The sequence below is a fragment of the Eptatretus burgeri genome, chromosome 12, assembly GCF_056783735.1.
Source record: "Eptatretus burgeri isolate ZD-2024b chromosome 12, Ebu_testis_v1, whole genome shotgun sequence".
NCBI lineage: Eukaryota > Metazoa > Chordata > Myxini > Myxiniformes > Myxinidae > Eptatretus > Eptatretus burgeri.
The window spans coordinates 2,196,828-2,329,327 of record NC_140972.1 but is presented as its reverse complement, the minus strand read 5'-3'; the positions used below and the strand labels follow the sequence as shown (position 1 = coordinate 2,329,327).

Below are 132,500 nucleotides of genomic sequence, written 5' to 3'. Positions count from 1 at the left end.
AGACATAATCTGTGGCGATGCTCACCATAATAGTGAGGAGGTGCATCTGAGTATTCACATAATACTTACCCTGGAAGTCTTAAGAAAGATATGGTGCAAGCCAAGTCTTTTGGAGGCCAATTTGCAATTTTCAATTCAATTCAATTGAATTGGTACAATCCTGCATTGGAATCATCAAAAGGAACCTGAACAAGGAAAAAGCAAAGATGAAGTCATCAGGAGGAACTCAGATAGGATTCACATTTCAGCTGCTGCTCCTCTACCCCCAAACCAATCCAGGCACAGCCAAGTAATCCTTATTCAAAAAATGTATACATATCAAAAGGAACCCAGATTCAAAAAAATTAAATAATTCTGACTGCCAGACCATGCGTCCGATTACGTTGAAATTTAAAACATTTATTCCCCATCACTATTCAATCATAATTGAAATGTTTCATGTCGATTGATGCAGCGGTTCAAGAGAGAGAATTTTTCAAACGTTTTCCTTCATATGGCTGCCAACCATGTGACCTATCAATTATTCTTGAACATCCTGGTATCCCCAATACTTGGAGAACATGTGTGTGAAGTTTCCCCTCGATCTGTCCTGCCGTTCCGGAGAAGATTTTTAAAGGTTTTATGGTAAATGCAATATGGCTGCCAAGCAATGTGATCTATGACGTCATAATTATCATTAAACCATTATACATGAGTAGTCGTACCAATGGTGAAAATTTCGTATCAACCTGACAAGCGGTTGTCCTGACAAGACAAGAAAAGGGATTCAGAAAATTCAGACACGCACGTACGGGACTGATCACTTAACCTCACTTTTTGCTTGGAGTGCGCAGGTAAAAATAGCAAGATAAAAAGCTTGTATAAAACATGAAGGTCAGTTTGAGGCTATCCTTTGCTTTGGCTGGGTTTCTCGGAAAGGAAGTGCAAGTCCGCACGATGCCATCAATAACAAGGCAGAGAGGTACAACATCATTCTTAATTCCTGGAGTTTCTCAGTCGTGTCCACATGCCAAAATAAACCAAATCGATCAAGGAAGAAGAAGAAGGAGACACAATTATCAATGGAAGAGTAAACCATTAGCCATTTACCTTTTATATAATTGATTAAAATGTTCTCCTAAACAACTACCCTCTGTGTTGCATTGCAATCTACCCAATGACTCGTGTTCCACCTCACTTGCTGCGCCACTGTCTGATGGGATGGTGCTTAGGTTCGATTCCCCTTCTGACTAGAAACTACCAGTGTCGTACAACATGTGGCTACGAGAACAGTATTATCATTGACAGAGAGAGTGTGGCTGCGCTGCTGATGCAGTGCCCCTTGTAGGTCAGAGCAGGAATTTGTAAATTTGTTCAGGATGCCGGTGATATTAAAATTTTCTTTTTGACCTTTGAATGAAAAACTTATTTACGAGTTGAATTATTTAGTTTGATGGAATGTTGCTTTTCAAGGGAAACGAACTCCTTTGGGAAAAATGGGAAAACACAGGAAAAGTCTGGAGAATATTTTCGAGGCCAAGGAAGATGTTAATGAGATACCTGTTTACGGTTGGCTTATGTTTTGATTGTTGTTTCTTTTTCTCTTGTCTTGTGTGCGAATGTCTGCTCAAACAGTTTCGTAAGGCTTGGAAAGTCATCACGAAGCAGGTGGTCAAGTCTTTTCCTTCTGTATTTGAAAGACAACATGCGATGTGAGAACTCTCAGTGAGAACCTTCGATGACTGAAACACCAGCAAGTGGTCTGTCATGGTGGATCGATTCTGCAAGGGGTGTGTGTGTGTGTGTGTGTGTGTGTGTGTGTGTGTGTGTGTGTGTGTGTGTGTGTGTGTGTGTGTGTGTGTGTGTGTGTGTGTGTGTGTGTGTGTGTGTGTGTGTGTGTGTGTGTGTGTGTGTGTGTGTGTGTGTGTGTGTGTACGTACATGTATATGTATGTATGTGTATGTATATGTATTTGTGTGTGTATACAGTAACCTGCAACAGTATTCACCCCCCTCCAATTTTTCATGTAAGCACTGTTCAGGAGAGGGCGATAAAAAGGTCTCAAAGTCACTCATTATCGCTTAGAGTCTGATGAAATGCATCTATACTAATAAAAGGCAATATGTGTGTGTCAGTGTGTCTCCTCCACAACTCCAAAACCATGAAACCTCACAGCGTGAAACTTTGTATGCACACCGAGAAAACTCCAAGGAAGTGTAAGAGTGAAAATTGTGTGTTTGGGTTAATTAAAACACCCCTTTTGAACATAATTAACAGCCTTATTTAATTATATCCTTCATCAGGTGATCCTCACCAACCTCGCTGTCTGGGGTCTTTAGGCGTTTCCTTGATAACCTCGCCGGGGTTTGAAATCACCATGTTTTTTTTGGCCTGCTCAAACATGCCTTGACTTGGAACAGGTCGCAACGATTTCTTAACGATAAAGCTTTTTCTTTTTCACTTTCCTTACTCGTATTATCGAATGCCTGTTCATCATAGCTACGAATCGGTGTATATTGCAATATTTATACACGCTTGGAGACATCAGCGTTCATGGTTTTATTTCATTGGCGCATATGAATAACCAAGAGAATCTCCTTTACTAAGCAGAATTACAAAATGTAAGCTCCAGATATGAAAGTATCAGGAGTTCCAACTCCAAAATAAAGTGTTGATTTGACAAATTCGGACATTGCACGGACGTTTCCGGGTGCATCGTTGTATCGACAGCAATTGGTAATCGCTTGCCAAGCTAGGCATTCCGTTGGAGTGCTTGCCTGAGTGCTTAAGCCACTTCCGAGCGGTACAGTTAGTGACCCGATCGGGATGTACAGTCGACAATTACTAGGTGCGTATACAGCACACACGGACGTGGTACATATGGGTAGATTTGGATCTGTACGGGCTCTCCGCGGATGTGTGGACACGCCATGCCTGTTACGGGTGCCGTGGTGGCAAAGTTTCATCCTGTATCTTATGGAGGGTCCACCAGGTTTTCCTTTGTCCTCACACCTGTTTCTAAAGCATTTGGTTATCGGATTTGCTTTACAAAGGTTAAATGTTTCTCTTTGTGAGTTTCAAAGCAAAGTATATTTGATAATAACGCTCGATTTCCGAGCCGTTTGCTGTATTGAGGTATTTTTTTTCATTACCGAGCCAACTTGTTTTTTTCCACCCGTCACACGCAGCTGATTATATCGATTGATGTTTGTGATCATATCCCTGAAACGTCCACATAAATACAATGTTTTTCGGAGAATGCTACTCAAGGTTTCTGGGTTGTATACCGTATGTACTGGAGTCGGTCGTCACATGAAATCCAATCTGCCGGTTCCTGAAAAATTGCCGATATCAGCCAAGCACTAGTGTGTGTGTGTGTGTGTGTGTGTGTGTGTGTGTGTGTGTGTGTGTGTGTGTGTGTGTGTGTGTGTGTGTGTGTGTGTGTGTGTGTGTGTGTGTGTGTGTGTGTCAGTGTGTCTCCTCCATAACTCCAAAACTATAAAACCTTGCAGCTTGAAACTTTACATGCATACCAAGAAAACTCCAAGGAAGTGCAAGAGTGAAAATTGTGTGTTTGGGTTAATTAAAACACCTCTTTTGAAGATAATTAACGGCCTTATTTAATTATATTGTTTATCAGGCGATCGTCGGCCACCTCTCTCTGGGGTGTTTAGGCGTTTCCTGGGTAACATCACTGGGGTCTGAAGCCGCCATATTTTTTGGCCTGCTCAACCACGCCTTGACTTGCAACAGGCCGCAACGATTTCTTAATGACAAGGTTTTTTTCACTTTTCTCATTCATATTATCGAATGCCTGTTCATCATAGCGACGAATCACTGCATACATCACTTTTGTAAGTGCTCTAGTTTTCAAGTTAGGATCTTGGAGTGATTTAATGATTTTCCACAATCTATTCTCACAGACTAATTAAAGTATACCATCGAAATATTATTTTGGTTTTGAGGATCGGATATGGTCCGGACTAAATAAGTGTCAAAATCTGTTGTGAAATCTGATAATTTAAAGAAATAACAAGTCTAATAACTAAGCCCATATACCTATTTACTTAAAGCAATCAAGGCTTTGTTTCCTCAGGTCAGGTATGGGAGCATGTGCCAGAACAGCACGTCGCTGCGTCCACTTTCCGCCGGTACTCCAGGGGCCTCCGTCTGGCCATCCCCCAGGCAGATGCCAGGCCCATCCCCATCTCCTTGAGATGATGGTCAACCTGTTGCAACCATGAGGCACGTGGTCGACCAACTGGCCTCCTCCACTCATGAGACTCCCTCGCTGAGAGAATCTGGTGAGCAGGATCAGAGTCAGGAAAACGAGCCACATGTCCATACAGCCGCAACTGACGCTCACGGACTATGCAGGTAACAAATCTCATCCGAGTCTCTCTCAGCAACCGCTCGTTGGACACAAAATCCGACCAGCGATAGCCAAGGATTCTCCGAAGAGACCTGGTACCAAAGGAATTAAGTCTCCATCTCAGATCCTTGGTCAGAGTCCAAGTCTCGCACCCATACAGCAAGACTGGAAGTACCAAGGACCTGAAGACTCGGACTTTCGTCCTCCCGCACAGGTACCGGCAGCGCCACACCCCATGATCCAGTGAATCCATGACTCCCCAGGCCCGACCCAGACGTCTATTGACCTCTGACTCGCAGCCAGCAGAGACATGAATATCACTGCCAAGGTAAGTGAATCTCTCCACGACCTCAACATCCTCACCACAAACAGACACAGAAAGGACAGCAGCATCCAAGATGTCACCGAAAGCCTGGATCTTAGTTTTGACCCAAGAAACCCGTAATCCCAACGGCTCCGACTCCTCATTCAGCACCTCGAGGGCCCCCAAGAGGATGTCTAAAGTCTCCGCAAAGATGACTGCATCATCTGCAAGGTCAAGGTCCGAGATCTTGACATTCCCAAATGACGCACCGCAACTTGATCTCTCCGACATCCTCCCTAGAATCCAGTCCATACAAGTGCTGAAAAGTGTGGGGGCAAGTACACATCCCTGACGAACTCCAGTAACAACTGGAAATAAGTCAGAGATGGTACCACCACACTTCACAGCACTCTCAGTACCAGAGTAGAGTTCAGACATCAGATCGATCAGTTTTGGTGGCACCCCACGAAGACCAAGAATCCTCCAGAGGACATCCCGATTCACTGAATCGAACGCTTTACAGAGATCAACATAGGCTGCAAGCAGTCCCTGCCGAAACTCTCGTCTGCGTTCGGTGAGGACACGAAGTGCAAGGATACGGTCAATCGTTGACCTCTTTGGTGTAAAGCCTGACTGCTCTGGACGCTGGTGCTCAAGCAGATGGTGGCGAACCCTATCGAGAATTATCCGAGCAAAGACCTTGCCCGGCACTGAGAGCAGCGTCACCCCTCGGTAGTTGTTGCAGTCTTGGCGATCACCCTTCCCTTTCCAGAGAGGGACAACAAGGCCCCTCTTCCAGTCAGTTGGGATGATGCCTGTGTTCCAGGCAGAGCACAAAACTGCATGCAACGACACTAGTGCAGCATTTCCACCAGCCTTGAGAAGTTCGGCATGGATGCCACAGATCCCTGGAGCTTTGCCCCGTTTCAACTGGTTCACCGCAGCCCGTGTTTCCACAAGCGTAGGTGGACCACAGTTGATTCGAGGGTCAGCAACAGGGATTGTAACACCCTTGACGTCCAACTCGACAGTTGGGGGATCAGCCTGGTACAACCGCTCAAAGTAACCGGCCCAGCGGGCCTTCACTTCAGACTCCTCTGTCAAGAGCCTACCACTCTCTACTCGAACTGTAGTGCTCCAAGGGATGGGCTTGGATGAACGTAATGCGCGAATTCCCCTGTAAGCGGGACGAGAATTACCTGTCCACAGGTGATGCTCTACCCCCTCACGGATTCCTCGCACATAGGCCTCCTTGTCCACCCTCAGTGCACGTACAGTTTTACTCCTCAGCTCCCTGAACAGCTCAGCTCTGCCATTCAGCCTGGCCCTGCGACTCTGGTCAATGGTATCCAGTGTCCCTTGAGAGACAAAATTCTTCTTTGCCCTGCAGTGAGCTCCAAGGCATCCACCGGCAACATCAAGGACGGTGGTCTTGAAGGCGCTCCACAACTCTTCAGGACCCCCCAAAGCACCCAGACCGCCCAAGTGTCCACTCAGCCTGTTCGCAAACTCCTCAGCTACTCTCTCATCCCTGAGCTTGGCAACATCCAGCCTCGGCTGGGATGGTACCATTCTCCAGGATTTAAGGTGCAGCTTTAGAGTTGCTACAACAAGCCTGTGGTCAGTATTGAGGAACTGAGCACTCCGGTAGACCCTGCAGTTCTGGATCATCCTCCAACGACCGTCAATGAGGACATGGTCAATCTCCTTTGCCACACCGCCAGCGTTGGAATACCAAGTCCAGCGATGAGCTTGTGGGCGCTGAAACCATGAACCAGCCACCCTAAGTCCATGACTTCTTGCAAAGTCAAGGAACTTAGTGCTATTCTGGTTCATAGTTCCTGACCCATGGGGACCAACACACACCTCATAACCGTCCCTATCAGTTCCAGTCGATGCATTGAAATCCCCCAAGACTAGAAGTGTATCTCGTCTGGGGCACTGATCAACCACAGACTCGAGTGTGGCGTAGAATGCATCCTTCACGGTGAGATCACTCGCCTCAGTCAGAGCATAAACAGAGACCAGGGAAATGACACCTAAGGAGTGACGAATCCTTAATCTCATAATACGCTCGTTGACCGGTGTTACCTCAATTATCATTGGGGTCAGCTTATTGGACACAGCTACAGCAACTCCTTGGGTATGGTAACCATCAGAGCGACCAGACCAATAGTAGGTGTAACCACCCACCATTATCTCGCCGCAATCCGGTCTCCGAACCTCAGAGAGAGCTGCAATCCCGATGTCCAAACGCTTGAGCTCAGATGATAACAGAGACAGGTGATCATCCTCTCTTAGGGATAGGACATTCCAGGCACCCACCCGAAGGGACCGCCTCAGGTTAACCCAAGGAGACCGCCGTCTGGTGGACGACACCTCAGCACCACTCCGACACACTCTCCCGCAATCTGACCCAGGGATGTTACCCCGTGGTTTCCCTCCTATCAAAGATTGGGGGTCCCGAAGGCTTTGCCCCAATCCCGTCATCCGGTGAGCTGCCCTGCGAAGGGAAGCTGCACAGGAGGTACTCCCACGGAGTGGGTTTTCAGATTTTTTTGCGTTTTGCGGAATGAAGCGTTTTACGGTGGCCGGAGTGCAAATCCTGCCACCAACCTCCTAATAAGAAGTGACCCAACTGCAGGAGGACGTCCGCAGACACAGTTGGGCACTAGATATGGATGGCCGTTGGCTCACAAGGAGCTCCTCCGCCCTTTGACAGGTTTTGTTTTTAATCCTGCTGGGTGTCCATATCCAAACACCCTCCTCACCAGAAAACCTGGTGGGGGAGACGGTTTAGTCGCCGACAACCCGACCATGGAACAGGTTGGTACAGGTTTACATGGTACCTGTAGCAGGTCACAGATCGAACCTGACCTGACTAACAGGTCCTCCATACATACACAAGAAAATGTGAAATTTCCAAAGTATGAAACGTATCTTTTCTTCCTGTATGGAGAATGATACTGATGGAGAATTTGTTTGTATGGAGAATTTGTTTCCTCCTCCATACATACACAAGAAAATGTGAAATTTCCAAAGTATGAAACGTATCTTTTTCTCCTGTATGGAGAATCATACTGATGGAACAAAAAAACATCAGAACGAAACAAAATTAACGAGCTTCATTGATCTACATGATTTAATACTGTTGCGGGGCCGGGTATCGGTGGCAAGCATGACCGCCAGAGGGAGCAGTAGAATCGGCTTCACCAAACACACCGGAATTGAGGTCGTGCCTTTTGGATAAGTCTGAAAGGTACGGGTCCGTTCCAGGACCATGAATTGCCAATAATTCGACCGCGTGGGGTAGGGTCAATTGCCAAACTTCAATATACCTACATTAATTACCCACGTGGCAAAGCAACCTCGTCAAGTGGCTTAGTGACATAATTGTTACAGACTATATACCAGCACCAAATTTTATGTGCATACCCTTTGGGTAATGGCTATCAAATTTTGAGAAGGAGCCCATCCAATAATATTAACCCTTTCATTGCTAAGTACACATTCAATTTTTTTGATATTGGTAGTACTCATTATTTCCATCTCTGATGCTACTTTTATTGTTAATTTGTATTTTGTTATGTTAATTTGTATTTTATTACATCTAGGATGTTATTCCTGTTGTATAGGTCTTGATGAGTAATAATAAGTCAATATTTAGAATAACTATGAGAAGTAAATGATAGAACAGGGGTTCCACATGGTTGTGAGAAATTGAAAGTGAAACTGTTTTTTTTGTTGTTTTTTTTTTTTTTGCAGGCTATCAGAAAATGGAAGTAGACTGGAACCGCTGCATTATTTGCCAGAAGATTGCCGAAGAACCTCTTAGGTGCCCATTACAAAGCCCCGATGCAAGCAGTGACACGGCAGTGAGACCTTATCAGACATTTCTCGACAATGTCAAGCTAAGCAGTTCAGAGAGATTGGCATGCTACCAACAGAACTTTTCTTTGGACAGGAAGAAACTGCTGATTGTTTCGCTACTCATTCTGCTTCTTGGCACAAATCCTGCAACCTTAAATACAATAATACAAAATTATCCAAAGCCAGAAAGAAGAGGGAGGCTAACCCAGAACCTGATGAACAACGTCTGAGAAAGCGGCAAGCAGTTGATGTTCAATTAGTCTGTATCTTCTGTGAGAAAGGTTGTGAAGCTGGTGACTTACGTCAGGTATTAACTTTTGAAGCAAACAACAATATCAAACGAATGGCGACGGAACTTAAAGATAGTGTACTTGTCTCAAGAAAAACCGGTGGTGATCTCATAGCCATTGAAGCAAAATATCACCTCAACTGCCTCGTCAATTTGAGAAATAGATATCGGTCTCAACTGCGAAAACAGAATAGAGAGCTAGAGGATTTAAATGAGAAGGTCAATGAGAGTTGTGTATTTGTGGAAGTGACTAGTTACATAGAAAAAGCAGTTAACCATGGAACCCTTCTCTTCAAGCTATCCAAACTTCATACTTTGTACCTGGAAAGATTGAAGGACTTTGGCATTGTTTAAACTGTGAATAAAACAAGACTAAAAGATCAGCTGCTGAAACATTTCACTGAAGATCAACAGCAACAAGATGGAAGAAACACCATGCTTATCTTAAAAAAATGGAATGGTGAATATGCTACGAGAAGCCCTGAAGAAGAGAGATTTCTCAGATTATGCTTTTGTGCTCGCAAAGGCAGCAAAAATAATCCGAGATGACATTTTCAACCAACAGCCATTCCACTTTGAAGGAAGTTTTCATCCCAAGTGTCAAAAAGACTCGATACCTTCGAGCCTGAAATCATTCATTTCTCAGGTGTTCAATGGTACTAACCTGAAGAATCAAGATAAGCAAGACTCACAAGCCTATCTCACCATAGGACAAGTTATTGTGTACAACACTAAGAAAAGGTCAACACAGTCAGATGTTAGTTGCCTGTCGGGAATTAATTCGATATTCTTGTTAAACGGACTGTACTCGCTGTAAATGTGGACAGGCTAACCTTGACTGCTCTCCTTTGTGCAAATGCAATTGTCAGAAATCAATACAACAAATTGATTTGCACATTTTTGGTATGTGAATTCTGTGACTATCTCACACTGATATTGTGTTAGTATATTTTGTGCCTAACCGCTTCTCTGCTCTCAGCTCTCAGGCTTGTATATCTGTGGCTTGGTACAAGAAGGGCCTATGTGCATTTTTTCCATTTTGGGGTTTATTCCCTAAAGGTACTTAGTTTCAGATATATATATATATATATATATATATATACATATATATATATATATATATATATATATATATATACATATATATATACATACATACATATAATTTATGGCAGAATAAAACAGACATTGGCCTCATGAATAGCTTACTGCTGCACAATACACCTTATGCATTCTAGCACCAGAAAATATAACTAAAACTAAGTACTTTTTAGGGAATAAACCCAAAAATGGAAAAAATGCACATCGGCCCTTCTTGTACCAAGCCCCAGATATATATATATATATATATATATATATATATATATATATATATATATATATATATATATATATATATATATATATATATATATATATATATATATATATATATATATATATATATATATATATATATATATATATATAGTCAACCCCCACTTCATCGCGGTTCACCTATCGTGCCCCCGGTTCATCGCAGGTTTTCTCTTGGAACGTAACTAATTTTTTCTGCAGATTCCCCCGGTACATCGCGGTAATAATATAGAAAATGTAAATTATTTAAGCAATAAATTATAACGCGTGGTGCTCGACCAGTCACACAACGCACGAGACAACGTTTCAATTGTGAACTTCGAATATTTTCTACGTTTTTTTCTCCAAGCCCCACGATGCCGCCCAAATGCCCTGCACCTTCTAAGGCTTCTGGCAAGGAACCGAAGCACCAGAGGAAGGTCCTGGGACGCTCCAGGAGAAGGTTAAGGTAAAGGAGCTCGATGTATGCTTCGGGAAGGAAAAAGGTTTGCCGCCGTTGGACGAGCACTGCTCATACCCAGCACCTCAAAACCGACCAGACCAGACTAGTCGATCTCCGGCACCTCAAACCCAATCACTGCCAAACCGACCAGACCAGACGAGTCGATCTCCGTCACCTCAAACCCAATCACTGCCAAACCGACCAGACCAGACTAGTCGATTTCTTTGGGGAGGCATCAATTCATCGCGGATTTTCACTTAGCGCGGGGAGGTTTGGAACGTAACCCCCACGAGAAACGGGGGATTACTGTATATATATATAATAATATATATATATATATATATATATATATTGTTATGTTTGAGAGGGGGGGGTATGCATTCAAAGGGTAATTTAGGATGTTTAATTAGGTATGCCATGCTGTTCGAGTTTACCAGGATCTCGATGTAATAAGTAGCAATTCAGTGGTGATAAGTTGTCGAGTAAATGTTCATTTCTTCAAGGGGGGAAATGATAATTGTCACGTAATTAGATAGGGACACGGGATAGGGTAAGTGGGTCTGCGTAAACCCCTTTTGGTATTCTCTGGAGACTGGCCGTGACGTCACAGGACAGTGCAGCGGATGGCTCCGCCCCGTGATCACGATTGGCAGAAGGTGACGGCGGTGGGCCAATAAACGGCTCGATTGGAAGTGACGAGGACAGGAGGATAAAAAGGTTCTGTTCGGGGTCGAAAAGGAAGAGGAAGAAGATTACAACCAAAAGATCGGTGTTTTTTTTTTGGTGGGGAGGCTGTTGCGCGGGGAGCATCCTTGTTGTTGTGCTGGTTCGATCGTGTTCTTCATCGTGTCTTGGAGCCTTGCTGAGCCTCGTGCCTCACCTTGGTTGGCTCTGGGGTTCTGCTGACTCGGAGTACGGGGTCGAACGGCGGGCGGACCTGCCTCCCTCTCCTGCTCGCAACTTGGTGCCAGAACTGGTTCCCTGGCGGCTGTGAGCGGACTTGGGCCAAGACCAGGAGGTCGACAGCACCACGGTTTCTCCTGCCCCCCTGACGAGAGCAAGGCCAGCTCGTCCGACGCCGATCCAGGGACAGTTGCGTCCACACCACGGTCCAGCCTGACCACCAGAAATAGCTGCGTTGTGTGTGTGTGTGTGTGTGTGTGTGTGTGTGTGTGTGTGTGTGTGTGTGTGTGTGTGTGTGTGTGTGTGTGTGTGTGTGTGTGTGTGTGTGTGTGTGTGTGTGTGTGTGTGTGTGTGTGTGTGTGTGTGTGTGTGTGTGCTTGGCGCCTTAGAGGGATTGAGAACTGTATATTCATTGGAATTGTCTGTGTTTTTCCCCACGCCCGATCCCACACCATCCCGTCGAATCGCCCCGGATCCCTCTTCTTGCCGAGTCTTGTTATTTCTGGTAATAATAAAAACAAATAAACATCATCAACTCAGTAAAAAGTGACTCGTACCACCTTCCTCGTCCCGTTTGCGGTAGAGCGATTAGAACCGCCATGTTGGGGTTATAAATAAATAAACCGCCTCCATCGTTTCGGCTCATTCTACGTTGTCGGGACTGTTCAAGTCCCGTGGACGTCACAATATATATATATATATATATATATATATATATATATATATATATATATATATATATATATATATATATATATATATATATATACATATATATATATTGTTGCGGATTTCGCGCCCGCCGGCGTGCGAGCGGCCACGTAACTCGCATCGCGGCACGCCGCCCACCGGACGGTCAATCCAGTCGTGCCCCTCTCGGACTAACGCCGGGAACCAGTCACGGGTGGACGTTTCGGTCTCACCGCGATCGAGCCAATCAGCCCCTGCGTGGGATAGGGTTGCTCGCCAAATTCGACCTACCTAAGTACCCACGCGGAGGGTAGACCGGGCGATCGCACCTCGCCGCAGGTCGACTTCGGACACGGGCCACTTAAGCGACCCGTTCCGTACTATCGGGATAACCGAGCGGTGTTATCGTCGACCTCGATTCGATTAATTATCGGGCGTATTCAGCCCACTACCAACCCTTTACGTGAAGCAAGATGAGGGTTCAATGGGGAAAAGACGAAGCGAAGCGGGAGAACAGTTCAACAATAAAGCACATTTATTCGCGGCACACGGGAAGCACACAAATACAATTCCACCAAATGCACACAAAAAAAAGAAAACACAATTCCATTTACACAAAAAGCAAATATAAAAGCGAAGACAATGCAGAGCTAATACCGACTACCGAGCACACGGCAACACTTATACAATTCTACTTCACAGACGGCGCCGACAACACATACCCAAAACCAACGAAAGAAACACCCTCAAGGATGAGGCGGGCCTGAGGCCGAGACCGGGTCGCGCCTCACCCGTCTGGTGATGAGACGCGGAGTGGCGATGGCGCCTCCTCCCCGCGGGCCTCGCGGACAGTGCCTGGCAGGGGTGGGAAAGGGGGGCCCCTTGGTCGCACTATCTCAGCGCGGGGGGGAAACAGGAGGGGGTTGCTGATGCTCGGGGTATAGAGGATCTTTATTATCCCTGGTGTGCGTCTCCACCTCGGCCAGGTCGCGCTGCCGGCCTCCCTCGGGCGTGCAGCTCCCGGCACCGACGCGAGCACCACCTCGTCTGCCTTCGCCGCTGCCGCCTCTCCGCCTCTGGACTCTCTGACTCTGGACTCCTCTTTGGGCTCTCCTCGTTGGACTCTCCGATCGACTCTCCGATCGACTCTCCCCTTCGCGACTCTCTTCAGCTTCTCCAGCTACTGCAGGCTTCGGGCTCCAGACTTCCACACGGCTCTGACTGACGAACACGGTCCTTTTATCCCCCCATAGCTTCGCCTTTGACCCCCTCCCTTTGACCTTTCACCTCGCTCCCCATTGGCCCGAGAAAAAGTGGGCGTGAAGGCTTCTTGATCCACAAATTTGCATATATCGATCGTCCTGGAGGCGGGGCCAAATCGTCCCTCGCTCACCGATTGGACGGCAAAAAGTGGGCGTGTGTCGTTTTTGATCCGTTTTTGAAGCACAAAATCCGTGATTTTGTACACGCTGTTCGACGCGCGCTCTGCACGAATCCAACACCGGTACCCACAGCGGGGCAAGAACGGTGGCGATGCTTCGGTTGCGAGGTGTGACGTGAAGGTCGTGGCGGTTGTGGTGAAGCGGTGGTTGTGGTCGTTGGTTGATGTTGTGGTTGTGATCATGGCGGTTGGTCCAAAATAAAGATAGTAGAAGAAAAACGGCTATCCTGAAGAGTCGCAGCTCGCATAAATGACATGTATTCCCACTAGACAACGGGTTTGGGCCTAACTACACATATACTTGCCGAGATACCTCACCTAAGGGACCTGAATGGTGGTTTGCGAATTTGGTAACCACAACACTACCCCCTCCCCTTTTTACAGACTCGTCCCGAGTCGTCAAATTTTCGTGTGCCATCATGTGTAGTTTTCCCCTAGTACATTTTACCTACGGATCCCTGAGTGCGACATTCATGGTATTCGTGTCCCCAAAATAAATAACCTGAGGGCTGCGTAACTATCTAAACAAACTCACTCACACGGACGACTTAAATAAAATTGCCGGCGCTAAGACATACATGCCGGGGGGGCGCACTCATATTTACAGTACATCTTAACCTTAACTTACAAATTTTACACTAAACCATGGCCCAGGATCATTGAACTCTGCAAAAAGAAAGCAGTTAGCAGGGAGCCAGGCTGCCCGCATGCAGTCTCTGGCTCAAACAATGCAGGTGACAGGGAACGTGGCTGGCTGCTCACACGCAGTCCAAGGCCTTCCCTTTTGAACTGAACTCAGTGAACCACAACGGTGCTTGGGCTGCACAACGCAGTCTCCGTGCCAGCTCAAGTGGCACACGCAATGAGCACAACGAATGGATGGGTGAACACAAACACGGTGCACGGGCCGCCACTGCAGGCCCGTGTTGTAGCTGCCAACAGGGCAGTTCTTGCAACTTGCAAACTGTTGCCTTGATCCTGGCGCACATGGCAATGAACAGGGGGGGGGCAAAGCAAAAATTGAACGGGGCTGGTGAACAGGGGCAGTGGGCATGGCATGGCAAAGGCAGCAGGCAAACACAGCCCGCAGAAGAAGGCCGCTGCAGGCAAACACAGCCGGCAGACGAATTGGCCGGCACAGGCCTTGACGCAAAACACGACCAGCCGATGGCACAGGCCTTGCAGCACAGCAGCTGCAGACGATCCAGCCGGCACAGACCTTGCAGCAAAATAACAGCTGCCGATGAAGTTGGCCGGCCTCCGCCTTGAAGCAAAACACGGCCAGCCGATGAAGTTGGCCAGCCTTTACCGTTCAATGGAGGTTGGTGGAGGGAGTGCGGTGGTGCTGGCCACTTGGAAGGCGGGCTCGGACCTACCTACCTGTCTCCCTCCCAACCTATCGCCTTTGCCTGTCACTGTACATACCCACTCCCTTAATTTGTCAAACCCCAATTTAGCCCCAACTTATTTTTTTATTGTTTTTATTTTTACTTCCCCACTATAAATCGTCCCCTAACCCCCTTTATCGTCCTTGTTCGGCTAACCTATTCTGTCACCTAGCCTACTCCCAACCCCTACGTTCCCTTCCCAGAGGGGAACAAGGGAGAGCTAACGTCCTGTGTCGAGGCCCAACTCAAGCCTCAGAATGGCCTCCCCAGAGTTCGGCGATCTATACACCAAGTGGGTCCAGCGGCCCACAACGACAGCGAGGGGATGGATGGTGCGGAGGGGTACATCTCCTAATCTACCCTAACCATTTAACTGTTAAACTACCCCGGGGCTTTCAACAAGCGCTTCTCGCTTAAACTATTGGTTCTAACAACCCAGATTCCCGTCGCCTGTGTTGGTGTCCTCACAATTTCGGGCTCGCCCCCCAATTTTCTCTCCGTGCCCTCACACGGTCTCCTGGCTGGGACACGTGGCTCTCTCTGGCAGGCACGACCCTCTGCCGAATCTCCCGCTATGGCACCCCCGGGCACTACACTGCCTCCGAGCCTACCAGCTCCCTAACCCCGGGAGTGCCCCCATGGCACCTCCCTGAAACGCACACGTGGCAGGCCGGCCTCCCGGGCCCCTTTCCGAGGGTCACCCGTGCCCACAACACTGCCCACGCGGCTGATGGCGCCCCGGGCCCCCGCACCAAGCAGGCGCACCCGTGCCCACTACTCTATCCCGGCCCCCCATGGGCCCATGGCCTACCGCGGCCGACTAGCCTGGTGCCCGGGGTACCCACTCAGCGATACTCACCTTTCGCAGCCACGCTCCCAAGCCCGTCAACAGGGCTCCTGCACCCCTCCAAATGGGTCTCGAGCCTACTTTCCCACCAACAGCAAAACGACCTCCATTTTTCAATTTGACTAACCCAACTAACTCAATCTACACTGACCCCGGGGTCCCTTGGGCGGGAGTCACTCCTCCCCCCAATCACTCATCGCACCATGCATTCCCCATTCACTCACCAACTCTTCAACACACACACCGCTGAACTCTGCCATCCTCCTAACTACATCCCCTAACTAACTCGTGCTCCCACGTCGTCCCTTAAACTATGGCACGTCCCTTTTAACACTACGTAGCTAAACTACGTCCCCTCTACACATCCACAAGTCTGTCTCTGTCTCCAAATCATCAAAAATCATTTCCCATTTTCCCATCCTAAATCTGGCTACAATCCCTCTAACTAATCCATTCCACGGACTCCATGAGGACTTACCCCTGCCCCATGGAGTCGGTCTAACTAAGCTAACCCTTCCCCCTAACTAGTTTTCATCCTGTGCCCAGGTCAAGGGGGTCTTCCACCCCTTGCCCAGGAATCCTGTACACCCGAAAGTGAGGCTTGCCTTTCCTTTTTTTTTCATGCGCAGCACCTGCGCGGCAACTCAGAGCTCGCGCACTTTGCACCTGCCCGTGACGTCATGCAGCTGCACGTGTTCCTCGTCCCTCCTTGGACGGGACCATCCGGCAGAGATACCCCTCCTGCCGGATTCCAACCACACGTGCAGCCATGACGTCACCGTGCGCAAAAAAAAAACACAAGCCCCACGTCTCGAGGGGTTCCCCACGCGAACACATGTGCTTTGCCCGTTGGAGCTGAACACACACGATCGCGTGGAGAACCCGTCCGGTCCAAATCCATTTACCTGCCTAAACTTTGTCCGTCCGCGGGATCGGCAAATCCACCGCTGGCGTTTCCGGACCGGGACTTCACTCTCGCAAGCGAGCACGTGGTGGTCTCGTGCGTTGCACAGCACGAACCGCGTGCTCACTGCTGGGTGAACCCGGCACGGTCCTCGAAACAACTACAGCCGCTACTCGGCTTTCGTTTCTCCCATGTCGCCGTCTCCGTCTCCATTCCACACACGCATACCTGCGTGTTACGACGCACACAGTCCACACCATCACATTCACACCGGGAGATGCGGCTGCGTGCTCCCGCATGCCAACCGACATCTCCCTCACATACCGCTCTCTCACACACACGGTCTCCCTTGCACACAGCGACCTTGCACACGGCCGTTCACTCACGCGTGCGGGGGCACTCACCCGCGGTGCCTCACTCGCACTCCGTGCCTCATCCACACACGCGGGGGCACACACCCGCGGTGCCTCACTCACACACACGGCGACACTCACACACGGTGCCTCATCCACACATGGCGTGCTGGGAAGCACGTACTCCGGCACCATTGCCACCACACCACTCACACACGGGGTCGCTTCCACACACGGGGCCGCACTCACCCGCGGTCCCTCATCCACACACGCGGGGGCACTCACCCGCGGTTCCTCATCCACACACGGCGTGCTGGGAAGCACGTACTCTGGCACCATCGCCACCACACCACTCACACACGGGGTCGCCTCCACACACAGGGACGCACTCACACCTTGCACCACACACACAGGGACAACCACACTGGGGATTCGAGTCCCCACAAGGGTCTCCGGGGCCTCTATACCCCCCAAGCTCTCCAAGCACCCGTTCGCAGCACTCCTCCCCTCAACCTCGCAAAGCACGACCGAACTCACCTGGTCGTGACTCTCCTCAAGGGGGCATACTCTCTCCCCTCGTTCCTGGAGGAGGCCATCCAGGTGCTCGCACTGGGTCCCTACAGTCCGCCAGCTCACCCCCATTGTCCTCCACTACCTCCGTGTGTGTGTGCGCGTCACTTACCCCGTCTTCATCGTGTTTATTGGTCTCTGCTTCTTTCTGGCGTCTTTCCCTTATCTTTATGTAGGTCAACCTTGCTTTCTCTTTAAGTCGCTCCCGTCCTTCCCTGTTTTTCACTCCTTGCTCTTTCACGATCTCCGCGTACCTCATCCTTGCTCTTCGTATTAATTGTTCTTTTTCTCTCCCTCGCAATTACTTTCACCTCGTCTCTTGTCTCCCGAATTACTTTTTCCTTACCCGCCTCCACCGCGGGCCTGTCAGCCGTTGCACCCCCTTCCAGCTCGTTGCTTCGTTCCGACACGTGGAGTCGCCATTCCGAGTTCCCTGCTAACGGCCTTCATGCCCGCCTGCAGGCATCGGCCCATGTTCTGCGTCTCACCCCGTAGTTCTTTCATTTCTTTTTTCATTTGCTGTGTATTCGCATCCATCGTCGTTTTCACTTCATTCATATTCGCATCCATTTTTTCGATCATTTTCGCATTCATCTTTTCGTTCATTGCCGCCAGCATGGCGCATAGCTGGGCCATGTCGGATGCACTCAGCTGAGCCGTTTCGGCAGGGGTTGGGGAAGGGTCTTGGTGGAGAGGGGGGGGGGGAGGTGTCATACACCGCGGCCGCTGCCGCTCCTACCTCGGGCCCTGGGTTCAGTTGGGCGAGTCCGTGTTCCTGCACAATCAACATTTCCTGCACGGGGATTCCATCCTGGACCATGGACTCTACATTATTACACATATACATTTCTAATACCCCCGGCTCCCGCTCGCCTTGAGACGCCATCTTGCTTCTCGTGAAGGGTTAATTCGCTCGTTCGTAATTTGGAGGGAATCGGGGGTCGCTTCTCTCACCCCTGGACCGAATTCCCGTGAATTTAGCCGGAGACAGGAGAGCCTGTTTTCCTGTTCTCCGATACCAGTGCCGCGAGAAGGGCGATGAATTTGTATCGCACGACCTGACACCAGTGTTGCGGATTTCGCGCCCGCCGGCGTGCTGACGGCCACGTAACTCGAATCGCGGCACGTCGCCCACCGGACGGACAATCCAGTCGTGACCCTCTCGGACTAACGCCGGGAACCAGTCACGGGTGGACCTTTCGGTCTCACCGCGATCGAGCCAATCAGCCCCCGCGTGGGATAGGGTTGCTCGCCAAATTCGACCTACCTAAGTACCCACGCGGAGGGTAGACCGGGCGATCGCACCTCGCCGCAGGTCGACTTCGGACACGGGCCACTTAAGCGACCCGTTCCGTGCTATCAGAATAACCGGCGGTTATCGTCGACTTCGACGGTTCGATTAATTATCGGGTGTATTCAGCCCACTACCAACCCTTTACGTGAAGCAAGATGAGGGTTCAATGGGGGAAAAGACGGCGAAGCGGGAGAACAGTTCAACAATAAAGCACATTTATTCGTGGCACACGGAAGCACACAAATACAATTCCACCAAAAGCACACAAAAAAAAAAGAAACACAATTCCATTTACACAAAAAGCAAATATAAGCGAAGACAATGCAGAGCTAATACCGACTACCGAGCACACGGCAACACTTATACAATTCTACTTCACAGACGGCGCCGACAACACATACCCAAAACCAAGGAAAAGAAACACCCTCAAGGATGAGGCGGGCCTGAGGCCGAGACCGGGTCGCGCCTACCCGTCTGGTGATGAGACGCGGAGCGGCGATGGCGCCTCACTCCGCGGGCCTCGCGGACAGTGCCTGGCAGGGGGTGGGAAAGGGGCCCCCTTGGTCGCACTATCTCAGCGCGGGGGGAAACAGGAGGGGGTTGCTGATGCTCGGGGTATAGAGGATCTTTATTATCCCTGGTGTGCGTCTCCACCTCGGCCAGGTCGCGCTGCCGGCCTCCCTCGGACGTGCAGCTCCCGGCACCGACGCGAGCACCCCCTCGTCTGCCTTCGCCGCTGCCGCCTCTCCGCCTCTGGACTCTCCGACTCTGGACTCCTCTTTGGGCTCTCCTCGTTGGACTCTCCGATCGACTCTCCCCTTCGCGACTCTCTTCAGCTTCTCCAGCTACTGCAGGCTTCGGGCTCCAGACTTCCACACGGCTCTGACTGACGAACACGGTCCTTTTATCCCCCCGTAGCTTCGCCTTTGACCCCCTCCCTTTGACCTTTCACCTCGCTCCCCATTGGCCCGAGAAAAAGTGGGCGTGAAGGCTTCTTGATCCACAAATTTGCATATATCGATCGTCCTGGAGGCGGGGCCAAATCGTCCCTCGCTCACCGATTGGACGGCAAAAAGTGGGCGTGTGTCGTTTTTGATCCGTTTTTGAAGCACAAAATCCGTGATTTTGTACACGCTGTTCGACGCGCGCTCTGCACGAATCCAACACCGGTACCCACAGCGGGGCAAGAACGGTGGCGATGCTACGGTTGCGAGGTGTGACGTGAAGGTCGTGGCGGTTGTGGTGAAGTGGTGGTTGTGGTCGGTGGTTGATGTTGTGGTTGTGATCATGGCGGTTGGTCCAAAATAAAGATAGTAAAAGAAAAACGGCTATCCTGAAGAGTCGCAGCACGCATAAATGACATGTATTCCCACTAGACAACGGGTTTGGGCCTAACTACACATATACTTGCCGAGATACCTCACCTAAGGGACCCGAATGGTGGTTTGCGAATTTGGTAACCACAACAATATATATATATGTAGATCAGGTACATATTCTGACATTGAATGAAGACAAACTTCGCAGCTTTTCACAAGAAATGGTTTGACTGTTAAACTTGGGGTAGATTTTGATAGACGGTAAATTGTGATGTATTACGCAATACCTGTGAATATTTCATCTGGGCTCCGAGCCTAATTTTGAATGGTTTTATATATCAAACATCCATACCAAGTTTGGTGCTTGTATCCGCTTTGTAACGATTGACTCAAAATATGCCGATAAGCCACCAGATTAACCGGGGAATTCACACCCTCGACGGACCTCGAGTGGAACGAGCCGTTACCGTGCCAGAAATGTGTGTAACCTGAACGGAGGTTACCAAGGCCTGTCGGTCCAAATGAACAATTTACTGCCTCGCTATTTCTCAATACATACCATGCTAAGCCAATGAGAGAAACACAGAAACGAGCTGGAACATTCAACAAAAGGGGTATTTATTTACAATGGGGAAGGGGAGCACGGAAGAAGGCAGAGTTAACCGAAAAAGCAATACAAATAATGTACAACAAAAAGCACTTAACAATTCTACTTATCAGACGGGCCCACACACAGGCACACACACCCCCAAAATAAATGGTGGCCACGGCTTTTATTGATACCCCCAGTTCGGAGGGAAGGTGAGCTGGAGGGAAGAGCCTGGCTTCGACCTTCCCGCTTTGTGCGGTTACACCGACTTTGAAACCACTGGTGGGACTCGAACCCATGACCCGAAGTCCACGGCCCTCGTCCCTGGCTGCTCGGCCGCCGCACTGTGCGGTCACCACCACCACGGTGAGCCACCACAAAGGACCGTAGACCGCAATCGCCATGATCCCGCAGAACCCTCGTCGACCACCACTCTGCCGTTGCCACGATCACCCGGTCTCCATCCTCTCCTCTTTCTTTTCTCCCTTCCGGTCCAAGCGATTTCTTTTCTTGGCACGCTCGCCTCCCATTGGCTGGGGCGCGCGTGCGATGCTTGGTCTTGGTTCATTGGGCAGAGGAAAACATTCCATGCCCTTTTTTGGAGCGGAGCTTCGAGCCGAAGCGATGGAAGCCCCGTGCCCGTCTGCGCTCAGCACGCATGCGCGTGAGGAAGGCCGATGGTGGCAGGAGTGAAGGAGCGATATTGTTGTCATTGTTGTGGTTGCTGTTTAAAATGTAAAAATCCTAACTAAAAAATAACTCACAGCACATGTAATTAATCACCCAATAAACATAGGACAGGACCCAAACTAGAAACACATACTTACCGATATAGCTGATCTATAGGACCTGACTGTTGTGTGCAGTAAGGTCTCCAAATCCGCAACAATACATTCACTGCTAGACCTCGTGCTCTGTCCCCCAGAGGGACAGTCTATCCATAGCATCTGCCAGATCTGTGTATTTCTTTTCGGAGGTTTCGTGAGGTGCTCTGCAGGGAATCAAAGCAAATCTTATTTAAAAAATCGGACGTTTTAAAATAAAGTTTTAATGCTTGGATGGACCCCGAACCAATGTTCCACGTGACACGTGCCCAGATGAGCAGGTAACAGCTTAAGCCACTTGCCGAGCATCCATTGTCAATAGCGCTACCGTGCTCGGTCATTCTGAGCAAATTGTTCGCTCACTGCAGATGCTTTAGCCACGTCACCTCATTCAGAGCGAGTGGTTCCTGCTCAGTCACCCTGAGCGAGTGGTTCCTGCTCCGTCACCCTGAGCGAGTGGTTCCTGCTCCGTCACCCTGAGCGAGTGGTTCGTGCTCCGTCACTCTGAGCGAGTGGTTCCTGCTCCGTCATGTTGAGCAAGTTGTGAAATAACACCTGATTTCCAAGATGTTTGCAGTGCTAACGTGTTTTCTCAATTATCGAGCCAAATTTTTTTCCCACCCATCACACGCATCTGTTTATCAAGAATAATCCATCCATCCATTGGGACCATACTCTGTGCAGAGTGTTGGTAGTAGATGATAAATGGGGCTTCTGCGACTTCCATTGAAATGAATTTGGAAAAAGGGAAAAACTTTCTGACTCAAGCCTCAAAAACCCAAAATAGGAGACTGATTTTCTCCCCACCTATCCCCTTCCATCCCATACAAGCAAATGTAAAATTGAGACTGATTTTCTCCCCCTCCTATACAAGCAAATGTAAAGTTGAGAGTGATTTTCTCCCCACCTATCCCCTTCCCTCCCATACAAGTCAATGTAAAATTGAGACTGATTTTCTCCCCACCTATCCCCTTCCCTCCCATACAAGCCAATGTAAGATTGAGCCACGAGCACACCGTCTCTCCAACGATGGTCCAGACAACCACTTCTTTTCTCTTCAGCTGGGAGGGATCTCTTTTCTTTCCACTCGCCTCCTCATTGGGCGGTTCCGTCACACGATTCCCTGGCCGTCCTCCATTGGACAGGCCCACGGTAGGCGGGGCAACTCCCGCTCCTCTGGGCGGAGTCCCGAGCGGAGGTGTTTGTGGCTCCGCCCACCTTCTCACCTCTGGGCCATGTGCGTAATGGCGATTGTGAAGAGTCAGAAATGGGAGGGTGAGACACCCGCTCTTTGCTGATTGGCTAAAGAGGGGCGCCATGCCTATACTAGACTCTGCCCACACGTGCGCTTGCTGGCGAGCGCGCGAAGGATGCAGCAGAGTGTTGTCGTGTGGAAGTGAAGATGGCGTTGTTGTCATTGTTATAAGTGTAAAAATCCTATCTATAAAATTACTTTGCAGTGCATGTACACTTAATTACCCACTAAACAAGGGAAAGGGAGCTATCTATCCCCATTTACTTATCGAAATAACTGAGCTATGGGGACCTGAATGTTGAATGGAGTAAGCTTCAAGATCCGTAACAATATAACAATGACACATTATCCTTATACTTTGATTTTAAATTATTATAGTAATAGTCATACATTAACGACTTTGACAAGTCAGGAATTGATGTTCCTATATAAATAGGTTTATCCATTTCAATACTGTCTTTTGTCAAATGAATAGCATAAAAAGTTCTCTGAAAACACCTCCGTTCGCTCAAAACTTGGTCTATTAATTAACTTTGAAGCCTGTTTCCAAGATGTAGCAAGTCTTATGTTTTGTCGATTCCTAACATTTTCCATAGTCTTTCCAAATACAGCATTATTCATTAATTTATAAAAGTCCTTCTCAAAATCTGTTTTTGCTTCTGTTCTCCTTCTTGTATTAAAATCAATATACTTCTTTAACCAATGACTTTGTTTAAATTTCAAAATCCGATGAATTTTTCTCACTCTCAACCCAGCAGATAAATATTGTCTCAAGTTCCTTTGATGCAAAACATAACTTTCTTTATCATTTAATGTAGTAAGTAGTTTTTCTGGAGATTTACCTTTTAGATTCAATGACTCTTGGTAATCACTTAACCATTCTTTTCTTGGACTTTCTTTATCAGGGGCAAAAGGTAGGTCTTTATGTTTGTTATGAAGTTCTTCTGGATGTTTTAAATCAGCCTCAAAATAATATCCAACTTCAGCTTCATCCAATTCTTTTTGAGAGGAGACAACAATGTCTTGCAAAACTTTTTCATAATGTTTTTCTTCAACCCATTTAAGTTTTCCATCAGGTAATGATTGAGACATAGCCCACCCATACAAATTGTTCGCATCATAATACATCAGGTAAGTGTTGTCCTCATTCTTATTATAATCAGGAAGATATTTGTTATTTGCTTTAGCATATCTCTTGGAACATACTTGAGACATTCCTCCTCTTTTAGCCTTCTCTATCATTAACTGCATATCTATATCACTGATTAATTCCAAATTCTGTTTTGTCATTTTTAACATGGCACTCCAAGGCAAACCCGGGGCCGTGTAATAGTGAGTGGGGTCTAAGCCATAAGAATTTTTATTATGACAGACTGTTCTAAAAGGTTCAAACACATCAGCCAATAACAATACATCAGTTTTAAGATACAAATCATGATATTCTCCAAGATTCTTTATAGTAAACTTCCCCCAAACCTTTTTAGCTTGTGTATAATCTCTATCGAAATATGAGTTTTATTCAACTTGCTATAGAAACTTTCCCTTGAAGGAAATTGTGTTTCTTTAAACTTCTCAAATGAATCCATGTAGTCATACGGATATATTCCCTTTTGTGATAAGAGATCAATCTCTTCTTGATTTGAGAAATGTGATTTAAGATTTGGTAAGTTTTTAATATTTGATGCTAAGTTAGATAATGGACTTGCCATAAACTTGTATGTGTCAAGAAATCTGATATGGGTTATGGGGGATGTATGAATTGTTTTTGTGAATGAGATGTATTTTTGATCTGTGTTAGGAATGGCAGAAATATCTCCAGATGTCTTTGAAAGTTCATTTATAAATAGATGTGTGTCTTCGTGAGCATTGTTGTGAATAAAGACAGGAATAAAGTTTGGGGGCTTGTAATTAAGATGACAATGGGAATGAGCTGGACCTCTATATTTTCCAGTAAGATGACAATGATCCCTAACTTTGACCTCTCCCTCAATTTTCTCCTCACAAATATGACAGATACTGTTCTTTCTCAATTCCTTTTTCTCTCCCTTTGTTAATGACATTGGTTTATAGGTTTTAATCATTATTTCTCTTAGTCTTATAGTCTTTTTCCAATCCTCTTCCAAACTCCTCTGAGGCATCTTCTCCTCTATAAAGTTCTAACTTGTTGTATTCATCACCAACAGATGATTTGATATAATAACAGAAACCACAAGGAGTTCATATTTATTTGTATATGATTTATTTGGATTTGGGAAAACAGTATCTTTCTTTTTAAGGATACTTTCAAAATCAGCATATATCACAAACGGATGTTTTATAGATTTGTTAAAATCTTTGAATGATGTGTTTGAACCTGCTTTTGGTAAATTGATTACGGTTGATTTATAATTACGACAATATTTTGAATGTTGATTTAATCGTTCTTTTGTGTGAAAGGAGTTGAGACATCTCTTACAATGATATGTTTTACATTTTCTCTTGTATGTTGTGATTTGGTTAATCTTGATAAAAGCATAATGTGATTTTTTCCTTTGAAGTAAAGTAGAGAAGGTCAATGTTTGTTTCATCATTTTTATAGTTGTTTGAAATTTCTTATATCTGAACTTTGTTTGTATCCGTTAATCCATATACATTAACAGATAGATTATTCATTTTCTCAAATTTAGGAATATCTCTCAATGACATTGGAAACTTTTAATGTTTAGCATTTAATGTATTTTCGTATTTCTTATAATGTTCAACCCTTTCAGGTTTCCATTGTGGAGGATATAAGTGAGCAAGAACAGACCATAGAAAACATTTGTTATCTTTGTTTTGAATATTAACAACCGCTTTCTTAAGTTTTATCTCTTTTGGTAAATCAATATAAGAAGAAGCTTGAAGAGGATCTGATTTTAAGATGTGTATATCTAAAAAGATTATTTTTGTAATAACAAATCCACTACCTACTACAGTGTTATCAACATCTTGTTCTTGTCTCTGGAGTTCATCGTAAACATCACATCTTACAAAATCTTGAATTGATGAGATAAAGTGAGGGGTTGTCCTCATATAGGGAGTAGTTTCATCACCTTCTCTTACCATATTCAATTTTACTCCCATATTAAACTTAAAAGTTTTCATTTCACTGAATGTGTTTTTAATTATAGTTTTAATACTTTGTTTAACCATATCAGATGGTTAAACTATTTCATGATTGAAGCTTCCATGATTGAAGCTTCCATGATTGAAGATGGTCCAGGGTCTTGAAAGTGAAACAATCTTATTTTTATATGCCCTTTAAATGTCCCATCAGTGTTTTCAATGGAGAATTTAGCTTCCCTTTCTTCATCGTTCTTGTGTTTGCGTGATTGAAGGTGTTCATTATAATTTTTTAAAAAAGAATATCATTATCACATCTATCACAATGTTTTGTTTCTTGGTCAAGTGGAGATATTTTTCTGAAAAGATTGAATGTGTGTTTGTTGGTTTGAAGGTGTTTTTTTTATAACATTTATATTCATGATTACAAACATCGCAGTATGTTGTATTCACCATATTTATAAAACAAAACTTTGCTTAAAATATAATTTTCTTGATGAAAATTCCATTTAATTTATAGGGGAATCTGTGCTTTAAACCATTTTATCCTCCAACTTTTTTCACTTAATAAATTCAATGTATCATGACATAAAAGACAAGTTTCAATCAAGCTCTTCATTTGTAAAAGATACTGAGAAATATATCAAGGATGTAAAATTGAATAAAGATAAATATAACAACTATTTGATAAAAACAATAATGGTGAATAATATGAGTTCTTCAATTTCCTTCAGTGCAAGGGCTTTTAGTGTATCTGGAAGAACATCAATTAAAGTAGCTCCAACAAAAGTTTCTCCTCTCCTGGCAATATATTCAAAACTAGAAAAAGCAATGAAACAAGAAAAACGTTATGGATGAAGCTTTCGAAAGAAAAGATAAAACCATCTTTAATATGCAAGGAGAAATTTGTATTTTTTTCAACAACCCTAAAGATGTAAATCCTGATGAAATATAGGATGTTAACATATCAGGTGAAATGACATTTTGTTCAATAGTAGTTAAGGACCATTTTAAAATTACCTTTAATATAAAAAATGTAGTAGTTGAATCTGTAAATGAAAAAAAGTATATAGATATAGATGGTCATGTTTTTTTCTACTTATGAAATATGAGTCATTATTCAACTGAAGATTTTGAAGATTATGAGAGTGATGATAGTGTCTCTGTTGGAACAGAAGACAGTTATGATACCGAGAGAGATACCGAGACAAAACAACCAGCAATGTTCAAACGATAGTTATGAAAGTAGTTTCACAGATGATTGTGAAAGCACCAATGAAAGTACCGTAGATGATACTGAAGATGAATTTTATTTAGAGTAAAGTTTTACTTTATAAATATGAATAGTTTTCTAGATTTTGAGCCTCTTGAATTTCCTGATTCTCCACATGACAAATTTGAGAATTGTCCTGCGTGTGAAAGACGGGGATGAAACTATAAATGGGGATGAAATAAAAATTTTATATATATATATATATATATATATATATATATATATATATATATATATATATATATATATATATATATATATATATATATATATATATATATATGTGTATATATATATATATATATATATAAAAAAGTCAAAAGCCTATAAACAATGAATGTTCTATGATTCGCTTCTAATTAATGATATTACAAAATCTAAAAAGGAATATAATTCTTTGAGATTTACACCAAAACTGAATTACTTTACAAGATTGATTCGAGAAATGAATGTAAAGTCTTCTTCTTCTTCTTTCGGCTGCTCCCGTTAGGGGTCGCCACAGCGGATCATCCATTATGATCCGCATAGTGATTTGGCACATGTTTTACGCCGGATGCCCTTCCTGACGCAACCCTGGTCGCGTCTTACGACACAGGGATATGGTACACCTCTTTTAACCGGGGTATACACCGGCCCAGTATACTGGTACTCATTTCGCCGACCTCGGAAGGATGACAGGCTGAGTCAACCCCCTGGTGTATTAATTCAGTGGCTCAACGGAGCTTGAACTCAGGACCTCTTGGATCCCAAGCCGCTGCCCTAACCACTGCGCCAACACCAGGCTCGAGAAATGAATGTAAAGTATGAAGGTGATAATACACCTTTTCTTACAAGAGAAGAGACTGAACAAATGACTACCATGTTTTGTGGATTGATGATTTATATTATTAACGATTGTCATTTTCAGGGAAATATCAACACAAGATATTGGATTAATAAAATAATGGATTATCTTGAAATTAAACCTGAATTTAGGATAAAACATAGTTTCTAAAAAAGCCAATGAAAAATTAAATAACCTGTTTTACAAATATTTAAATGAATGATTTTTTTACCCATTTGGGAAAATAAGATAAAATTTAACAACCATAAAAATCTTCCAAATTCATTGAGGTGTCTCATAGTTGGTTCAAGCGGGTGTGGAAAAACCTGCTTACTTTTAAAGATGCTCCTCACTCCCAACTTTTTGGATTATGATTATTTAATAATTTTCACAAAGTCGAGTTTTCAACCTGAGTATCAACTACTCTCTCAAGGTTTTAATGCTGGTCTTCAAAAAGAAGATATAATCGGTTAATTTGAACTTCAAAACAAACTAAATGATAACAACATTGAAGATATAATGCAACTATTTTGTGATATACAGAGATATAACAAGAAATCAAAACCGATAACTTGTATTCTTAGTGATAATACGGCTGATATTCCTTCTCCTCAAGATTTGGATAACTCAAAAAAGAACCTTGTTATCTTTGATGATTGTGTTCATGAGAAAAATCAAATGGTCATGGATAGCTGCTACACAAGAGGGAGACATTCTTGTACTTGTATTTCTCTTAGTCAATCATACTTTCAACTCCCTCGTCGCTCAATAAGAAACTATGCTAATACTTTTATTTTATTCAAGTTAAATTCAATAAATATAAACAATTTTTGGAAAGACAATTGTTCTTCATTATGTAGTAAAAAGGAATTTGGGGATTATATGAAGCACACGACTAAAAAATATAAATATATTGTTGTGAAACAAGATGAGATATTAAGGGATATACATTTTATTTTATTTTATAAACAATTACATATATAAATGACAACTCTTATTATAAATTGTTTGGGTAAATCTGCTTTTGGAAAAAACTTTCATAAACCAAGGTTCTTGTATTGTACAAATGAAAATATTGTAAATTTGCTTAAAAAGCACCATGTAGTTCGTATTGTATCAACAACAAGTAGAGCAATAAGACCTGCAGAAGTAGAAGGTGAAGATTATTACTATATTTCAGAAGAGGAACATATGCGATTGAGGAACGAAGGCCAAATATTTGAGGAGGTTTCTCTTGGAACAACAAAATATTCACATTGTAAGAGTGAGTTAAAGAAACTAAAATCTGGTGGTCTTGGTGTATTAGAAACGAATCCAGAAGGAATGAGACAAATTATGAAACATCTGAGTGGTAATGGGGTTAAGATTTTATGATTCGGTTTTGATGTTGATGAAGAAACTCAACGCAAGCGTATGAAAAGTATAGATACAAGTATTAGTGAAGAAGAAATTACAACTCGTATTAATGTTGATAAAGAATTTGATGAAATATTTAAAGAAAAGGATTTATTTGAACACATCTACTTTAATGATGAAGAAAAGGAAAATTTCCCTGTTGACCTTTATAATTCAGTGAATGATATTTTCTCATAAATAAATGGATGCGAAAGAAAGAGCAAGAAGATTTAAGGAGCGTCAAGAGTTGGTTTCAAAAGATGTAAAACAACAGGAAGACATGAAGAAGAAACGCAGACAGAAACTAACGGGTGAAGAAGCATTTGAAAGAAAACGAGAATTTTTTAAAACCACTTTTAAAAAACTTCCCAAGAAAAAATTATAGATGCTTCCACAGTTCCCACAATAGAATATACTCCTAAAAAAACTTCAAATGTTAAAAGATTTCAGTCAAATGACGGAGGAAGAATTAGAGCATATTGGAGAATTAGAATATGATGATGAAGGGTTATTTCAACAACTGGAAGAGATGAATCAACCCCCTGATTAGATTGTGAAGGCTCTTCAAAACAATGAATATTCAGTGGATTCAAAAACCAAAGGAGGACTCATTCCAACAAAACAACCAGCAATATTTAATCTTGTTCAAGAAAAGGGATTGATATTTAATGATGAATTAAGGTTCTTGAGTTTTGCTCAACCCCTTGTTAAACTAACTCCGAGATTAATGTTTCTTCAAACAAAAGATGGAAAACAAGGTTCAACTGTGAGGGATGAATCAAAGTATTTTGATAAACCATTGGACATGAAAAATATGGATGATGGAGTATATATTGATTTGCTGGACTCTCTTAATTATCGTGCTTGTCTATCTGGTAAAAATAGGAAGAATGAGGAGAAACACATTATTCAGGCTTTAAGTAGGCTTGGTTCAGGTGTTCGTTTTCTTCTAAATGACTCATCACAATTAGTTAACCTCCGCCATCGAAGATGGACGGAGGTTACTGTTTTCACCCCTATCTGTTTGTTTGTTAGTTTGTTTGTGAACAGTATAATGGAAAAACTCCTTGACGATTTCGCCGAAACTTGGTGGGGGGATTAGGTATGGTCCAAGGATCATGCCATCAGATTTTGGACTTGGTCCAAAGTCCAATATGGCCGCTATGGCAGCCATTTTGAAAAAATATTTGAATTTTTGTTTTTGCATTTCCACATGTTTTAAGTGATTTCTAACCCCCCCTGTCCCCCCCCAAAAAATTGTTAGACAAAAAAACCCAGAAAATTTTGCAACTTTTTTTTCAAAAAAGTGTTGATTTTTTTGCATTTCTACATGTTATAAGTGATTTTCAACAAAAAACATGCCAAATTATAATTGCGGCTGATTTTGGAACTTCAGGTGGATATACCCACGTAAAATCAATTTCTGTCTCAAGGAATCTAGTTATGACGAATGAATTGAGTATGTAAAAGTTAAAAGTAAAAGGGAAAGTTGCAAACTATAACTCTGTGAGCACTGTTGACGTCAAATTGAAGGAATAGGATATCAGGTTCACTAGAGTGACCTAGCAGTATTGGCGGTGGAGGTTTTACACTCTACCGAGTGCTCCCCCTCTAGTTAATAGACTGTTATTGCTGTTAGGTAGTAAGATCGCTGGAAATAACAATTGTTTTAATGAAGCATCAGCCATTTTAGACCAGTTGATGAACATGAAAATAATTAATAAATGTCAATACAAAGACATTTTATCCCATATTAAATAAGATGAGATGCACAATCCTCAGTTTTAATTTCACAACAAGCGACCACATGTCTTCATTCCCATACCCACTACAACTTGACGCAACAAAAGAATATGAGGTGTCTTTATTGTCCATGGAAACTTTTAATACCTTATTTAATATCACCGAGAAAAATGACAAGTTTAGTTTTAATCCGGGAAGTGGATACAAAACGATAACAGTTTCACCCGGAGCATATGAGATTTCTCAATTATCTTCCGAAATTGCTCGTCTTATGAAATAACAGGGTGATGAACCAAAAAATATTGTCATAGATTTTCAAAAACATACTTCAAAACCATTGATTAAACTTAAACATAACTACAAGGTTGACTTCACAATTGATAATTCATTTTGAGAGTTATTGGGTTTCTCCTCAAAAAAGATTGAAACTAATGGGACGTTTTACAGTGATAATGTCATTCAAATATCCTCAGGCATAAATTCGGAATGAATTCACTGTGATTTGATTGATGGCACTTGTAATTATGGAATAAGAACAAATACAATATTTTCATTCAGCACATACTCAACCCCAATTGGTTATAAATTCAATATGGAACCCAAAAATCTGGTTTATCTACCTGTATCAGGAAAAACCATATACAGAGTAAATTTTAGGATAACCGACCAAGATAATCGCATGATTTCTTTTAATGGAGAAATTATATTCATCAGAATTCACTGACTTGAAGTTTTCCAATAAATAAATACGATGGTTATTGTGAGGAAACATGAGTTGGGAAAATATAAAATAATTACAGGGGATGGGATGTTCCTTTCCCCATACTACAAGGGTGAAGGTATGTATCTTGGTGGAGGCTACTATAAACCGAAGAGACAAAGGGGTATCGGACATCAATTTAGAAAAAAAGGAGATGGGATAATGAGTCAAAGACAGACAGACACACACACACACACACACACACACACACACACACACACACACACACACACACACACACACACACACACACACACACACACACACACACACACACACACACACACACACACACACACACACACGCGCGCGCACAAACACAAATACACACATGCATACACATATACGAGGTGTGTTGAAAAAGTATCCAACCTTAATTTTTTGTGCGTAAACAAATGAAGCTAGGGAGGCATGGTTTGGTGCATGTATGTAGGCGATCCTAATTCGTATGCGTGAATATTTTCCTGCCTGCAGAAGCTGTCAGTCACCGACAGACCGCCGATGAGTGAGGAAGTGTAAGTGAGCGCCGTCGGATTTTCGTTTTTGACAAAATGACGGATCACTGTGGTCTCATTGCCAGTGATCACTGTGTTGAAGAAGTTGGGATCGCTGTTCACAGTCTCCAGCATGTCCTGTGCGATCTCCAAACGGAGTTGCTTCTGCTCGATCGTTAGCAGCTTTGGCACTAACTTTGCTGAGATTCTCCTTAAGCCCAAATCCTCAGTCACAATGGAATGAACAGATCCAATGCTGACGCCCGCCTCGTCTGCAAGTTCTCTGATCGTGATTCGACGATCCTGCATCAGCAGGGTCCTCACTTGGTCAATGACGATCTCATTTATGGATGTTGAGGGCCTACCTGAACGTGCTTCACTTTCCACTGATGTGCGACCATCTTTGAAGCAGTTGTAGCACTCTTTTATCTGTGTGGTGCCCATTGCTTCGTTCCCAAAGGCCTGTTGAATCTTCCGGATCGTTTCCACTTGGGAATCGCCAAGTTTTACACAAAATTTGATGCAGTAGCGGTGTTCAAGGGGATAGGTGGGGAGAAAATCAGTCTCCTATTTTGTGCTTTTGGGGCTTGAGTCAGAAAGTTTTTCCCTTTTTCCTCATTCATTTGAATGGAAGTCCCAGAAGCCCCATTTATCATCTACTGTTGGTGCTGCCTAAGCAGTCTCCTTGGCTTTTGGACACAATCCTGGACGGGTCGCCACTCCGCCACAGGATATATTCAAATGGCTCCATCATCCCAGCAAGCTGGTACTCATTTTGCCGATAAATGTATTCCTATTATTGTACATTATTAAAGATTACTAACCAATATATACCTATACGTGTACATTATTAAAGATGACTAATCAATGTATACCTATTATTGTACATTCTTAAAGATTACTAATCAATGTATTCCTATTGTACATTATTAAAGATCACTGATTAATGCATTCCTATTATTGTACATTGCTAAAGATTACTAATCAATGTATACCTATTATTGCACATTACACTGAACAACAAATTTCAAAAAAATTTTTTTACTGGAGATGTGTAAAGTGATTAAGACTAATTTGGGTACGCTGATTTCAAAAATCATAACCGTTTTGCTGTATCACGTCAGGATTTTCAGGAACAGAAATATTCCCATTGCCTAGAAGTCAGGATTTCAATGAAATTTACATATGTCTTTAACATGTCTATTTCGTACAATTGTTGTTAACTTGTGTTATATTTCTTTCTTTCAGATAAAGATGAGTAGGCGTTCCTGTACCAATCATCCTGACAACTTCTGTTATGTCTGTGGTCGGTATACCAAAAAGATCAACAGCGAAGTATATCTACAGCAGTGAAAATGAAGGCCGCCTACTTTCACTACTTCGGGTGTAAGGTGGGGGACCAAGAACAGAGCTGGGCACCACACATCTGCTGCACAAGCTGTCACACAACCTTGACTCAGTGGTTGGTGGGCAAGCGCGCGAGCATGCCATTTGCGGTGCCCATGATATGGCGTGAGCCGCAGAATCATCATGATGATTGTTATTTCTGCTGCACAAGCATCGCCGGCTTCAACAAGAAGAATAAAGGTCACATCAAGTACGCTGACTGCGTCTCTGCTCGTAAACCTGTGCCTCATGATGACGAGAACCCCGTTCCAACACCTCCAGCTGATCAGGACATAGCTGTAAGCAGTGGTGAAGAGGATGGTGATGATGAACCTTTTGAACCCGACACTCAAGAATCACACCTTCTGAACCAGGGAGACTTAAATGATCTTGTAAGAGATCTCTCGCTGTCAAAGGCGAAGGCAGAGCTGCTTGGATCAAGGCTGCAGCAGTGGAATCTACTTGAACCTAACACCAAGATATCCTTGTTCAGAGCACGTCACAGAGACATGGCTGAGTTCTTTGAGATGGAAGACACGATGACATTCTGCAGTGACATCAACGGTCTGTTGAAAGAACTTGGGTGTGATCACGATCCTGCAGACTGGCGCCTCTTCATCAACTCGGGGAAGAACAGCTTGAAGGCTGTTTTGCTCCACAATGGCAACGAGAAACCATCAGTCCCACTGGCTCACGCGTTCGGCATGACAGAGACCTGTGAGACTATGCGGCAGCTGCTTGATTCCATCAAGTACAATGACTTCAACTGGCACATCTGCGGAGACTTGAAAGTGGTGGCGCTGTTGTTAGGGCTGCAGTCAGGCTACACAAAATACATGTGCTTCCTTTGTCTCTGGGATAGCAGAGACGACAAGAATCACTGGACGAAGAAAGATTGGGAAGAGCGAAAAGAGCATGTACCTGGTCGACACAACGTGAAGCATGTCGCCCTTGTCGACCCAGCCAAGGTTTTCCTTCCACCACTCCACATAAAGCTCGGCTTGATGAAAAGTTTTGTACGGGCAATGGATCTGAATGGGCGTGGGTTTTTATACCTCAAGGAAAAGTTTGGCAACACCTTGTCAGAGGCCAAGATCAAGGCTGGTGTCTTTGTTGGACCGCAAATCCGACAGATTATGAAGGACGAAACTTTTCCGACAACTCTAAACCCCAAAGAGCTGGCAGCGTGGAGGAGCTTCAAAGCTGTGACGGCCAACTTCTTGGGGAACGAGCGCGCGGACAACTATGAAGAAATAGTGCAGCAGCTGCTGGAGTCCTTCAGGAAACTTGGCTCCAGGATGTCCCTGAAAATCCATTTCCTACACCAGCACCTGAACTTCTTCCCTGACAACTTGGGAGCAGTCTCGGACGAGCACGGCGAGCGATTCCACCAAGAGATTTCACTCATGGAGACGCGTTACCAAGGGCGGCACAACCCGGACATGATGGGCGATTTCTGCTGGTTCCTGCATCGTGAAACTGACACAGAGCAGCACAAACGCAAAGCCAAATGCCTAAAGCATTTTTAATTACATTCTAGTGGAGTTTTTCTGTAATTTCTATAATTTTGAAGCATTCATGATGAAATAAATGAATAAATGAATTTTTTGTAAATTTCATTGAAATCCTGACTTCTAGGCAATGGGAATATTTCTGTAACTGAAAATCCTGACGTGATACAGCAAAACGGTTATGATTTTTGAAATCAGCGTACCCAAATTAGTCTAAATCAATTTACACATCTCCAGTAAAAAATTTTTGTTGTTCAGTGTTATTAAAGATCACTGATTAATGCATACCTATTATTGTGCATTGCTAAAGATTACTAATCAATGTATACCTATTATTGCACATTATTAAAGATCACTGATTAATGCATACCTATTATTGTAATTAATGAAGACTGCTGATTATTGCATACCTATTATTTTAATGATTAAAGATTACTCATCAATGTATACCTTTTATTGTACATTATGAGAGATCACTGATAAATGTATTCCTATCATTGTACATTATCAAAGATTACTAATCAATGTCTACCTTTTATTGTACATTATTAAAGATTACTAATTAATCAATGTATACATATTATTGTACATTATTAAAAATCACTGATTAATGCATTCCTATTATTGTGCATTATTAAAGATTACTAATCAATGTATACCTATTATTGCACATTATTAAAGATCACTGATTAATGCTTACCTATTATTGTAATTACTGAAGACTGCTGATTATTGCATACCTATTATTTTAATGATTAAAGATTACTCATCAATGTATACCTATTATTGTACATTATTAGAGATCACTGATAAATGTATTCCTATTATTGTACATTATTAAAGATTACTAATCAATGTCTACCTATTATTGTACATTATTAAAGATTACTAATCAATGTATACATATTATTGTACATTATTAAAAATCACTGATGAATGCATTCCTATTATTGTGCATTACTAAAGATTACTAATCAATGTATACCTATTATTGTACATTATTAAAAATCACTGATAAATGTATTCCTATTATTGTACATTATTAAAGATTACTAATCAATGTATACCTATTATTGTACATTATTAAAGATTACTAATCAATGTCTACCTATTATTGTACGTTATTAATGATTACTAATCAATGTCTACCTATTATTGTACATTATTAAAGATTACTAATCAATGTCAACCTATTATTGTACACCAGCTGAAACCCCGTCACAGACGGATTCTGTTCATTCAACCACCCTCACCAGCTCACCCACACTCGAGGGACATGGACTGGACAGGGCTTGCTTGCCCCTGCCTACTCATCCCCCGCCCCTGCCCCATTCCCCCCCGCCTCCCACCCCCCGCCTTCAATTTGCTTACCCCCGCCCAAAATTTAATTACCCTGGCCCCGCCTCTTCACTCCCCTCCCCCGTCTCTCGATTCCCCGCCCCACTTGCCCCCGCCCCCTGTCCACCCCTCACACTCAACCCCGCCTAATTCACCCCAGCCCCCGCCCACTCATCCCCGCCCCATTTCCCCCATCTCCGCTTTCAATTTGCTTACCCCCGCCTAAAAATTTGCTTACCTTGCCCCCCGCCTCTTCACTCCCTGCCCCAGCCTCTTCACTCCCTGCCCCCGCCTCTTCACTCCCTGCCCCAGTCTCTTCATCCCCTGCCCCCGTCTCTTCATCCCCCGCACCCGCCTCTTCATTCCCCACCCCCGCCTCTTCACTCCTCGCCCCGTCTCAACGAAAAGTGTTTATTCTGCTTCAGAGTTGAAAGTTGACTATTGCCACTATGTGCGATGCACTCTTACAGGTACCATGTTTCTTTCAGTCCAGGTCACAGTACCGAGAAAAACGTGACGCGACCGCTAGGAGGAGCACAAAATTGGTCCTTCAGTAATAATATATAGATTATTAAAGATTACTAATCAATGTCTACCAATTATTGTACATTATTAAAGATTACTAATCAATGTCTACCTGCTATTGAACATTATTAAAGATCACTAATCAATGTATATCTAGTATTGGACATTATCAAAGATTACGAATCAATGTATACCTATCATTGTAATTATTAAAGATTGCTGATCAATGTATATCTTTTATTGTACACCATTGAAGATCACTGCTGTACATACTGTATTTGATTTGCGCGTGAGGTATAAACAGCCCGTTTAAAGCGCTATCATGAAACTGTTCAGAATCTAAATATTTCCAAAGCCAAGAGACAGAAAATGTCGTTTCTGCCGTTTTTCTTTTTTTCCAAATGCCTCGAAACAGGGTTTGAACATGCAATGGAATGTGCTTTGAGAGAGTGTCTGCGAGCATGTGCGTACACACACACACACACACACACACACACACACACACACACACACACACACACACACACACACACACACACACACACACACGTTTTCTTCATCTTCTTTCCATCTTAAACATGCCTACCTATTTTTTCCCAACATGCCGACCTCTTCAGCCCCCTTTACCATGCCTACAATGTCACTATGATTGAACTATGGAAAGCGGTGAACAGGTAATGGGTCCGACACTCGAACTGCATTCAGTGAGTAAGGCTCAAATATCTGACTCAGAACAGGAAGCATTTTTAGATGTTGGGTGACGGGTTTGCTTTTTACACATGTGCAATTATCAAATGGTGGAAAAGACGAACCTTAAATGGCTTCACCCGAATAGTTTTCCACAACACTTTTGTTACATTTTATGAGTTTGTAGTCAGCGATCACGTGAATTATTCTAAATCATGATTCCAAAAACTTACAATGTCAAGTTAGTAAAATTTACCTGGAGCTCGAGATCTTGGTAATTTGAATGAAGTCAAGAGGCACATGTTATGTGGAAGACATTTGTTTATATTGCAATTCAAGCTGGACAGCCTGCCTATTTGTAAACCCTAATTCTAGCTGTCTTTAATCACATCCTTGCTTTGGCCACCGAAGTTTCTCGAATGTTCTCCTTTCAGATGTGAAAATACAAACCTAAACATGGTCGACTGGTCGCTTCAACCTGCGACTTGAATATAAGGCCATTACTGTGAGGTCACATTCCACTTCCACTCTCATGTTTAGGTTTGTTGTGTCTGTGCGAAATGTTAACTCTATCCTCGTTTCAAGGTCTGAACCATTGGAATTCTTTGATCAAGGAAACAAAATAATTTTTTTTAAAGGCAAATCATGTTCAAAAAAAGCCTTTAGGTGTAGGTGTTGTTGCACAAGCCTTCATTGTACTTGCTGCACACGAACATGGCTCTGACACCAACTCAACTGACGCCAGTTCCGAACAAGCCTTAGGCAGTGATGCATTAGCAGGGATCGTCACACATCCGAGTTGGACTTTTTACACTTTGTGATGCTTTTATAAACCGATGACGGAGTCGTTAGTTCTGGGTCACATCCTCGGGTACTCACAATGACCACTTACGCTGTTCTATTGTGGAAAGGTTGACACAAATCAACCGTCGTACGTAAACCACACAGCTGGCCCTTCATGTCGGAATAATGTCACTTTCTCGAAAACTGCGACCACGTTTGGGTACACACTAAGCTTTCCTTGGGGAGGGGGTGGGGGGCCCTCATTTATTAGCTTTCATATATTTATTATGTATGCCAGAGTGAAAGGTACCTAAATTATTGAGGAAATAATAATTGAGAGAAGGCTGATGGGGGGGGGGAGAGGCGTGGGGGATGGAAAGTCAAAATATCACCACACTTGGGTAGGTAATAGAGATTCATACAATGAGCCACACCGATCAGTGCCGTTGTCCCAGGTAGTGCTGTAAACTACATAACTTTAAGTTTCACAACAATGGGACCTGTAGGTGAGCTTAATGACGGGTGACACTCTCCCCCCCCCCCCCCAGCCTGGTGTTGGCGCAGTGGTTAGGGCAGCGGCTTGGGATCCAAAAGGTCCTGAGTTCAAGCCCCGTTGGGCCACTGAATTAATACACCAGGGGGTTGACTCAGCCTGTCATCCTTCCGAGGTCGGCGAAATGAGTACCAGTGTACTGGGCCGGTGTATACCCCGGTTAAAATAGGTGTACCATATCCCTGTGTCGTAAGAGGTGAGCAGGGTTGCGTCAGGAAGGGCATCCGGCGTAAAACATGTGCCAAATCACTATGCGGATCATCCGGATGATCCGCTGTGGCGACCCCTATATAACGGGAGCAGCCGAAAGAAGAAGAAGAACTCTCCCCCCCCCCCCACGCCGCCCCTCCCCATACTCCAATGTTCCTGGAAATGGATTACACAAAAATACAACAAACAAAACCCCGAATATTTCTTACTTATTTCTCAGCACAAGTCAAATTGTTTTCCCAACAAAGCTTTGGAGAGTGTCGGTGCTGCCTCACTCATTTCATGGCAAGGGTTATACTGAGTGGTTTGCCATTGCCTTCCCAGTGTTGTTGATCCATGCACTCTCCTTTCAAATGCTGAACATCAAGCAAGGAAGCACCACATTCGATTTTTAGTCTTTGGTATGACTCGGATGGGGCTTGAACTACTGACCTACCAGACTCAGAATGGAAGAACGACAACTGTCTGCATGTCTGTCGGAACGAAATTATATATATGTATATATATATATATATATATATATATATATATATATATATATATATATATATATATATATATATATATATTGTTACGGCCACAGGTGGGTACTGAGTGTATTATGAGGGGGATTAATCCCCGTTTGTCCTCGGAAGAGCTCGACCTGGGGCCACCGCTCACGATTAACTTTGTGGTACAGTGGGTTGGTTTAGAACCACGAACGCCACTCAGTTAACCACCAGTTCCAGTGTCCATCGCTTAATTATGCCGTTTAACTAGAGGTCACGTGGTTTCCTGAATGGGGAGCGTGCCCTCGGCAAAGCACCAATCTTATCCTGATTAGATCTTAATGAGGGTAGCCAAGTATCTAACCGCTGGTGCGTGCCGACTATGACAGATCATTTAGTTTGGTAATTACCTCCCAGTCTATCTAGGTTCCGACAATGCTGGTTCAATGGAAGGAAAGCACAAGCACAGACAGGTTGGAACGTCAACAAAGGAATTTATTAATAAGGAAAAAATAAACATGGGGGTTTGTATACTTTTGCTCCACATGGTGGTTAGTGTACTTTAGTTCCATATGGTTAGTATACTTTTGGTCCACATGGTGGTTCGTATACTTTTGGTCCACATGGTGGTTAGTGTACTTTAGTTCCATATCATGGTTAGTTTACTTTTGGTCCACATGGTGCTTTGTACACTTTTGTTCCACATAGTGGTGAGTTCACTATTGGTCCACACCGTGGTTAGTGTACTTTTGGTCCACACCGTGGTTAGTGTACTTTTGTTCCACATGGTGGTTGGTGTACTTTTGGTCCACATGGTGGTGAGTTCAGTTTTGTTCCACATGGTGATTAGTGTACTTTTGTTCCACATGGTGGTTGGTGTACTTTTGGTCCACACCGTGATTAGTGTACTTTTGTTCCACATGGTGGTTGGTGTACTTTTGGTCCACATGGTGGTGAGTTCAGTTTTGTTCCACATGGTGCTTTGTACACTTTTGTTCCACATGGTGGTTACTGTACTTTTGGTCCACACCGTGATTAGTGTACTTTTGTTCCACATGGTGGTTGGTGTCTTTTGGTCCACATGGTGGTTAGTACACTTTTGGTCCACATGGTGGTTAGTACACTTTTGGTCCATATGGTGGTTAGTTCACTTTTGGTCCACATGGTGGTTGGTGTACTTTTGGTCCACATGGTGGTTGGTGTACTTTTGGTCCACATGGTGGTTGGTGTACTTTTGGTCCACATGGTGGTTGGTGTACTTTTGGTCCACATGGTGGTTGGTGTACTTTTGGTCCACATGGTGGTTGGTGTACTTTTGGTCCACATGGTGGTTAGTATGCTTTTGTTCCACATGGTGGTGAGTTCACATTTGTTCCGCATGGTGGTGAGTTCACTTTTGTTCCACATGGTGGTGAGTTCACTTTTGTTCCACATGGTGGTGAGTTCACTTTTGTTCCACATGGTGGTGAGTTCACTTTTGTTCCACATGGTGGTGAGTTCACTTTTGTTCCACATGGTGGTTGGTGTACTTTTGGTCCACATGGTGGTTGGTGTACTTTTGGTCCACATGGTGGTTGGTGTACTTTTGGTCCACATGGTGGTTGGTGTACTTTTGGTCCACATGGTGGTTGGTGTACTTTTGGTCCACATGGTGGTTGGTGTACTTTTGGTCCACATGGTGGTTGGTGTACTTTTGGTCCATATGGTAGTTGGTGTACTTTTGGTCCACAGGGTGGTGAGTTCACTTTTGGTCCACATGGTGGTGAGTTCACTTTTGGTCAACTGGGTGGTAAGTTCACTTCTGGTCCACAGGGTGGTAAGTTCACTTTTGTTCCACATGGTGGTTAATACACCTTTGTTCATTTTTTGTTTGTTAAACGTCTCGTTTGACTTGTCCTCCTTCGCCGACTGACACGAGCCATGACATCGTGTGTTGTCTCTCAGGTGTTTGTTGATTTCCATCGTTAACTCAATTTGATCATCAAGGTGAACCATTACGCACTGAAGGAAATAATTTATTGGATTTATTAGTTGTTCTTTTTCATGAAGGGTAATATTGTACTTGCACAGTGTTTGTTGTATTTGATCAAACATGGATGTTTTAAAATAACATTTCCGAGCAGGGTTTTCTCTCTGTGTGATGAGCATGTTTGAACAGGTGCTTTGACTCGCTCACTGGATGGACTTCACTCACAAACCAGTCACCTCGGATCTCCGTGAGTCACAGCCTCTCCAGGCTGTGTGTATCCTGCAACTACACTCACCGGAACTCTCAAACTCATGATGACATCGAGGACAGACAATGTGGACTGTTTAGACTTTAGGAGGACGGATAGGGAGGGCTTGATTGGGAGCCAAGGGTGGAAAGGGTGTGGGTGGGGTGTTGTCGGTTTCAACCATGAACTATGAACCAAATTTTGTTATAAAACATACGTCATCATTTGTATTACGTCACAGACTCATATAGATTGTATTGTGGAGAGCCAGGGTTAATGAAACTCCTATGACCTATGACCCCCTTCAGGACATAAGCGAACAGGCACTGGGGTCGCCAAGCGGTCATGTTACCTCCTTCCATTTGTTCATACTATAGTAGACCCAGGTTAGCAGTACTGTTACACTCATGCTATAGTAGACCCAGGTCACCAGTACTGTTACACTCGTGCTGTAGTAGACCCAGGTCACCAGTACTGTTACACTCGTGCTGTAGTAAACCCAGGTCACCAGTACTGTTACACTCGTGCTGTAGTAAACCCAGGTCACCAGTACTGTTACACTCGTGCTGTAGTAAACCCAGGTCACCAGTACTGTTACACTCGTGCTGTAGTAAACCCAGGTCACCAGTACTGTTACACTCGTGCTGTAGTAGACCCAGGTCACTAGCACTGTTACACTCGTGCTGTAATAGACCAAGGTCTCCAGTAGTTACACTCGTGCTGTAGTAGACCCAGGTCACCAGTACTGTTACACTCGTGCTGTAGTAGACCCAGGTCACCAGTACTGTTACACTCATGCTGTAGTAGACCCAGGTCACCAGTGCTGTTACACTCATGCTGTAGTAGACCCAGGTCACCAGTACTGTTACACTCGTGCTGTAGTAAACCCAGGTCACCAGTACTGTTACACTCGTGCTGTAGTAGACCCAGGTCACCAGTACTGTTGCACTCATGCTGTAGTAGACCCAGGTCACCAGTGCTGTTACACTCATGCTGTAGTAGACCCAGGTTACCAGTACTGTTACACTCGTGCTGTAGTAAACCCAGGTCACCAGTACTGTTACACTCGTGCTGTAGTAAACCCAGGTCACCAGTATTGTTACACTCGTGCTGTCGACCCAGGTCACTAGTACTGTTACGCTGAGAATCTGTTTGAACAGAAGCGAAGCACCCTGAAACAATATTTTGTATGTGGGTTCTAAAAATCGCCAGACATGGACAAACAAATTTGGAGCACTTACATGAACACAGGTGGTCTTGTTTACAGGTTTCTCAGGCTCTAGTTTTCCTTGTTCAAGCCTTAAATGAGCGCTCTGAGATGTCATGAGAAAACCACCGATTCTTGGAAAAACAGGTGTTTAGTCCCTCCTGTGTGCTCATCCCCCGAGCTCATGTCCCAACCGGGTTGAGCCCAGGAGTGATGGCCGAGTTCTTAAATTTTAGCACATAAGGTGTCACACCATCTCGAGCAATGTCTGTCTGTGCCACTCACTCCACACTGCCGGTCATTGGAGCTCATGACAGGTGCAGTTGCAGGGAGCTCGACACCTGAGTTGTTGCAGAGGCACACAAGAGGAATGGAGAATAGCAGATATCTCGGTGCACACATCTCAAACTCAAGTTCAGACTCGTTCTTACACCAAACCTTACCTGCAAGCTTACGCATACCTGAAAAGGTGCGATGCTTTCTATGGTGTATCAAGAGCTGCTCTCCTGGCACAATTCATTTACAATCCAAACAAACCAGGTCCTCTCACCTGTTAAAACCACACATGCATCTGTGATTTACTTACCTGCCAGTGCTACTGTTTAAGGCATTACCCTCACCAGAGGAGTGGGTATTTATTGCATGTGAGTTCGTTTGTTTGTGTTCCACTGTCTGTCTGTCTTCACTTGTCAATTTATTTTTTTTTTAAACCAACAATGTTGATCACATCTGTTTGATTGTCTGTCTGCTCACCTTTATTCACCTACAGGCCACAATTTTAAACCGATCTTCACAAAACTTCATCAAACGGTGGGGTTGGTGGTCCGACAGAATCCTATTTATTTTTTGAGGTCAAAAGGTCATCATAGGCCAAAGGTCAAGAACTTTTTCACATTTATGAAATCCTCAATTTTCATCCGATTGACTTCAAATTTGAAGAGGATTTGCATATCCTGTAACTGAATTCAACCACCAATTCTTTTTGATGTCCACATCGGCCAATAGGTCCATCAATATTGGCCGGATTTCTAAAATTGTTTCAATTTTCATCCCATTTTCTTGAAATTTGAAGAGGATTTATATTTCAGTTCACTGAATTCAACCTCCCATTACTTTTGAGGTCAACATGGACCAAAAGGTCAACATAGGCCAAAGGTCAACAACTTGGGGGAGATTTATAAAATTCTCAATTTTCATCCCGTTGACTTGAAATTTTAAAGACGATTTGCACATTAGGTCACTGACTTCAACGAAAAAGTGTTTTTGAGGTCAACATGGGCCAAAAGGTCAACGTCGGGCAAAAAGTTGACATCGGCCAGTTTTCTAAAATTGTCAATTTTCATCCGATTGACTTGAAATTTTAAAGAGGATTTGTGGATTTAGTCATTGAATTCAAGCACCAATTATTTTTATGGTCAAATTTGTTTCATGGATTTTGCAAGTACGTGCTCTGCAGGACATCCTTATTGTTTGTTTGTCCACACAGAATGTGAGTCTGGTTTTTCTCTGCAACCACTTGGCGGATTGACACAAAATTTCCATCATAGGAGCAACTCCTCATGTAGCATGTTTTAATGATAATTATGACGTCATAGGCTAAGTGGTGTGGCAGCTGTGTTGGGGGAAAAAAAAGGAAAAACTTTGGACATCTCCGATGACATTTGGTATCTCCGAAACCACACCTTGTAAAAAGACTTGAAACTTGGCAAATGTCAAGTACTCCGTGTGGGGAATAAGTATGATTTTTTTATGTTGTCATAGGTGCCTTCATTATGACGTCATAATTGCATACGTGGAATGTTTCATCAGATCAGTAAGAAAAATTTTGAGGGTCATCTGGGGATAAATTGGTCAACAGAAAAAAATTGATGATGTTGGTTCAGGAGCCATATTTAAAATAAACAACATTAAAAAAAATCCTCACATGGCTGAACAGATCGAGGCGAAACTTTACAGGTATGACTGCCTATTCATAAGGAACAATGCTTTCCCCACCTATGATGTCATAGGTCACATGATTTGGCAGCTATGATTTTTTTGAAGAATAAACCTTTAAAATCATCTTCTCCAGAACAGCGAGACAGATCAAAGGGAAACTTCACACATATGTTTCTCAACCCCTCGGGATACCAGGTTGTCCATGAATAAGTCATCGGTCACATGGTCTGGCAGCCATTTTGGATCGAATGAAAATCTTTTGAAAATTCTTCCTCTTGAACCACTTCATTGATTGACGTGTAACGTCACAATTATTATCAACTTGTGATGAGGAATATATGTTTTCAATTTCAACCTGATTGGCCGCATGGCCCGGCAGCCAGAGTTATTTGAATTTTTTGAATCTGGGTTCTTATTTTTTTTTCTTGCAAGGCTCACTTGGCTACACCTGGATGGGTTTGAGGGTAGAGAAGTAGCAGCTGAAACCCGAAACCTATCTGCGTTCCTCCTGATGACTTCATCTTTCCTTTTTACTTGTTAGTTATATAACACACCAGAACACAAACACCACACAAAATACACCAAACAAAATCCATACACAAAATTACACAAACACCAAACAAAGAGTCTTGCTGAAGGTCTGCAATCTCCAATTTCTCTTTCTTGTTTTCATCGTTTTAGTACATTCGGTACAGTCGTTGCCGCTGATTCAAGAACTTGGCTAATTCAAGTGTCACAAGGACAAGGTCAAGTCGAGATGCTGGACACTCCTTAAGTAAGTACACTGAACTATCCTCTGATACATTTCTGCCCTGTGAATATCATGTGATATCACAACTTACTCCCACATGTCATAACACTGTTACATAGCAAAAAATCCAGGAATCCATAATACTTGCCAACTGTGTTTGTAAAACAAATGCTGATTTACTTTTCATCAAATTTGCCCATTGTGACATGATATCTTTCGTAGTCGTCTGTTATCTGTATGACTTCTCCTTGTACTGTTATCTCACAGCAGGATGACAAAACGTGTGTGTAGTTTTCTGCATCATTCTTCATGTATCTTTTGTTTATGCCTTGGAGCAGTGCGTTGGTTCCATTCCCACTGACGTCATCAACCAGTATACAATTATCTTTGCCAAGTACAGTACTTTTATTCTGCCAGGATAAGTTCTCTGGAATTTCTGTGACTCAATTTGTCTGGTCTTGAGTTTAATCCCTGCAAATCGGATCTGACTAAAACATCTGTACGGCACAGTGCCAATAAGTAAGCGCTGTATTGTGAGGGACGTCATGTTTCAGCCAAATTTGCTTTCTCTCGGAGTCTTCCAAAAAGTATTGTTGGCCCTTCAACTGGTACCGTGTCCAATGTTCCAAATTTCGATATGGGGTTCAACTTCGAGATCAACTCTTTAATTTCCTCTGCTGCCTTTCACCTCGTCTATCTGGGGATTTGTTTGTCTGTCTGTGAGCAGGACATCTCAAAAGGTTGTGGACAGATTCAGCCGAAACTTGGACAGCTTGAGTGATTTTTAAAATCAGCAGTGGTTACTTCAAAGTGGCTTAAATGTATTTCATATCAGCTGTGGTTACTTCAAGGTGGATGAAACTTCCACTGACCAAGTTGCTCGAGGCATTGTTTTTCTGGTTTTCCGTCCGTACGTCTGTCCATGCTAATTTTCTGTTTTCTCTGCCACCACTTATCCGATTGACCCAAAATTTTCAGCCTTGGAGCGACTGCTCGTGTCAAATGTTTTAATGATAATTATGTCGTCATATGTCACATGTTGTGGCAGCCATGTTGGAAAAAAGGAACAACTTTGGAACTCTATCTCCAAAATTGCTCCATGGAAAAAAATTGAAACTTGACACATGTCAAGATTGTTTTGTCATTGGTGGCTTCGTTATGACGTCATACTTGCATATGTTGCACGCTTTATCCGATCAGTTTGAAACTTTTTGAGGGTCATCCAGGGCTAAATTGTATGAGGGGAAAATTGATGATGTCACCGGTCATACGGTTTGGCAGCCATTTTTTTTTTAAAACATAAAAACCTTCAAAAATCTTCTCTGAAATGGCTGGATAGATAGAGGTGAAATTTTGCAAGTATGATTGCCGATCCATGAGGAACAAAAAGTTCTCCACCTATGACGTTATAGGTCACATGGTTTGGCAGCTATGATTTTTTTTGAAGAATTAACCTTTAGAAACCTTCTTCAGAATGGTTTGACAGATTGAGAGTAAACTTCACCCACATGTTCCCCAAGCCTTGGGGATACCAGGGTGTTCACGAACAAGTCACATGGTCTGGCAGCCATATTGGATTGAACTGAACTCTTAAGAAAATTATGTCTCTTGAACCGCTTCATCAATCGACGAGAAACGTCAAAATTATGATCTCGTGGTCCTGGGAATATACAGTATGTTTTAAATTTCAACCTGATCGGATGCATGCTCTGACAGCCAGAATTATTTAATACATTGAACCTGGTGTCAGGGATTTAAATCAAACCTGGTACAAGTAAGTGTAATGATGTAATAATGTGGGCGGAGGCATATCTGGTGATGTCGTGACGTCGAAGAGTGCCCTTCCAGTTCAAATCATCAGTGGTTACTTCAAAGTGGATTAAACTTTTCTAAATTAGAAAAACAAATTTAATCAATCTGAAACAGCTGTTCTTGTTTTGTATCAGCTAACTCCAGGCACAAAGATCTGAACAAGTGAGTATTACAAACCACCACCCTCAAAAGAAAGAACACTACAAAATTGAGGATTAAAAAACTTTTGTATTTACAAAAGAAAGCCGGTTTTACAGTCAAGGCCTGGTTTTTACCCCAAATCTCTTTCAGAGAAATTGTAATGCTTCATAGCAGTTAATCAAAAATAGAGTTAGACATTAATACATTTCAAACATATATATAAGCAATGCATTGTTAAATTTAAAAGGAAAGAAAATCTCATGTAAATCTGTGCATAAAAAAAAAAATGCACTTCTTGCCCTCATGCTTCCCTCACCGAAAAGTGAATTCTAAACAGAAAATGTGAAATCAGAAACACCTTGTTAGTTCGAACTGCCACCAGCTCGGGGTTATAAAACTCCATGTGACGATGGCGCGATCGAAGCGATTTCCGTTATGAAAACAATTGCGTCGAGAACTTACAAACAAACCCAAATACCTTGTGTGTGTTGTCATGGTGAAGAATGAGAAGCGTTCGAATGAGTGAAAAGTTTCAAAACAGTGAGGATAACATGCATGGGAATGCAATGATTGCCCTCGACGATGTTTTATGGAAATTTGAGCTTGTACTTCCCCCACATCAACAGGTATACCATGCGTATGACTCCCCCCATGTCAACAGGTGTTACATTCATGGATGGAAAGCGCATTAATGGTGTGACTGCATTTCAAAATTATTTTGATATTCAGATAAATTATATTGCAGATTACTCATCATATGCAATAATTTTGGGACTACCTTGTCCTTTTTTTACTCTGTTCTAGAACGGCATGGCTTTGGAAGGTTGATCTTTGCAATTTCTCCTGCAGTTTGTTGATCTCATCAAGCACAGGGCCTTAGCTGGCAGTCATGGGAATTAATCGTTTCACTTTGTGCTCTTTTATGTTACATAGCGATCTTCATAAAATGAGCAATCCAGTTGCTATGACATTGCCAAACCAGTGGCTTTCCCACAGATACCTAAGGTACAGTATATTCTTAACAAACAAAATTATTTAATACAGGATCCCCTGGCTCCCTCACAAATGAATAACCTGGTGCACCATGTCGGTATTGGCGTGAATGGCAATTCTGAACAAACTGTTTAATAACTGTAGGACCTTATCAAAGATATGGACATTATCAAAGTGAACGAAGAACACGGTACAAATGAAGAGGAAGCTGTTATAGTAACTGATGGGACTTTCCATCTCCCACCTCCCCTCCCCCCCGATGGGACTTTCCATCTCCCACCTCCCCTCCCCCCCCCCCCCCCGATGGGACTTCCCATCTCCCACCCCCACCCCCCCTTCCCTTCTGTTGCAAGCATTTAAGGCACACTGTTGTCCCTTAAACTGCAATTATTAAGGGATTAAAGCTATACAGACAGCCAGGCCTACCAGAGGGACAGCGGTAAATGGAGTGGTTTGCCTGGTTGCTTATAGTCAGGGATTGTGAGTGATTGGGGGTTTGTGGGAGAGGGAATGTGAGAGGACAAGGGATAGTCAGCAAAGGGAAGGAGGGGAAAAAAAATAGAAACATCAGTTGAACACATCCACAGTTGCAGGAACAATAGTGAATTTCAAGTCCTTGTTGCCACGTCGCACCACAACAGAAAGCACCGATTCGTTGCGCACAGCCTGCTGGATGACACTCGTTTCCTCCGTTGCCCTGCCATTGATGCGGACAATGACGTCACCCTCACGCAGACCAGCCCTGGTGGATAAAGGCGACATTATTAACAGGTCTTGATTATTAACTCGGTCACTAACTTGATTATCACACGTTAGTCCGTTTGATGTATCCATCTGAGAACTTAGCTCACGATACTAGGATCCTCGGTTCGCATGCCACATGCAGTAATATCCTAATTCACGTAAAACTACAACGATATCCCCCCTAATCTTTGTGCCCAACAATTAATACACTTCAAAGCTCCTTCATGAGCCTTGTGTTACCCTGCTTTGACCGTCTAAAATGCAGTTACCAAGTTTATGAATAGCAACACAAAGAAGAGGGATTTCATCGGTATGAAATTTGCAGAAAGTTGTGCCAAATCTGAGAGCAAGTTTATATTTGGCAAAATTGTAAGAACTGCACAACGGAAAACACAAGAGCACAACCAACATGAGGCCTTGTCAAAACAAGGCAAAAAAAAAAGCCTCAAAAAGTCCAACTTTTCATCTGCAGAGTAGTCTTCATTGGGGACTAATACACACAATGCACATTCTGATCTTAAATGCCTGTCTGAAGGAGCAATGCAATGTAGGCCAACAACAGGTCAGGAAACCGGCGCAACCATTCGTACCTACATTCATTGCTCTGTGATTACAATCAAAAGTACAGGTATATAATGTGAACCACCTTTATATTAACTTAAATTCCTAAGTAGGACATCCTGGAAGTTCTTACTTGGCAGCAGGGGAATCAGAGATGACCTCGTGGATGTAGATTCCGGAAGAGGGAGTCACCCCCTCACCATATCGTCTCAGCTCCTTATATAATCTATAAGGCAGACTCAACCACACACACATACCTAAGAAGGCAGGACAATTCTAAAAGGATCTGAACTACTCAAGGAGAGACTTTTCTTGGGTACAATAGGTCAAAGTACCTTCAAAGACCAAGAAAGGAAGATACACAGAGCCATTGTGTGTGTGTGCGTGTGCGTGTGCGCGTGTGTGTGTGTGTGCGTGCGTGCGTGCGTGCGTGCGTGCGTGCGTGCGTGCGTGCGTGCGTGCGTGCGTGCGTGCGTGCGTGTGTGTGTGTGTGTGTGTGTGTGTGTGTGTGTGTGTGTGTGTGTTGAGCTTTAACGTCTCCTTTGAACAGCTGGTTCACTCCTTGGCATTATGAGCTGCAAACACAGCTACTACTGACGTATTGTTTTTTTGGCCACAGGAATTTGTTTTCCAGCATTGCAGCAAGTCTGATATATGTCCTGTCTAATGCTGCGGATGAAATCTTTTTTTTTTTTTTTTTTTTTGCTAAGGATCATTTTAAAGAATTTTACAAAACTGTTGAAAACGAAACAGGCCTCGCGATGATTTTGAGGAGTCGTTTATTGGAGTTTTTTTTCTGGTTTGTATCGGCCTCTTCTTCCTTGGGCCAGTGAGGACACTACTCTTGTCAGCAAAAGCTGATGCTGTTCATAAACCACATTTGAAAATATGTAATTACAAAAACTGTGCTCCAGCAGTGGGTTTATAACCAAGAAAACACAAATGTGTCATGATGACTGAACAGAGTCTGTGATAATTGAGAAGATAAATTAAACTCAATAATGCTCACCTTTGGTTTAGTGTGGACATCCTGATGCCAATGAACTTCTTCTTTGGCTTTTCTTCACCTGGGTGTACAATTCAGAGTGAATCGGCGAGGGTGGATTAACAGCAGGCAAACACTAAACGTTCACCTTCATACGCTACTCAAAAAGCCAGAGGATCAATCTGAATTTTCTTTTTTCTACAATATTTGAGCGTCATTCAGAATCGCGCGGACAAATTACTTTGCAGATTGTGGAAGTTTCTAAATGTATACAATTTGTTGCCTTTCAAACTGTCATCTTGGAAAAGTAAGCATGACACTGCCTTAATCCATTGTTTGCTTATACTCTGTCTCGTAAAACACAGCAGATGAGTGGAGAGGAACACTCTGTGATGAATTTTGATTAAATAATAAAAGAAGAATAGATAAGCAAGTGCTTCTTCATGGCCATTTTTTCATCAAAATTCTGAGATTGCCTGATTGGCCTCACCTGCAAGCTGTTTAGCTTGGCTTCGAATCCCAACCCAACTATAAACTGTCATCCAGGTGTGTCACAGGCAGGGTGATTCATCGATGCACATGCCGTCCCTCGGATGGACGTTCAATGAGCGTCCTATCTGCTGGCATTAGTTGATGGACGTTAAAGATCCCACGGTATCCTTCGTGAAGAGAAGGCTGGTTACTTTTCACCGGCACACATTTACAAATTCCGGCTCTGCACAGCCACACAGGGGGCACTGCATCAACGACATAGTCAAGCCCCAGCAAAATGATGTTTCCTGCAGCCATATGCTGCACACAAAAATAAAATGGATCAAAATTCTGCCAAAATAGACTTTGTCCTCAGCAATCACAATGATCCCTTCGCCCCCAGCCGTGATGGAATGATCCCGTACCAGTGGAATTGGCAAAGATGTTCATCGTTTTCCATCTAGTTTTAAGGCCGTATCACATGTATCCCGGCGGTGGGTGAGTAGTTTTGAAGCCGTGTTACGTGTATCCCAGAAGTGGGTGAGTAGTTTTGAGGCCGTGTCATGTGTATCCCGGCGGTGGGTGAGTACTTTTGAGGCCGTGTCACATGTATCCCGGCGGTGGGTGAGTAGTTTTGAGGCCGTGTTACGTGTATGCCGGCGGTGGGTGAGTAGTTTTGAAGCCGTGTCATGTGTATCCCGGCGGTGGGTGAGTAGTTTTGAAGCCGTGTCACGTGTATCCTGGCGGTGGGTGAGTAGTTTTGAGGCCGTGTCATGTGTATCCCGGCGGTGAGTGAGTAGTTTTGAGGCCGTGTTCCGTGTATCCCGGCGGTGGGTGAGTGGCTTTGAGGCCGTGTCATGTGTATCCTGGCGGTGGGTGAGTAGTTTTGAAGCCGTGTCACGTGTATCCCGGCGGTGGGTGAGTAGTTTTGAAGCTGTGTCACGTGTATCCCGGCGGTGGGTGAGTGATTTTGAGACCGTGTCACGTGTATCCCAGAGGTGGGTGAGGAATTTTGAGGCCTTGTCACGTGTATCCCAGCATTGGGTGAGTAGTTTTGAGGCCGTGTCATGTGTATCCCGGCGGTGGGCGAGTAGTTTTTAGGCCGTGTTGCGTGTATCCCGGCGGTAGGTGAGTAGTTTTGTGGCCGTGTAACGTGTATACCGGCGGTGGGCGAGTAGTTTTGAGGCCGTGTCATATGTATCATGGTGGTGGGTGAGTAGTTTTGAGGCCATGTTACGTGTATCCCGGCGGTGGGTGAGTAGTTTTAAGGCCGTGTTGCGTGTATCCCAGGGGTGGGTGAGTAGTTTTGAGGCCGTGTCATGTGTATCCCGGCGGTGGGCGAGTAGTTTTGAGGCCATGTCATGTGTATCCCGGCGGTGGGTGAGTAGTTTTGAGGCCGTGTCATGTGTATCCCGGCGGTGAATGAGTCGTTTTAAGTCCATGTTACGTGTATCCCGGTGGTGGGTGAGTGGTTTTGAGGCCGTGTTACGTGTATCCCGGCGGTGGGTGAGTAGTGTTGAAGCCTTGTCACGTGTATCCCGGCGGTGGGTGAATAGTTTTGAGGCCGTGTCACGTGTATCCCGGCGGTGGGTGAGTAGTTTTGAGGCCTTGTTACGTGTATCCCGGTGGTGGGTGAGTGGCTTTGAGATCGTGTCACGTGTATCCCGGCGGTGGGTGAGTAGTTTTGAGGGAGTGTCACTTGTATCCTGGCGGTGAGTGAGTAGTTTTGAGGGAGTGTCACGTGTATCCCGGCGGTGGGTGAGTAGTTTTGAGGGAGTGTCACGTGTATCCCGGCGGTGGGTGAGTTTTGAGGCCGTGTTACGTGTATCCCGGCGGTGGGTGAGTAGTTTTGAGGCCATGTCATGTGTATCCTGGCGGTGGGTGAGTAGTTTTGAGGCCGTGTCATGTGTATCCCGGCGGTGGATGAGTCGTTTTAAGGCCATGTTACGTGTATCCCGGTGGTGGGTGAGTGGTTTTGAGGCCGTGTTACGTGTATCCCGGCGGTGGGTGAGTGGTTTTGAGGTGTTATGTGTTTCCCGGCAGTGGGTGAGTGCTTTTGAGGCCGTGTAATGTGTATCCCAGCGGTGGGTGAGTAGTTTTGAGGCCGTCACGTGTATCCCGGCGGTGGGTGAGTAGTTTTGCGGCCGTGTCATGTGTATCCCGGCGGTGGGTGAGTAGTTTTGAGGCCATGTCATGTGTATCCCGGCGGTGGATGAGTAGTTTTGAGGCCATGTTACGTGTATCCCGGCGGTGGGTGAGTGGTTTTGAGGCCGTGTTACGTGTATCCTGGCGGTGGGCGAGTGGTTTTGAAGCCGTGTCATGTGTATCCCGGCGGGGGTGAGTGCTTTTGAGGCCGTGGCATGTGTATGCCAGCGGTGGGTGAGTAGTTTTGAGGCCGTGTCATGTGTATCCCGGCGGTGGGTGAGTAGTGTTGAAGCCGTGTCACGTGTATCCCGGCGGTGGGTGAGTGGTTTTGAGGCTGTCATGTGTATCCCGGCGGTGGGTGAGTGGTTTTGAGGCCGTGTCACGTGTATCCCGGCGGTGGGTGAGTGGTTTTGAGATCGTGTCACGTGTATCCCGGCGGGGGGTGAGTGGTTTTGAGGCCGTGTCACGTGTATCCCGGCGGTGGGTGAGTGGTTTTGAGGTCGTGTCACGTGTATCCCGGTGGTGGGTGAGTGGTTTTGAGGCCGTGTTACGTGTATCCCGGCGGTGGGCGAGTAGTTTTGAGGCCGTGTCATATGTATCCTGGCGGTGGGTGAGTCGTTTTGAGGCCGTGTCACGTGTATCCCGGCAGTGGATGAGTGGTTTTGAGGCCATGTTACGTGTATCCCGGCGGTGGGTGAGTGGTTTTGAAGCCGTGTCATGTGTATCCCGGCGGGGGTGAGTGCTTTTGAGGCCGTGGCATGTGTATGCCAGCGGTGGGTGAGTAGTTTTGAGGCCGTGTCATGTGTATCCCGGCGGTGGGTGAGTAGTGTTGAAGCCGTGTCACGTGTATCCCGGCGGTGGGTGAGTGGTTTTGAGGCTGTGTCATGTGTATCCCGGCGGTGGGTGAGTGGTTTTGAGGCCGTGTCACGTGTATCCCGGCGGTGGGTGAGTGGTTTTGAGATCGTGTCACGTGTATCCCGGCGGGGGGTGAGTGGTTTTGAGGCCGTGTCACATGTATCCCGGCGGTGGGTGAGTGGTTTTGAGGCCGTGTCACGTGTATCCCGGCGGTGGGTGAGTAGTTTTGAGGCCGTGTCGCGTGTATCCCGGCGGTGGGTGAGTGGCTTTGAGGCAGTGTCGCGTGTATCCCGGCGGTGGGTGAGTGGTTTGGAGGCCGTGTCACGTGTATCCCGGCAGTGGATGAGTGGTTTTGAGGCCGTGTCACGTGCAGTCCGGCGATGGGTGAGTGGTTTTGAGGCTGTGTCATGTGTATCCTGGCGGTGGGTGAGTAGTTTTGAGGCCGTGTCATGTGTATCCCGGCGGTGGGTGAGTAGTTTTGAGGCCGTCATGTGTATCCCTGCGGCGGGTGATTAGTTTTGAGGCCGTGTAATGTGTATCCCTGCGGTGGGTGAGTAGTTTTGAGGCCGTGTAACGTGTATTCCGGCGGTGGGTGAGTAGTTTTGAGCCCTTGTCATGTGTATCCCGGCACTGGGTGAGTTGTTTTAAGGCCGTGTCATGTGTATCCCGGCGGTGGGTGACTGGTTTTGAGGCAGTGTCACGTGTATCCCGGCGGAGGGTGAGTGGTTTTGAAGCCATGTCACATGTATCCCGGCAGTGGGTGAGTCGTTTTGCGGCTTGTTACGTGTATCCCGGTGGTGGGTGAGTAGTTTTGAGGGAGTGTCACGTGTATCCCGGCGGTGGGTGAGTAGTTTTGAGGGAGTGTCACGTGTATCCCGGCGGTGGGTGAGTAGTTTTGAGGGAGTGTCACGTGTATCCCAGCGTTGGGTGAGTTTTGAGGCCGTGTTACGTGTATCCCGGCGGTGGGTGAGTAGTTTTGAGGCCGTGTCACGTGTATCCCGGCGGTGGGTGAGTAGTTTTGAGGCCTTGTTACGTGTATCCCGGTGGTGGGTGAGTGGCTTTGAGATCGTGTGACGTGTATCCCGGCGGTGGGTGAGTAGTTTTGAGGGAGTGTCACGTGTATCCCGGCGGTGGGTGAGTAGTTTTGAGGGAGTGTCACGTGTATCCCAGCGGTGGGTGAGTTTTGAGGCCATGTCATGTGTATCCCGGCGGTGGGTGAGTAGTTTTGAGGCCGTGTCATGTGTATCCCGGCGCTGGATGAGTCGTTTTAAGGCCATGTTACGTGTATCCCGGTGGTGGGTGAGTGGTTTTGAGGCCGTGTTACGTGTATCCCGGCGGTGGGTGAGTAGTGTTGAAGCCGTGTCACGTGTATCCCGGCGGTGGGTGAATAGTTTTGAGGCCTTGTTACGTGTATCCCGGTGGTGGGTGAGTGGCTTTGAGATCGTGTCACGTGTATCCCGGCGGTGGGTGAGTAGTTTTGAGGGAGTGTCACGTGTATCCCGGCGGTGGGTGAGTAGTTTTGAGGGAGTGTCACGTGTATCCCGGCGGTGGGTGAGTAGTTTTGAGGGAGTGTCACGTGTATCCCAGCGGTGGGTGAGTTTTGAGGCCGTGTTACGTGTATCCCGGCGGTGGGTGAGTAGTTTTGAGGCCATGTCATGTGTATCCCGGCGGTGGGTGAGTAGTTTTGAGGCCGTGTCATGTGTATCCCGGCGGTGGATGAGTCGTTTTGAGGCCGTGTTACGTGTATCCCGGCGGTGGGTGAGTAGTGTTGAAGCCGTGTCACGTGTATCCTGGCGGTGGGTGAATAGTTTTGAGGCCGTGTCACGTGTATCCCGGCGGTGGGTGAGTAGTTTTGAGGCCGTATCATGTGTATCCTGTCCTTGGGTGAGTAGTTTTGAGGCCGTGTCATGTGTATCCCGGCGGTGGGTGAGTAGTGTTGAAGCCGTGTCACGTGTATCCCGGCGGTGGGTGAGTGGTTTTGAGGCTGTGTCATGTGTATCCCGGCGGTGGGTGAGTGGTTTTGAGGCCGTGTCACGTGTATCCCGGCGGTGGGTGAGTGGTTTTGAGGCCGTGTCACGTGTATCCCGGCGGTGGGTGAGTGGTTTTGAGATCGTGTCATGTGTATCCCAGCGGTGGGTGAGTAGTTTTGAGGCCGTGTCATGTGTATCCCAGCGGTGGGTGAGTGGTTTTGAGGCCGTGTCACGTGTATCCCAGCGGTGGGTGAGTAGTTTTGAGGCCGTCATGTGTATCCCAGCGGTGGGTGAGTAGTTTTGAGGCCGTGTCACGTGTATCCCAGCGGTGGGTGAGTAGTTTTGAGGCCGTGTCATGTGTATCCCAGCGGTGGGTGAGTGGTGTGGAGGCCATGTCACGTGTATCCTGTCCGTGGGTGAGTCATTTTGAGGCCGTGTCATGTGTATCCCAGCGGTGGGTGAATAGTTTTGAGGCCGTGTCATGTGTATCCTGTCCTTGGGTGAGTAGTTTTGAGGCCGTGTCATGTGTATCCCGGCGGTGGGTGAGTGGTTTTGAGGCTGTGTCATGTGTATCCCGGCGGTGGGTGAGTGGTTTTGAGGCCGTGTCACGTGTATCCCGGCGGTGGGTGAGTGGTTTTGAGATCGTGTCACGTGTATCCCGGCGGTGGGTGAGTGGTTTTGAGGCCGTGTCACGTGTATCCCGGCGGTGGGTGAGTGGTTTTGAGGCTGTGTCACGTGTATCCAGCGGTGGGTGAGTAGTTTTGAGGCCGTGTCATGTGTATCCCAGCGGTGGGTGAATAGTTTTGAGGCCGTGTCATGTGTATCCCAGCGGTGGTGAGTGGTTTTGAGGCCGTGTCACGTGTATCCTGTCCGTGGGTGAGTAGTTTTGAGGCCGTGTCATGTGTATCCCGGCGGTGGGTGATTTCCCTGAAAGGAACGGAATACAAGTGAGATTTCTCACTCTGAAACCTTTGTAAATGTAAAAAGGCTTTCACTTCATTTTTTGTGATGTCATAATGTCGAATCACGGATCCTATAACAGGTCACGTGGTACCGGAGCGTATTTAAAACCTAAATGCTTGTTTCGTGTTTGTGAACAGTGAACATGTAATCGTTCACAAAACGTGCTCAGTGGTTCATCAGAAACAATAACACACTCTGTTGAACCACTCCATAGTAGACAGTACTCTTTTGGACAATGTGGTGGAATGGCAGCTACTCAAATGAAGGTGAAAGCTGACGTGGCTCGAGTACCTCTGATTTTCCGACTGTTCGACTTTAGCAGGAATTCACGGATGCGGTCAGAGGGAATGGCAAAGGATATGCCAGCAGTGACCTTCAGTGTATTGATGCCAATCACTTCACCGTCCTACGGAGAGAAAGCGTCGTCCACATGAAGTACCCGTTCATGAAATGTTTATTTATTTATTTTTGATACACAAAGTCAAGGCTTCTGGAAGAGATGGAACACTGAACAGATCACGATGCAACAGAACAAAAGGAACAGGAGAAAGAGAGGGAGGAAATGCTCACAGAAGGGTTGGAGGACAAAATAGATGTCGAGAGCTGGACAATGAGGGTTGTGGGAAGAAGACGCAGGATGGACAGAATGGATTCAATGTGTGATACTAAATAAACTTGAATATTACGTTCATTCAGGAAAATTCATAGGGAAAGGTCATTTGAGGCAGGGCCGTCAATCCTGGGTGGGGGAGTGTGGTTGCTCACCAATAATCGCCCCCCCACCTCCAAAGAAAGAAAACCATAAATAATGCATGACTATCCCGAACCCTCACAGTAAACACCCAATGCCTGACTTTCAGCATGAAAATCCAAGTTAAGGAATCCTGATGACATTCCATCAGGTTGCATCCATTGTTCGCATCAACCAGGCCAAAACGAACCGGCGTAAACGTACTTCTGAAACTCATGAAGTGCACGTTTTCATGATTGTCGCACTCACACGTGGTTTAGGTTCCTTAGTATAACCCTGAGTATCAGAGGCAGTACATGTTCATCTGGTCTCATCAGATTGCCTTCACTTGAATCTTTCTTCAAATTCAAGATATTTTAAGGTAACACATGCGACGGTTCAGTATACCGTAAATCCCCATGTACCGTACAAGGCAAACTTTTGTTTTTCAAGAAAATAAGGGGTTTGGGGTGTGCACCTTGCACACAGGGACTGTCCTTGAGGTGCAAGTCAGCTGCGTTTTCAACCCAGGAACAGCAGGAAGCCACAGCCTGAGTTCTCATAGCGATACCTGTCCCCGCAGCGTGAGTTCCCATGGCGATACCTGTCGCCGCAACGTGAGTTCCCATGGCAATATCTGTCCCTGCAGCATGAGTTTCCATAGCAATACCTGTCCCCGCAACGTGAGTTCCCATCGCGATACCTGTCCCCGCAGCGTGAGTTCCCACAGCGATACCTGCCCAGCGTGAAGCATCGCAGAGTGAGTTTGGGTTCATTTTTAATCGGCTTGTTTAAATAGGATGAAGTTGTAACATAACATGGAAGAGCGTGGTTTAAAAATAAGAACAGGTGTGCCAACAATCTCACTCCACCAAAAAAGGTGTGCCAACAATCTCACCCACGCAGAAAAAAGGTGTGCCGACAAAAAAAAAAAAACCACAAACATGCTGACAATCTTGCCTCCCCCAAAAAACGCAGGTGTGTGACAATCTCACCCCCACTAAAAAAACAGGTGTGCTGACAATCTCACCCCCACAAAAAAGAACCAGGTGTGCTGACAATCTCACCCTCACGAAAAAAACGGGTGTGCTGACAATCTAGCCCCCACTAAAAAAACAGGTGTGCGACAATTTCACCCCCACTAAAAAAAACAGGTGTGCTGACAATCTCACCCACACTAAAAAAAACCAGTTGTGCTGACAATCTCACCCCCACTAAAAAATAACCAGGTGTGCTGATAATTTCACCCCCACTAAAAAAAACAGGTGTGCAAACAATCTCACCCCCACTAAAAAAAAAAACCAGTGTGCTGACAATCTCACCCCCACGAAAAAACCGGTGTGCTAACAATCTCACCCCCACTAAAAAAAACCGGTGTGTGAACAATCTCACCCTCACTAAAAAAAACCGGTGTGCTGACAATCTCACCCCCACTAAAACAAACCGGTGTGCTAACAATCTCACCCCCACTAAAAAAAACCGGTGTGTGAACAATCTCACCCCCACTAAAAAAACCGGTGTGCTGACAATCTCACCCCCACTAAAACAAACCAGTGTGCTGACAATCTCACCCCCACGAAAAAACAGGTGTGCAAACAATCTCACCCCCACTAAAAAAAAAAAAAACCAGTGTGCTGACAATCTCACCCCCACTAAAAAAACAGGTGTGCAAACAATCTCATCCCCACTCAAAAAAAACAGGTGTGCTGACAATCTCACCCCCACTAAAAAAAACACGTGTGCTGACAATCTCACCCCCACTAAAAAAAACACGTGTGCTGACAATCTCACCCCCACTAAATAAAACAGGTGTGCTAACAATCTCACCCCCACTCAAAAAACAGGCATGCTGACAATCTCACCTCCACTAAAAAAAACAGGTGTGCTAACAATCTCACCCCCACTAAAAAAACAGGTGTGCTGACAATTTCACCCCCACAAAAAAACAGGTGTGCTAACAATCTCATCCCCACTAAAAAAACCGGTGTGCTGACAATCTCACCCCCACTAAAAAAAACAGGTGTGCTAATAATCTCACCCCCACTAAAAAAACCGGTGTGCTGACAATCTCACCCCCACTAAAAAAAACCGGTGTGCTAACAATCTGACCCCCACTAAAAAAAACCGGTGTGCTAACAATCTCACCCCCACTAAAAAAACCGGTGTGCGAACAATCTCACCCCCACTAAAAAAAACCGGTGTGCTGACAATCTCACCCCCACTAAAAAAAACCGGTGTGCTGACAATCTCACCCCCCCTAAAAAAACAGGTGTGCTGACAATCTTATCCCCACTCAAAAAAAACAGGTGTGCTGGCAATCTCACCCCCACTAAAAAAAACATGTGTGCTAACAATTTCACCCACACTAACAAAAACCGGTGTGCTGACAATCTCAACCCCACTAAAAAAACAGGTGTGCTAACAATCTCACCCCCACTAAAAAAAACAGGTGTGCAAACAATCTCACCTCCACTAAAAAAAACAGGTGTGCTTTCAATCTAAACTCCACTAAAAAAACAGGTGTGCTGACAATTTCACCCCCACTAAAAAAACAGGTGTGCTAACAATCTCACCCCCACTAAAAAAACAGGTGTGCAAACAATCTCACCTCCACTAAAAAAACAGGTGTGCTTTCAATCTAAACTCCACTAAAAAAACAGGTGTGCTGACAATTTCACCCCCACTAAAAAAACAGGTGTGCTGACAATCTCACCCCCACTAAAAAAAAATCAGCTGTGCTGACAATTTCACCCCCACCAAAAAAAACCACATGTGTGCTGACAATCCCACCCCCACGAAAAAAAAATCAGCTGTGCTGACAATCTCACCCCCACTAAAAAAACCACATGTGTGCTGACAATCTCACCCCCACTAAAAAAACCACATGTGTGCTGACAATCTCACCCCCACTAAAAACAACAGGTGTGCTGACAATCTCACCCCCACTAAAAAAACCACATGTGTGCTAACAATCTCACCCCCACTAAAAAAACAGGTGTGCTGACAATCTCGCCCCCACTAAAAACAACAGGTGTGCTGACAATCTCACCCCCACTAAAAAAAACCACATGTGTGCTGACAATCTCACCCCCACTAAAAACAACAGGTGTGCTGACAATCTCGCCCCCACTAAAAACAACAGGTGTGCTGACAATCTCACCCCCACTAAAAAAACCACATGTGTGCTGACAATCTCACCCCACTAAAAAAAAACACATGTGTGCTGACAATCTCACCCCCACTAAAAAAACCACATGTGTGCTAACAATCTCACCCCCACTAAAAAAACAGGTGTGCTGACAATCTAGCCCCCACTAATAAAACAGGTGTGCTGACAATCTCGCCCCCACTAAAAACAACAGGTGTGCTGACAATCTCACTCCCACTAAAAAAACCACATGTGTGCTAACAATCTCACCCCACTAAAAAAACCACATGTGTGCTGACAATCTCACCCCCACTAAAAAAACCACATGTGTGCTAACAATCTCACCCCACTAAAAAAACCACATGTGTGCTGACAATCTCACCCCCACTAAAAAAAACCACATGTGTGCTAACAATCTCACCCCCAATAAAAAAATAGGTGTGCTGACAATCTCGCCCCCACTAAAAACAACAGGTGTGCTGACAATCTCACCCCCACTAAAAAACCGGTGTGCTGACAATCTCACCCACACTAAAAAACAAGTGTGCTGACAATCTCACCCCCACTAAAAAAAACAGGTGTGCTGACAATCTCGCCCACACTAAAAACAGGTATGCTGACAATCTCACCCACACTAAAAAAACCGGTGTGCTGACAATCTCACCCCCCCTTAAAAAAACAGGTGTGCTGACAATCTTATCCCCACTCAAAAAAAACAGATGTGCTGACAATCTCACCCCCACTAAAAAAAACATGTGTGCTAACAATTTCACCCACACTAACAAAAACCGGTGTGCTGACAATCTCAACCCCACTAAAAAAACAGGTGTGCTAACAATCTCACCCCCACTAAAAAAACAGGTGTGCAAACAATCTCACCTCCACTAAAAAAACAGGTGTGCTCACAATCTCACCCCCACTAAAAAAACAGGTGTGCTGACAATCTCACCCCCACTAAAAAAACAGGTGTGCTGACAATCTCACCCCCACGAAAAAAAAATCAGCTGTGCTGACAATCTCACCCCCACTAAAAAAACCACATGTGTGCTGACAATCTCACCCCCACTAAAAACAACAGCTGTGCTGACAATCTCACCCCCACTAAAAAAACCACATGTGTGCTAACAATCTCACCCCCACTAAAAAACAGGTGTGCTGACAATCTCGCCCCCACTAAAAAAAAAACACATGTGTGCTGACAATCTCACCCCCACTAAAAAAACCACATGTGTGCTAACAATCTCACCCCCACTAAAAAAACAGGTGTGCTGACAATCTAGCCCCCACTAATAAAACAGGTGTGCTGACAATCTCACCCCCACTAAAAAAACCACATGTGTGCCAACAATCTCACCCCACTAAAAAAACCACATGTGTGCTAACAATCTCACCCCCACTAAAAAAACAGGTGTGCTGACAATCTAGCCCCCACTAATAAAACAGTTGTGCTGACAATCTCGCCCCCACTAAAAACAACAGGTGTGCTGACAATCTCACCCCCACTAAAAACAGGTGTGCTGACAATCTCGCCCCCACTAAAAACAACAGGTGTGCTGACAATCTAGCCCCCACTAATAAAACAGTTGTGCTGACAATCTCGCCCCCACTAAAAACAACAGGTGTGCTGACAATCTCACCCCCACTAAAAAAACCACATGTGTGCTAACAATCTCACCCCACTAAAAAAACCACGTGTGCTGACAATCTCACCCCCACTAAAAAAACCACATGTGTGCTAACAATCTCACCCCCACTAAAAAAAATAGGTGTGCTGACAATCTCGCCCCCACTAAAAACAACAGGTGTGCTGACAATCTCACCCCCACTAAAAAAACCGGTGTGCTGACAATCTCACCCACACTAAAAAACAGGTGTGCTGACAATCTCACCCACACTAAAAAAACAGGTGTGGTGACAATCTCACCCACACTAAAAAACAGGTGTGGTGACAATCTCACCCACACTACAAAAACAGGTGTGCTCACAATCTCACCCACACTAAAAACAGGTGTGCTGACAATCTCACCCACACTAAAAAAACAGGTGTTCTGACAATTTCACCACCACTAAAAAACCACAGGTGTTCTGACAATCTCACTCCCCCAAACTTCCAAATGGATCAATGTCCCTGATTTGAGGTGTATTCAACAGTTTAATTCATGCTTTACTGGCAGGACTCACTCCCCCAAACTTCTTAGCTCTTATATGAACCTCGACATTGCATTAATAAAAAGACATTTAAAAAAAAAAACCAAAATCACGGACGATAAACTTGTACCTGAACCCAACTCTGAGATCAAATGCAGCCGTGGTTCAATTGTCGTGCGTTCTCAGCATAATATCCTATTTTCACTCAACATTCATCCTGTCAAGGACTCAACTTCCTGTCAAGTACTCAACATGCAATCGCCGTTTCAGAAGTTGTTAGTCAAAGGGAAGGCCAATGTGTGTTGATGTTTTTACCGTCAACACTTGGCAGAAACCCCACAATATGTTCGCTTTCGATTCTGTTTTCGTTCGATCGAACCAGAGTTTTCTGGACATTCTATTGGACTGAATTATAAATAAAAAAATCGGATCACTGGACCTGCAGCTTATCTGGACCCTGTCCTAATGTTATAACCCAAATGAGGTGACATTCTGACTGGTGGTTCTGGAGAAGAAGATTTTCGAAGGAATTTACGTGATTTTCCCCAAAATTGACGAAGTCGGCCATTTTGACACACTTCCGGTCACTTGATCGGCATGACCTCCGCAATTTAACATCCCTACCTTGGCCTAATGTTTGGTGACATTCTGACTGGTGGTTCTGGAGAAGAAGATTTTTGAAGGCATTTACTAAGTCGGCCATTTTGACCTACTTCAAGTCATGTGACCGGAACGAGCTTTGCAATCCCCGTTACCAGTCATGAACGGAACCTTTGCTGCCCAATTTAAGCCAGATTGACCGAGCGGTTTATAGGAGACGGACGGACGATGACAATACCTCAAGTGGAATTCCAATTCCAGATAAGCTAATAACATGACCCCCCCTCCCCCCAAGCACAGCATTTATCAGAAATAAAAACCTCAATTGGTGTTAACAAACGGATACTTTTGTCACAGTCTTTATTGACCTGTGGAATTTTTTTTTCTGGACATTATCCTGTCTGTGTTGCCTTGTAGTATCTCAATAACCTTTACTTTTGTATATAAAGTGTGTAATATGTGGAAACTCATTATAAAGTATAAAAAAATGTTTTATACTCGATTGGCGTCCCATCTGCCGGTATTAGTTGATGGACGTTGAAGATCCCACGGTGATGGAGGTTGTTTTCACTCCTGTCTGTCCGTCTGTCTGTCTGTGAGTACAGTATTTCAAAAATGTGTGGACGGATTTGGATGAAACTTGGTGGACATGTTGTGTGTACGTGTGACAAGGAAGAATTGATTCGATTTTGGTGAAAATCCGGATCCGATAATTAAGTGATTCTTCACCATTGAGAGATAGGGCTAAAACGATATATAATAGCACCGTATCTCAAAAGGTCGTGGGCGGGTGATGATGAAACGAGGTGAATGAGTTGATTGGGTGACAAAAACAAATCGATTCGATTTTGGTTCAGGTCATGATCCAGATCACAATGTAAACTGTCCAGCCTGGTGGAGCTCTGTGCTCCACTGAGTGCCGTTCTACTTAAGAAACTGTTTCACGTTTGAGTGCTGTCGACCTGAAACCCAAAAATCAAACAAGTGCAACAGACGTGTGCAATGAAAAGCTGGTGCTTGTAAACCTTCGGATCGAATCCCGACCACTGCCTTTCACTACAGACACAGTTAATTATAAATAAATCCACAGATATACATGTTCTCTGCCAAACAGTAGTATGCACGGAAGACGGGCTGTTTTTAACATTGTCCCATGATTATCCATACGAAGGATTCTGGTTACGTACTGCAACACCATGGAGAACCAGTGATAGCTTAGATAACATGCATTCAGGGTTCGCCAGCAGGGTCTTCCGAGCTGACTTACTTAGATCATGATGCAGGGACGACAGCTTCAAATCCCATATAATGAACTAAAAAAAGAATCTGCCAAGAATCCCATAAGAATCTACCAAAAAAAAAAAAAAAGAATCTGCCAAGTTCTGCCAAGAATCCCATATAGTGGCTCATAAAGCATTACGCTCCGCCAAAGTCTTTCATGAAGCGGATAGCCAGGTCTGACGTTCAATTGAAGGTGATAGAAATACAAAATGGTCCAGGATGCCGGTGATAGCTCACCTTCTCTTCGCGAAACGAATCGTGGGATCTTCAACATCCATCAAGTAATGCAAGCAGATGGGACGTCCAGCTTAACGTCCATCAGACGGCACGTTTTGTGATGCAATGCTTTGCCTGTGCTGCACCAGTCCGAGAGTTTATAGTCTGGTATGGAATATAACCAAGAATAGACGGTTCAAATGTAAGGATGCCGCCTCTGCACCATCCTGTCAGACCCGTGCAAAGGTACACTTACAGTTCCTGATGTCCTCGTTCCACATGTAACATATCTCCAAGCTCCTCCGTGAGTATTAGAACACAGCGAAGAGAAAATAAGGAATGTAATATTTAATGTAATGCTGCCAATAAACTGTGTGATATTGCCCTGAGACAGGAAGCTACAGGTAGTGGACAAAAAATGCAAACACCTAGGTAAATGAGGGACACCAAGCAATGGCTCCCACACAGGTGTGGCCCACGTGTAACATCCCAACATGCTTAGGGTCATGTATAAAAATGCTGCACAGTCCTAGTTGCCTTTGATGGCTGGCATGGCTGCAACAGGATAAAACCTTGGTGATGAGTTTTTGCTTTCTTTTAGCAGCGTGTTAGCCTTGTTGTGTTTGTCCTGCGCGACTTATTCCCCCCAACCCCAGCTCGTCAATTTGTTTACCTCTTACTTTTTGTCTTGTTAGTACTGTGTTTTCGTTTGTCTTTCCCTTCCTGCTTTTCCCCAGCCCAATGGTTTGATGAGCATGACACTCATGTTATCCATCTTTCATGGCCTTCTCAGTCACCAGATCTGAACCCAAGCGAGCATTTATGGTATATTCTGGAACGACGCCGAAGACGGCGTTTTCCACCTCCGACAAACAGGTGTGGGTTGATTGACTGTCATTGAAGAATGGTGCTGCATCCAGCTTGGTGTTGGCTTAACCGTTAGGTGGCTGGCTTAAGATCCTTGGGTCTTGAGTTCAAGCCCCTGTCAGGCCATTGAATTAACACCAGGAAAGGCTGATTTAGCCAGTCATCCTTCTGAGGTCAGAAAAATGAGTACCAGTGTATTGGTAATAGGGGTATTGCATAAGCCTGGTGTTGGCTTAGTGGTTAGGGTGGCGGCTTGGGATCCTAGGGTCCTGAGTTCAAGCCCTGTTGGCTGCTGAGTTAAAATACACCAGGAGGTTGACTCAGCCTGTCATCCTTCGAGGTCGGCAAAATGAGTACCAGTGTACTGGTAAGGGGGACACTGCACCAGCGACATAGCTGTGTCCCAACCAATGATGCAACCAGCAGCCATAGGCTGCACGAGAGAGAGAGAGAGAGAGAGAGAGAGAGAGAGAGAGAGAGAGAGAGAGAGAGAGAGAGAGAGAGAGAGAGAGAGAGAGAGAGAGAGAGAGAGAGAGAGAGAGAGAGAGAGAGGTATTGCATCAGCGGCACAGCCGTGCAATCAGCCAATGATGTTCCTTGCAGCCTTGTGCTGCACACGAAGGAGGAGGAGGAGGTTCTGCATCCCTCCTGCAGAATTCCAGATGCTGGTGGACTTCATGCCATGGTGAAGAAGTCCAGATGCTGGTGGACTTCGTGCCATGGTGAAGAATTCCAGATGCTGGTGGACTTCTTGCCATGGTGCAGAATTCCAGATGCTGGTGGACTTCGTGCCATGGTGAAGAATTCCAGATGCTGGTGGACTTCGTGCCATGGTGAATAATTCCAGATGCTGGTGGACTTCTTGCCATGGTGAATAATTCCAGATGCTGGTGGACTTCGTGCCATGGTGAAGAATTCCAGATGCTGGTGGACTTCTTGCCATGGTGCAGAATTCCAGATGCTGGTGGACTTCGTGCCATGGTGAAGAATTCCAGATGCTGGTGGACTTCGTGCCATGGTGAATAATTCCAGATGCTGGTGGACTTCTTGCCATGGTGAATAATTCCAGATGCTGGTGGACTTCGTGCCATGGTGAAGAATTCCAGATGCTGGTGGACTTCTTGCCATGGTGCAGAATTCCAGATGCTGGTGGACTTCGTGCCATGGTGCAGAATTCCAGATGCTGGTGGACTTCTTGCCATGGTGAATAATTCCAGATGCTGGTGGACTTCGTGCCATGGTGAATAATTCCAGATGCTGGTGGACTTCGTGCCATGGTGAAGAATTCCAGATGCTGGTGGACTTCTTGCCATGGTGAATAATTCCAGATGCTGGTGGACTTCGTGCCATGGTGAATAATTCCAGATGCTGGTGGACTTCGTGCCATGGTGAATAATTCCAGATGCTGGTGGACTTCTTGCCATGGTGAATAATTCCAGATGCTGGTGGACTTCGTGCCATGGTGCAGAATTCCAGATGCTGGTGGACTTCATGCCATGGTGCATACAGGCCATACTGGCCGCATGTGGTAGCCCAATTTCCTAATAAGTGACTTTACAGTGGCGTTTCATGTATTTTTTTTGTCCACTACCTGTACATTGTTCTAAGGGTTCTGCCAAGCTATGCCAAAAGTGATGGAATTGCAGCTCATCTTGTGATTGCTTGCAACCCCGCTGAAAGGAGCTTCAAATGCCTGCTAAACGTGTCCAAGAAGCACAGATCACATGATTCGGTTGGGTTGGAAATTCTCTTGTGATGTAGGTATCAAGACCTCCATTCGATATTGAAAAGCGTATCACCACGTGAACAACAAAACGTTACTTTTGTTTCAGGATTCAGAATGCTTTTGCGGAGGGTGAGCTTGTTGAAACCGAAGCAACGTTTGAGTATTAAAACGATCCAGAAGCAAATTGTCCAGACACATTCTTGGCTTGTTGAAAATCAGCGAGTCGCCAAAGAAGTGTCGGTGTGCAAAGGTGTTCAGGTCACTTTATACTCTATGTTGTGCAGGTCTGCTCTCTCACACGGATCTGTTTCTCTGCTTTTTTGCCAGGGCTCGAGCAGGGTGTGGAAACATCGCGGCATCTTGGCGAAGACGCGAGGCTAAATCAACTATCAGGAAATACCGTTCAGATGTCTTTCGCAGTTTCCAGGGGGAACGCTCAAGGACCTCAGGCAAAAGGTCAAGGGATATGTGACCTTTATTAAATTCAGGGTGGACTCGAGTCCTCATTTCATAGATGGTAATATATATGTATTTATGCCAAGTTTGCATTCCCCAGATGTTTACTCAAAGGGAAAGGTTTATTGAGAGTTCAATATGTTTCTTCTTTTTTTGTGGACCTAAAACGTATTAACAAGGTACCAATACTTGGTGTGTACATTACATACACAACATTGATACCAAGAATTGTCCAACAGCATGGTGTATAGGTAACACACTCACTTATGAGCTGTCAAGTCGAGGAAGTGCATCGAAGTTAGGGAATTCCATCACAAAGTGCGCCGTCCCTCAGATGGATGCTAAGTTGGCTGTCCTGTCTGCCAGATTTATTTTGTGGACCTTGAAGGTCCTACAGTGTCTCTGACGAAGAAGAAACGAGTTATTGTCAGCATCTGGCACAAATTCCAAATTCCTGCCACATTCAGTTGAACCTCAGGCCTGGCCAAACTTTTCATGAAAGACTTGAGCCAAAAACTCTTCCCAGCTGATTCCACACAGTAGGAATAATAATTGGGACATTAAAGTAGAAATTGTAGTAATTGGATTGGTTTTTAAACTGAAGAATCAGTAAAAAAATGGTTTATAAAACAACACAAACAACTGAAATAACTCACCAGGTTAACCAGAGGTCCGCCGGAGTTCCCGTACTGTCCAGCGTTTCAACATGTAATGGATGCAGGAGGAAACAGTGACATATGAGGTTAAAATTCATTATCAATTACATTTTATATATATAAACAAACACATACGTGTATCTCGTGCATTGTTCATGTTCCTGGCAGGTTGGAATGTCACCTGGACAACAGGCGGGGTAATGGATGGATATCGATCCAGGTGAAATCTTGATACCCTTGTTCGACAGGACAAGAAGTACAAACGTTGGAAAAGAATTCCTGAAAATGGCAAATGTGATTTTTTATTTATTTATTTGATTTTGGCAATGAATATTTTGTAACCAAGGAACTTTTTTCTGGATCGAGTAAACACGTTTCAGGTTAATCCGTTGACACCAGACCCCAAGTATCGTGGTTTCTCCCCTCTCAAAAAAAATAAAAATAAAGTGACTTGAACCTTTGTACACCGACTCTTTTTAGTCCCATTGTCCCCTCTCACCAAATTCCTCACCTCCCTTTCTTTAAAAATAAATAAATAAATCTAAATTGTTCACAAACTCGCCCACAAGTACATACAAGTAAGATACAGGAATGATAAACATTCCTCTTGTCCTTCATTACATTGGACAAACCCAAGAGATAACAGATTAACATTATCATACAATGTTTGTTATTATAACGATACTTGGGGTCTGGTGTCAACGGATTAACCTGAAACCTGTTTACTCGATCCAGAAAAAAAGTTCCTTGGTTACAAAATATTCATTGCCAAAATCAAATAAATAAATAATCGCATTGCCATTTTCAGGAATTCTTTTCCAACGTTTGTACTTCTTGTCCTGTCGAACAAGGGTATCAAGATTTCACCTGGATCGATATCCATCCATTACCCAGCCTATTGTCCAGGTGACATTCCAACGTGCCAGGTACATGAACAATGAAACCAAACGCAGCGTTGCAATCCGACCATCCAACTACCGTAAACTAACCTACAATATATTTTATAATGTCACACTAACCGAACCGAAGTCTGAATCGAGCCAAACCCAAAATGTAGATTTGTGTTTATTGTGCTTTTGCAAGATAAACACATTTTTAAACATGATGCCATTGACTTTCGGCAGCTGGACGAGCAAGTCGAAATCAGTGCATTTGAACCATGAGCCTTTGTGCTAGCATCAAACTGAGCCAAGCCGTACTTCCACAGCAAGGTGGAAAAGAAAAAAAAAACAAAAAACTTTGTGTTCTGAGGTGTTGAGGTTTTGCTGGGCCACATGCCTGGTGGAACAATGAGTGACCTGGTATTGGATTGCTTGCGCGGGCCTCATACATTTATAATGGCATCGGTCTGAATGTAGTCGATGTCGGAACCCTCGAGGCCGAGCTCCTTTCCACCACGCTGTGCGGTGCTCACGATACCCGTTGTCACTGTGTTCTGCAGCTTGAAGGGACTCCCGATGGCGACGACAAACTCGCCTGGCCGTAGCTCTGCAGATCGACCAAGTGTAAGCACGGGGAGCTTGTCCTGCCACAGCAACAAACAAATGAAATTGCTCATTGAGCAAGGAATTGCCAGAATAACTGTCATATTTCCATGATCTCTGAAAAAACAAAAACATGGAAATCAATTTGGTTCTTATAAGTCGATAGTGCTACTGTTTAATGAGTTATAGCACTTAGTTTGGTCATGATCATAACGTGGAAGTCAATCAGACTTGAAATGGCGTTTTTAATCGCAATTTGAAAGTTTTGACCCGACCCCCCCCCCCGAACATTCGACCCCCGACCGCTAAGAAGGGTGTTGGTGTGACACCCCCAATGAGACATATGGTCGGATGCAGAATGGGAAGATGCACATTTTCGATTCGGTTTGAAGTCGATACGACCATTTTAACGGACGTTATTGCGAAAATAAGAATTTCGGTTTTTCGGTGACCTTGACCTTGACCTTTAACCTAGATTCACCAAAAACGACAAGTGTCTAAGTTGGACCATGGCCGACGTCTGTACCCAGTTTGGTCATGATCGCTGAAATGGTGTGGCTACTACAGGATAAACAAACACACAAACAAACAGACAGACAGACACACACACACACACAGAATGACACACACAACCGACCAACATAATTGCCGAAATCCGAAGGATTCCGACAATTAACAAACAAACGAGCTGGCTGGATGCCTAAGATGTACACCCATTTGTCTGTAAGCTGTCCAACCGAGGTTCGAATCCCGACACAGCTATAAACTGTCATCCTGGTGTTTCACAAGCAGGGTCATTCATCAATGCGTGTTCCATCCCTCGGAAGGACGATGAACTGGCGTCCTGTCTGTCAGTATGAATGGTGGACGTTAAATATCCCACGGTGTCCCTTCGCAAAGAGTCAGCGAGTTATCCTCAGCACCCTGAACAAATTACTAATTCCTGCTGCGACCTACAGGGGGCACTGTATTTGTGGCAAAGCTGTGCCCCCAGCAAATGATGCTACCCGCAGCCATGCGCTGCAAACGAAAGAAGAGGAAGAAACATGCGAGTCCGCACATTAAAAAATAAATAAATCCTTCCGAGGTCAGCAAAATGAGTACCAGCTTACTGGTACCAGGGCACTGCATTCATGGCACAGCTACGCTTCCAGAAAATGATGCAACCAGCATACACACACACACACACACCAGGTGGTGAAACACCAGGATAGCTTGCTACCGGTATACGACCAGATCAATGTTTTGTATTCATGTCCATAAGCATAGAACTGTGTCTTTTCAACGTAACACGAGAATGTAAGACTCGTCACTTCGCCGACGAGAATACCAATATTTAGGTAATTCATAAATAAAACGGTTCTTGTTCATGGAAAAAATAAGTTACCGGTGTATCGATACCTGTGAAGCTATCCACTGAGGGTCTGTGGAGGGGGAGAGTGTTACTGGGATATTCACACGCACGGTTTTTTTTAGATGCTTAATTCCAAATAATATACAACAACACACTCAGAGGAAGATCAAAATAAATAAAAATTCTCCCCCCATCCCCTCCTCTCCCCCTTATTTGGATCAAATTGTCTGGGGGTCCATATTAGGCACAGGCCATGCCAGGAAACAAACTCTCCTCGTGCATGTATGTGCAACATGTTATACGTTGCGTGTATGTATATGTGTATATTGCTCGGCTGAGCGCGTACGTGCATGCTGCGCTGCCGGGCGGACGGACGCACGCAGGCACGCCGAGACCGAGCTCCTTTTATGTATAAGATTTGTTATTCTGGCCCTAAACCTTGGAATGGTCCGACAGGAAACTTAAAATATTCTTTGGCATCGGAATTTTTTTTTCCCATATGTCGAAGGAATATTTGATTTTGTGATACAATTCATAACCGTGGAAGTGCTTTGATTGATTTAAGTCTACTTTCTTTTTCCTATGTCACCTTGAATTGCAAATCTAGGTTATATTCCCATTTACCTTGTACCTTGGTTTATTGTTTTTGTAATTTACAGTTATGTAATTTATGATGATTACACATTTATTATTGTTTAATGTGTAATTTTGTGTTTTTGGTATGGCAAACCCAACACAAGCAAATTGCTTCTCGGGATTGATGCCGCCTTCTGTCAATGTTTTGTGTTGTATTTGAAGAAGGAAATAAATGTTGATTGAGTGATTGAATCTACATAATAAGGATGCCAAAAGGCGGGATCTTTGGTACACCTTGCAGCCCACTTAAACATCTCCATCAGAGGATGGCAAACTCAATGATGCATCACCCTGATGGTGAAACACCAGGATAGTAGTTTAAACCAAGATTGGATAGCTCAAAGGAGAATACACCACCTCTGAGTCATCCTGTCCATGTTATAATCCAACGTGATGTCAATAAAATAGCAAACGACAAAGCATCTGAAAATGCAAAACCTGCGTCCGCTTTGGATTCGGACTTCCTATTCCCAAGCTAAATGGTACCTTTGACCTTTTGAATAAATTCTGAATTTGTCTTCTCCATATTCTCACAATAAAGCTTTGTTGAAAATTTGATGACAAAAGCTCAAATGGTAAAAAAAGTTACAGACCCATCAGATAGACAGGCACGCACACACACACACGCACGCATGCACGCACATACACATAATTGTAAAACCCCATCTTCCGCTGCGCGGGGGACGGGTTATCAAGTACCTGCACCTTTAACAGATGTCTCACCGACATCTATAGTTTCTCCCATTCCCAATCAACTCACACATGTTGGAGAAGAGTAAGAGCGAGGGCCTCTGTCTTGCTCCAATGAAGGGCTAATGCTCGAAATGTCAGCTTTAGCGTACTTTGCTTTACTTTTTATGAACAAATAATTCACCATCGCTTTGTTAACTGTTTGTTGATAAAACCTCTCGTTAAAATCGTTGGTCAACCCAGACGGACACCGGCCTCGACAAAGGCCGACAGTCCCATGTCAGAGAGCGCTGCTGGGAGGGCAGCTTGGCACGAGTTAGATGGGCCGAATGGCCTTTCATGCACTTTATTGTCATTGTGACATGATGAATGAGAATTGTTTGAAATGATAAATAATCACTTTAAACTTCAATGAGTTTGGACTCGTCAATGCAAGGTCACGGCCATTAACCTTTCTCGTAGTGCCAAATGAAAGGAGAACTGCGAGCGCTGCTGTCGGCTTCCAAGAAGTCCAAATCTGCCCCCAGTCCAAACCGACATGAAGCCCCATCCATAATGGAGCTCAAATTCATTGTCAGCAGGAAAAATAAATGTGTGAAACATCCGTGGACAATCATTGTGGCAAAACCTAGACGGAGGGCCATTCAGTGAATCACTGATATTATCCACTTTGATAAAGGTCAGTTCAAGGAGGCCATTTCACTTCAGGGATATTCATTTATGTTCATAGAATTGTGAAATATAAAACTTCCATCATCAATGCACATATCCCAGCAAAGCCTTACTCATGGAGCATTCAATGATGTGAGAGTCAAACTTGAAGGGCCATTTCTACCCGAGAGACTGTGACCACTCAGGCATGCCAGGTTTATCACAGAGAAGGTGATAAAAACATTATAAAACATCCGGTTCTTCACAATTTTGTGGCAGTCAAGTCCTTGGAAGCACGAGCAATTGATAAACATGGCATCAGACTTAATTAAAAAAAAAATTTGAATTAGGCATCCCAAACCTGAAAACAGATCTGTGTGTGCTGGCTTGAGATGTTGCTTACGTGCATGGACATTTTATCTCATAAAATATAAAATATAAAGCATTCATCAACAATCCACACATCACAGTAAAGGCTAGGCGTTAGGTCATGGGGTATAACCAATGTTGTTGTTCATCTTTCGGCTGCTCCCGTTAGGGGTCGCCACAGCGGATCATCCGTTATGATCCGCATACTGATTTGGCACAGGTTTTACGCCGGATGCCCTTCCTGACGCAACCCTGGTCGCCTCTTACGACACAGGGATCAGGATTTGGGTTTCGTCACGATTCCGGGCTGCTCTACACCCTGCCCAGTGCAGAGCCCCCGTCCTCAAGCGATCCTCCAACCCAAGCCTCCGAGTCGCCGGATTACAGGCGCACGCCACTACGCCCGGTATGGGGTATAACCAATGATATCAACCAAATTTACCGAAGGCTAGATGGGTCAAACTTCAGAGGCCATTCTACCTCAGAGACCATGGCCACGCTCATACGACCATTATAACATGACCAGCTTCCAGATTTTTAGATCCTCGTGGAGGATCTCAAAGTCTTACTCACGTGGTTGTTCTTCATCTTCCTCTTGTGGACTTTTTTGTTTCACAGCCTACAGTTTTCATCGAAACTTCCTCAAACTTGGCAGATATATGTAAAAATTCCCTGCGCAGACAGTAACCATCTCCGATTTTAAATATTCCTCCTCGAAAAAAAAGTTATGACGTCAAAATATCTCCGCGAATGAAAATCGCCGAAAAAATTATCTCCGAAACGAGGCAAGCTTTTTGAAGTCTGTTTGCGGGAATCGAACAGGCCATTAGCAGAGATGAATTACCACACATATGATACATCACTATGACGTCATATCAATTTTTATGACGTCATTCCTATTTTTTGACATTTTTTGTTTCACAACCCAGAGTTTTCATCGGATCTTTGTGAAACTTGCCATGTATATGCAGAAAGCCCACGCACAGGCAGAAACCATCTCCGGTTTTGGAAATTCTTCCGACAAAAAAAGTCATGACGACAAAATATCGCCGCTAATGGAAATCGCCGATACCATTATCTCCGAAACTCGGCAAGCTGTTTGAATTTTGTTTGCAGGAATCAAGCCGGGCATTGGCACAGATAATTTATCGTAAACCTGATACATCACAATGACGTCATATTCGTTTTATGACGTCATCATAAAGAGGACGAGGATCTTAGCTCATTTGAGCTTGTTTTAAGAACGGAAGCTTCAAATTACACTTCAATACCGGCTCGGGGTGCTTCAGCTGTGGTTTAGTCGTTCTAAAGTAGATTAGTTGATGGTTTAAACAAATTCAACATGGCAACCAATATAGGACAAAATCCAAGATGGCAACCAATGAAGGACAAAATCCAAGATGGCCACAGATAGTGCAAAATCCAAGATGACCACCAATACAGTTCAAAATCCAAGATGGCCACCAATTTAAGACGAAATCCAAAATGCCCAGGAATGCAGTATAAAATCCAAGATGGTCACCAATTTAAGACGAAATCCAAGATGGCAAGCCACCAATATTGCACAAAATCCAAGATGGCAAGCCACCAATATTGCACAAAATCCAAGATGGCCACCAATAAAGGACACAATCCAAGATGGCAACCAATGCAGAACAAAATCCAAGATGGCAACCAATGTAGGACAAAATCCAAGATGGCAACCAATGTAGGACAAAATCCAAGATGGCCACCAATATGGGACAAAATCCAAGATGGCAACCAATATAGGACAAAATCCAAGATGGGGACCAATATACGACAAAATCCAAGATTGCAACCAATATAGGACAAAATCCAAGATGGCAACCAATATACGAGAAAATCCAAGATGGCAACCAATGTAGGACAAAATCCACAATGGCCACCAATATGGGACAAGATCCAAGATGACCACCAATACAGTTCAAAATCCAAGATGGCCACCAATTTAAGACGAAATCCAAAATGCCCAGGAATGCAATATAAAATCCAAGATGGTCACCAATTTAAGACGAAATCCAAGATGGCAAGCCACCAATATTGCACAAAATCCAAGATGGCCACCAATAAAGGACACAATCCAAGATGGCAACCAATGCAGAACAAAATCCAAGATGGCAACCAATGTAGGACAAAATCCACGATGGCCACCAATATTGCACAAAATCCAAGATGGCCACCAATAAAGGACACAATCCAAGATGGCAACCAATGCAGAACAAAATCCAAGATGGCAACCAATGTAGGACAAAATCCAAGATGGCAACCAATGTAGGACAAAACCCAAGATGGCAACCAATGCAGTACAAAATCCAAGATGGCCACCAATATGGGACAAAATCCAAGATGGGGACCAATATACGACAAAATCCAAGATTGCAACCAATATAGGACAAAATCCAAGATGGCCACCAATATGGGACAAAATCCAAGATGGCAACCAATATAGGACAAAATCCAAGATGGGGACCAATATACGACAAAATCCAAGATTGCAACCAATATAGGACAAAATCCAAGATGGCCACCAATATGGGACAAAATCCAAGATGGCAACCAATATAGGACAAAATCCAAGATGGGGACCAATATACGACAAAATCCAAGATGGCCACCAATATAGGACAAAATCCAAGATGGGGACCAATATACGACAAAATCCAAGATTGCAACCAATATAGGACAAAATCCAAGATGGTCACCAATATGGGACAAAATCCAAGATGGCAACCAATATAGGACAAAATCCAAGATGGGGACCAATATACGACAAAATCCAAGATGGCCACCAATATAGGACAAAATCCAAGATGGGGACCAATATACGACAAAATCCACAATGGCCACCAATATGGGACAAAATCCAAGATGGCCACCAATACAGTTCAAAATCCAAGATGGCCACCAATATAGGACAAAATCCAAGATGTCAACCAATATAGGACAAAATCCAAGATGGGGACCAATATACGACAAAATCCAAGATGGGGACCAATATACGACAAAATCCAAGATGGCCACCAATATGGGACAAAATCCAAGATGGCAACCAATATCGGACAAAATCCAAGATGGGGACCAATATACGACAAAATCCAAGATGGGGACCAATACACGACAAAATCCAAGATTGCAACCAATATGGGACAAAATCCAAGATGGCAACCAATATCGGACAAAATCCAAGATGGGGACCAACATACGACAAAATCCAAGATTGCAACCAATGTAGGACAAAATCCAAGATGGCCACCAATATGGGACAAAATCCAAGATGGCAACCAATATCGGACAAAATCCAAGATGGGGACCAATATACGACAAAATCCAAGATTGCAACCAATATAGGACAAAATCCAAGATGGCAACCAATATACGACAAAATCCAAGATGGCAACCAATGTAGGACAAAATCCACGATGGCCACCAATATGGGACAAGATCCAAGATGGCAACCAATATAGGACAAAATCCAAGATGGCCACCAATACAGTTCAAAATCCAAGATGGCCACCAATTTAAGACGAAATCCAAAATGCCCAGGAATGCAGTATAAAATCCAAGATGGTCACCAATTTAAGACGAAATCCAAGATGGCAAGCCACCAATATTGCACAAAATCCAAGATGGCCACCAATAAAGGACACAATCCAAGATGGCAACCAATGCAGAACAAAATCCAAGATGGCAACCAATGTAGGACAAAACCCAAGATGGCAACCAATGCAGTACAAAATCCAAGATGGCCACCAATATGGGACAAAATCCAAGATGGCAACCAATATAGGACAAAATCCAAGATGGGGACCAATATACGACAAAATCCAAGATGGCAACCAATGTAGGACAAAATCCACGATGGCCACCAATATGGGACAAGATCCAAATGGCAACCAATATAGGACAAAATCCAAGATGGCCAACAATACAGTTCAAAATCCAAGATGGCCACCAATACAGGACAAAATCCAAGATGGCAACCAATATAGGACAAAATCCAAGATGGGGACCAATATACGACAAAATCCAAGATGGCCACCAATATGGGACAAAATCCAAGATGGCAACCAATATCGGACAAAATCCAAGATGGGGACCAATATACGACAAAATCCAAGATTGCAACCAATGTAGGACAAAATCCAAGATGGCCACCAATATGGGACAAAATCCAAGATGGCAACCAATATAGGACAAAATCCAAGATGGGGACCAATATACGACAAAATCCAAGATGGCAACCAATGTAGGACAAAATCCACGATGGCCACCAACATGGGACAAGATCCAAGATGGCAACCAATAAAGGACAAAATCCAAGATGGCCACCAATACAGTTCAAAATCCAAGATGGCCACCAATACAGTTCAAAATCCAAGATGGCCACCAATTTAAGACGAAATCCAAAATGCCCAGGAATGCAGTATAAAATCCAAGATGGCCACCAATACAGTTCAAAATCCAAGATGGCCACCAATTTAAGACGAAATCCAAGATGGCAAGCCACCAATATTGCACAAAATCCAAGATGGCCACCAATAAAGGACACAATCCAAGATGGCCACCAATGCAGAACAAAATCCAAGATGGCAACCAATATCGGACAAAATCCAAGATGGGGACCAATATACGACAAAATCCAAGATTGCAACCAATATCGGACAAAATCCAAGATGGCAACCAATATACGACAAAATCCAAGATGGCAACCAATGTAGGACAAAATCCACAATGGCCACCAATATGGGACAAGATCCAAGATGGCAACCAATATAGGACAAAATCCAAGATGGCCACCAATACAGTTCAAAATCCAAGATGGCCACCAATTTAAGACGAAATTCAAAATGCCCAGGAATGCAGTATAAAATCCAAGATGGTCACCAATTTAAGACGAAATCCAAGATGGCAAGCCACCAATATTGCACAAAATCCAAGATGGCCACCAATAAAGGACACAATCCAAGATGGCAACCAATGCACAACAAAATCCAAGATGGCAACCAATGTAGGACAAAATCCAAGATGGCAACCAATGTAGGACAAAACCCAAGATGGCAACCAATGCAGTACAAAATCCAAGATGGCCACCAATATGGGACAAAATCCAAGATGGCAACCAATATAGGACAAAATCCAAGATGGGGACCAATATACGACAAAATCCAAGATTGCAACCAATATAGGACAAAATCCAAGATGGCCACCAATATGGGACAAAATCCAAGATGGCAACCAATATCGGACAAAATCCAAGATGGGGACCAATATACGACAAAATCCAAGATGGGGACCAATACACGACAAAATCCAAGATTGCAACCAATATGGGACAAAATCCAAGATGGCAACCAATATCGGACAAAATCCAAGATGGGGACCAACATACGACAAAATCCAAGATTGCAACCAATATAGGACAAAATCCAAGATGGCAACCAATATGCGACAAAATCCAAGATGGCAACCAATGCAGGACAAAATCCAAGATGGCCACCAATATGGGACAAAATCCAAGATGGCAACCAATATAGGACAAAATCCAAGATGGGGACCAATATACGACAAAATCCAAGATGGCAACCAATGTAGGACAAAATCCACGATGGCCACCAACATGGGACAAGATCCAAGATGGCAACCAATAAAGGACAAAATCCAAGATGGCCACCAATACAGTTCAAAATCCAAGATGGCCACCAATTTAAGACGAAATCCAAAATGCCCAGGAATGCAGTATAAAATCCAAGATGGCCACCAATTTAAGACGAAATCCAAGATGGCAAGCCACCAATATTGCACAAAATCCAAGATGGCCACCAATAAAGGACACAATCCAAGATGGCCACCAATGCAGAACAAAATCCAAGATGGCAACCAATATCGGGCAAAATCCAAGATGGGGACCAATATACGACAAAATCCAAGATTGCAACCAATATCGGACAAAATCCAAGATGGCAACCAATATACGACAAAATCCAAGATGGCAACCAATGTAGGACAAAATCCACAATGGCCACCAATATGGGACAAGATCCAAGATGGCAACCAATATAGGACAAAATCCAAGATGGCCACCAATACAGTTCAAAATCCAAGATGGCCACCAATTTAAGACGAAATTCAAAATGCCCAGGAATGCAGTATAAAATCCAAGATGGTCACCAATTTAAGACGAAATCCAAGATGGCAAGCCACCAATATTGCACAAAATCCAAGATGGCCACCAATAAAGGACACAATCCAAGATGGCAACCAATGCACAACAAAATCCAAGATGGCAACCAATGTAGGACAAAATCCAAGATGGCAACCAATGTAGGACAAAACCCAAGATGGCAACCAATGCAGTACAAAATCCAAGATGGCCACCAATATGGGACAAAATCCAAGATGGCAACCAATATAGGACAAAATCCAAGATGGGGACCAATATACGACAAAATCCAAGATTGCAACCAATATAGGACAAAATCCAAGATGGCCACCAATATGGGACAAAATCCAAGATGGCAACCAATATCGGACAAAATCCAAGATGGGGACCAATATACGACAAAATCCAAGATTGCAACCAATGTAGGACAAAATCCAAGATGGCCACCAATATGGGACAAAATCCAAGATGGCAACCAATATAGGACAAAATCCAAGATGGGGACCAATATACGACAAAATCCAAGATTGCAACTAATATACGACAAAATCCAAGATGGCAACCAATATACGACAAAATCCAAGATGGCAACCAATGTAGGACAAAATCCACGATGGCCACCAATATGGGACAAGATCCAAGATGGCAACCAATATAGGACAAAATCCAAGATGGCCACCAATACAGTTCAAAATCCAAGATGGCCACCAATACAGGACAAAATCCAAGATGGCAACCAATATAGGACAAAATCCAAGATGGGGACCAATATACGACAAAATCCAAGATTGCAACCAATATAGGACAAAATCCAAGATGGCCACCAATATGGGACAAAATCCAAGATGGCAACCAATATCGGACAAAATCCAAGATGGGGACCAATATACGACAAAATCCAAGATGGGGACCAATACACGACAAAATCCAAGATTGCAACCAATGTAGGACAAAATCCAAGATGGCAACCAATATACGACAAAATCCAAGATGGCAACCAATGTAGGACAAAATCCACGATGGCCACCAATATGGGACAAGATCCAAGATGGCAACCAATATAGGACAAAATCCAAGATGGCAACCAATATCGGACAGAATCCAAGATGGGGACCAACATACGACAAAATCCAAGATTGCAACCAATGTAGGACAAAATCCAAGATGGCAACCAATATACGACAAAATCCAAGATGGCAACCAATGTAGGACAAAATCCACGATGGCCACCAATATGGGACAAGATCCAAGATGGCAACCAATATAGGACAAAATCCAAGATGGCCACCAATACAGTTCAAAATCCAAGATGGCCACCAATTTAAGACGAAATCCAAGATGGCAAGCCACCAATATTGCACAAAATCCAAGATGGCCACCAATAAAGGACACAATCCAAGATGGCCACCAATGCAGAACAAAATCCAAGATGGCAACCAATGTAGGACAAAATCCAAGATGGCAACCAATGTAGGACAAAACCCAAGATGGCAACCAATGCAGTAAAAAATCCAAGATGGCCACCAATATGGGACAAAATCCAAGATGGCAACCAATATAGGACAAAATCCAAGATGGGGACCAATATACGACAAAATCCAAGATTGCAACCAATATAGGACAAAATCCAAGATGGCAACCAATATACGACAAAATCCAAGATGGCAACCAATGTAGGACAAAATCCACAATGGCCACCAATATGGGACAAAATCCAAGATGGCAACCAATATCGGACAAAATCCAAGATGGGGACCAATATACGACAAAATCCAAGATTGCAACCAATGTAGGACAAAATCCAAGATGGCCACCAATATGGGACAAAATCCAAGATGGCAACCAATATCGGACAAAATCCAAGATGGGGACCAATATACGACAAAATCCAAGATTGCAACCAATGTAGGACAAAATCCAAGATGGCCACCAATATGGGACAAAATCCAAGATGGCAACCAATATAGGACAAAATCCAAGATGGGGACCAATATACGACAAAATCCAAGATTGCAACCAATATAGGACAAAATCCAAGATGGCAACCAATATACGACAAAATCCAAGATTGCAACCAATATAGGACAAAATCCAAGATGGCAACCAATATAGGACAAAATCCAAGATGGCAACCAATATAGGACAAAATCCACGATGGCAACCAATACAGGACAAAATCCACGATGGCCACCAATATAGGACAAAATCCAAGATGGGGACCAATATACGACAAAATCCAAGATGGCAACCAATATAGGACAAAATCCAAGATGGCAACCAATATAGGACAAAATCCAAGATGGCCACCAATATGGGACAAAATCCAAGATGGCCACCAATATAAGACAAGCTCCAAGATGGCAACCAATATAGGACAAAATCCAAGATGGGGACCAATATATGACAAAATCCAAGATAGCAACCAATATAGGACAAAATCCAAGATGGGGACCAATATACGATAAAATCCAAGATGGGGACCAATATAGGACAAAATCCAAGAGGGCCACCAATATACGACAAAATCCAAGATGGCAACCAATACAGGACAAAATCCAAGATGGGGACCAATTTTGGACAAAATCCAAGATGGCAACCAATATAGGACAAAATCCAAGATGGCAACTAACATAGAACAAAATCCAAGATGGCAACCAATATAGGACAAAATCCAAGATGGCAACCAATATAGGACAAAATCCAAGATGGCAACCAATATAGGACAAAATCCAAGATGGCAACCAATTTCGGACAAAATCCAAGATGGCAACCAATATAGGACAAAATCCAAGATGGCAACAATATAAGACAAAATCCAAGATGGTCACCAATGGAGGACACAATCCAAGATGGCCACCAATGCAGAACAAAATCCAAGATGGCCACCAATTTAAGATAAAATCCAAAATGCCCACGAATGCAGTATAAAATCCAAGATGGTCACCAATTTAAGACGAAATCCAAGATGGCAAGCCACCAATATTGCACAAAATCCAAGATGGTTAAGAATTTGGGACAAGATCCAAGATGGTCACCAATATTGGACAAAATCCAAGATGGCAAGCCACCAATATAGGACAAAATCCAAGATGGCCACCAATATATGAGAAAATCCAAGATGGCCACCAATTTCGGACACAATCCAAGATGGCCACCAATGCAGAACAAAATCCAAGATGGCCACCAACATAGAACAAAATCCAAGATGGCAACCAATGCAGTACAAAATCCAAGATGGCCACCAATATGGGACAAAATCCAAGATGGCAACCAATATAGGACACAATCCAAGATGGTCACCAATACAGTACAAAATCCAAGATGGCCACCAATATAGAACAAAATCCAAGATGGTCACCAATGTAGGACACAATCCAAGATGGCCACCAATACAGTACAAAATCCATGATGGCCACCAATACAGTACAAAATCCAAGATGGCCAACAATGCAGTGCAAAATCCAAGATGGCCACCATTATAGGACAAAATCCAAGATGGCCACCAATTTAAGATTAAATCAAAGATGCCCACAAATGCAGTATAGAATCCAAGATGGCCACCAATTTAAGTCGAAATCCAAGATGGTCACCAACATAGGACAAAATCCAAGATGGCCACCAATGCAGTACAAAATCCAAGGTGGCCACCAATATGGGACAAAATTCAAGATGGTCACCAATACAGTACAAAATCCAAGATGGCTTCCAATACAAGACAAAATTTAAAATACAAAATCTGTTAGTTCCAAGGATGTGCTATAAACATGTGCAGACTTGCATAGCCGATCAATTCACAATTTTTTCAAAAGTCGCAACAAAAATTGGTGAAACTTGAATAATAATAACTAACAGGGACCGATGGAACCTCCACACATGTTAAATGTGACAAACTCCTGAACTCCCCCCACCCCCTCCAAAACCCAAAGTCATGAACCCCCCATCCCCCATCCAAAACCCCAAATTCTGAACCTCCTCCTACCCCAAAGGATTCAATCCCCTCCAAACTTCAAGCCTTCAAACCCCCTGTGCAATTCCCCCCTCCCCCAACCACAACTCAACCCTCCCCCGCCCCCCAAAGTCTTAACCTCCCCTCCCAACTCTGTCCCGTCTTTGCTCTGCCCCACCAACCTCACCCAAACTCTCTCTCCTCCCCTTCCCCCTGCTGTTCTTCACTCATAAAAGTCAAAGGGGTAATCTTATATCGGTCATTACATATTTCTACATTACCTCATTGAAATAGTGGAATATTTAAAATTTACGTTTTGCCCTCCCCTTTCCAACTGATTATTATGTCATCACCAACTTCACAGAAACCGCGACGAAACAGCAACAGCATGGCTTTTACATGTCATGGGCCATCATGGTCGCCTGTCCAACTCACAATCCCACGAGATATGCAGAGACCCTGTGGAATTGCAACTCACAGGTGACCATATGCAGCCTCATTGTGCCAACAACCAACCCTCGACCAATGATCTTCTTCCTGATGCATATATACGGGACACATTGTTAAAAGTAAACAATGACCGATGTTTTCTTTCACAATGTCGCGAGATTCCCTGAACATCTCGGACGAAGACCTTTATGATGACATGGGTTTTGTGGTCCCTGCTCGAGTAGTTTAAGAGAACATTGTCAGAAATAATAGCAAGAATGTGCGAAACCTCCGCGGTAAAAGCCCTTGCTCGAGGGAATGCCACATAGTTATATGGGTGGTGTATAGAAACAGACTGCTACCTTGATCACTCCTAAAATAAAACATAACCTGGGTTTGAAGCAAAAATGCGTATATGACTGTAAAATACTTTGTTAGTTGTATAGCTCGGATAGACTCCAATTGTACTGGCCCATTGGCTGACGACAGAGCCCTGTCAAAGCGAAAGGACTGAAGGCCGATACTTACTGTGGCCTTCACAATGCTTATTGATTGATACTGATTGGCTCCAACCTTTCGATATTTGAACATCATTCTAATGGTCGTTTTACACTGGAGGGGAAACTTATAAGGAGGGCATGATGTTTGTGAATACGACAGATTTGAAGATGTCTTTGGCTTCACATAGCATCAACATGACGGCCATATGATTTTTTTTATCAGACAATTGTGGATGGAGTCAGCCTAGCTGTCCAATCAATGGATCAAAAATAATGTTACACACGGACGGACGGACAAACAAGGGTATTATTATATAGATAATAATCTGAACAAGAACAATATGATTCCTGCCTGCCAACTTGGAAGCTTAATTAGAACAACAATGTGTGCATATGTTTAGTTTTGAATGTTAATTGTTTAAGAGATGTATGTGAAAAATTGCATCCAAAGAAGAAAAAATAAAAGCATTATTGAAGAGCATAAGAGCATAAGATGAAGAGCATTATTGAAGGAGAGCTTGCTTTCAAACCTTGAGTCAGATTCTGCAACCGGTCCAGACGGCATCAGCCCACGTGTCCTCAAAGCCTGCTCTTCTGCTCTTGCTCACCCTCTCTCTGTTCTATTCACCCTCTCATTTGCCCAAGGTCATCTGCCATCTGCTTGGAAATCTGCTAACATCACTGCCCTGCATAAAAAAGGTGCAAAAACAGATCCCTATAACTACAGACCAATCAGCCTTCTCCCAATCATCAGCAAGGTTATGGAATCCATCATCGCCTTAGATATGAAATCCTTCCTCTTCTCCAATGGCTTGATTTCCAATCATCAATTTGGTTTCAGACCAGGTCACTCTACCCTGGATATGCTGCTTCTGCTCTCCCATCAATGGATGGAGGTCCTCAATGCCAGACAGGAAATCCGAGCCGTATCCCTGGATATATCACGTGCTTTTGACACAGTCTGGCACCCTGCCCTACTCACCAAACTCTCTTCCCATGGTATTCAAGGCCATCTCCACTCATGGCTCGCAGACTTCCTCTCCTGTCGCAGTCAACGTGTGGCCCTAAATGGAGTTCTTTCATCCCCTCTTCCTGTGCAGGCTGGAGTTCCTCAAGGTAGCGTTCTGGGCCCTATTCTTTTTCTGGTTTTCATCAATGATCTCTCGGACTCTCTGGAAAATCCTCTATTTCTCTTTGCCGACGACTCCACCCTCTGCCGTACCATCTGTCATCCCTCAGACCGGCAAGCAGCAGCTTCTTCGCTCACTGCAGATCTGGATAAAATCACAAACTGGTCCAACACGTGGAACATGTCTTTCAATCCAGACAAATCTCACACTCTCACTATGTCTCTTCGAAAGGACCGTTTACAAAACCCCCCATCCACTTTCTCAACAATCCTCTGGAAGAAGTCTTTTCTTTCAAGCTTCTAGGTCTCACTATCTGCCATGACCTTTCCTGGGAAAGTCACATTTCCAACCTCGCCTCAAAAGCCAGTCGCCGACTGGGAATCCTCCGTCGTGCTAAGTCCTTCCTCGGCCCTCTTGAGCTCCTGACCACTTACAAAGCTTTTGTCCGTAGCCTGATGGAGTACTGCTCTCCCCTCTGGGCTGGTGCTCCTGCCTCCCACCTTTCTCGGCTTAACGCTGTCGAAACCAGGGCATTTAAGATCATCGGCATCTCCCGCAATGAAGCTGAGTCTTTGGGCCTCTCACTCAATCACCGCAGGTTAGTCGGTGGTCTTTCTGTCTTCTACCGACTCCTCTCCAGCCTTGCCCCCCTGCTCTCTCTGCGATTTGTCCCCACCACATTTCCACAGGGCGCTCAAGGTCCGCCAACAACCCCCTTCTGGTAAAACTACCAAAATCACGAATCACTGCTCATCTTCACTCTTTCATTCCTTTTTTTCCCGCCTTTGGAATAAACTTCCTCACTCTATTCTTTCCCATTCTTCCCTCCAGGCTTTCAAAACAGCTGTTCACCACCACCTCTTATCTTCCCCCATCCAAATCCTCGATCTTTTCTACCCCCGATAATCCACCCAAGCCCACTTCCTTCAATTCCCCTGCTTTCCTTCCTGAAAGTCCCTGTAATGTCCATCTTCTCTTCGCCATGTTCCCTGCCCCATCCCCATCCCTCTCCCTTCCACAGTTCACCTAATGTGTCTGTTCCCCACTGTTTTGTCCCTTCCACTCCCGCCCCTCTTGTCTCATGCCTCCTTGCTGTGAGTTGTGTGTTAGCTCTCATACGAGCCTCGACCAAGGTATACAAAAAAAAATAAAAAATAAAATGGTAAGAACATTAGCAGCTCTGAGTCAAGAGGTTTGAACCCTGGCCGAGTCATACCAACGACTTAAAAATGGTACGTGCTGCTTCCTTACTTGACGCCCAGCATTTAAAAATGGTACAGCACGGACACACAACCCCATAGTGTGGCATCCATGGGGAGGAGGAAATGCCTCCCTGATTGTCCTGCTGAGTGTGGAGAGAAAAGCAATGTCATAAATATGATAGGTCTGGGAAGTGACATCACTTCCCCCAATCTAAGTGGCTTTGTTTGTGTGAAAGGCAAGTCTGGTGTTGTCTCCTATTAGTAGGGTCATATCCAGGACTTCCGTGACCATGGAGAGAATAAGTTCGTTTGAGGATGGATTTTGGTACTTTGGGGTATTTAGAAAAAAATGAGCTCCTATGCCCCTCCCAAAAGTGTGGGCTAACTCCACCAGAGGGCAAAATCCAAAATGGCCACTGGTGGCCATCTTGGAAATTACACAATTACATAACTCTTGAGTAAAATAACTTACAGACATGAAATAAGTGTTGTTTTTCACTAATTTAATGACTAAGATTCCATTTCAGTGGTTATTTTCTCATTTTGTAGTAATCTTTAACATGAAATTCAAGATGGCTGCCAACGGCCATATTTAATATTTGAATATGTCCCACCTTCCGAAATTTTGTAGCTTTTTACTATTATAGTAATTATTCTGTTTATTTTGTCACAGGATCATTGGATTTCTGCTTGCAAAAGATCACCGACTGCCACTACAACTGATCAGTCATCACATCACATCCCAACTGTTGAGTAACAGAATTAACTGAGTTCAGACTAACATGTCTGAAGAATCAACCAGTAGCAGAAGTAGCAACCCCCCTCCTCAATGTGTGTTGCAATGTGGTGATCATATTGATCAGGAAGACTCACTTGATGGGATTTCCAGTGGAAAGTGGCAAAGCTTGCGTGAAAAAGCAGCTAATTCAAGGGGGCTAGATAGGTTTGGCATGGTTTATGAGAGTGTCAACTGGGAAAAGGGACACAAAGGTCTTTACATGCACAAAGAATATTACCTGTCTATTTCAAGCAAGAGAAAGCTCCAACAAGCTGAAAAGCAAAAATCTGCATATCGTGAACAAAGCAGATAACCCCGACAGTTGCAGTTCTACAGGCAGTCTTTAAATACACTGCGTTGGCCTTGTTTTACCCTGACCTTTTCTGCTATTTGGGCTTGGAGAACAGTTCCTGCTTATTTGTTCACACTAGTTCCAGCTCACTATTTTATTTTGTTGAGTTTGTTGGTTTCATGTTTTCTTTACACTTGTGCATTTTTATGCATAATTGGAGGTGCAAAATTTTGACAATTGAACTTCATTTGTTGTGTCTGCATTTGCATCTTTGATCAACCCTGCTGTTTTATTGGGTTTGGATTTCCTCAATTGATCTTGTGTTTGCTAGTTGTTACCACCACACATGAACTCAATACCTTGTTGTTTTTTTTCCTGTGTGTGCAGTGAATCTACGTCTGCGTCCGAGACCCCGAAATCTGCTGCTGCTGATCCCCTTCCAGCTCCTTCACCGAAACGTCTACGTTCGAGTATAGGGAATCGACATGATAAAAACTTACGTGTCTGGTGCATGCGTCCAGAAGACAAAAAATATCCTGGACGGAAATTAAATACTTTGTATCTTCGAAATCAAGAAAAGGCTTGGAACGTGTTTAAACAGCATACAGTGTTACAAGACGACATGGACATGAGAGATCGCATTCTCAAACTGATTGACGCCACACCTTACCCATTTGCAGCTGAGATACGATACCATCATCGCTGCTGGCTCAAGTACATCACCAACAATAAGATTAATGATGAAATGCGTGAGCTGAATGATGAATGAGCTGCAAAAATGACCATAAAAATGAGTTAGAAACAACCGAGATCATATTTTAAGGTCTGACGATGACCTCAAAATGGGCAAGTAACACCTGGAATTAATTTGGAGTCAAAAAGACACTTCATTAATTCATGCCTGTATGTTAATTTACTCAAGATTTATGCATTAAAATTTTTTTTCCCAAGATGGCCACTGGTGGCCATTTTGGATTTCATAGTGAAGATCACCTCCAAGTTGACAAGTTACACCTGCAATGAATTTCCCGCCATATAATTACTTGAAAACAATACCTTAACTGGTTTGGAAGATGTGAAATATTCACATATTCAATATGGCTGTTGGCGGCCAGCTTGGATTTCACAATGAAGATGACCACGAAATGAAAGAATAACAACTGGAATGGACCCCTAGTCATTACATTAGTAAAAAAACGACACTTATTTCATGTCTGTAAGTTATTTTACTCAAGAGTTATGTAATTGTGTAATTTCCAAGATGGCCACCAGTGGCCATTTTGGATTTTGCCCTCTGGTGGAGTTAGCCCACACTTTTGGGAGGGGCATAGGAGCTCATTTTTTTCTAAATACCCCAAAGTACCAAAATCCATCCTCAAACGAACTTATGCTCTCCATGATCACAGGAGTCCTGGATATAACCCTACTATGTATCTGTCTGAATGTGTTCATGGTTTGTTGCTGTTACTGCATGAGTCTTCTCTGCTGTAAAATATATATATATATATATATATATATATATATATATATATATATATATATATATATATATATATATATATATATAATTGCTTTCTGTAAAACACACACACACACACACACACACACATACACACATACACACATACACACACATCATTTTAAATCATGTTTAATATATCCATGTATTCTGCCCTGTATATCAATATTCCACTCACTTCACAACCACAGACCCCACATCTCCTTCCCACAATGTGATGGCTACCTTTGTTTTAATCTGTATCGTGGCGACGTCAACCTTCTCATTGGCATCGATCACAGTGGCTTCATATGACTTGCCGTCATGGAGCTGAACCTTGATGAAACGCTTGTTGAGTACCACATGCGCATTTGTAACCACGGTGCCCTCTTCAGAGACAATGAAGCCTGAGCCGCTCGCCACTGAAATGTTGCGGTTGAAGAATGGGTGTCTGGAAGGGGGAGGAGGGAGGGTAATTGACCCAAAAATTGAGATTGGTGGTGGAATGGATCTCTTCCTCAATGCTGAGCTATAAGCAACTGATAAATAGATCTTCACGTCAATATTCTTACTAAGTTAGAAAAGTAGTGCACAATTAACAAACAGACCCAGGCTTTGGACAGACTCGGGACAGTTAAAAACAAACAAACCAGTAAAGTACTCATGCATTTGGTCACATCAAATTGGGACAAAACTACTCTGCCTAACATCTCAGGCTCCTGACAAGAAGGTCTTGGCAACAGCTGCTCTCTTTCCTCCAAGTGCGTCAAACATTTGCCACTCCCATCATCCTCTTGTGGTTATGGGTTTGCCAGTGGTAGTCACTGTCCTGAACCTCTCCAACGTGAGTAAGTAATCATAGCAACATGCAATTTATTACATACACAAATATGATGGAATTTTGATCCCAATGTTCCATAGATGCCCCTTCAATTCCTTCTGCTTCCTCCTATCTCTACCCAAACATCTTCCTCCTCTCCCACACCACACACACACACATATATATATATATATATATATATATATATATATATATATATATATATATATACACTCACACACACACACACACACACACACTCACACACACACACACACACACACACACACACACACACACACACATCTCCTATTGCCAAGCTTTCTCTTCCCTTTATCAACTTTAACTTTCTCCAATGAGAGCTGTCTGTCTATCCCACCTTTATCAATTGTAACTTTCTCCATACGTATGTAATAAACAGAAATGTTATAAAACCGCATAGTTCAGTAAATCAAGTACAATATTCCCCATCAGTTTGGCACCTTGTGTAGAGTTCAATATGTACCACAGCGGGTACGATGCGCTCAACCACATCCGCAATGAAGTTAAACTTATAGCGGGGACTGTCATTGTGTTCCTTCACAATCGCTGTTGGAAAGATAGAGGGAAAGAAGAAGAAGTAATAAGTGAAGCACAAGCACCTTGAAACAGTTCCTGAAACAGATTCCCAAGTGGATATGAAACGTCATGTTTGAAATAACTTCAAATGAACAATGTGCATCAAAAATACTTCACCTCAAAAATGGAAATAACGTTTACAACTCAGGTAGGGTTGAACATTGATCACTTGGAATGCACAGTAAAGTTTTATTCTTTAGTTGCTTGATATTGGGTTGTTCAAGCAAGACCAACCTCATTGACAAATCAGAGACAGTGCTGCAGTCACGTGCTTTGTTTGACTGCCAAGATGAGAAATCGGGTCTTTTTAGTGATAACTAGTGATAAGTGATAACAAATCGCTGATGGGGGGGGGGTGAGGGGTGGATACTAAGTGTGTGGGGGGGTGGATGAAGAGGGGTGAGAGAGAGAGGGGTGTGGGAGAGGGAGAGAGAGAGAGAGAGAGAGAGAGAGAGAGAGAGAGAGAGGAGGCAGGGGAGCGAGGAGGGAAGAGACTAAGGAGGGGTGAAGGAAGGAAAGGCAGTATGAAGGGTGGGGAAGGGCAGGCAGTGTGAAGGTAGGGGAAGGAAAGGCAGTGTGAGTGGAAGGGAAGGCAGTGTGAGGGGAGAAGGGAAGACAGTGTGAGAGGAAGGGAAGGCAGCATGAGGGGAGGGGAAGGGAAGGCAGTGTGAGGGGAGGTGAAGGGAAGGCAGTGTGAGGGGAGGTGAAGGGAAGGCAGTGTTTTTCATGTTCTATGAACTCTCCAGTTTTATTTGTTTCATTTCTTTCTTGTTTCTTTTTTTTCATTTCTTCTTCCCCATTTTTCCCTTCCACTTCTCTGTCTGTCTGCTCATCTGTCTATCCCACCTTGAAACACTCCTTGGAGAGAAAAAAAATTATCAAGTAAAAGTTGCTTGAAATTCATCCAAACCTCCGAAATAGTGATAATTTTTTCAATCAGACAAACAAATGAACCCGGGCAGTGTCTACGCAACAGGCAGTTGCCTCAATTGTTTTCAAAAATGTTTTCTTTCCTGTTTACAAAGATATAACCTCAGATTTTTGAGTTCTCAATCGATACAAGAATAAAAGGCTTCCTTTTTTTTATTCCTTTTTTTATTGTGGTATTTTTATTTTCCCACGGGCTTCTGCTGGTGTCCTTTATTCCTCCAATTGTCCCTCCATTTGTCTCTCTACCCTGATGTTGGTGCTCCCCCCTCTTTCCACTCTTCTTTCCGTGTTCTGTTATGCCCTGATCCGTTCTGTATTTTAGCTCCTCCATGAGCCTCGACTGCATCCATATACAAATCTGAAGTCTTTTCACTAGTCTGTCCATGTTCGCCTCTTCTCCACCATGCAAGTCAGTGTTCTCGGTATTCAGTCTTTCCTTAGATGTCTGTCTTAGCATCAACAAAACGAGCTGAAATTGGAGTTAGAGAACTTTGAGCCTTTAGGGACTTTAAGAGAGGAAGCACCACACCCTATATCGCAAACACTCTGCATGTTTAAGTCATTCACATTCTGCCACCGACAAATTAAGGGGTTTTGTATAGTAAGGCAAACTTTACTGAAAAAGTGAATGAAACAGTAAAGTAAAACAACACAAACGATACAAATATGCAAAGTACCGATTGAGCTTGCAGAGTACATGCAAGGTGGCGTAGACCGTTCATTGAACATGGAGCACGTGTGTGGAGCACATGATGACGATGAACATGGAACACGCGTGTGGAGCACATGACGACGATGAACATGGTGACGATAAACCCAATGAACATGGTGACGATAAACACGATGAATATGATGATGATGAACACGATGAATATGGAACACGTGTGTGGAGCACATGACGACGATGAACATGGTGACGATAAACCCAATGAACATGGTGACGATAAACACGATGAATATGATGATGATGAACACGATGAATATGGAACACGTGTGTGGAGCATATGATGACGATGAACGTGGAGACGATAAACACGATGAACATGGTGATGATAAACATGATGAACATGATGATGATGAACACGATGATGATGAACATGATGAACATGGAACACATGATGACGATGAACGTGGTGACGATAAACACGATGAACATGATGATGATGAACACAATGATGATGAACATGATGAACATGGAACACATGATGACGATGAACGTGGTGATGATAAACACGATGAACATGATGATGATGAACACAATGATGATGAACATGGAACACATGATGACGATGAACGTGGTGATGATAAACACGATGAACATGATGATGATGAACACAATGATGATGAACATGGAACACATGATGACGATGAACGTGGTGACGATAAACACAATGAACATGGAACACGCGTGTGGAGCACATGATGACGACACCTTGATAGAGGCAAAGCACCCCAGATGAACAAGTGCTATTCCCATAATGTAAAACGACGTATCATTGTACCAGGAATGATGACGTTCTGTGATGAACCATTCAGCGCCATTGAGACACCATTTACTTTTTGCGCTACCGTAGTGTACCGTATGCTATTTTTCTTCTTCGTTCACATGCAGCACAATGCTGTGGGATCGCGTCATTGGCTGAGGGCACAGTTGTGCCACTGATGCAGTGCCCTCCGTAGATTATGGCAGGAATTTGTAATTTGTTCAGGGTGCCGGCGATAACTTGCCTACTCTTCGCAAAGGACACCACGGGATATTTAATGTCCACCGACTAATTGCGGCAGACGGGACAACTGTTTAAGGTGCATCCCATCCGAGGAACACACACGTTGATGAATCACCCTACCTGTGAAACACCGGGACAACAGTTTAGAGCTGGGTCAGGATTCTCAACCAGACTAGACAGCTTCGGGGTGAGAGTGCATACCTCCAGACCATCCTGGCAGTCCTTATACCATGGACTTACCACTTCCCCTTAATCAGCCACAGCATACATACCGTCGATTACCATTGAACACCACACATCAACCATCGATTACCATACTAGGACACATTTATAAGGGAATCATGTCATGGAAACACCTGTAAAGAAGACATTTTTGAATGAAGGTGGACAATGAAACCGTGTGGATCTGTTTCGCAGGTGATTAATGATTATATATTAAGTGTGCCACATATTTGAAATGATAGGTTAGTGTATGAACCGGTTGTAAAAGCATTTTGGAAATAAGAACAATCATTTCACAGCCATATCCATGCCAGTGCTGTCCCATTGTTTTAAACGTGTCGTCCGTGCATGATGTGTCCATTTTATTTCATTATCTACGACACAATCGACACCAGTCCTGGCACGAACATGGCTGCAATTCATGTTTTTGTTTTCACCATGCTTGGAATAAAGGCAATGAAAGCAAAAAGGTGTGCAAAGGCAATGACGTTGGGATGATGGAGATGTAAAAATACAGAATAATTTTATATTAGGATGCGGAAATTGCATGGACGTTAGTAACAGGTGGTTGGGTTCTGGTACCGCTTGGTAGTTCGTCCAAATGGGTCCCCGTCGCCTGGTCTTGCAGTGCGGTGTGTACCACGGAAAGGTTTACATCTGCAAGCACAGAGTAACAGCACAAACATGGCCATTCAGGAAAGATAGTCCAGCAAAGAGCTGGCAGAGCAGATTGGCCGAATCCCCATTCATCAGCAGCTGCCGAATCCCTCGGAAGAACGTTATGCCGACTGTTCCGCGTGCGAGCATCAGTTGGTGCACACTAAAGATAACACGGTGCGTTTTGGGAAGAGTACAGGAGAGTTATCGCCGGCACCCTGGAACAAATTACAAACTCCTGCCCCAATTGTGCGCAGTCGAACGTCGGTCCTGTGCAGCCGGTTCGTGAAAGACTCGGCACCAAAGCGTTCCCCGGCGGACTCCACGAGCAGGTTGGAATATCTGTGGCCACAAAAGAAGTAGTACGAGTAGCGGGCTGCCAGGGTGGACCGAGGTACGCACACTCGCCTCGAAGCTGTCTAGACAGGGTTAGAATCCTGACCCAGCTATAAACTGTCATCCTGGTGTTTCACATACAAGGAGATTCATCAGCGCGTTCGTCGCCCCTCGGATAGACAGGGGCGACGGTAAACTGGGCACGTCCCCATCTGCCGCGATTACTTGGTGGACGTTCAACATCCCACGGTGTCCTTCGCAAAAAGTAGGTGACAGGAAATTCGAAACCCCTGCCCCAACTACTGCTCGGAAGGCAAAGGCAAACCACCTACAATAACCCTTGCCAACAAACTGCTTCGGTAGTACCGACGGTCTCTCTGTAGCGCAGAGTATGGTACACCTCGGAATCACAATGACAAGAGTACTAGTAGTCCAGGTCACCCATCACCCGTCCACTGTGAGGACCATGTAATGCGAACCAGGGTAAACCGGTGTAAGGAATTTGTGTAGAAGACCCTCCGCGAGGCCGAGACCTCAGTAAAAATATTTCAAGAGAGTTATAGTGAGGACAGAGGAGTGCGGAGTGTTCAGCTGCTTGGCGAGTGCAGCGCACGCACGGTTGGAGACCCACGGTCGTGTTTACCCTCTCACTGCACAGTGACGTCACGTTCTGGAAAGGTGTTTCGCACAAGAACGACATGGACGTGGGAAGTTTCACGCGTTGTTCATGAAAAATTAATAAATAAATGAAGAAACTTTGAAAACAAGTTTTCCTTTTTTTTTGCAGGCGTCGAGGCTCGTGGAAGAGATCTGGAGCACAGGTAGCAGGGAGGGGTGGGGCGGACAGGTGGTGAGAGAGATGGGTACGTCGTTCGACGTCAGGTGAATGGTGCAGCCATTGTGAGAAGGACTCGTTTGGGGTTCGTCCGTTTTTACAGCTGTCAACACTTTTGGCGCCAAAAATTTCCGTGAACCGACCGACGTTCCACCTTCAGACTCGTCCGGCGTCTCGACGAAGCACGAGCCGTCTCGGCACGAACACACCCTTGACACGAACACACCCTTACACACCCTCGGCACGAACACCCCCTTACACACCCTCGGCACGAACACCCCCTTACACACCCTCGGCACGAACACCCCCTTACACACCCTCAGCACGAACACACCCTTACACACCCTCGGCGCGAACATACCATTACACACCCTCGGCACGAACACCCCCTTACACACCCTCGGCAGGAAAACACCCTTACACACCCTCAGGACGAACACCCCCTTACACACCCTCGGCACGAACATACCATTACACACCCTCGGCACGAAGACGCCCTTACACACCCTCGGCACGAACACCCTCTTACACTCTCGGCACGAACACACCCTTACACACCTCGGCACGAACATACCATTACACACCCTCGGCACGAACACACCCTTACACACCCTCGGCACGAACACACCCTTCCACACCCTTGGCACGAACACGCCTTTACACACCCTCGGCACGAACACGCCCTTACACACCCTCAGAACGAACACACCCTCGGCACGAACACGCCCGTACACACCCTCGGCACGAACACGCCATTACACACCCTTGGCATGAACACGCCCTTACACACCCTCGGCACGAAAAACCCTTACACACCCTCGGCACGAACATACCATTACACACCCTCGGCACGAAGACGCCCTTACACACCCTCGGCATGAACACACCCTTACACACCCTCGGCAGGAAAACACCCTTACACACCCTCGGCACGGACATACCATTACACACCCTCAGCACGAACACACCATTACACACCCTCGGCACGAACATACAATTACACACCCTCGGCACGAACACACCCTTACACACCCTTGGCACCCGGTGAGCTCTTTTGGCCAAATGGATGCACCGAGTTCCTGGAGAATGGGCCGATTGCGGGAGCTCGGCGAGCCGAGAGGGTTCGAGTGATTTGGGGCGATGCTGGGAACGGGCCCGCTATGAGCGCAGGGTCACGTGCTCACCTCGGGTGTCGGAGCGAAACGCGTCCGTGGGTCGCGCACCCACCTGAGCGACAGTTGCCCGCGTGCAGCGCCTTGACCCCAGCGACGTGCAGCTTGCAGCTCGAGGAGTACGTGCTTCCGTCGACGCCGCACACCGGTCCCGCGCGTTTGCACGAACACACACCCTTGGCCTTCCGCTTTCCCTCGACGGCCCGGCACGTGAGTCCGAGGCCGCACGCGCTCTGGGAGCCTGGCGGCGCGCACGGTTCTCCTTCCCCGGGCATGCACACGTCGCAGCAGCGGCACGCGTCGAGGTGGACCCCCGCCGGACATCCGGAGCCGGGCAGGGTGGGACAGCGGTCTCGTTCGCAGGATCCCGAGCAGGCGGACTGAGGAGACGGAGCACCCATCAGCGGCAATGGAAGCAGCAGCAGCAGCAGCAGCGCAGCTCCGTGATGCATGGTTGTGATGTTAGGAGCACGTGGTGGTTGTAAATCGGAGTTCGGATCGGGAGGCGAGCGAGGTGGAGCACTCGCTGTGCGCTGCACTCAAGGGTACTGAGGTCCCGGCATGCCGTGCACTCACAATAATGAGCCGAGATTTTGGGAGGGTTCAGAGGGGTGTGGGAGGGGCCGATGGGTCCTTCTGGATGGGAGGAGGAAGGGAGGTGGAGAAGGAGGAGGAGGAGGGGAGGAGGAGGTCGGGAGGAGGAGGTCGGGAGGAGGACGAGGAGGACGAGGAGGTCGCGGATGATGTTTCCGACAGAGAGAGAGGGAGTGAGGGAGAGAGGGAGTGAGGGAGAGAGGGAGTGAGTGAATAAGGGGCAGAGGAAGAGTGATGGAGACGCTCAGCGCCCATTGAGTTGAAGACACTGGGAGACTTGTGTTCGCAATGAAATGATCCAAGTTCGCCGCGCTCATCACCCCTCGATCTCCTCTCCCCTCTCCTCTCTCCTCCCCTCCCCTCTCCCCTCTCCTCTCCCCTCTCCTCTCTCCTCCCCTCCCCCCTCCCCTCCCCCCTCCCCTCCCCACCCCTCCCCCCTCCCCACCACCCCAACCCACTCTTTAATATGAACCATTTTGTTTTGCTGATGAGACCGTTCTGACGAAATAACATTTTCCAGGACTGGTGTTACTATCGCTGTGAACTTGTGAAAATCAACGTCATTGTAGTAAATACCTTTTGGGTAGTGATTCCTTGTTCGAGTGGTTGTTATACGAGTGGTTGTTGTACGAGGTGGTTGTTGTACGAGTGGTTGTTGTACGAGTGGATGTTGTACGAGTGGATGTTGTATGAGGTGGTTGTTATACGAGTGGTTGTTGTATGAGGTGATTGTTGTACGAGTGGTTGTTGTATGAGGTGATTGTTGTACGAGTGGTTGTTGTAAGAGGTGATTGTTGTACGAGTGGTTGTTGCAAGAGGTGATTGTTGTACGAGGTGGTTGTTGTACGAGGTCGTTGTTGTACGAGTGGTTGTTATACGAGTGGTTGTTGTACGAGTGGTTGTTGTACGAGTGTTTGTTGTATGAGGTGGTTGTTGTACGAGTGGTTGTTTGAATTTTGAGTGTCTGCTCTGAGTCTGAGAGATGGGAAGTTCGAACCCTGGTCTCGTCATAACAAAATAATAATTTATTTTTAAATAGCAACCCACCTGGTACCTACTACCTCCTTCCTTGGGGTTCCCCATATAAAGGATAGAACACGGACAAACATTGGAAAGGCAATGGCAAACGAGCCAGTATAACCCTTGCTAGCAAACTACTGAGGCAGCACCAACGCTCTCTGAAGAGGACATGACGTACATCATAATCAACAAATATAATAATGTATATGTGTATATGTGTATATATATATATATATATATATATATATATATATATATATATATATATATATATATATATATATATATATTGTTACGGATTCGCGCCCGCCGGCGTGCTGACGGCCACGTAACTCGAATCGCGGCACGTCGCCCACCGGACGGACAATCCAGTCGTGACCCTCTCGGACTAACGCCGGGAACCAGTCACGGGTGGACCTTTCGGTCTCACCGCGATCGAGCCAATCGGCCCCCGCGTGGGATAGGGTTGCTCGCCAAATTCGACCTACCCAAGTACCCACACGGAGGGTAGACCGGGCGATCACACCTCGCCGCAGGTCGACTTCGGACACGGGCCACTAAAGCGACCCGTTCCGTACTATCGGGATAACCGAGCGGTGTTATCGTCGGCCTCGACGGTTCGATTAATTATCGGGCGTATTCAGCCCACTACCAACCCTTTACGTGAAGCAAGATGAGGATTCAATGAAAGAAATGACGAAGCGAAGCGGGAAAGCAGTTCAACATAAAGCACATTTATTCGCGATGAACGGAGAGCACACATATACAATTCCACCAAAAGCACATAGAAAAGAAGAGAAACACAATGCAATTTTACACAAAAAGCAAATGTAAAAGCGAAGACACAATGCAGAGCTATCCGACTACCGAGCACACGGCAACACTTATACAATTCTACTTCACAGACGGCGCCGACAACACATACCCAAAACCAAGAAAAAGAACACCCTCAAGGATGAGGCGGGCCTGAGGCCGAGACCGGGTCGGGCCTACCCGTCTGGTGATGAGACGCGGAGCGGCGATGGTGCCTCAACTCCGCGGGCCTCGCGGACAGTGTCTGGTCGGGGTGGGAAGGGGGCCCCCTTGGTCGCACTATCTCAGCGCGGGGGGAAACAGGAGGGGGTGGCTGATGCTCGGGGAAAGGAGGATTTTTACTCTGTCTCGAGTCCCGCGACGAGCGTCTCCACCTCGACCAGGTCGCGCCGTCGGCCTCCCTGGTGTGCAGCTCCCGGCACGACGCGAGCACCCCCTCGTCTGCCTTCGCCGCCTCTCCACAGCTCCGTCCTCTTCGCTCCGACTCCAACGCACACGACGACGACGACGACCAACCACCCTTTTCTGACGAACGCAGCCGCTTATATAAGCCCCGTGGCTTCGCCTTTGACCCCCTGCCTTCGACCTTTCACCTCGCTCCCCATTGGCCCGAGAAAAAGTGGGCGTGAATGCATTTTGATCCATGAATTTGCATATAGCGACCGCCCTCCAACGCCCTGGAGGCGGGGCCAAATCGCCCCTCGCTCACCGATTGGACGGAACAAAAGTGGGCGTGTGTCGTTTTTGATCCGTTTTTGGAGCGGAAAATCCGTGGTTTTGTACACGCTGTTCGGCGCGCGCCCTGCACGAGTCCAATACCGGTACCCACAAGCGGCGCAAGAACGGTGGCGATGCGACGGTTGCGAGGTGTGACGGGAAAGGTCGTGGCTGTTGTGGTGAAGCGGCGTTGTGGTGGGTGGTTGATGTTGTGACGACTGTTGAGACGTGGTTGGTGGTGGTAATCATGGCGGTTGGTCCAAAATAAAGATAGCAAAAGAAAAACGGCTATCCTGAAGAGTCGCAGCACGCATGAATGACATGTATTCCCACTAGACAACGGGTTTGGGCCTAACTACACATATACTTACCGAGATATCTCACCGCAGGGACCTGAATGGTGGTTTGCGAATTTGGTAACCACAACACTACCCCCTCCCCTTTTTACAGACTCGTCCCGAGTCGTCAAATTCTCGTGTGCCATCATGTGTAGTTTTCCCCTAGTACGTTTTACCTACGGATCCCTGAGTGCGACATTCATGGTATTCGTGTCCCCAAAATAAATAACCTGAGGGCTGCGTAACTACCGAAACAAACTCATTCACACGGACGACTTAAATAAAATTGCCGGCGCTAGGACAGACATGCCAGGGGGCGCACTCATATTTACAGTACATCTTAACCTTAACTTACAAATTTTACACTAAACCATGGCCCAGGATCAATGAGCTCTGCAAAAAGAAAGCAGTTAACAGGGAGCCAGGCTGCTCGCATGCAGTCTCTGGCTCAAAACAATGCAGGTGACAGGGAACGTGGCTGGCTGCTCACACGCAGTCCAAGGCCTTCCCTTTTTGAACTGAACGCAGTGAACCACAACGGTGCATGGGCTGCACAAACGCAGTCTCTGTGCCAGCTCAAGTGGCACACGCAATGAACACAACGAATGGATGGATGAACACAAACACGGTGCACGGGCCGCCACTGCAGGCCCGTGTTGTAGCTGCCAACAGGGCAGTTCTCGCAGCTTGCAAACTGTTGCCTTGCGGATCCTGGCGCACATGGAAATGAACAGGGGGGGGGGGGGCAAAGCAAAATTGAACGGGGCTGGTGAACGTGGGCAGTGGGCATGGCATGGCAAAGGCAGCAGGCAAACACAGCCCGCAGAAGAAGGCCGCTGCAGGCAAACACAGCCGGCAGATGAACTGGCCGGCACAGGCCTTGCAGAAAAACAGCCAGCAGATGAACTGGCCGGCACAGGCCTTGCAGCAACACAACAGCTGCCGATGAAGTGGGCCGGCAAAGGCCTTGCAGCAACACAGCCAGCAGATGAAGTTGGCCAGCCTTTGCCGTTCAGTGGAGGTTGGTGGAGGGAGTGCGGTGGTGCTGGCCACTTGGAAGGCGGGCTCGGACCTTCCGACCTGTCTCCCTCCCACCTATCGCCTTTGCCTGTCACTGTACATACCCACTCCCTTAATTTGTCAAACCCCAATTTAGCCCCAACTTATTTTTTATTTTTATTTTTATTTTTTTTTTACTTCCCCACTATAAATCGTCCCCTAACCCCCTTTATCGTCCTTGTTCGGCTAACCTATCCTGTCACCTAGCCTACTCCCAACCCCTACGTTCCCTTCCCGGAGCGGAGTAAGGGAGAGCTAACGTCCTGTGTCAAGGCCCAACTCAAGCCTCAGAATGGCCTCCCCAGAGTTCAGCGATCTAACCCAAAGTGGGTCCAGCGGCCCACAACGAGAACGAGGGGATGGATGGTACGGAGGGGTACATCTCCTAATCTACCCTAACCATTTAACTGTTAAACTACCCCGGGGCTTTCAACAAGCGCCTCTCGCTTAAACTATTGGTTCTAACAACCCAGATTCCCGTCGCCTGTGTTGGTGTCCTCACAATTTCGGGCCTCGCCCCCCAATTTTCTCTCCGTGCCCTCACACGGTCTCCTGGCTGGGACACGTGGCTCCCTTTGGCAGGCACGACCCTCTGCCGATTCTCCCGCTATGGCACCCCCGGGCACTACACTGCCTCCGAGCCTACCAGCTCCCTAACACCGGGGAGTGCCCCCCATGGCACCTCCCCTGAAACGCACACGTGGCAGGCCGGCCTCCCGGGCCCCTTTCCGAGGGTCACCCGTGCCCACAACACTGCCCACGCGGCTAATGGCGCCCCAGGCCCCCGCACCAAGCAGGCGCACCCGTGCCCACTACTCTATCCCGGCCCCCCATGGGCCCATGGCCTACCGCGGCCGACTAGCCTGGTGCCAGGGGTACCCACTCAGCGATACTCACCTTTCGCAGCCACGCTCCCAAGCCCGTCAACAGGGCTCCTGCACCCCTCCAAATGGGTCTCGAGCCTACTTTCCCACCAACAACAAAACGACCTCCATTTTTCAATTTGACTAACCCAGCTAACTCACTTTACTCTGACCCCGGGGTCCCTTGGGCGGGAGTCACTCCTCCCCCCAATCACTCATCGCACCATGCATTCCCCATTCGCTCCATACACACAGACCCGCTGGCCTCACTCACTCACCAAGCACATTCCTCCACCTCATAACTCACCAACAACTCTTCAACACACACACCGCTGAACTCTGCCATCCTCCTAACTACATCCCCTAACTAACTCGTGCTCCCACGTCGTCCCTTAAACTAGTAGCACGTTCCTTTTAACACTACGTCGCTAAACTACATCCCCACTACACATCCACAAGTCTGTCACTGTCTCAAATGTCCCAAAAATTATTTACCCAACCTATATCTCGCTATCATCCCTCTAACTAATCCATTCCACGGACTCCATGAGGACTTACCCCTGCCCCATGAAGTCGGTCTAGCTATGCTAACCCTTCCCCCTAACTAGTTTCCATCCTGTGCCCTAGGTCAAGGGGGTCTTCCACCCCTTGCCCAGGAATCCTGTGCACCCGAAAGTGAGGCTTGCTGGTTTTTTTTTGTTTTTTTTTCATGCGCAGCACCAGCGCGGCAACTCGCGCACTTGGCACCTGCCCGTGACGTCATGCAGCTGCACGTGTTCCTCGTCCCCCCTTGGACGGTACCATCCGGCAGGGATACCCCTCCTGCCGGATTCCAACCCCACGTGCAGCCATGGCGTCACCGTGCGCATAAAAAAAAACACAAGCCCCACGTCTCGAGGGGTTCCCCACGCGAACACATGTGCTTTGCCCGTTGGAGCTTAACACACACGATCGCGTGGAGAACCCGTCCGGTCCAAATCCATTATCCTGCCTAAACTTTGTCCGTCCGCGGGATCGGCAAATCCACCGCGTGCGTTTCCGGACCGGGACTTCACTCTCGCAAGCGAGCACGTGGTGGTCTCGTGCGTTGCACAGCACGAACCTCGTGCTCACTGCTGGGTGAACCCGGCACTGTTCCCGAAACAACTACAGCCGCCACCCGGCTTTCTTTCCTCTGTCGTCGTCGTCGCCATTCAACCCACGCACACCTGCGTGTTACGACGCACACACTCCACTCCATCACATTCACACCGGGAGACGCGGCTGCGTGCTCCCGCATGCCAACCGACATCTCCCTCACATACCGCTCTCTCACACACACGGTCTCCCTTGCATTCGGCCGTTCACTCACGCGTGCCTCACTACTCACACAAACCATACTACTTACACACGCGGGGGCACTCACCCGCGGTGCCTCATCCACGCTCCGTGCCTCACTCACACACGCGGGGGCACTCACCCGCGGTGCCTCACTCATACTGGCCGTTTCATCCACACACACGGCCTCACTCACACACGGTGCCTCATCCACACACGGTGCCTCACCCACACACGGCGTGCTGGGAAGCACGTACTCCGGCACCATCGCCACCACACCACTCACACACGGGGTCGCTTCCACACACGGGGACGCACTCACACCTTGCACCACACACACCGGGACAACCACACTGGGGATTCGTGTCCCCACAAGGGTCTCCGGGGCCTCTATACCCCCCAAGCTCTCCGTGCACCTGTCCACAGCACTCGTCCCCTCAACCTCGCGAAGCACGACCGAACTCACCTGGTCGTGACTCGCCTCAAGGGGGCAGACTCCCTCCCCTCGTTCCTGGAGGAGGCCATCCAGCTGCTCGCACCGGGTCCCTGCACGGTCCGCCAGCTCAACCTCATGGTCCTCCACTACCTCCGTGTGTGTGTGTGCGTCACTTACCCCGTCCAATTTGTACTGTACTGGGATGGGGGATGCTTAGCAGGCAGACACGACGCGGAGGAACAGTCGAGCCGGGCTGTGTTGCACGAGTGCGAGCCAGGGCGTACTGTGCCCGCGGCTCTCCTTTATTCCGTACGCGGTACACTCACGAGCCGGCCGACTCCAGTATTACTACGACACCTCAGACGGCGTGCACACCTCATATCCCTCGCCGAACCCCACGGCCACTCCTCCACCATCACGCCCATCATGCATCATCATCATGCCCCTCCCCGTGGGCCTGACTACACCACACTCCTCCCTCCTAAAAGTATGATTATTAAATGATCAGTATTATAAGAAGCATGCAGAACACGAAGGATTTCGTATAATAATCATGGAAATAAAATGAAAATAACAAAGTATAATAGCACACCACATCATATAATGTGTCGATGCGAGCGAGTGGAGCAGCAAAGGTCAGGTCTGACCGCGTTACCGATATGAAGCAGCAAAATGAGAAGCACAGCGGCATTATGCAGCAAAAACGCCCCCCCCCCAGGTGGCCCATGCTGACATGACCCTGGCCAAGGTCGTAATGACCTCTCGCGCTAACCTCCCCTCGTACAACGAACACCGAGAGCCGGGCGCGTCGATCTCGGTAGCGCACTGAGACGTCGGCCCTCGCAAGCGGTGCAATCGCTTCACCGGTGTACGTGTATAACGACAAGGCCGTCTTGACCAGGCGAATACCGCGAAGACCACGAGCCGCCCGCTCACCCATGACCGACACCGCAGCCCCGGTATCCACGCAAAACACAGTAGGTTGGCCATTCACTTCGACTTCAACCGTGAAAGGCGTCGTTATCTCCGAACCAACGGAAAACAGACTCAACCGTGGTTGCATCTCCCGCTCTGGTTCGCCGGCATTGTCAGGCCCCGGTTGCAGGCCGATCTCCAGGTCACTGGGGTCCTCTCGCACCTCGTCACCCATGACCCCAACGGAGGCTCCGCCATCCGACACACACGCTTCAAATGTCCCACCTTGTGACAATGCAAACACACGGTGTTCTTATACGGGCACATTTGTCGCAGGTGCGGACCCCCACACCCCCAGCAGCCGCGGAAAGTCCCTTCGCTCCAGGCGCGACCGTGCTGCGGTGCCCCCTCGCTCCAGGCGCGACCGTGCTGCGGTGCCCCCTCGCTCCCGGTGCGACTGTGCTGCGGTGCCCCTTCGCTCCCGGTGCGATCGTGCTGCGGTGCCCCTCGTCCCGCACCGCCAGGCGCGCGTGCGACCTGCGGCACTTGAGCCACCGCTCGGACTCCGGGCTGCGTGACTCGCGGCACTTGTGGTGTAGTCAGGCCCACGGGGAGGGGCATGATGATGATGCATGATGGGCGTGATGGTGGAGGAGTGGCCGTGGGGTTCGGCGAGGGATATGAGGTGTGCACGCCGTCTGAGGTGTCGTAGTAATACTGGAGTCGGCCGGCTCGTGAGTGTACCGCGTACGGAATAAAGGAGAGCCGCGGGCACAGTACGCCCTGGCTCGCACTCGTGCAACACAGCCCGGCCGACTCCAGTATTACTACGACACCTCAGACGGCGTGCACACCTCATATCCCTCGCCGAACCCCACGGCCACTCCTCCACCATCACGCCCATCATGCATCATCATCATGCCCCTCCCCGTGGGCCTGACTACACCACACTCCTCCCTCCTAAAAGTATGATTATTAAATGATCAGTATTATAAGAAGCATGCAGAACACGAAGGATTTCGTATAATAATCATGGAAATAAAATGAAAATAACAAAGTATAATAGCACACCACATCATATAATGTGTCGATGCGAGCGAGTGGAGCAGCAAAGGTCAGGTCTGACCGCGTTACCGATATGAAGCAGCAAAATGAGAAGCACAGCGGCATTATGCAGCAAAAACCCCCCCCCAGGTGGCCCATGCTGACATGACCCTGGCCAAGGTCGTAATGACCTCTCGCGCTAACCTCCCCTCGTACAACGAACACCGAGAGCCGGGCGCGTCGATCTCGGTAGCGCACTGAGACGTCGGCCCTCGCAAGCGGTGCAATCGCTTCACCGGTGTACGTGTATAACGACAAGGCCGTCTTGACCAGGCGAATACCGCGAAGACCACGAGCCGCCCGCTCACCCATGACCGACACCGCAGCCCCGGTATCCACGCAAAACACAGTAGGTTGGCCATTCACTTCGACTTCAACCGTGAAAGGCGTCGTTATCTCCGAACCAACGGAAAACAGACTCAACCGTGGTTGCATCTCCCGCTCTGGTTCGCCGGCATTGTCAGGCCCCGGTTGCAGGCCGATCTCCAGGTCACTGGGGTCCTCTCGCACCTCGTCACCCATGACCCCAACGGAGGCTCCCGCCATCCGACACACACGCTTCAAATGTCCCACCTTGTGACAATGCAAACACACGGTGTTCTTATACGGGCACATTTGTCGCAGGTGCGGACCCCCACACCCCCAGCAGCCGCGGAAAGTCCCTTCGCTCCAGGCGCGACCGTGCTGCGGTGCCCCCTCGCTCCAGGCGCGACCGTGCTGCGGTGCCCCCTCGCTCCCGGTGCGACTGTGCTGCGGTGCCCCTTCGCTCCCGGTGCGATCGTGCTGCGGTGCCCCTCGTCCCGCACCGCCAGGCGCGCGTGCGACCTGCGGCACTTGAGCCACCGCTCGGACTCCGGGCTGCGTGACTCGCGGCACTTGTGGTGTAGTCAGGCCCACGGGGAGGGGCATGATGATGATGCATGATGGGCGTGATGGTGGAGGAGTGGCCGTGGGGTTCGGCGAGGGATATGAGGTGTGCACGCCGTCTGAGGTGTCGTAGTAATACTGGAGTCGGCCGGCTCGTGAGTGTACCGCGTACGGAATAAAGGAGAGCCGCGGGCACAGTACGCCCTGGCTCGCACTCGTGCAACACAGCCCGGCCGACTCCAGTATTACTACGACACCTCAGACGGCGTGCACACCTCATATCCCTCGCCGAACCCCACGGCCACTCCTCCACCATCACGCCCATCATGCATCATCATCATGCCCCTCCCCGTGGGCCTGACTACACCACACAATTCACCCTCTATCTCCCGTGTCTCTATACATTTATAAGTTTCTGTTGTCGTCGTCTCGTGTCTCGTCTCACACGTCTTGGTCTCCCCATTTAATTTTTCCCTTTTGGTCACCGTCGATTCTTCTGTCACGACCCTCGCCCAACACGCCCCCCGAATTATTTTTTTACCCGCCTCCACCGCGGGCCTGTCAGCCGTTGCACCCCCTTCCAGCTCGTTTTCTCCCACACGTGGAGTCGCCATTCCCAGCTCCCTGGTCACGGCCTTCATGCCCGCCTGCAGGCATCGGCCCATGTTCTGCGTCTCACCCCGCAGCTCTTTCATTTCTTCCTTCATGTTTGTTTCCATTCCGTTCATTTGTTGTGTATTCGCATCCAATTTTTGTGTATTCGCATCCATCTTTTCGTTCATTTGTTTGTTCATTGCCGCCAGCATGGCGCATAGCTGGGCCATGTCGGGTGCGCTTGGGTGAGCCGTTTCGGCAAGGGTCGGGGGGGGGGTTTTGGTGGAGAGGGGGAGGGGAGGTGTCATACACCGCGGCCGCTGCCGCACCCATTTCGGGCTCTGGGTTCAGTTGGGCGAGTTCGTTTTCTTGTACAACCAACATTTCCTGCACGGGGATTTCATCCTGAGCCATGGATTCTACACATTCTACATCCATTTCTAATACCCCCGGCTCCCGCTCGCCTTGAGACGCCATCTTGCTTCTCTTAAAGGGTTAATTTGAATCGCTCGTAATTTGGAGGGAATCGGGGGTCGCTTCTCTCACCCCTGGACCGATTCCCGTGAATTTAATTGGAGACAGGACAGCCCGTTTTCCCGTTCTCCGTTACCAGTGCCACGAGGAGGGCGATGGATTTGTATCGCACGACCTGACACCAGTGTTACGGATTCGCGCCCGCCGGCGTGCTGACGGCCACGTAACTCGAATCGCGGCACGTCGCCCACCGGACGGACAATCCAGTCGTGACCCTCTCGGACTAACGCCGGGAACCAGTCACGGGTGGACCTTTCGGTCTCACCGCGATCGAGCCAATCGGCCCCCGCGTGGGATAGGGTTGCTCGCCAAATTCGACCTACCCAAGTACCCACACGGAGGGTAGACCGGGCGATCGCACCTCGCCGCAGGTCGACTTCGGACACGGGCCACTTAAGCGACCCGTTCCGTACTATCGGGATAACCGAGCGGTGTTATCGTCGGCCTCGACAGTTCGATTAATTATCGGGCGTATTCAGCCCACTACCAACCCTTTACGTGAAGCAAGATGAGGATTCAATGAAAGAAATGACGAAGCGAAGCGGGAAAGCAGTTCAACATAAAGCACATTTATTCGCGATGAACGGAGAGCACACATATACAATTCCACCAAAAGCACATAGAAAAGAAGAGAAACACAATGCAATTTTACACAAAAAGCAAATGTAAAAGCGAAGACACAATGCAGAGCTATCCGACTACCGAGCACACGGCAACACTTATACAATTCTACTTCACAGACGGCGCCGACAACACATACCCAAAACCAAGAAAAAGAACACCCTCAAGGATGAGGCGGGCCTGAGGCCGAGACCGGGTCGGGCCTACCCGTCTGGTGATGAGACGCGGAGCGGCGATGGTGCCTCAACTCCGCGGGCCTCGCGGACAGTGTCTGGTAGGGGGTGGGAAGGGGGCCCCCCTTGGTCGCACTATCTCAGCGCGGGGGGAAACAGGAGGGGGTTGCTGATGCTCGGGGAAAGGAGGATTTTTACTCTGTCTCGAGTCCCGCGACGAGCGTCTCCACCTCGACCAGGTCGCGCCGTCGGCCTCCCTGGTGTGCAGCTCCCGGCACGACGCGAGCACCCCCTCGTCTGCCTTCGCCGCCTCTCCACAGCTCCGTCCTCTTCGCTCCGACTCCAACGCACACGACGACGACGACGACCAACCACCCTTTTCTGACGAACGCAGCCGCTTATATAAGCCCCGTGGCTTCGCCTTTGACCCCCTGCCTTCGACCTTTCACCTCGCTCCCCATTGGCCCGAGAAAAAGTGGGCGTGAATGCATTTTGATCCATGAATTTGCATATAGCGACCGCCCTCCAACGCCCTGGAGGCGGGGCCAAATCGCCCCTCGCTCACCGATTGGACGGAACAAAAGTGGGCGTGTGTCGTTTTTGATCCGTTTTTGGAGCGGAAAATCCGTGGTTTTGTACACGCTGTTCGGCACGCGCCCTGCACGAGTCCAATACCGGTGCCCACAAGCGGCGCAAGAACGGTGGCGATGCGACGGTTGCGAGGTGTGACGGGAAAGGTCGTGGCTGTTGTGGTGAAGCGGCGTTGTGGTGGGTGGTTGATGTTGTGACGACTGTTGAGACGTGGTTGGTGGTGGTAATCATGGCGGTTGGTCCAAAATAAAGATAGCAAAAGAAAAACGGCTATCCTGAAGAGTCGCAGCACGCATGAATGACATGTATTCCCACTAGACAACGGGTTTGGGCCTAACTACACATATACTTACCGAGATATCTCACCTAAGGGACCTGAATGGTGGTTTGCGAATTTGGTAACCACAACAATATATATATATATATATATATATATATATATATATATATATATATATATATATATATATATATATATATACATATTGTTACGGATCTGGAAAGCATAAGCATTCAACATACAGATGTCCCAAAAGTCAGTTATGTCGTTAAGTATGTGTGTCGTCAGATCCCTTTCCTTTTGTCAAGTGGGACAATCAAAGGCGTGCGTTGCGATTTCTTTTTAGTTAGGTTATTAAATCTTTACATCCAACGAACCCTCCAACAAGCCATCGAACAACCATCAAAGGGCGGAGGAGCTCCTTGTGAGCCAACGGCCATCCATATCTAGTGCCCAACTGTGTCTGCGGACGTCCTCCTGCAGTTGGGTTACTTCTTATTAGGAGGTTGGTGGCAGGATTTGCACTCCAGCCACCGTAAAACGCTTCATTCCGCAAAACGCAAAAACGCAAAAAAATCTGAAAACCCACTCCGTGGGAGTACCTCCTGTGCAGCTTCCCTTCGCAGGGCAGCTCACCGGATGATGGGATTGGGGCAAAGCCTTCGGGACCCCCAATCTTTGATAGGAGGGAAACCACGGGGTAACATCCCTGGGTCAGATTGCGGGAGAGTGTGTCGGAGTGGTGCTGAGGTGTCGTCCACCAGACGGCGGTCTCCTTGGGTTAACCTGAGGCGGTCCCTTCGGGTGGGTGCCTGGAATGTCCTATCCCTAAGAGAGGATGATCACCTGTCTCTGTTATCATCTGAGCTCAAGCGTTTGGACATCGGGGTTGCAGCTCTCTCTGAGGTTCGGAGACCGGATTGCGGCGAGATAATGGTGGGTGGTTACACCTACTATTGGTCTGGTCGCTCTGATGGTTACCATACCCAAGGAGTTGCTGTAGCTGTGTCCAATAAGCTGACCCCAATGATAATTGAGGTAACACCGGTCAACGAGCGTATTATGAGATTAAGGATTCGTCACTCCTTAGGTGTCATTTCCCTGGTCTCTATTTATGCTCCGACTGAGTTGAGTGATGTTACCGTGAAGGACACATTCTACGCCACACTCGAGTCTGTGGTTGATCAGTGCCCCAGACGAGATACACTTCTAGTCTTGGGGGATTTCAATGCATCGACTGGAACTGATAGGGATGGTTATGAGGTGTGTGTTGGTCCCCATGGGTCAGGAACTATGAACCAGAATAGCACTAAGTTCCTTGACTTTGCAAGAAGTCATGGACTTAGGGTGGCTGGTTCATGGTTTCAGCGCCCGCAAGCTCATCGCTGGACTTGGTATTCCAACGCTGGCGGTGTGGCAAAGGAGATTGACCATGTCCTCATTGACGGTCGCTGGAGGATGATCCAGAACTGCAGGGTCTACCGGAGTGCTCAGTTCCTCAATACTGACCACAGGCTTGTTGTAGCAACTCTAAAGGTGCACCTTAAATCCTGGAGAATGGTACCATCCCAGCCTAGGCTGGATGTTGCCAAGCTCAGGGATGAGAGAGTAGCTGAGGAGTTTGCGAACAGGCTGAGTGGACACTTGGGGGGTCTGGGTGCTTTGGGGGGGTCCTGAAGAGTTGGGGAACACCTTCAAGACCACCGTCCTTGATGTTGCCGGTGGATGCCTTGGAGTTCACCGCAGGGCAAAGAAGAATTTTGTCTCTCAAGGGACACTGGATACCATTGACCAGAGTCGCAGGGCCAGGCTGAATGGCAGAGCTGAGCTGTTCAGGGAGCTGAGGCGTAAAACTGTATGTGCACTGAGGGTGGACAAGGAGGCCTATGTGCGAGGAATCTGTGAGGGGGTAGAGCATCACCTGTGGACAGGTGATTCTCGTCCCGCTTACAGGGGAATTCGCGCATTACGTTCATCCAAGCCCATCCCTCGGAGCACTGCAGTTCGAGCAGAGAGTGGTAGGCTCTTGACAGAGGAGTCTGAAGTGAAGGCCCGCTGGGCCGGTTACTTCGAGCGGTTGTACCAGGCTGATCCCCCAGCTGTCGAGTTGGACGTCAAGGGTGTTACAATCCCTGTTGCTGACCCTCGAATCAACTGTGGTCCACCATCGCTTGTGGAAACACGGGCTGCGGTGAACCAGTTGAAACGGGGCAAAGCTCCAGGGATCTGTGGCATCCATGCCGAACTTCTCAAGGCTGGTGGAAATGCTGCACTCGCGTCGTTGCATGCAGTTTTGTGCTCTGCCTGGAACACAGGCATCATCCCAACTGACTGGAAGAGGGGCCTTGTTGTCCCTCTCTGGAAAGGGAAGGGTGATCGCCAAGACTGCAACAACTACCGAGGGGTGACGCTGCTCTCAGTGCCGGGCAAGGTCTTTGCTCGGATAATTCTTGATAGGGTTCGCCACCATCTGCTTGAGCACCAGCGTCCAGAGCAGTCAGGCTTTACACCAAAGAGGTCAACGATTGACCGTATCCTTGCACTTCGTGTACTCACCGAACGCAGGCGAGAGTTTCGGCAGGGGCTGCTTGCAGCCTATGTTGATCTCTGTAAAGCGTTCGATTCAGTGAATCGGGATGTCCTCTGGAGGATTCTTGGTCTTCGTGGGGTGCCACCAAAACTGATCGATCTGATGTCTGAACTCTACTCTGGTACTGAGAGTGCTGTGAAGTGTGGTGGTACCGCCTCTGACTTATTTCCAGTTGTTACTGGAGTTCGTCAGGGATGTGTACTTGCCCCCACACTTTTCAGCACTTGTATGGACTGGATTTTTGGGAGGATGTCGGAGAGATCAAGTTGCGGTGCATCGTTTGGCAATGTCAAGATCTCGGACCTTGATTTTGCAGATGATGCAGTCATCTTTGCGGAGACTTTAGACATCCTCTTGGGGGCCCTCGAGGTGCTGAATGAGGAGTCGGAGCCGTTGGGATTACGGATTTCTTGGGTCAAAACAAAGATCCAGGCTTTCGGTGACATCTTGGATGCTGCTGTCCTGTCTGTGTCTGTTTGTGGTGAGGATGTTGAGGTCGTGGATAGATTCACTTACCTTGGCAGTGATATTCATGTCTCCGCAGGTTGTGAGCCGGAGGTCAATAGACGTCTGGGTCGGGCCTGGGGAGTCATGGATTCACTGGATCATGGGGTGTGGCGCTGCCGGTACCTGTGCGGGAGGACGAAAGTCCGAGTCTTCAGGTCCTTGGTACTTCCAGTCTTGCTCTATGGGTGCGAGACTTGGACTTTGACCAAGGATCTGAGACGGAGACTTAATTCCTTTGGTACCAGGTCTCTTCGGAGAATCCTTGGCTATCGCTGGTCGGATTTTGTGTCCAACGAGCGGTTGCTGAGAGAGACTCGGATGAGATTTGTTACCTGCATAGTCCGTGAGCGTCAGCTGCGGCTGTATGGACATGTGGCTCGTTTTCCTGACGCTGATCCTGCTCACCAGATTCTCTCAGCGAGGGAGTCTCATGAGTGGAGGAGGCCAGTGGGCCGACCACGTGCCTCATGGTTACAGCAGGTTGACCATCATCTCAAGGAGATGGGGATGGGCCTGGCATCTGCCTGGGGGATGGCCAGACGGAGGCCTCTGGAGTACCGGCGGAAAGTGGACGCAGCGACGCGCTGTTCTGGCACATGCTCCCATACCTGACCTGACCTGAACAACCATCCCATCTGCATGACCCATCATGATCCACCACCAGCCAGCTGCCTTCTCGCACCCTGACATGCCAAGGCAAGATCTCGCGGTTCCGGTTTCTCGGCTTCCACAAACGTTGTAACTCTTTCACGACAACCTTTGCAACATTGATACTGTTACTTGTCAAGTATGAACCCGCGTGGAAGAGTGGCCGGGGTTTCCCGGCAGGGGCCAAGGCCCCGCCCCGGAAAGGTATGCCGTGGGACCCTGTCCAATCAAAGGCGAACAGCGAGGTGTGTTCACCAAGGCCTCTCCCTGCTGAGGGAGGTCCATAAATTCCCGAGCATTCTCTGAGGCAGGGGTCTTTTTGGGGTCTTGGAGAATTTTTGGAGAGTTTTGGAGGGTTTTTGCTGTCATGAAAGGGGTTTTTGCTGTCACGAAGGTCGTCGAGGCAGCGAACGTGTCTCTGCTGGCCCTCAAAAAGGAAGGAAAGAGCGACCCCGACCCCTCCGTGGACCCTGCTACACACCACCCGAGCTCGGCCATGAACCTCGACTCCCACACGTGCGACTGGGGATCAAACCAATGACCATTGGCAGGTGCCACACCATGGAGCACCCCCTTCCTCCGACGATCAGGTACCCAACCGAACTCTGATCCCCAGCTTGTCTCTCTCCTCCGCTGCGAGGGTCCAATAAAGAACTCTGGGTTTCTTTTCATTTGTGTGTGTGTCTGCGTGTGGGCTCGTCTTTAAGTAGAACTGAATAAGTGTTTTTGGATCATTGTAAATGCTTCTTGTATATTCGTGTTCAGTCTTGCTTTGTGTCTTCATTTATTGCAAATAAAACTTGTTAGAAATGTTCCCAGCTAATTTCCGTCCCTTCTTGAATCGGTCCAGCATGGTTCGGATCTGAGTTTTGCCGGGTTTTTATCCCCGATAATCCGTTCATTCCAGCCGGCACGGCTTTGGCAGTTTCCGCTCGGCTGCACCCGAACCGGAGTTGGTAGTCGGTAGTTGGATCTCTACTGCGGTCAGTAGAGTGACTCAGTTCGAGCAAGACGTGCCGAGGGTGTGGTTTCCCCAGTAGTCGAAATCGCGTAGTTAATTAGGTAAATTGGTTATAGACAAATAGACCCTATGCTACACAGTTGAAATATTGGCGACCACGGTCGGTTAAACGGCCCGCCGGCTTGCGGAGTTCTCCGAGCGACGGCCGACAATTCCGGGGAGTTTGGTGGGAGACGACGCAAGATTTCCCCACCTAGTGGTCATTCTCGCCACCGACCCTCGGCCCACAACAATATTGTTGCGGATCCGGGGTGGCGGGATTCTCACCCGATCCATGGCGCCACCCTCACCACCACCGTCTCCGGGATTTATAACGCCGGCCGGCTCGGCACAGGCCTCGGGTCACGCTTCTTCAATCGCGATACCAACGTAATCCTTGTACCTTACCAGTTGGGGAAATAGAACCCCGGTTACAGACTGGTTGTGTCAGATGCCGAGTGTTTTCTGCCAGTCTGTAACCATTTTTGGTTTTATATGCCAATCGAATGGATCGTTCCTCGACGCGACACAAATTAATCCATAGCGGCAACTTCATCCGAATCAACCAGATTTATTGGGGAACATCGGGGATCACAACACAATCAAAATTCACGACAATGCTTTTATTAGCAATCTTTAACCGGTTCTTAACTAGGGAACCACGGACTACAGGTTTTGAGGGGGTCGCTACAGAGATATGCCTCAAACAACGTGCAGACAAAGACAGACAGCATGCATGCAAGACAGAGTACTTGGTGATGTCTCATGGACGAGAGGACAGTGTCAAAAGCACGAATGTCGCTCGCAATAGGCGGATGTCCATGGATTCGAGCCCCAGCTCGAACGCGCCGCGTGGCAAAACGGCGCTCGTCCTCCTTTTGTCGCAGACCCCACGCACGCGGTCTCCGCGCGCTCTGACCCTGCGTAAGATCGACGGCACAAGACCGCCAGATCAACGATGGGCCTCAGACGATCTCTCTCAAGGTCCAGCGTACAAATCCAGGCCTGGCCTGTTCTCCAGACAATGCCCAAATTTAGGTGCCGGGCTCCAGCAAGTGGATCGGCAAACGTGTCGAGCCGTTGGTGTGAGCAGGGACCGTCAGAGGCTCCGTCGTCTCCTCTCCTGCCGTCCCGCCTCGAAGCCCGACCTCTCAATCCGTCCTCTCTTACTGCCAAAAATGCTCACTCGACGTGCAGGTAGGTTCAGCGTCTCTCCCGGCACATCCAACACTGTCCCTCTTCGTTTGCTCGCTTCAAAAACACGAGCGCGCCTCGAGAGCGACTGTTTCCACACACCAAACCTTTTTACGAAGCCTTTGTTCGCTCGCTTCGAAGCGACTCCGAGCATGCCTCGAGAACCTGACTGTTCTTCACACACAGCACTCTTTTTATGAAGCCTTCGTTCGCTCGCTTCGACGCACGAGCTTGCCTCTCTCCCCGAAGCTGACAAGACTCCTCCCATTAGGTCCACCTCCCTCTCCAGGCCACAACCCCTCAGCCGACTGGGCAGAGCCTATCGTCCGTAGAGGGGAGGAAGAAGAGGGAGCCCTTGTTCCACCACCACCACCGCACAAACAATAAAACAGCCTCTTACACCTCCTGACACACATATAACGTCCATCTTACCAAACAACCTCGCTATACATGCATTTCATGGGGGATCTGAGCTAATCCTATATTTAGTAGTCCAATAAGGGCCATTTCTGTAACACGACCCCCACCTTTCTCCCAAGGCTCTCCCGAGCCTCCATCTGGGGCAGCCCACGGTAATGGCCCTGTCCAACGTACAGCACAGATCTCCTATTTACTCTAACCCACAACATGGGAAACACTTAACTCCAAAAATCAAAGTGTCACAGTAAGATTGGCATGTCCCTATCCTAGTGTGTCGGGTCACCAATCTAACACCCAAATTCACACTCTATGCACACTACTTAACATTCTAATTATGGATTTGAATGTGAGGGCATTCAATTCTTACTTTTAACACCAATATTGGCATCGGAGCAGAACATTCAAAGGTTCAAAGTTCTTTCACATGTTCGCTCCTTCATGCCCCCTCCTGGCAGTATTGTCCGTTTACCCCTGAGGGTTTCCTCACTTCGTGGCCTTATTAGCCTCTCACCAGGTGAGTTCAGTCGGCCCAGTGGCCTAATCTCACAAAGAGTTCTTCGGCTCACTGAGCCCACAAAATTGCATGAATCTTCGGCCGCAACGGCCAACAGAATGGCATGAATCTTCGGCCGCAATGGCCCACAAAAGCACTTTGGCCTCAATGGCCCACAAAAATGCTTCGGCCGTTATGGCCTACTCACAAGCAGCAGCAGGCAACAAGCCCTGCATTGGACAGCAGGTAACACAGCATTGGTGGCACGGTGATATCGATGGTAAGCAAATGCAGTTTGGAGGTGTTCTTGAGGACGCAAATGGGTGTGATGACCTCGGACCAGGTGAGATGGAGTGTACCCTTGACCTTCCTTGCCTGCTTGTTTCAGTTAAGTTCTCTCTTTTTTTTCTTCCTTCCCTTTTTTTTTTCTTTAACAGACAGGATGGTATGTTTCTTACTCAACTGTTATCATCGTGGATGTGTGCTCATGACATACTGGTGGCCTCTCTGGCACTTGGAGAGGGTGACCAAGCCTGGCCCTTGCCAACAATTTCTACCATCAACACTACTCGTACCAGGTGTCACGCATGAATGGTGCGGAGGAGAGTCCATCGAACCTAACCATTCACTTTTAGCTCCAGACAATGCAATAAACCCTGCTATGGCGAGAATGATCCTAATGACCCATTTTTTCTGACCTGGCACACTGTTCCATTCTATTAAACCTGGGCAAGGCCCTTATTTGTCTTTTTCCATTTGGTGGTGCCAGGCATAACTCGCTGACTGGGGAGTGTGACTACTACTTGGCCTCTTTGCCTGCTTCCAATCGGGGGTGGAGGACACCCAGCGACCTCGGGGTTCACCTGAGTGTGCTTCTGGCGCTCCTAACGAAGAGGTGGCTCTCTCTTGCCCCCATACTGTGCCCTCATAGCACCTATACTGTGCTCTCATTGCACCCATGCTGTGCTCTCATAGCACCCACACTGTGCTCTCCTGGCACTGAACCTACCGTGCTCTGCTGGCACTGAACCTACCGTGCTCTCCTGGCACCTCTGACAGCCTTCACCTGCCAGGAACCCCCAAAGCCCTGCTGCCCTATTTCCCGACTCACCAACTTCCCATACATTGTCACTCTCCCAGCCAGTACCCCCATACCTTGGCCTGTACCTACCCCTCGCAGTCCACCTGCACAATGGAACAGCAGCCAGAATCCATTTCTAAGTCCCTCTAACCAACACTAACTTGGTTAAGAGACTCCTACCGACAGGGTACGTTGTTCGCACTCACTCTCCTCATTTGCACAACCACGCCATTCACCCAAACACTTTAGTCATTCATTCCACAGTGCCACACACCCAGCCCACAACACCATCCAACACCTTTCACTTTTATGTGAAAACGAAAACACACCAGTCCCTCGGATACCACTTGGTCATCAGATTTAACCAGTACACTTTTTCATCAAACCCCAATTAATTTGTCACTACGTCCGTCGTCCGCTGGCCTCCTCCATACTGCCCTAATCGTTTATTTCCAACAGTTTAAACCAGACATCAAAATCTCTTCGGCGGCCTCCCCCTCTTCTCCATAACTCCCTGAAGACAGATAAACCCCATTCAGATAGCCAAACCACTCGTGTGCTCAGAAAGGTCCGAAGACCAAGTGACACATGCCAGTGCCGCCTGCCACTCATCTGCATTGCACTCCAAAGTTCCTGTGAGGCTGATAGAGAAATTAAAATCCAATTTCTAAAATCCAATCTAAAACTGTTCCTGGATGCAGCACCTCCAACTCTGTAAGAACCCATGCAGAGCTGTCCATTATGGTTTCCGTCCCCTGGCTCAAGTTCTGTCCTGGTGGCATTTCTATTTCCCCTTGCACCTCAAACCTATTTCCTATGTCACCACTCATTCCATGCTCAGGACTCCCACACACAGCAGGCTGCACACATTCCAAGGTTATGTGTTGACATTCCACACCTTCAACCTTGCCTGCGTACTGACCAACTGCCTCGCACTCCAGGGCTACATTCTCGACCGCCAGGTGAGTACCCACACACGTTTCAGCCTCGGCAGCACATACCGGTGCTGTAGTCTGGACTGTGGGCTCACAGCATTCCTTCACAGGCACTCCACACACACATTCAGGGGTCACGCATACGTGCACCCCATCGGACAGAGTCTCTTCATCAACGTAAAATTCAATTTCTACCTTAAGCTCATCGTCCGCACCATGTATGCATGTACCCACGTACATGCTTCATTCCAGAGTCACCTCTGTCCGGTCGCTTCTCTCCAGCAGGTTGCTCATCATCGATTCGCCACACTCCTCTAGGGCTGTCAGCTCCACATGCTGGACCTGCTCAAAATGTATCTTACTCGTCAACAACCCCGCATTCTCCCTCAATGTCGCCATCACCAGGGTTTGCTCCAATTGCGGTGTCATCCGACGAGTGATGTCAATCAAGTTCCGCACCACTAACTTTACTCCCTGTGGTGATGTCACACATCGCACATTATTGTGCTGTTCTACTTCCTGGCTCCATTTTCCTTCCCATTAGAGTCGTTCTTCCTCTCTGAGCCTTTTGAGTCATTCTTCCTCTCTGAGCCTTTTGAGTCATTCTTCCTCTCTGAGCCTTTTGAGTCATTCTTCCTCTCTGAGCCTTTTGAGTTGTTCGTTATCTTTCCGGAGTTTTTCCATCTCCGTGTACTCCAACCTTGCTCTCTCCTTTAGTTGGTCAGTTTCAAATTCGTTTTCTTTTTGTTTTCTATCCCACCGTCTCCCTTGTTCTTCCTTCTCCAATCTCACCATTTCCTTCAATTTGTTGATTTCCTTTTCCTGTTTCATTCCTTGTTCTTTATGTTTCTTATCCCCCTGTCTCTCTTGTTCTTCCTTCTCCAATCTCATCGTGTCCTTCAATTGGCTGATTTCCCTTTCCTGCTTCATTCATTGTTCTTTCACTATCTCCTCGTACTCCAACCTTGCTTTTTCCTTTAGTTGTTCAATTTCAAATCCATGTTCTTTTTGTTTTCTATCCCACTGTCTCTCATGTTCTTCCTTCTCCAATCTCGTCGTTTCTTTCACCTGGTTGATTTCCTTTTCCTGTCTCATTCGTTGTTCCTTCACTACTCTTTCTTGCATCTCATTCTTTAATCTGGCCTTGGCTTCTAACTGTTCGATCTGCCCAGTGTGGTTCCTTAACGTTTCATCCTCCGTTCTCTTTCTTTCCTCTCTTAACATCCTCAGCTCGTTTTGTAATTCCGTCTCTTTGTTTTGGTGTTTCCGTAACTCAGAAGCTTTTCCCCCTAATTTCTTCCTCATCTCCACATCTCTTTTGCATGCTTCCTCCCTCAATTCGTTCACTCTCTGACCGTATTCCTTGTTAATGTCCAGTTTTGTTTTCCATTCTTCTTCCAATTTCTCCCTATCCCGGGAGTTACTAATTTGCTCTTCCTTTATTCTTTCGTTCAATTTGCTCTTCTCGTGTTCCAACTCATGGGTACTGCACTCTACTTTCCTCATTTCTTCCTGTAGTTCTTCGAACTGTCTTGACTTTTCCAACAATTCTTCCTTCCTTTGCTCCAGATATTTCTCTCCTCTTTTTATCTTCTGTTCCAGGCTTTCTCTTATTCTGATTGCCTGATCTTACCTCTTCCTTCAGTTGTTTCAATTCCAAATCGTGTTCACATTTTTCCTTTTCTAGCTTTTTTTCCCATTCTTCCTCCAAGTTCTTCCTGTCCCGGGAGGTACCAATCTGCTCTTCCTCTATTCTTTTGTTCAGTTTGCTCTTCTCACATTCCAAATTATGGGTATACAACACTACTAAATTCTTTTTTCCACATAGTTCGTCGACTCTGTTGGCAAAATCCTCTTTCAGCCACCGAATTCGTTCCCGTACATCGGCCAATCGTTGTGCCCCCCCCCGCCCCGTACACATAATTTTTCTGAAGCTCATCTGCTTGCCGCTGTGCCTCGTCCACTTCAATTTGTACCTCCTTTATATAATCCTCATGGCTCCTCAACTCTTCCAAGGCATCCCCCAATCGTATCCAATTCTTGCCAATGTTCGCGTAGTCATCCTGCCATGGCGCATGCCATGACCACGTGGTCTGAACTGGTGGCTGGGAGCCTCCGCCTCGTGTTGTGCCATTCTTTGTGCTATAATTAGCCCTCTCCCACTTCGTGTCGTGCCAAGATGGAGCCGCGCCGCCATTTTGCGACTCCATTTTCTTTATAATTTGCAAGTTTTCCTCCGATCTGCTCAAGCATCAAATCAAATTTGGACCGTTTTTTTTTTTGTAACCAATGTCCGGGGTGCAAAATGCACCACTGGTCCAAATATCCCGCTCCTGACTGCCAAACTGTTGCGGTTTGGGGACAGAGGGATTCGAGCGATGGCGAGATTCGAAGTCCGTCACGAGTTGTTGTTTTCAATTTTTTTATTAATTTAATTTTTTCCCTTTTCGGGCGGATTTATACCTCAGCACGTCCACGTGTTAATTCGAAGCAAATTTCATCTGAACCAACCAGATTTATTGGGGAACATCGGGGATCACAACACAAGCAAAATTCACGACAATGCTTTTATTAACAATCTTTAACTCGTGCTTAACTGGGGAACCACGGAATATACTACAGGTTTGGAGGGGGTCGCTACCGAGATATGCCTAAAACAACGTGCAGACAAAGACAGACAGCATGTATGCAAGACAGAGTACTTGGTGATGTCTCATGGACGAGAGGACAGTGTCAAAAGCACAAATGTCGCTTGGAACAGGCGGATGTCCACGGATTCGAGCCCCAGCTCGAACGCGCCGCGTGGCAAAACGGTGCTCGTCGTCCTTTTGTCGCAGACCCCACGCACGCGGTCTCCGCGCGCTCTGACCCCGAGTAAGGTCGACGGCACAAGACCGCCAGATCAATGATGGTCCTCAGCCGATCTCTCTCAAGGTCCAGCGTACAAATCCCGGCCTGGCCTGTTCTCCAGACAAGGCCCAAATCGAGGTGCCGGGCTCAGGCAAGCAGGTCGGCAAACGTCTCGAGCCGTTGGTGTGAGCAGGGACCGTCAGAGGCTCCGTCGTCTCCTCTCCTGCCTTCCCGCCTCGAAGCCCGACTTCTCAACTCCACCCTGTCTTACTGCCAAAAATGCTGACTCGACGTGCAGGCAGGTTCAGCGTCTCTCCCGGCAGATCCAACACTGTCCCTCTTCGTTCGCTCGCTTCGAAAACACGAGCGTGCCTCGAGAGCGACTGTTTCCACACACCAAACCTTTTAATGAAGCCTTCGTTCGCTCGCTTCGAAGCGACTCCGAGCATGCCTTGAGAACCCGACTGTTCTTCACACACAGCACTCTTTTTAGAAGCCTTGGTTCGCTCGCTTCAAAGCCACACCGAGCACGCCTCGAGAACCCGACTGTTCTTCACACACAGCACTCTTTTTACGAAGCCTTGGTTCGCTCGCTTCAAAGCCACACTGAGCATGCCTCGAGAACCCGACTGTAATTCACACACAGCACTCTTTTTACGAAGCCTTCGTTCGCTCGCTTCGACACACGAGCTCGCCTCTCTCTCCGAAGCCGACAAGACTCCTTTTCTCTCACAGTTTCTCCTTTTTCCGCTCGCTTTGAAACACGAGCACACCTCGCTCAGCGAAGCCGACAAAACTCCTCCCCTTTGCTCCACCTCCCTCTCCAGGCCACACCCCCTCAGCCGACTGCGCGGGGCCTATCGTCCGTAGAGGTGAGGAAGAAGAGGGAGCCCTTGTTCCACCACCACCGCACAGACAATAAAACAGCCTCTTACACCTCCTGACACACATATAACGCCCATTTTACCAAACAACCTAGCTATACATACATTTAATGGGGGATCTGAGCTAATTCTATATTTAGTAGTCCAACAAGGTCCATTTCCATAACAATATATATGTATGTAAACCGCATCCTTCCAAGACCGATGGCAGCCAACATACAGTGGTCCCCAGACAGTTATTTCATTAATATCTGTTCAGATAGTCCCTTCCTTTTTGTCTTATGGGACAAATGGGACAGTGCCTTGTTTGAACATCATAGTTAGGTCTGATTAAATCTATGAACTCATTCCTATTCTTTTTTCTCTATTCCAGAGGTAAATCCAAGCAATGGGTCCCCGCGAGGCCGGGAGGCACTCTGCTCGGAAACCCATCTGTAGAAACACACGGCAAGCTGCAGGAATGCCATGCTGAGGAAATAGAAGGAACAACACGCCAAATACTAACAAATTACAGTACGCACACGGCGCACTCTTTTCAACCCATTTTTGAGTCAAATAATTATATCGATCTTCTTCTTCAACCCAAATCTTCGCTGATCACCGCGGCTACGGGTGTCTCCCACAGATGGCGAGCGTCCTCTCGCCTCTCCGCTCGGCAGGGCTGCAGCCGGGTTGAGGCGCGCTGACCGCCGGTCGCCATGGATGGCCCGGGAGTTCGGTGCAGGGCGATTCGTGTCACGATGCTTGGAGCGAGACGATTCCGCAGCTTGGAAACATCTGGCCGGAAGTAAAGTGGAGCCGCTTCCGGTCATCGCGGCCGCCCGTGTGCTGGCCGGTGCCCAACCAGAGCGCCCGATTCAGGTGACCTCACATCACTTCGGGTTGTCACCCCCACCCGCACCACAGGATATATAAAAGGATGGGTCATGGGGCTGTCATTGTCATCGTCTTCCCTGCTCAGCGTCTCTCATCTGTTGACTGCCTTCTTCACCGACTCCACCCATCCACCCACCCACCTGATCCTGTCTGCCAAACCGCCCACTGCTCCGGACTCCGTCTTCTCCACCCACCGCTCCGGACTCCGCCTTCTCCACCCACCGCTCCGGACTCCGCCTTCTCCACCCACCGCTCCGGACTCCGCCTTCTCCACCCACCGCTCCGGACTCCGCCTTCTCCACCCACCGCTCCGGACTCCGCCTTCTCCACCCACCGCTCCGGACTCCGCCTTCTCCACCCACCGCTCCTGACTCCGCCTTCTCCACCCACCGCTCCGGACTCCGCCTTCTCCACCCACCGCTCCGGACTCCGCCTTCTCCACCCACCGCTCCGGACTCCGCCTTCTCCACCCACCGCTCCGGACTCCGCCTTCTCCACCCACCGCTCCTGACTCCGCCTTCTCCACCCACCGCTCCGGACTCCGCCTTCTCCACCCACCGCTCCGGACTCCGCCTTCTCCACCCACCGCTCCGGACTCCGCCTTCTCCACCCACCGCTCCTGACTCCGCCTTCTCCACCCACCGCTCCTGACTCCGCCTTCTCCACCCACCGCTCCGGACTCCGCCTTCTCCACCCACTGCTCCGGACTCTGCCCAAAGTCCTTCCTTCATGCCTGTCAATCATGCCCATTCTCTGGATCGACGCTTGCTGCTCGAAGTGCCATGAAGCGGGAGACGATGCGCTAGCTGTCAGGGAGGTATCGCCCAGCGGAGCATCCCCCCAAAACGTATTGGTGGCGCAGTTGGTCAATCGTACAAGGTATTGAGAGACTGTTACCTCATCTCCTCTCCTCTTTCTTCTCATTAAGTCCTCTTCACCGGGATGTATCTGTGTGTGTGTGTGTGTGTGTGTGTGTGTGTGTGTGTGTGCACGTGTGAGTGTCCTGGCGCCTGTCCTCGTTTAAGTTAAGAGTGTACAAGAATTATATTCCGAGTTACACACAATAAACTAGAACGGGCACTCATAGAGCGCATACCTTCGCCGCCACTACTTTTTTTGTTCTTGGTATGAGTGTGGGGAACTGGTTTCATATGAATGGTCTTATGACACAAACCACATATCTATAATGTCATGACCCCCCCCCCCACCCGACTTTCAGGGGCTACGGACTAAACAACAATCAACTCACGTCGTTTTGGCGAGTCTTCACTCGCAAGCTTGGTGAATACAACGTTTCAACAAGAGAAGATAATCTCGTTTTCAAGGTCGTGACCCCCCTGACCTTTGACCCCTAACTGGTAACAAGAGTACAGGAGTAATTGTGTCATATTGCATATCACAAGATGAGGCGTTGAATTCTGAACATTTTGGCGTTAGTTGCATGCAAATTGAATAAAAATTGACCGTGTTATCGGAAAAAGACGATTTTGACCTTTTCGTGACCTTGACCTTTGACCCGAACGATTATTGGTTGACAGACAATATATAGGTCGTTATTGGTTGACAGACATTGGTCATTGTATCACGTTATTCTTTTTATTACTGCTAATTATTGTGCTATTATTATTATTAATATGCTGTTATCATTATTCTGAAATATCTTTGGGAAAAAATGGCTTGATAAGGTGGAACGACACTTCAGCTGCGATATATATATATATATATATATATATATATATATATATATATATATATATATATATATATATATATATATATATATATATATATATATATGAAATGAAGACGAGAGATGAACCTTCAGAGTGTAGGCTTTATTCCATTTGATTGGAGCCACTTCTACGGGCACACCAGGAAATACAAACGCAGTATGGGGTACAAGCAGTAAGGTACACACGCACAACTAATCACCGCAAAATAAATCAGTATTATATATCAATCAGTGTTCTCACCATTCAATGAGCACCAAGTGAGCCGGCGACATACAACGGCAATGCCCCAGGGACAAAACCCCGCGGCCGAGCCGAACCTCAGCTTTATCTCTTCTGTGCTCGAGCCGGGCATCACGTGGTCACACGTCACGACCTTCCATTCACCACATTCTCCCCGTCTTTAAAATGTAACTAGAGGCCCAGCTAACGCACCAGGATTACTTCAGCGCTACAGGAGTATACATTTCAAGCAACGCGAACTATCTAATCTACAGAAGCATACATGCCAAGCAGTGAGGATTATTTTGAGTTGTAGGAGCATGGTAATGAGCATCGATATATTATGTAACGAGCATATAGGGGCATGAGCATCGAGGATGCCGATAATCCCCTTTACAGATTGAGTCGGCGAGGGGGTATTATTCGCCGGCCTCTCCGGGAGTAGATGGCGGTTTCACTTGAGGGAGGCTTCCGATCCTTTTGGTGAGCCTCGACTTGTGCCGGAGATGACTCCCCGATCGCCCCCGGGTGGAATGCGGTAGCTACGCCGTCACCCTTCTCGGGTGGAGTCCCTGGGGGGGAAACACCTGGGGAGGGAATGTCAGAGGGAGGTGTGCCAGATGGTGGTGTACCGGCGGGGGGAGTACCTGAGGGAGCCAAATGACGAACCGACACTGTGGTCTCCCTGCCATCCGGGAGCCTGACATGAGCGTATTCTGGATTAGTATCGATGAGTTCGACCTCTTCCACCATGGGTTCATACTTGCTTTGTCGTACCGGGCATTTCATGAACACTGTTCCGGGATGGGTTAGCCAGCTGGGCACCGATTGGCCGTCAACATAACGTCGCTGGTGAGTAAACATTCGTTCGTGAGGAGTTGCATTGGTGGACGTGCAGAGCAGAGAGCGTATGGAATTCAGAGCGTCGAGAAGGGTAACCTCCCACCGCTCGGGCCCCAGTCCTCTTGATTTCAACGCCAGAGTTACGGCTTTCCAAATAACTCCATTATATCGTTCCACCTGACCATTACCCTGTGGGTTGTAACCCGTCGTTCGACTAGTTGCGATGCCTTGCTCTAATAGGAACTGTTTTAGCCCGGCTGACATGAAACACGGCCCTCTGTCTGAATGTATGTACGAAGGTTTCCCAAACATAGCGAAGAGGTCAGACAGACATTTCACGACAGTGCCCGAGGTCATATCCGAGCACGGAAACGCGAAAGGGAACCTTGAATACTCATCAACAACAATGAATATGTATCTGTTGTCTGTCTCGGTCGGCAGGGGCCCTTTGAAGTCAATATTTAGTCTCTCGAAGGGAGAAGTGGCCTTGATCAGTCTGCCAGAAGCCGCACCATAGAATCTGGGTTTTAGTTCAGCACAAACAGGGCATGAAGCATTCATTTGTTTAATATCTTCAATAGAATAGGGCAGGTTCTGTCTGCGTACGAAATGTGCCATTCTGGTTACCCCCGGGTGGCACAGAGACACATGGAGGTCTTGCAAAGCCCGACTGATTACCGCCGAGCAGTAGACCCGCGAGAAGGTGTCTGCAGCAGGGTTTTCCCTCCCGGGCCGGTAAACAATGTCGTAACTATAGCAAGCGAGGTCTATCCGCCATCTCATAATTTTTTCATTCTTAATTTTCCCGTTATTTTTCCCATCAAACATGAATGCCACGGATCGTTGGTCCGTAACGAGCGTGAAGTGGTTTCCCAGTAAATAATGTCTCCACTTACGCAGCGCTTCGACGATGGCGTACGCTTCCTTCTCTATCGCTGAGTGTCTCTGCTCGCTTCCAGAGAGAGTTCTCGAGAAGAACGCGACGGGTCTCCCAGACTGATTAAGCGTAGCAGCTATCGCGTGATCTGAAGCATCTGTTTCCACCACGAAGGGCACTGAGCTATCGATCGATAAAACCACGGAATTACTGATATCGTCTTTGAGGTTGTGGAAAGCTGTCACAACAGCGGCATCTGGTGGAAAGTTTTTGCAATGCACTAGGGGATGTATTTTCTCGGAGTATTGCGAAATCCATCTTGCATAGTAAGCGAACATGCCGATCACCCGGCGCATTGTCTGCAGGTCCTGAGGAGGGGGTAGCTCACGAAGTGGGCGCAATCGTTCAGGATCAGGCTTAATTGTGCCGTCGGCTATCATGTAGCCGAGAAGGTCAATTGACCTTGCCGAGAATACGCATTTCTCGTAGTTGAGAGTCAGATTATATTTTCTAGCAATGCTCAAGAATCTGTCTAGATTCATATCATGTTCCCCCTGATCCTTACCGCACACTGTGACATTGTCCACGTAAACAAAAGTGTCTTTGAGGTTTTCATCTGAGATGATGTCGTCCATAACCCGTTGGAAGCAAGCTACCCCATTCGTGACACCGAAAGGTATTCTCCTGAATTGGTAGAGGCGCCTCCCTGCCTGGAATGCGGTGTAAGGTTTGTCTTCCTCTCGGATGGGAATTTGATGATAGGCGCTTCGCAAGTCGATGGTGCTGAATACCTTATAATTGGCCACGCGTTCGACCATCTCGTCTATGCGCGGCAGGGGGTAGGCATCGAGTTGGGTAAAGCGATTGACCGTTTGGGAATAATCGACAACCATTCATTTCTTATGGTTCTGACTGCTGGTTACTAACACCTGTGCGCGCCATGGCGAATCGCTCGGTTCTATAATTCCTTCTTCCAGTAATCGCTTGGTTTCTGAAGTGATGAAATTCATGTCAGCAGTGGTATATCGCCGCGATTTGATCGCTATCGGTTTACAGACCGGCGACAAGTTAGCAAACAGCTGGGGGGACGTTACCTCTGCGGTGGTCAACGCATTTAAAATTAGACGAGGTTTGCTTCCTCCAAAGGGTATTTCGACGCTCGTGTGCTGCCTGAGGACATTATGACCCAGAATTACGTCTGCGCACAAATCACGAAGCACCAGTACCCTTACATCCCGATGCGTGTACCCTTTTACGTCCAATTCGACTTTGCAGTACCTTCGTACGCGGGACTGTAGTGAGGTGGCGGCCATGCATACCGTATTGTCTGTCGGGTGGATTATCCATTTCCTGCCCTTCACTAGCGAGCTGTTGACGAAACTTTCAGAGCTACCGGTATCAATCAGTGCCTCAGCCATATGCCCGTTAATTCGTACGTTGATGATAGCCTTGGATAGATTCCCCGGGGAGGCTGCAGTTAATTTATTTTGCGAGTAGAGAGCCGCAGAAGTGGGTTTATTTCTCCTTAGAGTAGATTTACATACCCTGGCATAATGCCCTTTCTTGTCGCAATTCATGCATGTGGCATCTCTGGCGGGGCATTTTTGACGGGGGTGCCTTTTGTACCCACAAAAGAAGCATTTACCAACCGGAGTAGCTGTTGGAGTAGCAGCTGAGGAGTTTGACGTGGCCTGGGTATCCGGCTCCTCGGGTGTCTCTCCATCCCCTGTGTCAGGCTGTGTCTGTGTCAGTGGGGTTCCTTGAGTTTCCACTGTAGCGGCGTTCATTAGCAGCATCGGTGTCCCAAATGACTCAGATTGCTGCTGTGCCGTATCCATCGCTCGAGCCTGATCGACTACCTTGTCAAGAGTGGGTTGCGCTTTCTCTAGTAAGCGTTGCCGTATGTGGGCTGATCTGAGTCCTTGGATAAATGCCTCCCGTGTCGCTTCCTTTCGGTGTTCCTCGGCGCTTACCGCCCGGAAGCTGCAGTCTTTTCCCAGCTGATTCAGAGCTTGCAGGAACTGATCGATTGTCTCCCCGGCTGCTTGCTTGCGTGTGTTGAGAAGATGTCGTATGTATACCTCGTTCTTGGGCTTCACGTAGAGCGCCTGCAGCACGTCGATCGCTGCTTCGTAAGTGTCGCACTCCGAGAAGAGCCTGTACACGCTGGGCGAGACATGATTCACGAGAGCGGCAAATTTGTCAGCTCCCTCTTCGATGATGGTCAGATAGTGTGAGAAGGAACAGAACCAATGTGACCATTTCATTTCTCTCTCTCTCTCTCTCTATATATATATATATATATATATATATATATATATATATATATATATATATATATATATATATATATCTTTCCAACACTGGAAAAAGCAATAAAATGGCCGTAACTTGGGAACCGCTCGTCCGATTAATATCAAACCTTGAAAAGGCACATCCGTGGGTCCCCGGCAATATTCCTGGCAAGTTTCAATCAGATCGGACCGGCGGTCGTCGAGAAACGGCGGTCGCACGCACGCTCGCACGCACGCACGCACGCACGCACGCACGCACGCACGCACGCACGCACGCACGCACGCACGCACGCACACCTGGAATTATTATTATTGATCAAATAATCCAAGAGTACTTCACTGAATCGGGAATTGATTTTTTAATAATTTTTTCGTTGCCCGATTTGAACGAAACTTGATATTGCGCGTCAATGTGAAAAAAAAAAACGGAGAAAAGAAAGTTGAAATTATTGTGCGTAATCTTCTAAACACAATTTTATTTATTAATGAACACGGAAGTATTCGATCAAAATGGCGGTTTATTTTATGCTCAAAAATAAATCGTTCTTTGTTTATACTAAATGTTTGAGATTTTATAAAAAATAATTTCAAGAAAAAAAAAAAGATAGCTCCAGCGAACTATACCGCTGAGGTTGTTTGCATTGATCAAATTCTCCTGAAGAGTACTTGACTGAATCGGGAATTGATTTTTTAATTCTTTTTTTCGTTGCCTGATTTGAACGAAACTTGATACTGCACACCGCAGGAGAATGGTGGGTAAGGTGGACCGAACTTTTTTTGCGCTATCGTCTACCATTTTGGCTGTATTTCGGGAACATACATACATACATACAAGATGAGAGTTTTAGTAAGACATTGATAAAGCAGGAGTGTCTGTCTGTCCATCCGACCCCAAACGACTCCCTCAGTTTTAGGGCAAGCCCCACCAAACCTTCTGATGAACGTTTGAGGCTTCCAGCCATGTCCAAAGGAGGGTGGGACTTACACGTACATAAACACACATACACACATACATACATACACATACATACACATATACACATACACATATACACATACATACACACATACACGTACATAAACACACATATACACATACATACACACATACACGTACATAAACACACATATACACATACGCACACATACATACATACACATACATACACATATACACATACACACATACACGTACACATATACACATACATACACACATACACGTACATAAACACACATATACACATACATACACATACATACATACACATACACGTACATACACATATACACGTACATACACACATACACATACATACACACATACACGTACACAAACACACATATACACATACACACACATACACACATACACGTACATACACATATACACATACACATATACACATACATACACACATACACGTACATAAACACACATATACACATACATACACAGACATACATACACATACATACACACATACACGTACATACACATATACACGTACATACACATATACACATACATACACACATACACGTACATAAACACACATATACACATACACACACATACATACATACACATACATACACACATACACGTACATACACATATACACATACATACACACATACATACACACATACACGTACATAAACACACATATACACATACATACACATACATACATATACATACACATACATACACACATACACGTACATACACATATACACGTACATACACACATACACATACATACACACATACACGTACATAAACACACATATACACATACACACACATACACGTACATACACATATACACATACACATATACACATACACATACACACAGATATATACACATGTACACATACACATACACACATACATACATACACACACATACACACACATATACACATACACATACACACACAGATATATACACATGTACACATACACATACACACATACATACATACACACACATACACACACATATACACATACACACACAGATATATACACATGTACACATACACATACACACATACATACACACATACACGTATACACATAAACATATACACATACACATACACACATACACACATGTACACAGATATATACA

The 132,500-nt window shown here is 46.4% G+C and overlaps 2 protein-coding genes and 1 pseudogene across 8 annotated transcripts in view; 2 read left to right on the top strand and 1 right to left on the bottom strand.

The window, feature by feature from the left end:
* The window catches only part of LOC147014983 (uncharacterized), a 66,123-nt pseudogene extending 56,270 nt beyond the window's left edge, over nt 1-9,853 (top strand). The window contains exons 2-3 of the transcript XR_015050182.1: nt 1,615-1,769; nt 8,421-9,853. The product of XR_015050182.1 is annotated as an uncharacterized LOC147014983 (transcript). The remainder of the gene's footprint in view (nt 1-1,614; nt 1,770-8,420) is intronic.
* A 31,834-nt stretch (nt 9,854-41,687) lies between these two features.
* Nucleotides 41,688-90,766, top strand: LOC147014982 (uncharacterized). 4 transcript variants are annotated; one of them, XR_015050179.1, is made up of 5 exons: nt 41,702-45,936; nt 46,082-46,175; nt 68,835-68,963; nt 88,865-88,939; nt 89,649-90,766. XR_015050179.1 is itself a non-coding variant. In XM_085849252.1 (5 exons), exons 3-5 carry the CDS (start codon nt 85,319-85,321, stop codon nt 90,028-90,030), a joined length of 549 nt encoding a protein of 182 aa, XP_085705378.1. In that variant the 5' UTR covers nt 41,717-45,936; nt 46,082-46,175; nt 85,295-85,318; the 3' UTR covers nt 90,031-90,766. The 4 variants fall into 4 exon arrangements, 1 of the variants encoding a protein (XP_085705378.1); XM_085849252.1 differs by lacking the exon at nt 68,835-68,963 and adding an exon at nt 85,295-85,410 and having other exon boundaries at nt 41,717-45,936; XR_015050181.1 differs by lacking the exon at nt 68,835-68,963 and having other exon boundaries at nt 41,688-45,936.
* LOC147014981 (serine protease HTRA1-like) lies at nt 48,172-98,944 on the bottom strand. Of its 3 annotated transcripts, none has more exons than XM_085849249.1 (10): nt 98,132-98,942; nt 95,659-95,733; nt 92,062-92,167; nt 91,006-91,210; nt 70,950-71,144; nt 69,620-69,652; nt 58,083-58,197; nt 51,412-51,469; nt 50,536-50,640; nt 48,172-49,839 (listed from the first exon to the last, which is right to left on the bottom strand). In XM_085849249.1, exons 1-10 carry the CDS (start codon nt 98,526-98,528, stop codon nt 49,665-49,667), a joined length of 1,464 nt encoding a protein of 487 aa, XP_085705375.1. In that variant the 5' UTR covers nt 98,529-98,942; the 3' UTR covers nt 48,172-49,664. The 3 variants fall into 3 exon arrangements, with proteins under 3 accessions (XP_085705375.1, XP_085705376.1, XP_085705377.1); XM_085849250.1 differs by having other exon boundaries at nt 50,536-50,628; nt 98,132-98,939; XM_085849251.1 differs by lacking the exon at nt 95,659-95,733 and having other exon boundaries at nt 98,132-98,944.
* Between the last annotated feature and the right edge of the window lie 33,556 nt (nt 98,945-132,500).

Coding starts and splice junctions, on each gene's coding strand:
- LOC147014982 (XM_085849252.1), top strand. CDS start 85,319: ATGGCTTTTACATGTCATGGGCCATCATGGTCGCCTGTCCAACTCACA. Junction 85,411..88,864: donor TGTGGAATTGCAACTCACAG/GTGACCATATGC, acceptor ATTTTGTCACAG/GATCATTGGATTTCTGCTTG. Junction 88,940..89,648: donor CATCACATCACATCCCAACT/GTTGAGTAACAG, acceptor CTGTGTGTGCAG/TGAATCTACGTCTGCGTCCG.
- LOC147014981 (XM_085849249.1), bottom strand. CDS start 98,528: ATGCATCACGGAGCTGCGCTGCTGCTGCTGCTGCTGCTTCCATTGCCG. Junction 69,653..70,949: donor AGACCGATGCCATTATAAAT/GTATGAGGCCCG, acceptor AACGCTGGACAG/TACGGGAACTCCGGCGGACC. Junction 50,641..51,411: donor ATGTCCACACTAAACCAAAG/GTGAGCATTATT, acceptor TGTGTGGTTGAG/TCTGCCTTATAGATTATATA.